Source organism: Protopterus annectens, chromosome 8.part0, assembly GCF_019279795.1.
Source record: "Protopterus annectens isolate FY-2018-M chromosome 8.part0, PAN1.0, whole genome shotgun sequence".
In the NCBI taxonomy this organism is placed as follows: Eukaryota; Metazoa; Chordata; order Ceratodontiformes; family Protopteridae; genus Protopterus; species Protopterus annectens.
In genome coordinates this window covers 458820351-458964529 of record NC_056741.1, presented here as the reverse complement: position 1 = coordinate 458964529, position 144179 = coordinate 458820351, and the positions used below count along the sequence as shown (strand labels likewise).

The 144179-nt window shown below is 39.7% G+C and overlaps 1 protein-coding gene across 2 annotated transcripts; it reads right to left on the bottom strand.

Annotated features, from left to right (window-relative positions):
- Positions 1-22986: 22986 nt before the first annotated feature.
- On the bottom strand, positions 22987-113324 carry LOC122808873 (toll-like receptor 2). 2 transcript variants are annotated; one of them, XM_044079976.1, is made up of 3 exons: positions 113217-113324; positions 72783-72884; positions 22987-27481 (listed from the first exon to the last, which is right to left on the bottom strand). In XM_044079976.1, the coding sequence occupies exon 3, from the start codon at positions 27454-27456 to the stop codon at positions 24901-24903; it is 2556 nt and encodes an 851-aa protein (XP_043935911.1). In that variant the 5' UTR covers positions 27457-27481; positions 72783-72884; positions 113217-113324; the 3' UTR covers positions 22987-24900. The 2 variants fall into 2 exon arrangements, with proteins under 2 accessions (XP_043935911.1, XP_043935912.1); XM_044079977.1 differs by lacking the exon at positions 72783-72884.
- Positions 113325-144179: the final 30855 nt, after the last annotated feature.

The window sequence follows — 144179 nt, the reverse complement described above, 5'->3', positions numbered from 1 at the left end:
GCTCTCTGATCATGTAGCCCAGGCTGGTATGACCCTGACCTTGAGCAGCATCTTACCCTCACCTAGAATGATGCCACAGTACAAAGACAAAATGATCGATTTTAACAATTGGCTAAAATTTTGGTGTCATTCAAAGGGGATCCAGTGTCTGTCAGCCTGAGATGACATGCTCGACAAGCCACGTTGCTTCGCTAGGGACAGCTTGCACCTGTCACCACTGGGCTTTCGGATATTGGCAAAGGCTCTTGCCACCCCCATAGTGCCTTTTTTAGGCAAGGCTCAAAAGTCAAACTCACCCCCATAGACAGCACAAGGAACAAGAAACTAAGGGTAATGCTGCTAAACGCCAGAAGTCTTAACCTCAAGATGCACGCACTCGAAGCTCTCCTCAGTGTGGAGAACATCGATATCTGTGCAGTGACAGAAACCTGGTTCAAGGCTCCAAAGAGCACCCTAGCACTACCAGGCTATACCTCGTATCATGCTTTTCGGCCCCAAAACTCAGACCGAACCACAAAAGGAGGGGGAGTTTCCATATTTATCAAGGATATCCACACCTCCAGGTTAGTGGCATTGCACGAAGTATCGGAGACCATCCATGTGCAACTAACAGTGGGCAAGACTGCTTTTCAGTTTATAGCATCCTACAGACCACCCTCTAAAAGTCAGGAATCCCATTCGGCATTCCTGAAAACCTTGGAGAACATGAAGATCTCTCCGAACATCATTATATTGGGCGACTTCAACTACCCAAACATTGACTGGGAGCACTACTCAAGCCCCAGCACCTTAGCCCAAAGATTCCTGGAAATTATAAACTCAAATGCTATGGAACAACTAGTCACCACTCCCACAAGAGGGGACAACATACTAGACCTGATCATTACCAACATGGGGACTCTATGCTCCACACCAGAAGTATATCCCTCATTGGTAAGATCAGACCATAAATTCATTTCACTGAATGTCCACATCCCGACCCCACCCCCAGCCCAGAAAACCACAGTGAAAAACTTCTCAAAAGTGAACTTCTCACTTCTCAAAACCAAAGTGGAATCCTTCAAGGCCCCAGGGCCAGTGGAAACTACAGCCCAAACTGCAGAATCCTATATAAATGCATTCTATGGACATCTCCAGGAATGCATGGATCATGCTCTCCCAAACAAAACCAAGACCCAATCATCCAAAGGCAGGTGTCCAGTCTGTTGGACCCCTGCCATAAATAAACTGTACAACAGAAGGAGGAAGCTACTACATGATAGAGCAAAATCCCTAATAGGGAAGGCATCTCTGATCAGTACTAGCAAAAAATTACGATCCCTCATAAAATCCTCCAAGGCCAGCTTCGAGAGAAAAATTGCACAGGACACCAAAGACAATCATAAGGCTTTTTTCAGTTATGTTAGAAACCTGGGATGCAACTCCCAGACTTGTTCTGAGTTGATTCTAAACGACAAAAAATACACTGAACCCACAGACATCACCAATATCCTGGCAGACAGGTTCAGTGCAAACTTCTCCACCCCTCCACCCCAAAAGAGCAAGTATCTATCCCGGCAGAGGGCTGCCTCCCAAACATCTCAGATGCTCAGGTGAAGGCTGCCCTCTCCAAAGCAAAAAACACTGCTTCCATGGGACCAGATGGCATCCCAGGTTGCGTCCTACATGAACTACAAGAGGAACTAATCCCTCAAATAAAACAGCTATACAATCTCAGCCTCACTACATGATATGTGCCCACAGAATGGCGTACAGCAACAGTGGTCCCGCTCCACAAAGGTGGAGCCTCTACGGACCCTGGAAACTATCACCCCATAAGCCTGACTAGCTTAGTCTGCAAGGCTATGGAGAGGATCATCATGGAGCTCATAAACAAAGACATTGGGGACCTACAGACACTAGATCCTACCCAGTTCGGCTTTTGTCAAGGGCAGATCCTGCCTTTTGAACCTGGTTGACTTCTTTGAAACAGTCACCAAAGCCATAGATGAAGGGAAGGTAGTCCACACAGCCTATCTGGACCTTGTAAAGGCATTTGACACAATACCCCACTCGGGCATCATAGATAAGCTATCCAGCTTAAATATAAACCCCTATGTCACAAGATGGGTCACAAACTGGCTCAAAGACAGAACCCACAGAGTGAGAGTTGCTGGAGCCATGTCAGACTCGAAACCGGTCACAAGTGGCACCCCACAGGGTTCTGTCCTGGGACCACTCTTGTTCGGTATATACTTTTCCGAGGTACAGGCAAACGTGGGAGGACTATGGCTCACCAAGTTCGCAGACGACTGCAAACTGGGCGCCATAATCAACTCTCCAGCTGACACAAACATCCTTCAAAAAGGTCTCACAGAGACAGATAACTGGTGCCAGCGCCATGGTTTAAAGCTAAATGCCAAAAATGTATAGTCATACCCTTTGGCAAAACAATGTGCCCACAAATTACCACATAGGCGGAAACCCATTAAGTACAGAGAAAGTTATTAGGGACCTGGGGACCCAAGTTGATAGAAATCTCTCCTTTGAAAACCACATTGCCAAAGTGGTTAGAAAGACCTTCTACATAGCCCACCTCATCACGAACGGTTTCACATCTAGATCAAGAGAGGTAATCGTGCCCCTTTATTCATCCCTCATCAGGCCCATCATAGAATACAATGCCCCTTTTGGGATGTACCTTACCTGACACCTGCAGCAATTAGAAAGACCCCAAAAGTTTCTCACCAAGAGGATCAAGGGTCTCAAACAGATGCCATATGCTGCTCGGTTAAAAAAGCTCCAGCTCTACTCAGTTGCATACCGCCTACTTCGAGACGATCTATGCCTGACCTACAAAGCTATGTCAAATCCAGAATTAATGGACATGCTCCACCTCAGTAAATCTAAATCCCTTAGAGCCACACGCTCGAGGGACTTGAACCTCAGCACAGAAACAAATAGAACTTGCTGGAGGGACAGGTTCATAACCCAGAGGCTCCCTTCGCTCTGGAATAGATTTCCAGTTCATGTGAGGCAGAGCACCTCACTGAATCTCTTCAAGAAGAATCTCGATAAGTGGATGGGGGATCGTAGGTTTGTCCCAGGGATTACTCCCGTGTCACTATTAGACAGAGGCACAGTAAACTAAACCTTAAAAAGGGCACAGTATACTCAAATCAAGGGGTGGCGTAAGCCATACAGAATCGGGCTAGGCTTATAATTGCCCCAGGGCAGAGAGCCTAGTATGAACCTATGAACCTATGAACCTATGAACAGCTTATTTAATGCTGCCCGCATTTCCTGGCACAATATTTGGTGCCCAAGATCATTATACATTCTTTAGGATGATGCCAAAGTTACTGAACTGCATGAGGGTTACAAGACTGACTTGTCTACTCTACATAACCTATGAGAAGAACTGCTAAGATGGTCAGTAAAGTATAACTTGGTAGCGGAGAACTGACTCCCTAGCACAATTATTGATACACTGCAGCACTTAAAAACCAGAGTTCTATCCAGAAAGCAACACTGTATTAAGCATTCCGGCAGCAATGCCAGTCAGTGTTGCATCTGCAGAAAGGACATTTAGTGCCTTGAAGAGGCTAAAGTCCTGGTTCTGAAACTGCACGAGTGAACACTGTTTAACAGGATTAGCACTCATGTACATACATGAAGATATAGACATTGACACTGAGCAAGTCCTGAAAGATTTCAATCCATGCAATGATCAGCACATAAACTTATTTCCAGCGTAATAGTGCAAGACACTAAGATGCGCATAAAGTTGTTCTTGCATGTGTGTGTGTGTCTAGTTGAAAGATTATTTTTGGACCTTGTGTTTCCTTGCTCAGATCGAGGTACATCGGTTGCATTGTGGATATCTGGAAACATTGCCCCTGCCATGGTAGATTTATCTTTCTGTATCACTTTGTGTGGTGTAAAAACTGGAAAGCAGCTGCTGCTTGCAAATGTTTTAGGTTTTTGACTATATTAGTTAACCAAAAGCAGAGCATCAATCAAGCAGCTTAAGCCAGTACTTGCATCCCAGGTTTATGAAACTTTTTTTCTGAGACTGATTTTCAACTGCATTTAGATACTTTCTTCAGTAATTATTTTCTGACTACTCTTTCTTTTAAATCAGTACTGCAGTCCATAGATTACTAAAAGCTTTGAAACCTGCTGTTCACCTATATAGATAAATGGTTGACTACTGTGTGTAGAGAAGTAGCTGTTTTTTTCCAGATGTGTTATGTTCTTAATAGTGTTCGTGAACAAAAGCAGAGCATCAGAGACTAAACTACTATCTGCATTCCTAGTTATAAAACTGTTTTAGAAGATTATGATAATTTGTCTCTTCTTGTTGCTATTTTCCTGTATGTTTTCTATCATAACAATGAGAGTAAAACAAAAGTGGAGCATGAAATAGCTTAAACCACGATATGTCTACTTTGTTTATTAAACTGTTTTTCTGAGATTGCCAACTGGATAATTTTTCCACTGTTTATCCACTTATTAGGTATGTAGCTGTTTTATTGAAAATGTTTTCATTTGCTAAACGTGTTGGTGTACCAAAAGCAGAGCACAAGACAGATTAAAACTCATAGTGCAGCCTTTAATTTACAAAACTGTCACAAATGGCAGCAGTTACGTTCATCTTTAAAAAACATTTTTTTTTTACTGGAAAGTAGCTGCTTATTGCACTAAGTCTATATTGACTGTAGCATATCACTTTCTTATGCTTTTCCTACACTAACTGTTAACAATTCAATTTGTCCAGCTATTTTGTTTGCTGCCATAGATAATCCAATTTGTCCACCAGTTAACACTTTTTCTTCTTCTGTTTGGTGAAGTGCATGCAGAGAATGTTTGTATGAGATGTCTCTAAGTTTAGATGTGTGACATTGCTGCATAAAGTTTAAGTTTAGAATTTGGGTGTTTACATATCTACATAATCTGTTCTGAAAGCCCAGTTTAGTATTGTCACTTGATGGGGAATGTAAGAGTAGTTTGCTGTTTGGTGCGAATGGTTTAGGTTATTAATATTGGTAGTGGGCCAAAACCAGAACAGCAGACAAGTCACCTGCAATTATGTATCTCTGTTACTGCTGAGAACACTGGGTTTAGTTTTTCCATTGGTAGTAATAATATTCTGACTGCCTGTATGTTTGCTGAAGAACTATTGTGAATATGATTACAACAAATGCAGTGAGTTCAAGTGTTTACAGAATGCATTTCAAAGTGTGACAAGGATTTGTATACACATGTGGTGCTCTGTGGTGTAGTGTGTGTGTGTGTGTGTGTGTGTGTGTGTGTGTGTGTGTGTGTGTGTGTGTGTGTGTGTGTGTGTGTGTGTGTGATTGTGGTAAAACTTCACTGGAATGAAGTATGCAAAAATTTAAATGGGAAGGTATTTTGTTTTTTGACCCACAAAGATCTGAAATGCTCAGGCTGCTTCATCATGCAAGTAATTACCATCCTGGCATATGTATGGCTGACAATAATCCACTCAGTAAGCAGCATTGTGAAAGGGGCATGGCCTGGTCAGCAGTTTAAGGAAGTGCTTGGACAGCAATGTGTCATGTGGGTGTGGCTTGCTGAGGGCAGCAGTCTGGGAGATATAAGTACAGATCTGAAACTCCTCCCTACACCCCTGGAACCAAACATATCTTTTTGACCTGTTTCATGAGCACTAGCTGCCATTGCAGTACTGGCATTATCTGTTTGGGTATGTTTATTTTGTCTATGCCTTGTTATAGTGTTTATTATATAGCACTTAGGATCATAGGCTCATAGGAAGTTACTAGGCGATTGGCCCTGAGGCCCTTATAAGCCTAGCCAAGACTTTAGCCCATGCATAGACAAATCTGCACCCGATGCCCCTGTCCAGCAGGGACATGGGTGGAATCCCAGGGATGTATTTTCTATTTACCATCCAGTTATCCAGATTGCACTTAAAAAGGGGTAATGAAGTACTCTGCTTGATGTGGAGAGGGAGTCTATTCCATAGATGGGGGAGTCTCTGGGACACAAATCTGTCCCACCAGCAAATCCTATTGATGTCACAGACCAGGTTGAGGCCGTGTGTGCGAGTTATTCGAGTGGAGCTTGACTTGCGGATATGCAACAGTCCCATCAAGGCGGGGTCCGAGATCACCTTGAATGCCAGACAGAGGTCATCTCTATGGAGTCTTGTATGAAACATAGTAGTGGGATAGGGCTTTTAGCCTATCTGCGTATGGTAGATTTGTGAGGCCCTGGATTCTCCTGGTGAAGAACCTCTGTAGTCTCTCCAGCTGCTGCATGTGCTTTGCGAGGTACATGCCGAATGGTGCATTGTACTCACTAATGGGCCTTATAAGGGAAGAATTCAAGGATGTTATGACCTCCTTGTCCCTGGATGAGATACCCTTACTTATGAGGTGAGCCATATAGAAAGCTTTCTATACAATGGAAGCAACATGGTGGTCAAAAGTCAGGCTGCTATCAATCTGGGTGCCCAAATCCCTCACGACTGACTGCGTGCTTAGAACGCTGTTATGAATGTGATAATTTGTGGGAACATTTCTCTCCCCAAAGGGGATGATGATGCACTTTTTGCATTCAGCTTGAGGCCATGTTTCTGGCACCAGTCATTCATTTGGGTGAGACCCTCTTGGAAGATGTCTACATTACTAGGTGAATTGATGGCAGCTCCCAACTTGCAGTCATCTGCAAACTTGGTCAGCCATAGCCCACTCCTAAATAACAAAGGCCCTAAGACTTAACCCTGGGGTACACCACTCAATATGGGTCTACTGCTTGAGGTGGCTTCCCCTATTTTGACTAGGTAGGTTCTATCAGTGATCCAGTTGGCTACCCATCTGGTATCATACGGATTGATGCCTAGTTGAGAGAGTTTATCTATTATGCCCGGGAATATGCTAGGGAATAATATTGAAGGCTTTGGCCAGGTCAAGGTAGGCAGTGTGCACTGTCTTCCCCTCATCCATGGCTTTGGTGACTGTCTCTAAGAAGTCAACTAAATTTAACAGACATGATCTCCCCTTGATGAAGCCAAACTTTGTGGGATAGAGTGTTTGGAGGTTGCCAATGTCTTTGTTAATGAGGTCCATGATAATCCGCTCCATGGCCTTGCAGATCAGGCTAGTTAGGCTGATTGGTCTATAATTTCCCAGATCAGTGGACGCTCCACCTTTGTGTAAAGGGATGACACTGGCTGTCCTCCACTCAGCTGGGACAAAACTGGTACTTAGGCTTTGGCTGAATAAGGTGCCTAATGGTGCTGCAAGTTCCTGCCTGAGTTCATGTAGGATACAGTCTGGGATGTTATCAGGTCCCATGGAGGCTGTATTTTTTGCCTTTGAGAGAACAGTGATGACCTGATCCCTAGATATAAGGGGGCAGCTACTGGGAATGTCCTGATTTACTGATGGGGGGACAAAGGGGTGACATTTTCACTGAATCTGTCAGCCAGCAAGTTTACTATATCTACAGCATTTGTATATGTGGTGTCCTTGACCATCAGTTCTGAACAGATCTGCATGCTAACTTTGAGATTATGGGCATAGGTGAAGAGGGCCTTATGATTGTCTCTAGTAGATGTAGCCAATTTGGACTTGAAGTTTGTTTTGGAGAATTTCACTAGTTCCCTTATTTGCTTGTTTGGGCTAAGGAGAGATCGCTTCCAATTTAGCACCTGCTCCTTCTTGGTCCTAGACAACAAGTTTTTCTTTTGTTATAGAGTTTATTTTTTGCAGATGTCCACCAGACAGGTTTACTCTTCCTTGCGGAGGATAATTTAGTCCTGTCAGGTATTCTTGATTCCATGCATCTGTATAAATGTTCATATAGTAATTTGGTACAGTTTTTGATACTGGTGCCAGGGAGGGGGCTGTGAAGCTGCTTATACCATCCCTCAGGAGGCTGTAATGAGCTTTGGAGAAGTTTTTTTTTATTGACCCTAGCTAGAGGGGGGTTGGGGGAGATGGTGACTGCGAATGTCATTGTTTTTATGGTCTGATCTTACAAGGGAGGATGATACTGCAGGGATGCCGCAGTGGTTACTTATGTTGACTAATACCAAGTCCTTGATATTTTCACCCCTTGTGGGGCTATCAACTAACTGTTCCAAAGCATTTGCATTGACAAAATCATCAGGCATCTCTGGGCATTTGTGTTCTGGTAAGAGTACTTCTTCCAGTCTATGTTTGGGTAGCTAAAGTCACCCAGGATCAGGGTAAAGGGCTGAATCTTGATAGATTTGAAGAGGTCTACATATGCAGTTTGGGCATCTTGGGTCAGATTTAGGGGTCGGTAACTAGCTATGATTTGTATAGGGGTCTTGTCAATAGTTAACAACACCTGAAGTGTCTCCTGTGCATCATACTTAAACAAATTTCATTTTGAATTTGCCTTGTTTATAAAAGTGCATACTAGAACTTTATTCACAACAAAAATTAAATATTATGCCAAACTACAGGAAATGGCACAGATATTATACATTGACTTCAAATACTTTTTTTTATAATAATACCTTTGGAAGACTTTTTGTCTGAATAAACTAATATAAGCTGATATCATACCAATTAAAAGTGTTTCTTTATTCTAAGGATAGTATTTAGGTATTCAGCCTTCGATATTTGAAAGGTCACCAAAGCAATGGATGAGGGCAAAATCATTCACACTGCCTACCTTGACCTGGCCAAGGCATTTGACACAATACCCCACTCAGGCATTGTTGACAAACTCAAGAGGTTAGGTACAAACCCATATGTCACCTGGTTGATAGCCAACTAGCTCACAGACAGGAATCAGGAAGTTAGAACTGGGGAGTCCACCTCTACACAAGTGGAGTCCCTCAGGGATCAGTCCTTGGACCTCTCCTTTTTGGTATTTACTTCTCAGAAGTCAAGATCAATGTCAGTGGTCTCTGGCTGGCTAAATTTGTAGATAATTGGAAATTAGGAGCTGTGATTCAATCTCACACTGACACAAATGTTCTCCAGGAGGGGTTGACACAGACAAACAACTGGTGTCAGAGCTATGGACTAAAACTAAATGCCAAGAAATGCATAATAGTATCCTTTGGGAAGTCATCTATCCCTTGTAACTATCATATTGACAACACACCCCTTAGAGTTGATCTAGTAGTCAGGGACTTAGGGACACATATAGATAGTAATCTAGCCTTTGACCATCATGTGTCTACAGTGGTGAGGAAGTCATTCTATGTTGAGCAACTTATAAACAAAGGTATGGCATCAACGTCCAAGGAAGTCATTGTTCCATTGTATTCAGCATTCATCAGACCTATCATTGTGTACAATGGCCCCTTTGGTATGCACCTAACCAGGCATATCCAACAATTGGAACATCCACAGAGGTTTTTCACTAAAATAATACAGGGCATAATTAAAATGTCCTATGCAGACCGCTTCAAGGCCCTATCCCTGTATTCTGTCTCCTACAGACTTTTGATGGGACCTCTATTCCTGACATACAGGGCATTGTCAGACCCCACTCTGATGGACCTCCTGCATATCCACAAAGCAAACAGCACCAGAATTACCTATTCTAAAGTCTTAAACCTTGCCTGTGATATAAATAGAACCGGTTGGGAGAGATATGTATATATTCCGGAGACTACCATGTCTATGGAATAGGCTTCCCATCCATGTGAAGCAGAGTTCCTCCCTAACCCAATTCAAGTGCAACTTGGACAACTGGATAGGAAACTAGAAATTCATCCCTGGTTTGGCACCTATGTCTCTAATGGACACAGGTAACCTGTAATTGGTTCATCTTCCAGGTCCATGCTTACACTTATCAAGGGTATCAGAACTTGTCAGAGATTTGGGATGCGTGGCTAGGGTTAAAAAGGCCCTTGTGGCATACCTCTCAACCTCTTACTGCAAGAAATCTGGAAAAAGCCTAACAAAATGTGGAGACAAAGGCTCAAAAATAGGGACACATTTTAAATATTACTCTTATAAACTTAGAAAGTTGCTAGAATAACAGGGATTGTTTTAACATACATTTTCTGAAGGATTTGAAGTCTGAAACTCAAATGTATGTCATTATTTAGTGACTTAAAACCTCAGATTATTCCAGTAATTTGCCATAAAACCACAAATTTTATGAGAAACAGGTCAAAAATATAAACCAAAAATCTGGACATTCTGCGAGAATCTGTACATTTGAGAGGTATGCCTTGTGGTTATTAGCCAGGTAAACACATATGATTCTATAAAATGTAGAAAGCATACCACATTCAAAAAATGAAACAAATGAATCAGAAACAGTCTGAAAAATGAAGGAGCGAACACAAATCCTTAGCACTTTCGTCCAAGTTTATTTCTCATGAACTTCTTCAGAAAATGTTTAACCTCTCGAAACACACCCCTTAAATATACATAAATCATCACATGACTTTAAATTTCACATCTTTGTTAAAGACATAAAAGCATACCATAAAAATATCACCATAAAAAAATAAATAAATAATAATAATAATAATGAATGCACACATACTATAAAACAGTGTGTATATATGTAGTACAATACAATTTTGTTAACACAAGAACATTTCCTGTCTAAATATTCTAATTAAAATTATTATTATTATTTTAAGTGCTAAAAAGCACTTAATGTTGATACATTCGTTTAAACTAGGAGCTCTGCCAGCTACCAAACTAATCTGCCACAGAGACTCCTTACATTCCAAAATCAGCTTTGTATTCCCTGTGAATTCCATCTGAAGGTACATTAGTAATACTTCTTATACAATTTTTAAACACTTAAATAGGACCATTTGGGTGAGTGAACACTTCAATTGTAAGAGTTCTAATATAATATATGTGGCCATTTGTAATTCTTGTTTTTGTTATTGGTTTGCATATAATTTTAATATTTACAAGAATATTATTCCTTTTTAACTAACTACCCTTAATATTACTAATGAGTAGTCTCATCCTCAAAAAAAAAAAAAAAAAAACATTATTATTATTCTTTTTCTTTTGTTTGATCAATTTATTTTTTTTCCCTCCATACTCTGATTTTCAATGTTTAAAATTGCTAATGTAATTCCAATATTAATCTTTATTTTGTATAATGTTTTGTCTGGAGCTTTTCTCCCCGGGCCTCTACTGAAAATGGACATGTATCCAGTTAGACTAGCCCGGTCAACAAATGTAAAATAAATAAATAAATAAATAAATAAATATTGGGAAAACTATAAGATGTTTAAAACAGAGGATATATGAACACACATTAGCCATTAGGAAGAAAGATTTCACTAATGCCCTAGCCAAGCATGCTAGTCAATGTACATACTTTAAAAAGTTTACTTTTTCAGTAATAGATTTTGTTCCTCAGATAGAATTCACAGGGAATACAAAGTTGAAGTTCATGAGGAATAAACTTGGACGAAAGCGCTAAGGATTTGTGTTCGCTCCTTCATTTTTCAGACTGCTTCTGGTTCATTTGTTTCATTTTTTGAGTTTGGTGTGCTTTCTACATTTTACGTCTTTGACCTTCGAACCACAGTGCGATGGCCTCAGAAGAGAGTACACAGGACACCTCACTTAACCTCTCAGTACATTCGGTGCCTGAACAGTTCACAGCATTCACTGAACAACTTGCTAAGGCTGTTACTGGAGCTATACAAGATGATGTTTCAAAACTATGTGGGTCTCAACAACAGTTTCCAGTCATGTTGGGTTCTTTTTCTCAGTTGCAATTGGCCTCTGTGAACAACCGTGCGCAACAACAGGATGGTAACTACATCATTATTCCAACCGAGAGCAACGGAAGCTGTCTGAGTGGGAACAGAATTTTTCACTTTGACGGTAGCGTTTTGGATTATGTGTTTAAGGAAGCAAATAATCCTTTCTTAGACATTACTTTTGAAGAAAACAGCAAAAATGTAAGTACTGTTTCAAATAATAAATTTTCAAACAACTACAATGATGTTGGTAGTTGTAGGAGGGGCATTTTTGAACTTGAAAAGCTCACGGTTTATTTTGTTTCATTGGAGGTTTTATACCTTAATGAATGTATTAAATGCACGTGTTCCACAGGGACTTAGACTATCAAAATTTCCCAACTGTGTGAATGTTGGTGACCCATTTTACACTGAGTTAGTCAACTTATTTAATGAGACGGGCATTAACATGATGCGGATGCTTGTTACACACTACGTGAAAGAGATTAACACAGTCAAAGGAAATATGGCAACTTTGGACAACAAAATCAAGGGACACTGTTGTTTTAATGTACTTTCCGATTTATACAGCAGTATAGGGGGAATCGCGGTGGTGGTGCTGCAGTAGTGTTGTCGCCTCACAGTAAGACGCTGTCCGGTTCGATTCTCAGCTAGAGCGTCTTCTGCGTGGAGACATGCGTGAATGGGCGTACCTTCGTTGAAGGTTGTGCATCAGGGCTGGTAACTTGGCACATAAAAATCAACTACCAATCATTAGCGGACCGGAGTTCCGCTGTTGCGACCCCTAACCGAGAAAAGCTGAAAGACACAAACAGCAGTATAGGGGGAAAAGCTGATTGACATAGAACATCTGTTGTGACAAGAAGGCAATCTAAATTGCGGAGAGACTTATTAGCATGTGCTAACAAAGAGGTTTACCCTTTGCAGCGTCGACAGGTTTTTCAGGAGAACAACACTACTATTGTTAATGACAACAATGTTACCCAGGTTAATAATAATAACCATGATAACAACGCAGTTGGGAATAACAATATTGCAATGAACAACAATGCCCGTATTAACACTGCTGTTCAGCAAGTTTCAATGGATTCGGACAACAACAATGCATCATATGCTAAAGTTGCCTCATCTTCGTGTAATTTTCGAAGGTCGGGTCCTTTTTTAATGGACCAGGGTGGCAACAAATGGACTCCCAAATGGTCAAATCAGGTTCAGAGCAAAACAAAAACAAGGGGAAGAAACAACAGGAAGAAGAACTAACTGTTTCTGACTTTGAAATTTGTATTTTGAATTTGTCTGATAGTGTTCTATCTAAAGATGTGATTTCAGTACTGAAAAAGGTTTTTCCTATATACCTAGTAGTTCTGTCAGTATTACTAGATTTGATTTTAAACTTTTTTTGAAAAAATTGAATCTTCGTTACATTCTGCATGATGTAAATGTCAATAGACATGATTTTTGTAATTAGTATAACAAATGTAAAAGGAATATGTTGTATATAATATTGTACATGCAATCCTCCATTATGTAACACCTTGAAAGTATTTGGTGACATGTGTGAACTAGATATGCGGCACATCACAAAAGACACTCACATGTATAATCTTACTGTGGAAAAATATCAGGCACTGTGTACTCGAAGTAAGAATAAAAACCTCAGAATAATGAGAGTTGATAAAGGTGGTATGGTAGTGATTATGTGTAATATGTTAAAAATATTGAAAACATGTTAGTAAATGACACAGCTTATATTGCTGTGGACAACAACATTTTTGAGAGTAAATACTAACCTTTTTGACATGTTTTGTCAGGGTAGCATAGATCATGACACCTATGAATTTTTGCTTGTTGAACATCCATGTATGGGACATTTCTTTGGTATACCCAAAGTACACAAATCACAAATAAATCCACCTTTTAGGCCAATTATTTCAACCAAGAAGTCTAAAACAGAGAATATTTCTCTGTGGTTGGATTATTTGCTTAATTTGATTGTGCAATGAGCGAAATCCTATTTAAGGGATTCTTGGCATCTTTTGGAAACCCTGAGAGATATTAATCTTACACATGGTGAATTTCATTTTGCGTCTTTGGACGTAGATTCACTATACACATGTATTAATCAGGATATAGGTATAGAATATTTGAGAGATTACCTCAGTGGGTTTTCTGATTTTACACCTGGTAAGGTTGAGATGATTTGTAAACTTATGGGTATAGTTTTGGACAATTATTATTTTTAATTTAACCAGGGATACTACAAACAGACATCAGGAGTGGCTATGGCAGCTAGGGTAGCTCCAGCCTTTGCCAACCTTGTTATGGCCATGTGGGAAGAGAAATATCTTTATTTACATCCACAGTGGTCTCATATCATTTTGTACCAGAGATATGTAGATTATTTGATTTTTTTATGGACTGGTGAAGAGGAAGAATTTGAGTCCTTTGTGAAAGATTTAAACCATACCAGTGAATTTTTAAAATTCACTGCAGGAAGTTATGGAAAGACCATTAACTTTCTAGACATACATTTGGCCTTTGATGTATCCACCAATACATTTGTAAGTAAACTCTTTAGGAAAGATGTATTTCTCAACCAATATTTACACAAAGATAGCTTACACCCAAGACACATGAAGAAAGGGGTAATTAAGGGTCAGTTTATTTGTCTTAGCACACGTGCATTAGATGATCAAGCTTTTTTCAGGAGATGACCACCCTGAAACAATTTTTTTGGTCAAGCTTGGCTTACAGGTATACAGAATGAAGTTAACATTCTGAGAAAGTCTGTTTCCAAACCCATTATTAGGGGGGTATTTGATGTAAGTAGTATGAGGAGAGAGAAAGACAACACCACTTTCACCATTTCATTCCCCATACCCATTGTGAATGAGATGGGTGTCATTAAACACATTATTGATGACAACTGGAAAGTGTTGATGGGCAATAGAGAGCTTATACAGATTATTGGAACACAACCTAAGTTAAGTATAAGAAAACTAAGAACGTCAAGACTATTTTGGAACATGGAGTAGCGAATAAGTTTGCATTGGTTAATGAAAACAGTGTCAAAAGGGCTTTCTCTTGTATGAAGTGTAAACAATGTAGGTACATTAGTAATACTTCTTGCACATTTTTTAAACACTTAAATAGGACCATTTGGGTGAGTGAACACTTAAATTGTGAGAGTTCTAATATAGTATATGTGCCATTTGTAATTCTTGTTTTTGTTATTATACTGGGAAAACTATTAGATGTTCAAAACGGAGGATATATGAACACACATTAGCCATTAGGAAGAAAGATTTCACTAATGCCCTAGCCAAGCATGCTAGTCAATGTACAACCTTTAAGCTTACTTTTTCATTAATAGATTTTGTTCCTCAGATGGAATTCACAGGGAATACAAAGTTGATTTTGGAATGTAAGGAGTGTCTGTGGCAGATTAATTTGGTAGCTGACAGAGCTCCTGGTTTAAATTAATGTATCAACATTAAGTGTTCTTTAGCACTTAAATAATAATAATAATAATTTTAATTAGAATAATATTTAGACATGACATGTTCTTGTCTTAACAAAATTGTATTGTACTACATATATACACATTGTTTTATAGTATGTGTGCATTCATTATTATTATTATTATTATTTATTTATTTTTTTATGGTGATATTTTTATGGTATGCTTTTATGCCTTTAACAAAGATGTGAAATTTAAAGTCATGTGATGATTTATGTATATTTAAGGGGTGTGTTTTGAGAGGTTAAACATTTTCTGAAGAAGTTCATGAAGAATAAACTTGGATGAAAGCACTAAGGATTTGTGTTCGCTCCTTCATTTTTCAGACTGCTTCTGGTTCGTTTGTTTCACCTACGAATCTATGATACATATGAGCACATCATAAAAAACTGAATAACTGTAACTGTAATAAAGATGGACTCGTTTAATCTTAACCTATGGCTGGCCTTACAAGTTGTTCTTTTCTAAAATTTTGGATACTTCTCTTAACAAAACCTGGATATGGTAGTATGAAAACTAGTTTTAGAAAAAGTAACAGAAATATTAATCTGTCTAGCTCTAGCTACCTCCATTGCCATACTTCTAAAAAGTCCTATTTTTTTTTTAATTTCTGAGTTTTGAATGATTAGAAAAATAAAAGATATAAATCAAATCAACAGTATTGGCTAATACACACCATGTTGCTCTGTCTATTCTAAACAGGCCATGTGGCCTAAATTAACTGCACCAACCATGCATATATAATTGAGACACTTATGAAACAGATGTAGTAACACAAGACAGATCTACTGTTAAATTGTTGGCTGTTCAGCTACTAATACAATATGATAATGTTAACATTAACATGGAGCAGCAAACTGTGTTTATTACTTGTCATGGAACTTCTTATCATAATTTTGTTATGTTCTGATTCAAAAATGTCAACTTCAAATGTACAATAAGACAGAAACGTATTCATAGGTAGAAAAGGGTGGAATTTGACTTTTTTCTTTTTTTGCCCCAGTCCCTGCCATGGGGAGAGGATTTTTCATTTTAATCCATGGGGGAGTGTCCTGGAAATGGTAAGAACCATTCCTAATTGGCAGTAAAGCATGCAGTAATGCTTTATGTGCATTATATACATTTTATGCAAATGTAAGACTTGTGTAATGGTTAAACTACTATGTAAAATATATTTGACATAAATATCAAATATGCCTTATGGTTTCAATAATTCTTAAAATGTATTTTCCTCACAGCTATTCAACTATGAAACAGATATCGTCATTAACAACAGTACAACAGTGGTTACCAGTACACCTTAAGGTAGTACTTCTAAGTGTAAAAAAGGCATCTCAGAAACATTGGTATTAATATCCAAATAATGACTAATTATCATATGATAATTATAAATATGTCAGTATAAATTTTAAAGTGCACACAAACTTTAATTCAGATTTGGGTGGATTATCTTAATTTAGAGCATCAGATCAAGGTGGATTTATAGGTAAAGCAGAAGGGTTTAATGACCTCTTGATTTACTATTTTAATTAGATTTTCATTTTAAAAGTACAAATAAATATATTATATACACTTTGAATAAGACGTATTGGGCTAAGCTATTTGAATAGTGTTAATGCATGTAATTAAAGTCTGCATATTATCTCATCTCTAATGTCCAGAACTAAATTGTTTACAATAGCTGCCAACACAGCGACATCTCCAAACTGAATCGAACTATGTCAACATCATCTGTCATTACAACCTTATTTGTTATTGTTTTCTTCAAACAGTGTTGTAAAAAACACACATGCATATTTAACATTAACATGGGCAGATAAAGCTCCTATGTAGGAGAAGGTACTTCCTGAACCTGCTAGACTATATATCACCATATCAATAGTGTTGCAGTTTGCATGAAAAAAGAGGACTCCAGCCTGCCTATCTTCCCTGCTTCCAGCTTCAAACAACATGATTTGCTATTGTGTTCTTGTTGACATCACACATTACACAAACTGAGCTGTCACTCTGCTTCTCCTATTGTTACCGTCAACTGGATGGGCATTGTACAATAGTTAGTCTTCCACAGTTATTAAAGTATGCAAAATCATTCATGCACTATGAACATTCTGTCTGGCTTTAGTCATTAGTCTATGGTCCTTCCTTAATTCTGTTGATTTAAACTTTGATGGTCTCTGGGGATGGAGTAGAGGTGGTGTATTTCTTAAAAACAAAGATCTGAATAAGAACAGCAGTTAAAGTTGTCCATGTTCTTAACAGTTTGAGTACTGGCAAACATTTCAGAGGCTTGACATTATCTTTTTGTTTGAGGTCATACATTTTCATTGTTTTATCATGTGTGCTACAGCTGGTGTATTCACTTTCTGTTGTCTTAAAAAAACTTAATTGCCAGGTGTGTGTTTGTGTGTGTGTGTGTGTGTGTGTGTGTGTGTGTGTGTGTGTGTGTGTGTGTGTGTGTGTGTGTGTGTGTGTGTGTGTGCGCGCAGCTGGTGCCAGGGCTGATAAAAGGCTAAGGAAAACTGATTTTAATCCTGGGATTCCAATAAAGCCTACACTAAGTGTACACTTAGTGTACAATATGTATTCAATAAATTCTTATCACATTTGTTGTGTTTTCTAGTCACTCAGAAGATTACGCTAAGTGTACATGTAGTCTACACTTTGGGGTAACCATTATGAATCCCTGTTGATATTTAAAGCAGCAAAAATATCAGTAGGAAAACTAAAATTAGGAGGACGAAGGTGTGTGCTATGTCTGTATTGTCTGTTCCTTAGAACAGTGTGCACTTAGTGTACACTTAGTGTAGGCTTTATTGAATCCATTTTTCTTCTGTTCTTATTTCACATTTGTTTATAAAATGTGTGCACCCTTGTGACTTTTTCTCTTGTCACTGTAAAAGGAGATGAAAAGAAGGGAAACAAATACATTTTCAATTTAAATGTAAAACATTACCTCTTGCATCTCCTGTCCTAGCAGGTCATAAAATGTAATTACAGTGTACTTCAAAATATATTTTACTGAAACAATGAAAAGAAAGCAAACATTAAAATGCTAACAGTTAAGAGATGTGTCCGTGTGCTTGTGCTTTCTGTTCTGTTGTTCATGGGCTGATGTAATTAAGTGCTTGTCCTTTACAGGTGGAAGAACTTCATAGGTTCATAGGTTGGTAGGTTGGTACTAGGCTATCAGCCCTAGGGCCTATACAAGCCTAGCCATAACAATTTTATTTATTTTATTTTATTTATTTCACATTTGTTGACCGGGAAAGTCCGACTGGATACATGTCCATTTTCAGCGGAGGCCCGGGGAGAAAAGCTCCACAGTGAATGAATATAATGCATTGAGATAATACCTAGGACTCAGTAACAAGGGGTTGGGAGGGCAGCCTAATGGTTAAGGTGTTTGCCTTACAAGCACAAGGTACAGGGTTTGAATCTCACAGGGGATAACTGGCTAGGCTTAAAAAAATGGCTCACAAGGGCAGTTAGCCTAGTACTAACCTATGAACCTTTCTTAGTCATACTGAGCAGTTTTTTAGGGGTTGGGAGGATGGCCTAATGGTTAAGGTGTTTGCCTTACAAACACAAGGTGCAGGGTTTAAGTCTCACAAGGGATAATTGGTTAGGCTTAAAATGGCTCAAAAGGGCAATTAGCTTAGTACTAACCTATGAACATATGAACCTATGAACAAAACAATACATAGAACTAAAGAACAAACAAAACAAATTAGTTTCCTATACTAGAAAATGGTACAAAGGAGATATAGTAAAAAAAAATAAGTTGATCATAAACAATATCAGGGATACAAACATATTAATACTGCTTCTAGCATGCTGATTCTCCATCTAGTCTAACCATTTCAGTTTAGAGGAGAGAGAAAGAAGTAAGAGCGAGGGGGATGCATCTAGGGAAGTATCTATACTTGTGAGAGAGAGGATTAGTCAGGACTTGAGCATTGACAGAGCCAATATAACTTTAGATGTTGATTTAACCTTTTTTTGAAAACGCATAGGGAGGAAGTGCAGGAAAGGCTGGGAGGAAGGGAGTTCCATATTTTGCCAATGGCATTGCTAAAAAGTGAGTCACCACCTACATTGTTTGCTTTGACTGTTTGAACTAGTAGCTTATTGGAGGAACGCAGACTACTGAGATTATTATAGGGCCTTATTAAGTTATTCAGCGCTGGAGTTTTGTCAGGTTGGTTCAGGATTTTAAATGCTTCCATAAGTTGGGTCTGCTGTAGCAGGTTAGTGAGTTCTAACCAATTCCCTGGCTATTTCTTCCCACATTATTTACTTTACTGATTTTGTTACTTCTGTTATGTCAAAGCAAACTACTAAACAAGCTGATCTAATGTTTTCCTGCAAAACAAAATTACGTAATTGTTTATGGGGGATTGAAATGCATAAATATCTGAGACTGGTCTGTGTTCTGTTATGTCTTTACTTGGGAGATATTGAAGTGATAACTTCCCAGTAAGTTTGCTGTCTCCATTTTCTGCCTGTTTTCTTCTAGAAACTTATAATGGTAAGGATTCAGTACTCTTTAAGCTAGATATAGTTAGATTTGTGTATCTAGCCTAGGTAGGGGGTTTTCTTTAAAAATAATAATCTACTGAAATAAAGAAGGTGAGGCTATTCTAGACTTCTGTCTAGCAAATAGCTTGATGGTGGCCAGCACATAGTTCACCAAGAGAAACAGTCACATGATCACACACAATACAAGGCCATGTCAAACCTAGAGCTGTTGGACATGCTACACTTAAAGAAATCCCAATCCCTCAGATCCACACGCTCCTGGGATCTAAACCTTGTCATCACAATAAACAAAACATGTTGGAGGGATAGGTTCCTGACCGAGAGACTCCCCAGACTCTGGAATAGACTGCCCATACATGTCAAGCAGAGCACCTCTTTGGCCCTCTTCAAAAAGAACCTTGACGATTGGATGGGAGAAAGGAAATTCACCCCGGAGGTCACGTCAGTCGCCCTACCTGACATGGGTCCAGGGAAGTAAATAGTGTGGGAAGAAATAGCCAGGGAATTGTTATGGCTATGCTTGTATAGGCCCTAGGGCCGATAGCCTAGTACCAACCTATGAACACACAAGAGTGGTTACCATGCAACTCATATTTCCTCCTAGTAAAGAAAGTGCAGTAGGGTAGAATTAAAGATTGCAAAGTAATCCAGTCAAACAGTCAATTCACCATATAAGTCACTTGTGGCCACAATCAACTGTTGGCAGTGGTTAGAAAAATATCTACAGTCAACAGTGGGTAGGCTGAAGACTTAGAAGCTGACTGGAAAAAAAAACACAAGTTTAAGGAAATGCTTAGAGCTCTAGGACCGCAAGAAGAAAAGGAAATAGATAAAGTTGAAGAAGAATGGCACCATCTCAAAACAGCATATGTGTAGATTATAGAACAGATTTGTGGCAAAAAACAGGTGTGAAAATGAGATAGATAATTAAAGCTTTTTGTGGAATGTAGAGGTCAAGGAAGTAATCAAAGGAAAGGAGTATAGAAAGAAGTGTGATACAAAAAATGGACCAGGCTAAGAAGGCATACTTGTTGGTTAACAAAGAGGCTAACTAAGCAATCAAAATGGCAAAGGACAATTCATGTGAGAACCTCTGCCAACATCTGGAAAATGACTGAGCAGAAGGTATAAATAATCTCTCTCGGGCTGCAAGTATAACAAGATAGCCATCAGACACCATCTGTAAGGGATACTAGTAGCAATCTGTTTACCAGTCCAGATGGCATCAAAGGCAGAGGGAAAGAGTACTTCTGGAGCTTCTGAATGAAGAAAACCCCACAGCCTATAATGAAAGAGAAAGAGAAGGAGGAAGAGGAACCCACATTAGAAGAAGTAAGAACATCAGTAAGGAAAATAAAGTCAGGGAAAGCAGAAGGCTCAGAAGAAATCACAGCAGGTATCATCAAGATGTTGAGCGAATTAGGAAAGAAATGGCTCCTGAAGGTACACAATCTGGTACAGAGAGAAAAGGGGATTCTAAATGCATAGAGAAGAAACATTCTAGTGCCAGTGTGTAAAAGCAAAGGAGGCATTCACAATGGTGGGCAGTACATATGTATCATACTCCTGTCACACTGCATGAACATGCTAGAGGGGTGACTGATAAACCTGATAAATGAATACGTAGAATAGTAGAAAGTAAAAGGGGAGATGAGGAGTTTAATTTCAGATTAGGATACAGCACAACTGACCCGATGTATGCAGTGAGACAGATAGTAGAAAAGTAGCTGTTTATGAGGAAAGAATCCAACTGGGCATTCCTAGACTTGGAGGAAGCACATGTTAGGGTACAAAGAAAGATGATTTTTGCAGTCCTGTGATGCTTCATAATCCAGGAAACAATGATAGAATTAGTGTAAATGATGTACAAGGACTAAATGACATAAGTGCAAACAGTGTTCGGATTCTCAGAGTGATTCCCATTGGGAGCTGGTTTGCATCAAGGTTCAGCTTCAAATCCACTACTGTTCATACTGGTTATAAACTACATTAGCAAACTGGTTGTAGGAGACAGATCAACAAAGCAGTTGTATGCAGACAATGTTACATGACAAGCAGACTCTGTATAGGAACTTAAGCAAATGACAAGAGACTGGGATTCAAAGCTGAAGGCACATGGGATGGAACTGAGTGTAGACAAGATAGCTGTCCTTGCAGCAAATGGGGAATTGAGAATAAGCTGAAAATTAAGATGGAATGGAAAGAGTGGAACAAGTTAAAAGTTTCAAGTATCTGGAATGTGTTGTTGAGGAGAATGGACAAATATGGAAAACGTGGACTGATGATGATGATGATGATGATGATGATGATGATACCAATTGCATAACTAACTGATTTGTTTTAATTTCTTGTGCACTTTCTTCTAGATATTTAATCTGGACCTGCACCATTTTCTTATCATTTCCATAAAGTTTATTTATTCACTTTGAAGTTCTTGTTGTTGGTCTCTTTTATTTTCTCTCTTTATATATATATATATATATATATATATATATATATATATATATATATATTTGTTTTCCTGCTCTTTATTATCTGAAAGGAAGGTTATTTTTTTACCAATGTAGGTTAAAAAGCTGTGGGTCGCATCTCCAATTATCTAATTGTTTGGGCCTACTACTAGTGAAAATATTAATGTATATGGTTTCATAAACACTTCAGTGCTTATAGTATAGTACAGTGATTAAAATTATGAGTCATACAGTGTAAATGGGAGCTTGACTCATGTTAGCCTTCAGCTGCATATTGTGGTAGGCTGTGTGAGTTTTTTATTTAAACATACTTCAAGTTACAGTTAGGAGAATAATTGAATCAAATTCTCTAACATATCTGAAAGTCTGTATTGCTGAACATGGGCTTCAGTGATTTGCTGGTTTTCCTTATCATGATAATCTCCATGTATATTTTATTTGTTCAGATTACATCAAAAATTCTACCCCGCAGGTGACATTTTGCTTATAATATAGTCAATATTCAATAAGGAATACTACTGCATTTAACACGGACTCCACTCTGACATGAACTTTTACAATGATTGTTTTTCTATGTGATACCACTTCCTCTTCACAAATGTAACATATGACATTCTAAAGCAGTGCAATAAAGCTAAGCAAAATGTATATTAAGAAAAAAGTGTAGTCATGTATCCCACAACAAATAACATTGTATGGATTCATATCACAGAACAGTGATTACATTAGAAATGAAACAACACTACTAAAAGTGTTTTACTCTATCGAGAAATGCAGATTTATTAAAAACCGTCCCCAAAACACACAGATGTTTTACAGGGGATAAGCCACCCTGCACTCCCCACCTCTTTTACTTAAATATATTGACTCCATGGACTCACAACCATAAAGAAAGGGGAAATAGCTACTTTCACTGTACCTCCACCCTTCTCTACTCTGAATAATACCAGTCCAAAAACACACCAGCAAAAGTGCTACCACAAACCTGAAAACAATATAAACATAAAAAAAAACAGTTAAACTGTACTTACATGAAATAACAGTATCCAAACACAGCATTTAAAAAACAGCTATTTTTTGTAACTGTAATTTGTTTAATCGGCAAACTGAAAAAAATAGTTTGTTGGAAGTGTCATCAAGCAAACAACATGCGCCCATATTGCAGACATTGTAAGGTAAGGTTATCCCTGAAGACTATACAAGTTACTTTTTTGTAGCATAGAGAATTTAGAGATGTATATTTGTCAGTTGTGCTAGCACCATTCTTAATCATAAATTAAACCAGACATTTGTGATGAAGACTGCACTGTTGCTTTAAAAAAGAGCTCCACTCTTGAAGAGAAGCTTACGTCAAATATTGTCTTTAGCTGGATAAAAATAGTAAGGCACTTTCAAAATAGCTCCTACATTATGTTTTCATAATTAGGGGAACTATGAGGCCAAATACAATGTGCGATAATAGTTTCTTATTCATTTAATTGAATAATCAGCCTGAATGTTTTGACTGCACCATGGAGAAAAGTATGAAGGAGATGTTAAAAAGTAGTTTTGTTATATGCACAATAGAGAATAGTATGACAGGTGTGTTAAAAAGTACTTTTGTTATTTTGGTACTGAAGAGATTAAGTCTGTTCCCAGCACCCCAGTCTGTGTTTATATGTGTTGTGTGAGGGAAAGGGGATGCTCACACAAGTATAGCAGTTTTAAGTGTGAGAAACATAACAATTATTAAACATTTCTTCTATCTCAGTGTCTCAGAATTCACTGTCTAATGGATAGCTAAGGTTGTGCATACATATTAAGAGGCAGATGAATCTGGGTGCTATCTCAGAAATGGATTAAAATGTACATTAGTGCATATATTTTTTAAGATTGTTGACTTTAGGCTTGGATACTAAATAAGGACTCTGGAAAAAGAAAGTTCTGAACTCAGTTAATAAAATTAATTTTGACTAATTTCAAATAGACTTTTGCAACTATTGTAAGCAGATGTGTAGGTAACCAGAATAGATAATACCAAAGACAGACGGTCCTGTTTGGATTATTCAACTTCTGTTCCATGAATAAAGGTGAGTATATAGAATACTGAACATATAATATATTATACATATATCACATTTAATATGAATGCATGAAGTAGTCTGAAAAATCACAACATTTATCTTGCTACAAAGGCCTGTATAATGCAAGGACCTGAAGCACAATATACAACAGGTAATGTTTCCATTTGCCCTCATGGTGCCAAAGCCTACATAACTTAAACATCTGCATCACAACATGTTAAAGAAAATCTTTCATTTCCCCACTGACATTCACATACTTCTGTTTCTTCTGTCTATCTACTGGCTTGTTAGCTTTTCAGTACAGTGCTTGAAGGTTATCTTAACTACTTCTGGTTGTTTTCAGTCTTTACCTTCCATGTGACCTCACATACAGTGTATTTGTGCACACAGCACTGACCTTTTCCTTTCTGTTACTTGTGACAGGAGCCAAAATACATGATAAAAACAAAAACTTGCAGGTTCATCTTACAGACATACTCTTCACATAATACAAGTGTTCTCAGAAAACATGCTGATCTGCAGATGTGGGAAATGTTCTGAAAGACCTGGCGAAAGTGCAGTACTGTATGACGGCAGCGCTACATCAATTAGCAAAGCCAAAGTTTAGTATTCAGGCATCTGCTCCATTGAGTGAGAGGTGCATAAGAAAGTAGAATCTGCCTCACTGATGGTGGTAGCAAGCTTTTCAGAATGTACAGACAACAGTTCAGTGGAATTATCCATTTTGTCTTCTATAGAATGCTGTTTCAGTCTTGGATTGCCTGTATCAGCTCTACCCAAAACACTTTTCAACTGAGCCCAGAAAAAAACTTGTCTGTTCACCTCTATGGGCCACTCAAGGAAAGTTTTAGTGTGAATCAATTTCCTTAATTTGCAAAACTTGTTGGGTAGAGATTCAAAATTTATGCTTTCCTTGACCACTAGAATGATATCTTCAAAAGCCTGCCCAATAGTCCGCTGATGAGCAAAGTATAATTCATAGTTGCACCACTCGCTATTGACAAAATTCTGAGAAAGAACAAAAATTATTTTACGACTGTTCTCAATGTTCTCTACAATGTTGTCTATGATCCATTTGCCTGGCATAAAATCCCTCTCATGAATGCAGATTTGGTAAGGTGGAGTTGCATTCTCCAGGCGAGGGAGCAGCTGGCCCCTTACCCATTCTGCATCAGAGCTGCTGTAGGAAATGAATGCATGGTAATTCCAATTACGAGATGGACCTGACTTATGTGATCGATATTTTGACTGAAGTAGTTGACATGTTGCTTTAATATACCAAGGCACATCAAATTTCCAACAAAGCAACATTATAAAGATGACAATAACAGCAGTCGAAGAGACTGAGACAGCTACCACTAAAGTGATGTCGCACTGTAAACGTCCTGGGTCAAAATCTTTGATGGCTGTACTGAGGAATTTTTCTGGATGATAACAGATATAAGCATCTGGCCAACCTGCCAGCTCCAGATTCCTTGTGTCATGGGTTTCTTCTATAAAAGCATGCAACTCACAAGTACAATGGTAAGGGTTATTGTCTGCCTTGAGCTGACTCAGGCTGGGCATCATACGAAAGGAACCTCTGCTGATGACACCAAAAGAATTCCCATCTACATATAGAGTTTGCAGGCCAGGGCTACTCCAGTCACTGGGAATAAACTTGATCTTGTTTCCACTTAGAAACAACGTCTGGAGATTTAAAGCCCTAAGGAAGTACTTTGTGTCCAGCTGATCAAGTCCACAGTTTGACATGTCAATGTACTGCAGTGTGGTGGGGAGACATGAAAAGATTTTCATACTGACAGTATTATAATTCATAATAAGTGTGGTTATGTTTGGCTTCCAGTTACATGCTCCAGTGCTGTCCTTAATTTGATTTTTGCTAACATCAATATACTGTAGATGTAACCAACTGCTACTAAGCAGGGACAAGACCTGAAGACTGGCAAGCTTATTGTCTCTTGCAATAAAGTATTGCAGCACAGGCATTGAACCTTCATAACTGCACCTTTGATTGTAAATAAAACCATCCCGAAGCCTGTTATAGGTAATGTTCAATTGCTTAACATTTTTCAGTTCAGTCCACACATCGCAGGGGACATAGTTAAAATTAACATTGATTATATGGAGATTAGTGACATTCTGAAACCATGTGAAGCTCCAGTCAAACCTCAGAATATCTGGGTTGCTGATGTCTTTTAATTCTAACTGATTCAAGACTAGATGAGTGATAGGAATCTTAGATTCTGTGGACTTCAATGACCGTGCAAAGTCAATGCTCTGAAATGACAGGTTTGCAATACTGGACTTTTGAATATTCCACAAAACAAGTCTCATTAAGTTCTCATTAAATTTGCCCCTATAGAAAATTAATTTCTTTGCATAGACATCTGCTAAACCAGTGAAAATATCACTTGTCTCCGTGTAATAGGTGAATTCAAACAAATTTCGAAAGCGAAGAAGCTGAAAGGATTTTCTACATAAATCTTTCAATATCAATGGTAGAGCATCAGCATGTTTATCTAATGCAATATCCAACCAAAGTTCTTGAGTATTAACCACAGATAAAGCTCCTGGTTCATAATGCAATAAGCTTGATGCAGTCTTTAAAGAAAATTTGTATAATGACAAGTTCTGTATAGGAACAAAATCATAATTCTTTAAAGATTTGATTAAAGGTCCACCAAGTGAAAAGTCACTCAGGTTATGAAATGAGCCAAAATCACCTACCAGTCTGGCACAGGTATAGAAATTGTTTGATATGTCCAGAGTCTGCAGTTTCTTTAAAGGTTGTAATGCTGATGAGGGAATTTCTGTCAAGGAATTGTTGAAGATTGTCAGGTATTCTAGCAAAGTATTTTTATCAAAGGAGCCTTTTTCAATTTGTGATATGTTGTTGTAATTGAGGTATAAAATGCGCAGCTGAGTCAGGCTAGCAAAATCTTGGTGCTGAACAATGGTCAGTTTGTTGTAGGACAAGTCTAGTACTTCAAGAGAAATGGGCAGGTTGTTGGGCACTGTCACCAGATTCCTACCCTTGCAATTTGCAGACTTTCCCATAATTATACAACTCTGTGCTTTGACAACCAATGGCATGGCATGAGTCCATAGTAAAATGAATAATAGATTCCCAGGCTTGTGTGTGAAAAGCCCAGCCATGGTCTGCACTGGTTAGCCTCATATCCTGAAAAAAACACATAAATAAATACATTAATTAATTGATTAATTAATTAACTTAAATTGTTACAATGCAATATGTGTTTCATACAGGACCTAAGTGTCCACATACCCATGCTGAAAGTAGTGTCTCATGCACACCACCCAAATGGATTCTAAACCTGAGGTTACTAAATATTAAAACGTTATAGACTACAAAACATACTCAGCATACCTTCAGGTAATATAATTGTACACTGTCCTGATTAAAAAAAAATCACTGATTTAATAATGAGTAATCTTGGTAAAAAGTTTTTGGGAGGACCTCTGCATTTTGCAGGCCTTGCAAACGACCAGATGACTCATTGCAGAAATGCCAGTGCAATATGAGTGAGGACACTATATTTCTGCTTTTCTAATAATGACTCAGTCTAAGCATGCTAATCCTAATGTATAGAAAAACAAATATCTTCTTACTTACTGGCGTTAACTGTCCCATTCCCAGCCTGCCACAGACATTATTGCCCTTTGGTAGGCAACATACAGAATAGGTACTGAATTAAAATTCTTGAAAAAATGTTGGCTGGCAGAGGCTGTGAACCCTGAGTGCTTCAGTCTCTAAATATACTACATCCAAGTGTACTCCAACATGGAGAAAAGAGAAAGGTATGTATTCTCTTTATACCAAATTGAAGTAGAAAGCAGTATATTTAAATCTCAGAAATGTGGGGGTGCAGCCTCCAAACTGTGTATGGGGGTGCAGTTCTCTGCAAAAATGTTTTAAGCTAAGCTCCATACAGTTTCTAACTGTGGTATTCAAGCAGGGCAGTGGGACTGTGTGGCCAGTAAAGGTATACCTAGGGAAGGGAGATTTGATAAGCTGAAGTAAATGTCATTGGACAAACCTTCACAAACTAAGAAAAGAAAGAGGTGAAAGCCTTGCAGAAGTTGAAAGTTTCAATTTCCTGGTTTGTGCATTGATCAACTATTCCTCTGCATTTTAGTTTGATAATCAGGTAAGTGGACTGGTAAACAAACCCTTTTCAGTTACAACCTAGACACCATAGAGCAAGACATAAACAGAAAATCATACACCATCTAAAGAATATACAGAATTAGTGAGACTTAACAAAGAGGTATAGCAGTATTATTCGTAGCTCAAGCATGATTCAGCCTTTCTCATAGATTTTAATATCTGCTATTCTGCAATAGTTGTAAATGCCTACATCAGGAATGCTGCAGGCATTTTTTGGAATGATTAACATATACATTTAATCAACGGCCCTTTGCTCCTTTAGTTACGGTCACTTGAAGAATGCAAAATCAAAGGGTCCAGTGGAGACAGACCTTTGGTACAGTAGTTTGACTTTGTGGAGCATCTTTCATACTGGTATTGAAATTTGCATTGACTGCACTGTGTTCAATGTGACATTAAAAGATCTTCTAAATCATGCCTGGACATGTTTTGCAAGTATTACACTGTTACACTGTCTTATAACCCTGACATTCTGCTCTAGCATCCTAATATGGCACGTCTGCTTTACACTTTTAACTACTTTCTCTTTATTTTCTCTCTTTCTTTCTCTTTCTCTCTCTCTCTCTCTCTCTATATATATATATATATGTGTGTGTGTGTGTGTGTGTGTGTGTGTGTGTGTGTGTGTGTGTGTGTGTGTGTGGTTGTCTCATGAAGTTATGAATACTCTAAAGAGACAACAAAAAAAGGGATAATGTTAGAGTGAATCTAAAATAATCAAAAACAAGACAAACTAAAGCTAATATTTTTGCAGGAGAAGCCAGCCCTCCTGCAAACCCCACACCCCTGATAATTATATATACCAAACTCTGAGATCACACAGCAGCAGGCTAAGGGTAAATTCCCCTGTCCATCTCCAAAAAAGCTACCTGCAAACAAACCACCAATAAAAAGAACATTCTCTCATATGAGCATTCACTTTTTTACATCACTAAAATACATTTGCTCATGAATTTTTGCTATTGTAGATTTCAACTATATATCTATATCTATCTCTATATATATTTTATATTTGTATTATATATACATATGCAAATACACACATAGTGAGATAGACAGATAGATAGATAGATAGATAGATAGATAGATAGATAGATAGATAGACAAATACATTAATGACACATCCTGATATCAGTGTGTGATAAATCAATGAATCTCATAGCAGCATGTAAAAGTGTTTATTTTCCTAAAAGCATTACTTGAAAAGTCTAAAAAGGATGTGATGAATAAATGTATCAGCTTCAGAATGTAGATATTTTTATCTACATCGTATGTGTGTCATCAGGCATTTACCACCAACGTATGCATATTATCAAAACTCATCTGACATAACGATTCATGCTAAATGAGCCCCATTCACATTAAAAGAAAAAAGCTTCACATGCAAACACATGCAAATATCTCTCTCTTTCTCACCATAGCAATGGCAAAATGAAAGAGCACCAAGTACAAGCTATTAGGGGAAGTGACTGACACTGTCAAAAAGTGACAATCAATCCCTGGAAGCAGTTTAAGCAGCCATAATTGATTGCTTAAATAAATGATAGAAAGTGTTTGGCTTGTGTATAGGGACATAAATGGCAGTTTATAAATGTTGCCAATCAGTTTTTGACTTGCAAGTCAAAAAACAATCCACAACTATTACGCAATGCTGCTTGCACCCTTGTCAGCTTGTAAAAGTGTGCTTTAGGAATTGTAATTCATTGTTAAAGCCTCAATTGTGGTGGACTTTTTGTCTTTTGGTTCTCAAGCAGTACCAGATGTTAGCCTTGCTCTGAGGTACTAATTCAGCTAGCTACAGCTCTGGGGTCTATCTATCTATCTGTCCCTCTGTCTGTATGTATCTACATCTATCGATCTATATCCATAATCTGGCTACATTTATAATCTATCTTTGTGTTTGTGTGTATGTATGTATGTATATGTGTATGTATATGTGTATGTATATATGCGTGTGTGTGTGTGTGTGTGTGTGTGTGTGTGTGTGTGTGTGTGTGTGTGTGTGTGTGTGTGTGTGTGTATCTATATATATGTATATATATATTATATATATATACATATATATATATATATATATATATATATTTATTTACATATATACAATATATATATATATATATATATATACAATATATATATATATATATATATAATATTATATGTACTATATATATAATATTATATATGATATATATTATATTTTTATTTATTATTATTTATTTTACATTTGTTAACTGGGATAGTCCAGCTGGATATATGTCCATTTTCAGTGGAGGCCCAGGGAGAAAAGCTCCAAAGAGGCAATTAAACATAACATACAGACAAACTTGGGTACATATTTCACCTAGATCCTTTAAGGTATCTAGTTAATGACACTTATAGGTATAAATTGCAGACACTTATAGATTTAAAGTTACAGACAGATACATATTTCAACTAGATACAGTAGGATATCTAGTTATTGACACATATAGGTATGGTACCAGATGTTAGCCTTGCTCTGAGGTGCTAATTCAGCTAGCTACAGCTCTGGGGTCTATCTATCTATCTGTCCCTCTGTCTGTATGTATCTACATCTATCGATCTATATCCGTAATCTGGCTACATTTATAATCTATCTTTGTGTTTGTGTGTATGTATGTATATGTGTATGTATATGTGTGTGTGTGTGTGTGTGTGTGTGTGTGTGTGTGTGTATCTATATATATGTATATATATATATAATATATATATATATATATATATATATATATATATATATATATTTATATATATCATATTATATATATATATATATATATATATATATATATATATATATATATATATATATATATATATATATATATATATATATATATATATATATATATATATATATATATATATATATATATATATATATATATATATATATATATATAATATTATATATAATATATACTATATTTTTATTTATTATTTATTTATTTTACATTTTTTAACCGGGATAGTCCAGCTGGATATATGTCCATTTTCAGTGGAGGCCTGGGGAGAAAAGCTCCAAAGAGACAATTAAACAGAACATACAGACAAACTTGGGTACATATTTCACCTAGATCCTTTAAGGTATCTAGTTAATGACACTTATAGGTATAAATTGCAGACACTTATAGATTTAAAGTTACAGACAGATGCATATTTCAACTAGATACAGTAGGGTGTCTAGTTATTGACACATATAGGTATGGGCTGCAGACACTAGACATTTGCAATAGTTGCAATAGTCATTAAACAGTATTACATTGTTAATAGTAACATTGTTATATGAATATTATCATAACTTTGATATGTTACATGTTTATATGCAAGTAACAGATAGGACTTTAGTTTAGGACAATAGTTACCATAGTACTGAAGTGGTGCAAGTATTAGTCTGGAGTAGAGCATAGACATAATCATTTGTTACTGAGGAAGTTGTGGATAGTTTTTTTAAATTTAGGCAGTGAGGTTATCAGGGATAAGGATGTGGGTAGGGAGTTCCAGATTTTGGCCACATAAGAGGAGTAAAGGGAATCTCCTGCATGGTTGTTGGATCTAGTAATAGCTAACTGTAGTTTATCAGTTGAGCGGAGTTGCCTGGAACATGAATATTGTTGGATAATGTTACCCAGTGAAGGAGATATATTTTGTTGATAGAGTATCTTGTGAGTAGTAACTAGCTGACTATAGATAAGTAAGTTAGGTAGTTCCATCCAACCCAATTGCTTTAGGTTTAGGCAGTGATGAGCTCTATATGAGCTGTTGTTGGCAAATTTGGCTATCTGATTGTAGCAGGTTGTCATTTTATTGATTTTTTTTTGGATAAGTTAATCAGGATGGGTGAGGCATACAGTAGTGTTGAGAGAAGGTGTGAACGTGCAATTGTAGTTCTAGCATTATGGGTCAGGATTGCTTTGTGCTTGTAGAGGCTGCCTAGCTTTTTGTTAGTATTTTTAATGGCCAGATTAATATGTACATCAAACTTGAGCTTATTATCAATAGTAATGCCAAGTAGTTTAGTCTGGGTATCAGTTGATATGGGGGTACCGTTATTAGAGTGGATAGTAAAGGTGCATGTGGGGGCAGTTGTAGTTGAGGGATAGAATAGCAGAAGTTTGTTTTTTTTAGGGTTGAGGATTAAGCCATTCTCAGTGAGCCATGTTTCCACTGAGTGAAAGTTATCCTGGATATTTTTGTGGAGGTCTAGTAAAGTAGGGGCATTAGATATTATAGTTGAATCGTCTGCATATTGTATAAGGGTTGAACTTTTTGGAGCTGAGTGGAGATTATTTGTAAAAATTGAGAATAGCAAAGGGCCTAGTATAGATCCCTGAGGAACTCCGAGTGTAACAGGTAAGAGTGGAGATAAGTTATTATTCCATAGTACTGCCTGTTGTCTATTGTTAAGGTAGCCTCTAAACCAGGAGACTGATAAGTTATCAAGGCCTAGGTTTACAAGATGGGAGATTAATTTCTCATGGTTAACCATATCAAATGCCTTTGATAGTTCAAGGAAGAGGGCTGAAGAAAGTTTACCATTATTCCTGTTGTGATTAATGGTATCTGTGAATGCTATCAGGGCAGTAGTGGTGCTATGTCCTGGCCAAAACCCATGTTGCGTATGAGATAGGAGCCCTTGATCCATGAGATGTGTCATTAATTGATGGTGGATACATTTTTCTAATATTTTAGCAAGTGGGGAAAGTATTGCTATTGGTCTGTAGTTAGATATGTCATAAGAATTTCCCCTTTTGTGTAGGGGTATAATATAGGCAGTTTTCCAGATCAACGGTACTGAACCTTCTGATATGGATCTGTTATTTAGGATTGAGACTGATTAGGCTATTTTGTTTGCTGCTAGTTTTAAGAATTCATTGGGGGAGGGAATCTGCTGCTATTGTTGTTGGTTTTAGTTGGGATAGTAGTTTTCTTATATAGGAGGTCGAGGTGGGTTGTAGCTTAAATGTGGGGCTGTTGTTTGGTTTGGGGGAGGTACTAGTAGTATTTGTATAGGTTTGATTTTGGGCAAGAGCAAGTACAGTTTCAGTAAAGAATGAGTTAAATGATTCAGCTATGTTTTCTTTTGTTAAACCTGTTGTTGGGGGTGGGGTAGTGGTTTTGCCAGGGTGTAGTAACCTGTTTAAGCCTGCCCAGAATTTTTTTGGATTGTTTGAGTATTGGGTTTGATGGGTTATAAAGTAATTTATTTTATCTTGTATTACTAGTTTCTTAGTAAGGTTTCTTAATTGCTGGTATGCTAGCTGTGTTCCTGGATTTTTGTTGGACCTCCAGGCTGTCCAGGCTGTATTCCTTTCTTTTATTTTTTGCCTTGTTTCCCTTGTTAACCATGGAACTGTTTTGGATTTAATTCTGGTAGTTCTTGGAGGGGCATGCCTATGTATCTCTAGGAAGGTAGAGCTGAAGTGTTTGATATCTTCATCAAGGGGTAAGTAATACAGTTGTGTCCAGTTGTAGAGCTGTAGGTCTTGTAAGAAGTTTGGTAAGTTGAAATGTTTTTTGTTTCTTATTGTTTGGAGTATAGGGGTTTGAGGGTGGTGGGTGTTATATTTGAGTAGGAAGGTAGTTTGATGGTCACTTAGTGAGTCAGGAAGGGTACCTGCTAAGTATGAGGGAGGTATTTTATTTAGTAGAATCCAATCTAAAAGTGATTCTCTTTGACTATTTTTGTCTACTAGGGTGGGTTCTTTGATTAGTTGAGAGAAGGTAAGTAGGTTGATATGATTAGTGGGAGCCTGGGGTGAGCAAGTAAGCCAGTCAATATTAAAGTCCCCTAATAAAATAGTTTCTTGTGGCAGGGTTTGTGATAGCCATTGTAGTAGATTTTCCATGATGGGGATATTATTGCCTGGGGGGATATAGCCTGTAACTATGTTAATAGTTTTGTTGTTACCTAATTTGAGCCTGGTTAAGAGTATTTCTGCCTTGTCCAGTCAACTCGGATTTAGCCATGGATAGTGTATTTTTATACAGTAGAGCAATGCCTCCACCTTTCTTCTTTGGTCTGTCTAGCCAAAGGATACTGTAGGATCTCTGTATCTTTGGTAATTGGCTTTAGCCATGTTTCTGTTAAACTGATTATATCTGGAGTATATTGTGAGATTAGAGTATGAAGCTCATGTATCTTTTTGTTGATGCTCCTGATATTTAGGTTTAGAATGAGTAGACTATTTGCTGGTCTAGTATTGATTTGAGTTAGTTTGGGTAGTTGCGTATTAGTAGGATGATATATATCATAGGGACCTGGGTTAGAGTGGATATCGCCATCATTTAATAGTTCACGTTGTAGTTTTTGCATTGTTTTCACTATCTTTTGCAGTATTATAATGTATGTTTGGGTCATAAAGGATTTGGGGTTGGCATTGATGGGTTTAAGAAGGATATAAGTAGTGACAGTGGTGTTGAATAGGGTGGGGATTATTGTTAGGGAGTATGAAGAAGGGGTGGTAGAGATAATGGCTGTAGATTTATGGATGAGGGAAGAGTTGTTTTGTAAGGAATGGTTGTAACAAGTGATGTGGTAGGTACATGTTAGGAGGAGTAGTAGGGTCATTTGCTGGAGGCAGATGTTCATTGTAATTGGCCTTAGTTGATTGATAGGAATGAATTGGTGGATGTAGTTAGATATATGATGGTAGTAAGAGTGTTATTGGTAGTTGGAAATGCGGAGAGCGGAGGGCGGGGAAGATGTTGAATGGATGTAATGTAATTCTGGGAGGGACCGGACAGGTTTGGTAACAGGAGAATGCAGGGGGCGGGAAGGTTGTAGATTGGATGTGAGTTAATTGTGGGAGGTGCTTCCCAGGTATAAGTGTAGTTGTAGTGGGGGGTGAGAATTGGGGGTAGGGTATGGGGAGCAGAGTGAGCCCACAGGGCGAACGGAGTGGGTAGAGCCAAGTAGTAAAGTAAGAAGGCAGGTAGTGAGGAAAACAATCAGAGATCTGGAAGGTAAGTTCAAAGTAAGGGATACGAGGAACTCAGGGCTAACCAGTGGGCAGAAGGGAGGAAAGAATCAGAATAAATTCACAGAAACAAGGGCTGAAGTAGGATATTACCAGAGGCAGGAATAAAACAGATTAGTTTGAGGACTGGTTTTATAGGAACAATGTAACTGATAAATTACAATGTTGTACTGCCCTCTAGTGGTTGTACCTTGCAATACCAAAAGAGATATCCCAGGGGGAGACTGAGAGCATTGTAGGGAGTGGAGAGGAATCTATAGAAAGCCAGGGGGATAGTTAGAGGTCAAATTAATGGATGGTATAGAGAATATTGAGTGGGAGACTATGGCTGCTGGTATTCCCGATAGGGACTGTTCTCTTAAATTAGTAATAAAAATAGGAATTAGTTGAATTGGTAATAGATAAGGAGCAGGTTACACATACTTTTAATCAACAGTTCCTGCTTCCAAAGCCAATAGAGTACAGAGACGACAGTGGTCTATTCTGCGCTGGGGTGAGGTGGCACAGTTTGAGGATGAAGTCAGTTAATTCTATAGGTCTTGACCAGCCCGAGGGGCACAGTATCTGGGAAGGTTTACTCTGGCAGGAGGATTACAAGCTTAAGAAGAAGTGGAGAAAGGGAACAAAGTGTTAAAATAGACACAATGCAAAGACATCCAACACTTCATTTGGTCTTACAAGAATCCACATACAATATTAAGTCAAGCAAGAACTTCCAACTGTTAAGCAATCACTGTTGGGCAGAATGTGGACAAACAGTCTGTGAGAGGTTGAGACAATCACAACAATAGCTAGCATAACATGTAATATCTAGCATTCAAAATTATCTGTTTATAAGAACCAGTTTGTGGACAAAGTATAGTCGCTATTCCTTACAGTAAAGTATCACTCTGTTTAATCAGTGTGTTGATAGTATAGTACCAAAAGCATTTCTGTGTGGTGCCTGCCGAGCCTTTGTTCAATTGAATTAACGGCACAAAGCAAACAAGTAAGCATTCAGTTGCTTAAAAGTAAGAACAAAAAACCTTTGCTTATACTAGCGTCTGTATTTTATATGCGTTCAGTTGTTTAAGATAAGACAAAAAACCTTTGCTTACACTAGCGTCTGTAATTTTATACAATTAAAAGTAGCACTCTGTTTAAACGGTTTGCTGCATATGTATATATATATATATATATATATATATATATATATATATATATATATATATATATGTATATGTATATAAAATATTTTATATATATATATATATATATATATATATATATATATATATATATATATATACAGTTACCCTTCAGAATGTTGAATGCTCAGAACATCATCTCCCGGAAAATGGAGACGACAACATTGCAACTTAGAACAGCAAAATCCTGGAACATTGAGTCCCACCTCTCAGAAAGTAACCACTTAGCCACCACTGCCAAAAACAACAACTTAAAAACATTAAACCCAACATAGGGGGGGTTTGCCCCCCCACTTAAATATTTCAGCTCCAAGATCGCTTAACAGTGGAGAAAAGGGCAAAGGTTGGCAGTAGTGGCTAAGCCTAAATGAAATTTCGTGCATCAGCTCAATGCTTGAGATTGCAAAGGAAAGTGAAACAACACATACAAGTAGAGGAATAAACATAACTATACAATACGACTCCCAATACATGCAAGAAAGAGCAGAGACATTTACCAACATGCATATATGAAACATATACCCTCCCCTGAGTTAAATTAGCTACACTATTTAAAGTAATACAAAACACACTACAGGTTGAAATGCCTAAGTTATTTGCCTAATATTGCACTTGAGTGAGTTAAATAATACTGACTATGGGTATAATAAATAAATATTGCACTTACTTGGAATATATGTAAGTATATATTGCACAAATAAATAAACAATTGACTTATTATGTGTTCAGACCCCTGGGACTAGTGCCTGAGTTCAGAAGTCTAATCACTGTAGGGTAGAAACTGTTATCAAATCTTGTACTCCTGGAGCGGATGCTACGATATTTCCTGCCTGATGCTAGATACTTAAACAGTCCATGCACAGGATGCGTGTTGTCCTGTATTATTTTGGTGGTCTTCCGGATGTTTCTTGCAGAATAAAGATGTCGTATCAAAGAAAGATTGGAACCTGTTACCTTATCTGCAACCCTCTCCACTCTTTGTAGCACCTTCCTTTCTGCAGCTGTGTAGCTTCCAAACCACACTGTGAAGATGCAGGTGAGGATGCTGTCTATTGCACCTCTATAGAAGGTGGAGAGAATATGGGGAGGAAGCCTAGCTTTTTTCAGCCTTCTTAAAAAGTGGAGGCATTGATGCACTTTCTTGACCAGTTGGCTGGCGTTTCTCGACCACGAGAGATCCTCTGATATGTGCACACCCAGGAATTTCGTACTCTTAACCCTCTCTACAGCCTCTCCTAATATATATATATATATATATATATATATATATATATATATATATATATATATATATATATATGTATATATATATATATATATATATATATATATATATATATATATATATATATATATATATATATATATATATATATATATGGTTTACTATCAAAATACCAAAGTTAAAAAAAAAATGTAGTTAACATCAAAAGGAAACTCTGAATGTCTGCATATTAAGTAGCCATAAATGTCAAATCTGTTGAAAGAATTCAGCAGATTCCTCATTTATGTAGAATCTTGAACGTGTTCTCAGTGTAGGTGCAAAGGTAACAAACTTCTACACTGGCATTCATGTTTTAGCAGGGTGGTAAGCCCTCCTGCACCCCCCTGCACCCCCCTGTGTGGGGCTGCCTCCCCTGTAACCTATATATTCCAACTCTGAGATCGAATTGCAATGAGGAAAGGGATACATTTTCCAATCTGCACTGTATTGTGATCTCTACACATAACATCAACTACATATCAGTTAATGCACAGTTGCATTCACTGATAATTACTCTTGCTCTCATAATGTTCACAACATGAAAATCGGCCAACTACCGTTTGTCATTTCCATGTTCACCGAACCTACCTTCAACATTTTGATAGTAAACCTCTATATTTTATATATATATATATATATATCTATATATATATATCTATACATATATATATATATATATATATATATATATATATATATATATATATATATATATATATATGTACACATACACACACACACACACACACACACACACACACACACACACACACACACACACACACACACACACACACACACACACACACACACACACACACACACACACACACACACACACAGACACACGTATATATGGTGGTGCTGCGGTAGCGTTGTCGCCTCACAGTAAGACGCACGTATATATGGTGGTGCTGTGGTAGCATTGTCGCCTCACAGTAAGATGCTGTCCGGTTCGATTCTCAGCTAGAGAGTCTTCTGCGTGGAGGCATGCATGAATGGGCATACCTTCATTGAAGGTTGTGCATCAGGGTTGGTACCTCGGCACGTAAAAATCAACTACCAATCATTAGTGGACCGGAGTTCCGCTGTGGCGACCCCTAACTGGGAAAAGCCGAAAGACACAACAATATATATATATATATATATATATATATATATATATATATATATATATATATACAGATATATATATATATATATATATATATATATATATATATGTGTGTGTGTATATATATAATCTCGAAATACTGAAATGTCGAATTTCAGTATGTTGAGACCATAAAGTGGAATCTGAAAAATATTGAAAGTGCATAATCGCTAATCCAGATATATCGAATTTGTGGTTATGGCTTTACACTACATGACGTTTAGTGTATTGTGTGGATGGAGTCCAGTGTAGTGTGTGGCTTTAGGTGGAATTTAAGGTAAGTGAGTGTTTTCTAAGGGTTTTTCGTAGGTGTTTGAATGTATGTGAGTGTGTTTGTAAGTTGTATGTGTGGGTTAGGGTAGGCAGGTAAAAGTGTGAGTGTTTAAGTGCTGGATGTGGTGGTGTTTGTATATGTGTGGTGTGTGTGTGTGTGTGTGTGTGTGTGTGTGTGTGTGTGTGTGTGTGTGTGTGTGTGTGTGTGTGTGTGTGTGTGTGTGTGTGTGTATGTGTGTGTGTGAGGGACTGTAGAATGTCTGGTTGTGAGTTTATTGTTTTTCTCTGTTCGTGCAATCTATAGGTGGGTATGTGTGGGTGGGTGCAGGGGGCTTATTTGTAGTGTAGGTTTGTAGATGTGTGGTGTTATGTTTGTGTGTTTTTTTTTTTTTAGTGTTAGTATTGCATTGTATGTGTGGTGTGGTGTATGGTGTGTGTTTGCGATTTGAAGTTTCGTGGTTTTGGGCTGTCCGTGTTTTATGGATTCGACTTTATGGTCTGGACGTACAGAAATTCAACATTTCAGTATTTCTAGATTATAAAGTAAATCTATATATATATATATATATATATATATATATATATATATATATATATATATATATACATTATAGGTTAGGGTGCCTAGAGTGAGTGAATCTTGTACCATTTGACTTGCAAATGTGCATAATTTCCATTAAGGCAGGATCAGAGTTTACTCTGTATGCAAGTCACAGGTCACCTCTGAGAAGTCTATATGATACAGAGTATAGTGACAGTGATTTCAGGCTGTCTGCACATGACATGTGCTGAAGGCGATGAATTTTCTTTGTGAGAAACCTTTGAGGTCTCTCCAGTTGCTGCAGGTGCCTGGTAAGGTACATACCAGAGGGAACATTGTACTCTGTTAATGGCCTGATGAAGAAAGCATACAGGGGGGTTATAACCTCTTTTGTTCTGGAGGCTCTGCCCTTGCTTATGAGTTGAGCAATGTCAAAGGTCTTCCTAACCCATGTGGATACATAGTGATCGAAGGTAAGTTTGCTGTCTACCTGTGTGCCCAAATCTCTCACCACTGATTTAGAGCTTTAGGTGCTATTATTAATATGGTAATCAGCAGGTACAGCACTCTTGTTGATGGGGATGATAATGTTTTTTTTTGCATTGAGTTTAAGCCGATGACTTCGGCACCAGTCATTGATTTGTGTAAAATTTTCTTGTAGAATGTTGACGTCATTTGTGGACTCAATGACTGCACCCAGTTTGCAGTCATCAGCAAACTTTGTCAGCCACAGACCTTTTGTTTTTACCTGTACATCCGAGAAGTTGATTCCAAACAATAGGGGCCCTAGCACCAATTCCTGTGTAACACTGCTGGTAACGGGTCTGCTGGTAGAGGTGGCATCCCCTGTTTTGACTCTATGTGTTATTTTGGTAAGACAGGTTTGCACTCCACCTGACAATATATGTGTTGATTCCCAGCTGGGTGAGTTTTTCGGGTTCGTATTAGAACGACGAAAATGCATTTTGTCGAATGCGTTTTCATCAACGCCTAAAGAGTGAACAGGCAAAACAGTGAAGTGGCCATTCAGTGAATTCTTTCCCTGGGAAAGAAGTCGCTTAACCGCTTCATTGCCCTGCTGTGTTCTGCACTGTAGTGTGGTCCCTTGTCTGGTATAGCTCCCGAGCGTAAATGTGCAACAGTTACTGACCTTATGGTTAGGGTGCGAATTAAGGTAAGTGCATATGTATGAAAGTGTTTACTGTTTTTTTTTTGCATTAGATGTACGGTTTAGTTTAGTGAATATGTGTTTTAAGCTGTTTACTTTTGTTTTGTGGAGGTAGAATTAGGGTTAAGGTAAGTGTGTATGTGTTTGGAACTGTTTATGTAAATGTGCAACAGTTACTGACCTTAGGGTTAGGGGTGGGTTAAGGTAAGTGCATATGTTTTAAATTGTTTACTTTTTTTTTTTGCGTTAGATGTATGATTGAGTTACGTGCATATGTGTTTTCAGCTGTTTACTTTTGTGGGGGTAGAATTAGGGTTAAGGTACGTGTGTATGTGTTTGGAAGTATTTACTATTTTTTATTTTTTTTTGGTTGGAACAGCGATTTATTTCCCTAGAAAAGAAATCACTGTTCTAAGGTGTCGACATTTTCAGCTTTCGCTGAAAAAGGGTCGATGAAACATCATTCGCTGTTTTAAGCGTTCCATGTTTTAATATAGACCCAAGTTTTTCAATGATGCTTGAGTCAGAGATTGTGCCAAAGGCTTTGTCTAAGTCTAGGTAGCTGTATGCACATATTTACCTTTATCCAGGACGCTGCTGATTTTCTCAAAGAAGTCCATCAGGTTCAGCAGGCATGATCTCCCTTTAACAAAAGCAGAGTGGGTAGGTTCATGTGTTTGAATGTCTCCTATATCTTTGTTGGTAAGGTCCATGATGATACTCTCCATGACCTTGCAGATAAGACTGGTTAGGCTTATGGGTCTATAGTTCTCAGGGTTGGCGGATGCACCCCTTTGTGCAAGGGGATGACACTAGCTGTTCTCCATTCAGCAGGGACAAAAACAGTGCTTAGGCTGTGGTTAAAAACAGTACTCAGTGGTGTTGCTAACTTATGTTTTAAACCATTTAGAATGCAGCCTGGTCCCACAGAGGCTGTATTTTCGGCCTTGGAGAGAATTGTTAAGAGTTGTTCTTTAGAGATACTAGATGGAGAATAGGTGGTAGGAGTGTTCAGGGGTATATGTGGCAGGGGAGGAGATGTTTTCACTGAACCTGTTTGCTAGCAGGTTGGCTATCTCTACAGGTCCAGTATATGTGATATCATTCACCCCAAGTTCAGCGCAAATATGGCCTTTTCCTTTATGATTTCACATGTAACTAAAGAATGCTTTATGGTTATCCTTAGTTAGGGATGCTAATTTAGATTCAACTAGCTTTGGATGACTTTACAAAATGCCTTATTAGCTTATTCAAGTTGAGAATGGTGTATTTCCATTTCTAAGACCATTTCTTCATGTTCTTAGATAGCAATTTCTTCTTATTATTGTATAACCTATTTATGGCAGATGTCCACAAGGCAGGCTTGTTCTTTCTAGGAGATCTTGCTTTGGTCCTATCAGGTATGACTGAGTCAATGCAGTTGTATAGATGCTTATACAGAGCAATGGTGTATGTCCCAGTATAGGTGTCCTTGCCAGCAGTGGGGACAGGAACTTTGAAGCTATTAATGCTATCCATTAAGAAGCTGTAGTTGGCTTTGGAGAAGTTCTTTAGTATAATTTCTCCTGAGGGGAGTCTGATGTAATCATTACTTCGAATGAGGCTGATTTATGATCAGACTTCACCAGGAAGGGTTGCAGACTTTTAATGGTATACCAATCTCCCATGTTGGTGAGCACCAGATCAAGAATGTTTGGGCTCCTTGTGGGGGTGCCAACTATCTGTTCCAAGGCATTGGAGTTAAAAAAGTCCAAGAACCTTTGGATGAGTGTGTTAGTACACATATAATTTACCCAGTCTATGGATGGGTAGTTAAAGTATTCCATAACCAGAGTGCTTGGTTGTATTGTTGTATTTTGAGCAACTCAAGTAGGTCCAAGTAGGGAGTGTGGATATCATTGTTTATGTTGGGGGATCTATAGCTCACAATAATTCAGTGAGGGTCTTTCCTACAGTTATTTGCACTTGGAGTAACTCTTGAGAATCATTCTGTTTAACCATTCTAGAGGTGTATTTATCTTTGATGACTATTGATACTCTTCCTTTTGTTCTCTTGCATTCATTTTTGTGGTCGGAACATGTGGAAGGCATTTTAATCTGGCACGGTTCCCCACAGCCTTGAACCAGGTCTCTGTGACTGCACAGACGTCTGCATCTTCCAAAGTGGGGAATGCTTCTAGTGATTGAAGTTTCAGATTTAAACTCCTAGCATTTAGCAGCATAACCTTGATTTTGTTTTTCAAGGATATTTTTACATCAGGAATTTTGTTCTTGTGACATTACCTAAAAAAGGCACAATTGGGGTTGCAAGTGCTTTAGCCAGTAGCCAAAAGCCAAGAGGTGACAGGTGAAGACCATCTCTGACAAAGCATCGTGGTCTATAACTATATATCATGCCAGGCTGACAGGTACTGGATCCCCTTGGAATGACACCAGTAATTAAGTCAATTGATGAAGTCCATCATTTTTTCCCTGTACTGTGGCATCATCCAACAATATGGACTATGACAGAGTTGTAACAGTACCTGTTGTTGAGATACTTGAGTGCATGTGTGCTGTAGCAGATTATGGCACCTGACAGACAGCTGACCATGAAGTTTTCCTTATCCTGGTGAGTGGGACATCTGTGTGTCTCACAATGGAGTCATCTATGATAAAAACATTAGGCTTAGTGTTTTGCCTTGGGGGCTTGTTTTGTGAGACACTGGTGTTTGTGTTTTATATGTACTGTGTTTAGCTGGTAATGCATTAAGTGAAGAGTGTTTATGTTTGGGAGGTCTCTGATCTTTAGGTAGGCTTCTGGTGAGTACCTCTGCATATGTGGGTTTAGGGGTTGTGTATGTGTTTTGTGCTAGGGGTGAAGTGTGTGAACTGACAACCTGATTTGTAAGTGAGAGACCACAGATTCTAGATTCTTAATACAGATGCATCTCTCACATACCTAATTTGTATGAAGTAGAAATAATGGGTCATCAGTGTACATAAGGCAATTCTGCATTGCCTCAGGATGCCCATGTTGATTAGGCTGACTGGAGAAATGGCTGGAAATTGTCCATCCATAATGGCAGGTATAGAGCTGTGATCAGTAGTGAGGAGAGGACTAGAAGGACCAGGTATGGCTGAGGGACTACTAAAAAGTTCTAAACTGCGAGAGTCTTAGTGAGTGAGACTTGTATTGGTGCCTCAGAGGCTCAGCTGAGTGACTGTCTGGGCAGTGAGGCTAACAGGGAGAACCCTCAGATGGAATACAAACAGTTGGCTAAGAGAAACTATATCTATCTGGGACTTTCCATCTATAACCGCCAATGGTAACCCCAACTGATCAGATAGTGCGCGATGGTGTGGGCAGCACAAACACTTGCAATAAATAGTAACAAAAGTAAACAGTTTTAAAACACTGTAGCCAATGATAGCATATGAGACTGGGTCCTGAGCCAGCAATCACCACTGAGGTGGGTCCTTAGTTACACTCTTCTCTCACAAGGGTGGAGAGAAAGCCCTCTTTTGCAGACAAAAGCTGGATTAGTGCTCAGTAACTGCAAAAAACAGACTGGGACCAGGGAAATCTGAAACAAGTCTCTGCTAGGGTGAAAAGTACAGCTAATAGTAAAATACTGCAAAAATCCAGTTAGTAAATAACAGCACATGGTAAAAATCATACAAGAAGTGCAGCTCAAGTGAAAATGATTCTTATTTCACAGCAAAACGCAGTGAATGCTTCGGATATCACAGCAGATCATTTGCTAGTTGCTAAGCCCTGGTGCACACACACACACACACACACACACACACACACACACACACACACACACATGTATATATATATATATATATATATATATATATATATATATATATATATATATATATATGTATGTATATACTTACACAGTGGATATAAAAAGTGTACACTCCCCTGTTACAATGCCAGGTTTTTGTGATATAAAAAAAAAAATGAGACCACAATAAATCATTTCAAAACTTTCCACCTTTCATGTGACCCATAACATGTACATTTCAATTGAAAAACAAACAAATCTGTTAGGGAAAAATATAAAAAATAAAAAACATACAATAAGCTGGTTGAATAAGTGTGCACACCCTTAAACTAATACTTTGTTGAAACACCTTTTGATTTAATAACAGCATTTAATCTTCTTGGTAGGAGTCTATCAGCATGGCACATCTTGACATGGCAGTATTTGCCCACTCTTCCTTGCAAAAGCACTTCAAATCTGTCAGATTACATGGGCATCTCTTGTGCACAGCCCTCTTCAGGTCACCCCAGATTTTCTATTGGATTTAGGTCTGGGGTCTGGCTGGGCCATTCCAAAACATTAATTTTCTTCTGATGAAGCCATTCTTTTGTTGATTTGGATGTATACTTGGGGTCATTGTCATGTTGAAAGGTGAAATTCCTCTTCATCTTCAGCTTTCTATCAGACGCCTGAAGGTTTGGGGATAAAAGTGACTGGTATTTGGAACCATTCATAATTCCTTCCACCTTGATTAAATCCACCAGTTTCAGCAGAAGAAAAGTAGCCCCAAAGCATGATACTGTCACCACCATGCTTCACCGTGGGGATGGTGTTCTTTTGGTGATGCGAAGTGTTGTTTTTGCGCCAAACGTACCTTTTGGAATTGTGGCCAAAAAGTTCAACCTTGGTCTCATCAGACCATAACACACTTTTCCACATGCTTTTGGGAGACTTAATGTATTGTTTTACAAATTTAGGCAGGCCTGGATATTTTTCTGTGTAAGAAAAGGCTTTTGTCTTGCAACCCTACCCCATAGTCCAGACATATGGAGAATACAGGGGATTGTTGTCACATGTAGTACACAACCAGTACTTGCCAGAAATTCCTGCAGCTCCTTCAGTGTTGCTGTAGGTCTCTTGGCAGCCTCCCTGACCAATTTTCATCTTGTCTTTTCATCAATTTTGGAGGGACGTCCATTTATTTGCAACATCACTGTTGTCTCATATTTTCTCCACTTTTTGATGACTGTCTTCACTGTGTTCCATGGTATATCCAATGCTGTGGAAAGTTTTTTGTACCCTTCTCCTGACTGATATCTTTCAACAATGAGATTCCTTTGATGCTTTGTAAGATCTCTGTGATATATGGCTTTTGCTATAGCAGGCAACTGAGTAAATATCAGGAAAATCCTACTAGGACAGCTGAACTTTATTTGGGGTTAATCAGAGTCTCTTTAACTGATGGCAGGTATGTACCCAAGAAGACTGAATGCTGTAATTAAATCAAAAGGTGCTTCAACAAAGTATTACTTTAAGGGTGCGTACACTTATGCAACCAGCTTATTGTACATTTTTTATTTTTTATATTTTTTTCCACTAACAGATTTGTTTGTTTTTCAATTGAATTATACACATTATATGTCATATTAAAGTTGGGAAAAGTTTTGAACTGATTTATTGAAGTCTCATTTTTTTTATTTCACAAAAACCTGGCATTTTAACAGGAGTGTGTACACTTTTTATATCCAATGTATATATAAATATATTATAGATGTAGGTATAGATATAAAAGACACACACACGCACACACACACACGCGCACACACACACACACACACACACACACACACACACACACACACACACACACACACACACACACACACACACACACACACAGACACACAGCCCATTCAGTTTCCACAATTATGGCTGCATGGATGATTACATACAAACATACAGAAATAATTTCCAATGCCCAAATCAAAACTTTACAAATGGAGTTATAGAACATTAGAAGAAATGCAATAAAAATGAAAAGAAAACCACAAAACATATAACCAGAAAAAATATCACCAGCATAATAGATCATTGTTTTCCCCTTATGTGTGATATACCACCCCTGTCTGCTGTCTTGTCTGTTTGCAAATGCAACCTCTCCTACCCAACCTACCTTTCTTCCCCATCATTCCACTCTCACAATAAAAAAAAATGGGCATCTTTCCCACAAAAAAAATATATTGCCCCATACATAGCTCTCCATTTTGTACACATCTACACTGCCCACAAGCAATAATTACAGAAATTAATCAAAAAAGTTATGTCACCCACACCCCTCTCTCTGGGATGTGAAACCCCAAATTCCAAATTCTCTACAACCTGCACAGCTATTGTTGTACAAGAAATAGAGAGCTGTGGCCCTTTCCTACACCTGTCCTGCACATCCCTATCTGCCTTTCACATTGTTTTCCCCTGCTTGCCCCATCTCATCACTTTCCTTGCACCTTTTTTTTCTTTTCATTTTTTGGAATTAGCACCAGTTTAAGTGGAGCTGTGTATTGTGCAGCACAAACCCCCTTAAACCTGCTTAAAACTACTTTAAGCACCTTTTTCCTTTCTGACATTGTTATGCGCATCAGCAAAATAATCACCCCCCAAGCCTTGAACCTGGGACCCTGTAAACTAGTGCATAATGCACTAGCCCACTCAGTTCTGAAGGATAGCAGATGTTTCCATAAACATATCCTGTTTGCCAGTCATACACATCAGCAAAAAATCAACCCTGTCAAGTTTTAAACCCAGCACCCTCTCAACTACAGTATAGTGCATTAGCCCACTAGGCCACTCAGCTCTAAAGTAGCACATGTGTTTCCATAAACATATCCTTATTGCCAGTGACACACTGCTTGTACATATAATGGGAAAAATTATAGCGTACTTGGGACTGTGATGCAGACACCAAATCAGTACACAGCCAAATAAATGTTGATGGATGTACGTGAGGCCTATGATATCAGGTAGAGCTGACAACTGCACAGACTGTTGCAGAATGTCCACAGTTGTGCCACCTACTTTTGGCACAGTTGTCACAAAACCTAGTCTGTGTGCTGAAGTGCTGACAAGTCAGTACAGATTGAGAGTAGAAAATCATGACAGACAGTTCAGTGTCACACGTCATACCCATCTGAACACACATGTTCATGCGAATCCTGTGTAACAGACTGTATGCATGCACATATGTCTTGCAAATACACCTGCTATAGTATTAACTCAGTAGCTCAATCTGTTACATTCCTAGCATGCTTTACATTTTGCCACCCACAGTCCTGCCTTCCATTCCAGTATGTTGCACGTCAAGTACATGCTTGTCAATACAGTAACTGACTGAGCCCTGCAAGCTTAAGCAGAACCGGTTGCTGCTACAGCAGTCACTACCACCCATATTAGCACATCAAAGGCCTGCAGGTTGGGACACACTTCTCAAATACGTATAGGCATCCTAAATGTCACCTACCACTCTCTGGATGCACTATTACATAACATATGTACCTGAGGCACATGCCTCACCTGAACTGTTATGGGTACCCTCACCCTGGCTATGCTGTGACAAGACAGCTCACACTGCTCCCTCACTGACATGTAGAGCTTGCTGTCCCCCAATGTGTTCACAATTCTCAGTATGTCTCCTGAGCAGAATGCAGTAGCTGCAGCCTGCAACATATGTGGCAGTATGTTCAGCTACCGGCTACAAACCTACAATACCTCCTAACCACCTAGAACAGGGGATCCACACAACACCTATACAGAAAGGGGAGGGGGTGAGGGGAATGGTCATCTGACAGGGACATGCGTCACACAGTCTTCCCCTATAAACATACACAGCTGATAGACCAGTAACTACTGAAGCAGCATGCATATTCTGACTGAAATGACATAGTACACACACATCTGTCTGTCCCTTTACTGACCTAAACCCATATTGTTAAACAGCAAATTGCCACATAATCAGAAAATCTGCTCACAATGGCCAAACATAGCATGTAAAACTGTGGACATACCACATAAATATGGACAGTGGACAATATTTTTACCCACCTTCTGTGATGCTGTAGTCCCCACACCTCAATAATGTCCATCTCACAGGCCAGGAAGAGGGCCAAGGCCTACATGAAGGCCTTAAGTATAACTCTATGGTTCTATGCCATTGGCTAATGAAAATGCAACCCAGCTGTTCTGGAAGCAATTAGCAAGTGTGAGTCGCAGATTGGTGCCCAGGCAATCACCTGTTCATAAGCATTACCTACAAAAGGCAAGCTGCTGCCTATGGTATACAGGTCTGTGACTTTCTTTACAAAGATAGACTGCAATGGCATAAGCATTATACTAAAGGATTTCTGCACATAAAGGAGTACGGCACTATACCAGGTATGTAATAGAACTACCCATGTAATGGGATGCAGATGGGAAGATGCAATTATGGGAAATAGGGATTTCAACAGTAGGTCTGTAGTGCATATCTTGGAATGACAAGCTGCTGTTAGTCAAGTGTCCAGCACCTACAGGCTTCCCTTTCAGCCCTGTATGCTGTGACATAGATCACAACTCTGGCCCTCTGAGTCCCTCCAACAATGATCAACTTATGTGCGAGTGCTAATGGATTGTGCTTTAGACAATAGTGACAGTAAGTAGTGATGGATTCAGCTGGCATATCACACGATGTACTGTCAGTCAGCTCCTCCCAGTCTGTGAATGTCACACAGGCATAGTTCAAACATTTTCCAGGTGTCACTGACTGTTCCTGATGTACTCTGACTAGGTCACTGAGTACTGCACACCCATATCTCATCACTTGAAAGCTATGGCTAGCATACCTGTTGACCCCTACAGCAGGACAGCAGATTATAGCCAGTAGTAGTGTGGGGTCACAGGCTTGGCCTTATCAGCAGACTTTACATATGGAGCATACAATGTAAGGGAACGAATACAGTACCGGATATTAATGTACCATAACTTTTTTTCTGAGGGATCTGCTGTGTGACAGCCAGATTCCCCACAGTCTGGGAGCAACCATTACGTACTGTCCAACTATTTGCCAGACATCCACATTTGTCTTGCAGAGGATCCACATATATCAGGCACATGTACACATTCTGCAAACATGTGTGCACTGTGGATGTAAGACACCTACAGAAGGGATACCCTACAGCACATCTGCAGTGCTGTCTGTCATTGGGTCACACAGCTTTTGCCAGACTGTTCCCATACACTGTTAGTACCACTCACCTATTTGTCGGATGGTGACTGTATGACATGGTACTGGGATGTCACCCATAGGGGACACACCACAGCAGATGGCAGTAATGGGTTTGGAACCATAACAAAATAGTCTGTCACACCACACAGGTCCATAACTGGTATCCCTAGGATCATAAGAGGTTACTATGCTATTGGGCCTGAGGCCCTCATAAGCCTAGCCCAAAGTTTAGCCCATGTTTATGCATGTCAGCACTTAATGCCCCAGTCCAACAGGGACACAGGTGGTATCCCAAGGGTGTATGTCCTATTTACCATCCAGTTATCCAGGTTTCACTTAAAAAGAAGTAAAGAGGTACTCTGCTGCCTGATGTGGACAGGGTGTCCATTCCACAGCTGGGTGAGTGTCTGGGACACAAAAGTGACCTTACAACAAGTCCTATTGATGTCACAGACCAGGTTGAGGGTAAGTGTGTGGGTTACTCAAGTGGTGCTTGACTTGCGGATATGCAGAAATCCCCATCAAGGTGGAGTTCATGATCACCTGGTATGCCTGACAAAGGTCAGCTTTGAGGATTCAGTATTAAACTGGGTAGAAGGATAGGGTTTGTAGCCTATCTGTGTATGGTAGATGTTTGAAGTCTTGTATTCCCTGGTGAGGACCTCTGTGGTCTCTACAGCTGCTGCATGTGCTTTGCATGGTACATGATGAAAGGAGCATTATACTCAATAATAGGCCTTATTAGGGAGGACTACAGGGATGTTATGACTCCCATGTCCCTAGATGAGATACCCTTATGTATGAGGTGGGCCATGTAGAATGCTTTCCTTACAAAAGAAGTAAAATGGTGGTCAAATGTCATGTTGCCATCAAACTGTGTGCCCAAATCCATCATGACTGATTCCCTGCTTAGGACATTGTTAGTAATGTGATAATTTGTGTGGATATCACTTTCCCCAAAGGGGATGACACTGCATCTTGTGGTATGCAGCCTGAGGTCATGTGTCTGGCACCAGTTGTGTGTTTACATGAGACCCTCTTGGCAGATGTCCACATCACTAGGGGATTTGGTGACAGCACCCAGCATGCAGTTTGCTGCAAATGTTTCTGCAAATGGTGCCCTGCACCTCAGAAGAGTAAATCATACATAACAGAGGACCCAGGTCAGAACACATGGTTACACCACTAGTTACGGGTGTATTGCTTGAGGTGGCTTTCCCCATATTGAGCAGGTGGGTTCTGTCAGTGCGCTAGTGTGCTACCCATCTTGTAACATATGGCTTGATGCCTAGTTGAGAGCATATATCTATTATGGCCAAGTGGGAAATACTGTCAAAGTATTTGGCCAGGTCAAGGTAGGCAGTGTGTACTGTCTCCTCCTCATCCATGTGTTTGGTGACTGTGTTGAAGATGTTAACCAAATGAAACAGACATGATTCCCCTCGACAAAGCCAAACTGTCTGTGAACGAGTGTATGGAGGTCGCCGATGTCCTTGTTAATGAGGCTCATGATAATCTGTTCTATGGCCTTGCAGATCAGGCTAGTTAGGGTGATGGGTCTATAATTTGCCAGATTGGTGGATGCTCCACCTTAGTGTAAAGGGATGACAGTGGGTGTCCTACACTTATCTGGGACAAAGGTGGTATTCAGGGTTTGGTTGAATATAATGCCTAATGGTGTTATAGGTTTGTGCTTGAGGTCATGTGTGATGCATCTTGCAATGTGATTGGGTCACATGGAGGCTGTATTCCATGACTTTGAGATGTCAGTGATGACCTGTGCCCTACATATAAGGGGAATGGGGTAGGTGCTGGGGATGTGTTGATGTACTGATGGGGAGGACAGGGGGTGAAGCTGTCACTGACTCAGTCAGGCAGCAAGTTTGCTATATCTACAGTACTTGTATATCTGTTGTCCTTGACCACCACTTCTGAGTAGATCTGAGTGCTTCCTTTGAGTTTGCAGACATATGTGAAGAAGGAGATATGATTGTCTGTAGTGGAGTTCACCAATGTGGGCTCGGGGTTTGATTTGTAGGAGTTCAGTACTGCTCTTATTTGCTTGTTCAGGCTAAGGAGACATTGCTTAAAATTGGGCACCTGGTCCTTCTTTGTCCTGGATAGCACTATTTCACTCCTGTTATAGTCTATTTATTGCAGATGTCCACCAGACAGGTTTACTTATCCTTGCAGTGGATGATGTCGTCCTGTTGGATATACCTGACCCCATGCATCTATACAAATGCATGTATAGTGCTTTGGTGTGTTTGTGGAAATTGGTGCCAGCTACTACAGAGGGGGAGCCAGCTGAGAAGCTGTGTATACCATCCCTCAGGAGGCTGTAATCAACTTTGGAGACGTTTGTATGTCTGACCCTACCTAGATGGGTATTGTGGGAGATGGTGACTGCAAACATGACTGCTTTATGGTTGGTTTTACCATAAAGGATAATACTGTAGGGATGCTGCAGTGGTAATCCATGTTGTTTAATATCAACTCTAAGAGATCATCACCTCATGTGTTGGTAGCAACTAGCTGTTTCAAGGTGTTTGCATTGACAAATTCGATGAAGTAGTTCTCCCAATCTATGTTTGGGTAGTTACAGTCACCCAGAATTAGAGTACAGAGTCAGATCCTGATAGAGTGGCACAGGTCCATATAGGCAGAATGGGCTTCTGGTCACATGTGGGGGCCAGTAGGTAGCTATGATTTGAATAGGGGTCTTGGCAATGGTTAACTGCACCTGGAGTGTCTCCTATGTGTTTTACTGTTGACCAGCCTGGAGGTGTGTACGTCTTTCATATATAGTGAAACTCCATGTCCAGTGGCTTTGCTGCCCACACCTTGGGGTCTGACTATATGATAGGATGTGTGACCATGTAAGGCTGGGGTGCTATCTGGAGCTTTGAGACATGTGTCTGAGACTGCACATATGTCAGAATTTTCCAGGATGAAGACTGCTTGCAATGAGTGCAGATTCATGTTTAGACTGCTAGCATTTAGCAGCATGGCCTCCAATTTGTGATTTGTTAACAGTTTTATGTTGGTAGTGTTAACGTCACCACTTTTCCTAATAAAGCCACTATGGGGGTGACAAGAACCATTGCCAGAAGCCTGAAGGCCAGATGAGACAGATGGAGGCCATCTCTGGCAAAGCATCATGGTCAGTTGATCGTATCATCTGAGGCTGTCAGGTACTGGATCCCCCTGGAATGGCAATGGAAACCAAGCCAATTGTTAAGGTCAATAATTTCCTGATGGCACTGCAGCATTGTTCTGGGTGATGGCAGAATGCTGCTTAAGGCTAGGGACATACCTACATGGGACACTTAATCAGTGGGCTCATTGATGTCTCACTTCATATAGTCTAGGGAGGTACGTCTCAAGTCAGGCATGCCAACATGGACCATGACAGACTCATAGTGTCTGTTGTTGAGAGACAGCAGTGAGTATGTGATATGGCAGATTCTGGCAACTGACAGACAGGTAACCGTGACTGTCCCCATATACAGTCTGGTGAGAATCACATCTGCATGTCTCACAATGGTGTCTCCTATGACTAATATGTTTGATTTATGCCTTAGTGATTGCAGGACACAAGTGTGTGACTATGTGTGTTATGTGGTGTGGAGGGATGTGGATTTTGCGTGTGTTTTTATCTCGGAGGTCTCCTTTATTTGGGGGATGTTTATGTTGAGGACCTCTGCATATGTGGGTGTGTGTGTTGTGTAGGTGTGGGTGGTGTGTACAGTGTACTGATTGTGTTGACAACCTTTTCAGTGCCAAATATGTGGGCTTGAGAGGGAGAGAGCATGGACTGTAAGTTCCTAATATCATTGCATCTCTCACACATTGTGTTCCTTGGTGGTGTTTGCAGATGGTTGTCCATGTACATGAGGCAGTTGCTACACTGTGTCAGGATGTCCATATCAACCAGACTGGCAGGGGAAACTGTAGGACATTGTCCAGCTGTATTTGTCAGAATCTGAGGGAGGAAGGCCATGAAGACCTAAGGGGTGGGCCTACAGCCCAGGTGCTTAAAACAAAAGTAGGAGGCTTGCACTACTGCATACAATGTAGACAGGCTATAAACAAGCAGTAATAGGTGCAACAGAAAAGATGTAGTTGAGCACCTTAGAGAACATGCAGCAAGTAGCAGGAAACAGCAGGATGAGGAGGGAAATGCATGATGTATTGCTACTATGTTGCAGATAGCCACATACATACTGTGGTGATAGATGGCGGGTATGATGTGGGAGTTAGCGGAGGATAGTGGTTACTAATGTGGATGTGCAGGGTGTGTACATAATGGAGAGCAATGTATGTGGTCCTGTGATGTATTCCCCTCTTCTTATCTTTCAGAAGTGATGTACAGATGGAGAAACCCACCTTTTTCTACAGCCAAGAATGACATTATAGTCAACGGCCACAGACTGCATCAGAAGATCCTACTGTCAAGGAGTCACCAGAATCAGGAACAACATGCTGCACTGTGGGGAAACCTCACTGCATCAGTAAATCACATTGGGCTACAGGAAAGTCGTTATAAGCAGGTCCAACACTGGGTCACAGACATGATAAATGCTGCACGGGAAAGTGTTGCAGCTGTGGTCAGGGACTGTGCAGGAACCAGTGGAGGACCTGCGACACAACAACCATTCTTAGCCACAGAGGGCTTCCTGGCAAACCTGTGTTCAGCCACCAGCTCACAAGCATCCATCACCCCCATACATCATGGAGGTGGGTGGCAAAGCTTCACAGCAGAGGAGCATCCAGGAAAGCCTCTTGTGGTCATCACTTTACTATATTAGCAGTCACAGTGGCAGTCTCTGCATACCTTTATACAGATGTCAGTCAGCATTTGGGGGGTGGGATTTGTAATGCACACATGTGTACACATACTCAGAATGTCAGCAATGTGGGCAGTATCACAGTCCGTACTGTACATGTTGCGATATCCACATATTATCCTGTAGCAATGCCACATTAGTTTTTGCTGATAATACCTCTCCCCCCACAATTGCATAGGTACAGCTGGTGTGGCCGGAGTCCAACATCCTGTAGTCGGTGACTGTGAAACTGTTTTTTTTATGGCTCATCTGTATCCTAGGAATGTTAAGGGCTGCTAATTTGCCATGGACACAACTGTTTAGCTTAGCCATAGTACAATACTTTTATGTTCAGTTGTGGAGGGGTTCACTGCAGTGCATTGAACTGGTAATCACACTAGCATATTTGCAAGAGCTGTAACATATATGCATGTATTTTGTGAAGGTGTATGCAGTCTGCTATACAGGGGACAATAGTATGGTGGAGACGGGTGCACTGTGTTTTAGGTGAAGGTCCATCACATACACTGACATGTCACTTATCTCACAGGTGTATAGTACTGGCAACATTAACTGGACGTAGCTGCACTGCATGTTGTTAAGGGCATGTCTTGCCTGTGTCTGTTGTGGTCTGCTTGTATGTTGTGCATGCGATCAGTAATAAGGTGTGGTAAGTATAATGCAGTTGTGGCACCTCACCTGTTTGTCTGTGTGTGTGTGTGGATCAGCAGACATAACAGTTGAGGGTTTAATGTAGTCATGCTGTCTTCCTCCTCACAGGTGACTGTGAGGTTTGGTATGTGTGTCCCTCACAATCTGATGTCAATGTCTCATCGGACTCTGATGATGATAATGGCCATAGTGAGCAAAGGTGGGGTTGTTGGGGACTGAATCTGTCTCACTGGCTGATATCCAACATCCTCCCCTAATGTCCCCTCATGCAGTCAGTATGCCCACACATAGCCAGTCCCCTGCAGCCACAGATATTGGACTGTCAGATGGTAGTGGCATTGAACAGGATAGTGTGGTGACTATGGCATCTGCGATTGTAAACACTAGCCATAGCCAGAGATCTGGTGAGGTCCCACACAGGCAGATTGACAGGGGTGCTCGATGAAGGACTGCTGCCCATCCACCACCTGTTACAGGTGTCACATTACGAGTCACTCACTGCATGTTTCGGTCCATCATGGAGGCACAGACATGTTCTGAACGCAACACCAGACAGATGCTCAGGATCATGGATGCATCACTGTCTGGCATCCTTGACTCCATCCACAACTTTGGTGATGCCATGCATCATTGCACTGATGTAGTGGGCAGATGGTGGGGTGAGACAATGTCACTCCTTGACCGTACATTGTCTATGCTGGAACATGTGGTGGGAGTAGGGCGTTGAACATGTTGACATAGGTCAGCACCACCATCAGCTGAGAGTCCATGTGGTGGTGCACAGTCACACTCCATAGTGGCAGTACCACCAGCACTATAGAAGGAAGGGTGCTGTCCACACCACAATGTGTCAGGCTATGGGTATGTGGTCCTGGGTGATCTGATGAGGGACACGGTCTCAGCAGACACCAGTCACCATCAACAAGTAGTATCACATCTGCTCTGGACATGGTTGTACCAGTTCCACTCCTGGCAGAGCCAGTTCCCATGTTTGTGGCCAGAGACGGTGAACTGTACATTCTGCCATTTATGGTCCACAACTGTCCAACATATCCTCATGTAGGGCTAGCACATGGCTTGACTGTGTACAGACACACACTCACACATCACTGTCACATGCTGGCCACCAACAGACACACACACACACACACACACACACACACACACACACACACACACACACACACACACACACACACAGCTCCTCTTCATGGCCCAGCTAACCAGCACCTCTCCAGACACACACACATGATGTCAACTATGTGGCAGAGCTAGACCTTTGGCAATCCCACACCACACCCTGTGCATGTGATGATACCTGTGCCACATCCCTGTTATCCATACCATCAATACAGGGACATGCAAATTTGCATCTCATGCACAGGGTGACTATACTAGTGCAGCAGTGTTATGCCCTATAAGGTGCTGTCTGCTGGCATGTGTCATGAGTACACATAAACATATATGCACCTTTGTTCCATGGTGCTGCATTGGTGGTATCATTGCTGACTGACTGCTGTGCCCCAGACTTTTTTCTGTTTCTGTTCCAGGGATATGTGTGTCTATGCCGTGGAGACCTGGTGCCAATGCAGCACCTCAGGATGGCATGGGGCAACACAGAAATGTGTCTTCACCAAAGTATGTCTATACATGTGCATGGTTACCTAGCTGCGTATGTGTAGAACAGTGTGACAGGGATAATCGAGGCAGACAGCATAATCTTGCATGCATACCTGTGACACAGCATGCTACTCTTGATACATGTCACCTGGGAGTTCAGTAGGATGATAGGTTCATAGGATCATAGGAGGTTACTACAGTAATGGCCCTGAGGTCCTTACAAGCCTAGTCATTAGTTTATCCTCAACAAGAAACATCAGTTAGCACCTGTTGCCCCTGTCACTGAGGGACACAGGTGGGATCCCTGGGACAGATTTGTGGTTTCCCATCCACTCATCATAGTTGTGCTTGAAGAGGGTCAGTATTGTGCTCTGTTTGATGTGTATGGGAGTGTATTCCTTAGACTGGGCAGCCTCTGGAGCCAAACCTGTTTCTCCAGTAGGTTGTGTTTATGTCGCATATCAGATTCAGGCCTGTCATGCAGGTAATGTGCGAGGTGTTACGGTTATGGCTATGGGGCAGCTGTAGTAGGGTATAAACCAACATTGCCTTGTAAGCGTAACACAGCCCATCTTTGAGCAACCTGTCTGAAAATGAGTGAAGCACTACTGATTTGAGCCTGTCAGCATGGGACAGGTGTTGGAGGCCATGGATTACTTTTGTGAGGTATTTCCATGACCTTTCCAGTTGGTACAGATGTCTGGATAGGTACATACCACACGGGGCATTGTACTAAAATATTGGTGTACTAAATGAGGACTATAGAGAGGTAATGACCACCTTTTTCTGGATACAATCCCTTTACCTATAAGATGAACCATGTACAAGGTTTTTCTGACTACTGTTGCTACATGATGGTTGAATGCAAAATTGTTATCAACCTGAGTATCCAGGTCTTTCAACACAGGTTGGGTGTTTTGAAGTTTGCCACCGATGTGGCAAACAGTGTGTTTGCCAAATGGTATGATGATACAGTTTTTTGCATTTACCTTGAGGCCAGGACCTTGGCACTACTCTGTTGTTAATGTAAGATCCTCTTGCAGTACGTTAACATAATTTGGGGAGTCAATGACAGACAGCACCCAACTTACAGTTGTCCACAAACTTGGTCAGTACCCACAAATGTAGGTGGTGGTGGGTAGCATTCATGCCTAGATACATGTGGTTTATTTAGGGGCAGCAGCTACTCACAGGTCCTCAAAATGTATACATATTGCACACACATAGGCAAGACAGACTAGGGTTGCCACCTTATCAAATGCCCAATGTGGGACAGTTTTTGTAGTAACAGAGTTGGCAGGGCAAACCCTACCGACAGTGAGTGCAAAGGACAGAACTTCACTGTTTTTGCCAATATAACAGCTTATTTATGCAGCATTTGCCTAGATTATGCTATTTTCATAACATTTAGGTGTTTGTGATGTAAAATGACTGTTTTATTCAACTATTAGAAAAATGAAGTAAATGTTTGTTGTCTTACATTCTCAGGACATTTGTATTGTCTTAGATGTTTTCACAGGACACACCTGGCCAAACATGGGCTGTAACATGCACAGTGGGACAGGTTGTAGCCCTAACACAGTCACACTGCTGCAAGGGGATATCTGTATACACACACACACACACACACACACACACACACACACACACACACACACACACACACACACACACACACACACACACACACACACACACACACACACACAAACTGCACTTGTTAAGAGTAGAACCCCTTCCTGTCTAGTTGTACATACTATAATGCTACATATGTTTCACATGTGCCATGGTGCTTATGTGGTTTTGGAGTGTCTGCCATTGTTGTTCAGGTGGATGACATCTGTAGGCACTGTTATAACCATTACACACACACACACACACACACACACACACACACACACACACACACACACACACACATACAGGCTAGACAGCCACACTGCTGCAAGGGGATATACTTACACAAACACAGAGTTGCCATTTTTGAGAGTTGAACCCCTACCTCTATAGTTATATACACTACAGCATTACATGCATACTGCATATGCCAAGGAGCTATTGCATTTGGAGAGTATCTAACTGTGCTTCTAAAGTGGATGACATCTGTAGGCTCTGAATAGGTTGCCAGTGGGGGGGGTTCACTGGGTGGGGCAGGTCCTCAAAATGGTATAGCCATCACACATGCACACACACAAGACAGCCACACTTCTGCAAGGGATATGTTTGCACACACATACACTCACAGAATTACCAGTTTTGAGATAAGAACCTCTACCCATTTAGTTATATACACTTCAGCACTACATACGTATTGCATGCGCCAAGGAGCTATTGTGCTTGGACACTGTCTAGCTGTACTTCTAAGGTGGATGGCATCTGTAGGCTCTGAAAAAGTTGCCAGTAGGGGGTTCACAGGGTGGGACAAGCCCTCAAAATGCATACGCACACACATACACACACACACACACACACACACACACACACACACACACACACACACACACACACACACACACACACACACACACACACGCTCTCTCTCTCTCACAGAATTGCCAGTTTTGAGATTAGAACCCACACTTATCTTGTGATATATACTATAGTGTGATGTTACAGACCTTATGTGTTTGGAGAGTGTCTAACTGTGCTTCTAAGGTGGGTGACATCAGCAGGCCCTATAAAGTAAGCCAATTGGGGGGTTAACAGCTAGGCAAGCGAGTTAAACTATATTGGCATTGCACACACATAGGCAAGACAGACATGCTTCTGCAAGGAGATATACTTACACACACACACACTCACATAGTTGCTGTTGCAGGGATTAGAACCCCTACCCTTCTAATTGTATATACTAGCGCATTTTATACTTATCACATGCACCAGGGAGCTTATGTGCTTGGAGAGTGTCTAACTGTGCTTCTAAGGTGGATGACATCAGCAGGCCCTGTAAAGTCAGCCAATGCGGGGGTTAACAGGTAGGCATGGGGCCTTAAAATGTACTGGCATTGCACAAATTTAGGCAAGACAGACACACTGCTGTAAGATGATATACTTACACACATACACACTCACAGAGTTGCCGTTGTTGGGATTATAACCCCTACCCACCTAGTTGTATAGAATATAGTGCTACATACATATTGCATGCAACACGGAGCTTATATGTTTGGAGAGTGTCTGCCACTGCTATTGGGATGGATGGCATCAGCAGCTGTTGACAGGAGCACCACTGTTGTGGAGGACACTAGTCACACGGCCATAAAATAATTGACCACTGCACAGACATAGGCCATTTGGGCATGTGTATACTGCTGTATGTAGAATATCTACACACACACAAGGTGGCTGCTGTGAGATTAAAACCTCTACCTACCATTACCCACTACAGCTCACCATACTAGTTACATGCACCACTGTTTACAATTAGCGTATAAGTGGCTGCAGCACTGCATCACTCTATACCTGTGTGTGTGTATGTGTGTGTGTGTGTGTGTGTGTGTGTGTGTGTGTGTGTGTCTCCGTCTCTCCCCCTATTTCTCTCTCTTTCTCTCTCTATTTATACTATACATATATATATCCTATATAAATGTATCTATATCAAATGCTACAGACACACACACACACACACACACACATATATATATATATATATATATATATATATATATATATATCTTATATGTGCCATATACTGATAGATAAGGATAATCATGTCTGATGGGGATAGGGAGAGACAGCTAGGTATACACAGCTGTCTGTATGCACAGAGATATATTGACATCTCAGTCATAGGCAGATTGTAGGAGCATGCCCAGCGTGACTGTCAGTACTTACAAAGAGACTCCAGGCCAGACCTATCTATACTCCAGTCTGGGATTTTGTGTGCTACAGCCAATTGGCTGCTGCACCTGCTTAAACAGTCCAGCACCTCCCTAATATAATGCTCATGGGATTCCCCAGCTGTGTGCTGGCCATAATATCTGACTCATAACTAGGGTGTGTACAGATTGTGTTAGACTGAACAGGGTTTTGCATCATATGTCTGGTATGTTGTAGATAGCAACATGATTTAATGTACCTCAGTGGCAGATCATTATAGAGTAACATGAGGAACTGCTGACAGACATTTGAGTCACTGATTCCATACACAGCAGGGAACCCATGCTACTGCATGACCTGTTCTACCCTGCACTTTCTACATTTATCTGGCCAGTAGTTCATCCTTCTCCTTATATGTGGGCCTTTGTCCCGCTCCATTTCCTGGCTTTGCCCACAGTTGCTGCTCTATGTAGTTGTAGGTATGCTGTGACTGGGTACAGTATATAACACCACATACAGGGTTATAGACTTCACACCTCTGACTGCACCTGTTTTGCAGGATGTCCAGCATTGCACCCAATATGTCTGCTCTTGTCCTCAGACAGTTTGTATTGTATTAGTATTAGACTGCAGCATGGTGCCCATGCCTGTCAACCTCTTAGAGCAAGAAATCTGGACAAAGCCATATACTGTATAAAAGTGGGACACAGGCCCAAACATAGGGACAATTTGTTAATATTGCTCTTACAAACCTAGCCAGTTGGTAGAATAACAGGCTTTGTATTAGCATGAATTTTCTGAAGGGTATGAATTCTGCATCTCAAATATCCGTCATTATTTTCTAATGTCAACGTTTATTGATTTGCCACTAGTTTGCTAGAAAACTGCAATGTTACAAACTACGGACCAGAAATAGGAGGCAAAAATGTGGACATTCTGTGAAACTCTGTACATTTGAGAGTTATGATGGTGCCTGCTGACTTGTTGCAAGTACTGACACAGTTACATGATGGTCTGTATATTCTGCTGCTACTCTCACTTGTTGCAATCCGCTGTTCTACTAGCCACCATCTAGGTTACTCAGAGCTGTATACTGTCCATATCTGTGGCCCCATGTTCCTCCATTGTCTCTGGTTTTGTCCAACTTTCTTGAAGTAACAAATAGTGACATATGGGCAATCTGTAGAACTTCTACCATAGATGTAGCTAACATGCAAAATAGTAGGTGCAGCCAATCTTGAACCATGAACACCATCAACCATGGTAATGCATTTAGCCCACTAAGCCATAACAGCCACCAGAGTTTAATCCTGACACTGTCAACCAAAGACATACACAGCCCATTGACCCCTGCATATTGTGGAAATGAAACATGTCACCAGGTTGATTGGGACAGCCCTGGGATTGTGTGGTCTGCTGCTATTATGTTGCAAACATAATCTGCAGTTGTATGAGAACACGGGTGTGCTGGGGGTGGGGACTCTAGCATTGACAGTCATGCATCTGTTCTATTACCCTGCTGTTCATTTTCCCTCACATAGTGTAGTGGGTTTTGCTGCCTTGGGGCCTACTGCATATTTATGGGGCAGCTAGTATTGGGAAGAGAGTTCCTGTTGTCCCACATAGCTGTCAGTTTTCTGCAGGTATCCCAGTAGCCCACTCTATTCCCTTGCACACATGTCAGGTCTATACATATGTTACCATAGTCTAGTACCCCATACATTTGTTGTAAAGAAGAGTGACTTACTTTGTGCCTGCAGCAGCTGAGATAACAGTACTTCAAGGCTAACTCTGTCAAATGCAGACAGTATACAGCCAATACATGGTAAAGTACAGGTTGCGTGGTGTGGCCGGCATCCTTTTTAGTATGCATGTGAGTTGGAGTGAGGTGTCAGTCCCTAGCTCCCTAAGATGTCAGTGCATGTGTTGTGTGTTGCTTCTTTGCCAAGGCCAGGGCATATTGGGCATGCCTATGTCTGCCTACAGGGACAGGCTCAGGGGGTTCCTCCTCCAAGTCCCCCTGTAGCTGTGGGGACCTTGGCACTGGTGGGGGGCTGTGTGTCCCTTCCCTGTGATATTCCTGCCACAGCTGTTTCCACAGGATCATATTGTGTAGCATGGCACATACTGTGAATATGTGTGCACATGTGACTGGAGACAACTGCAGGGCTCCGCCCGATATGTCGAGGCAGCAGAACCGTGACTTGGGAAGTCCAAACACATGCTCTGTGATCTTCCTAGTTTGTGCATGTGCCTCATTATGGCATTCTTCAGTCAGTGCGTGTGCATTTCTGATGGGTGTCATAATCCATGTTTCCAGTGCATAGCCAGCATCCCCCAGTAAATGGCCATATGGGATGTCCCCCTGGCAAATGTCTGGTACAGCTGTGATGCATGCCAGATGTGGAAGTCTTGCTAACTGCCAGGGCTGCCAGCACACACATTCATGATAATTCCCTGGGCATTGCACATGACCTGGCAGTTGATGGACTGATACCCCTTGCGGTTGATATAGACTCTACCCTCTTCACCGGGTGGTGCTGTGATGTGCACATGAGTGCAATCTATGGCACCCAGTACCTCAGAGTAGTGTGCTACATGGTGGAAGAGACACATATTGCTGTCCCCCTCTTCAGGGATGTGGGGTAAATAAATGTGCTCAATGGCATGTGCTTGCATGGCATCCAGGAAGTGGTGGTGTACCCTGGATGCAGATGCCTGTGAGACCTTCATTATGTCCCCAGTAAGTCTTTGAAAAGTACCTGTAGCTAATATTCTAAGGGCTACACATACCTTTGTTTCCACTAGGATGGTTTCCCCCTCTGTTGGATCTGGGTCCAAGTTGAGGGCATGCCCCTGTCCACCCTGTAGTGCTCTACAATCTCCAGCTCATGTAGCCCTGGAAGGTTACCCTGGGCCTGAACACTCTTCTCCTTCTCAGTCTGGGCCTATTGTAAGCATCAGCATCAGCACTGACCTCAGCCTCTAGCACATACAGATGTAGCAGAGCAGCGGCAGCCCCTATCATTTTGTCAGTTAAAATTCCCAAGTGTCTGCGTCAATAGTGCAGAGTATGTGGGAAAAATCAGATTGGAGGGTGTATGTATACTTTGTAGTGGTATGCTGCAGATACAGCCTGTGTGATTGGCTCACTATGATGCATTCCACCTGACAGGTATATCACTGGGGATTTGAATGGGCCAGTGTCTGTTGAACAGGCCTTATCAGTCATTTCTACATAATTGGCCTCTCCTGGCTATTTCCTTTATTATTTTTTTTTAATTCTTTCACTGGTAGGCACTGCATGGTGTGCAAACCTGCAGCACTAGTATAAACAGTGCTCAGCAGTCAAGACACACTCCCATGCACAGGCACACTCAGCATAGCTTAAACTAGCTAAAACATGCACCGCTGGGATAAACGCAGTTTAGCAGCACAGGACTCACACCCCTGCTTAGCTGTGCTTAGCTCTGCGCAAACAGGTGCCACTGAGCTCCAATCCACTTAAACATAGAGTGACACACCCCCTTTTGATGTCAGCTACTTCTACTAACACCAACACTGTTCTGGCCCTACACAGGTTTTATCTGCGGACATGGTGGCCCAGTTTTGCTATTCAGTAACCCCAGCTCATTTGCATACAGATCCTTGCATATACCCTGGGTACTTCACTATTCCAGGGACTGACTCCTTAGCAACCACTGACACCTGCCATTGTACACTCTGCATGCAGGGCATTATACTACATTATTTTTGCAAATGTCTTATTTTCCATTTTACAACATTTTAATATATATTTTTTTGCAAAACGGCATGTTTACACATTGCTGCGTGCAGTGCAAACATAATATGTGTATTAAAAATATATATTATTTTATAGTAATTTGCTTTGATTTTTGGACTCACAGGGCATAGGTTTAGGCATTTCCATGCCTGTGTTCCAATATGCAACCTTCCTTTTGGCCTTTTACAGCCCCTGTTTAATTTTTACATTTCTGTACACAATTATTTTCCGTGTACATTTCTGACACCTACACATGTACCTTTCTGTTTACTGGATCACAAATCACCCTCATTTGCATGAATTTCACCTGCTTGTGAGGGGATTTGCATTCCATAGACACTTCCATGTCCGCACGCTCGTGTACGCCCCTCTGCACTGTTTACTGGATTGCTTGGCTGCCATTTTCCGTGTTGGGGCCATGACACTATGCCTACACAGAAAAATCACTCTGTGTAGGCTTTATTGAATTCCCACCTATGACTTTACACTTTTTTATGCTAAAGGACAAACTAATGTCCCTAGCCCATAAAGTGACTAAACTTAGATATTCATTTAACCCATATATATCTAAATATTTTTGCAGTAAAAAAACAATCTTACAGTCATCAGCATATATTACTCTACAATAATTATTTTTCTTGGGAAAAGTAGATGGCACCAAATTGAATAAGGCTGGGTCCAACATAGATCCCTGAGGCACACCAGCCCTTAGATCTAAGCAGTTTGAATGGACACTGAACCTTAAAACACTGTTTTCTACCCATTTGACAGTTTCCAATCCACCTTGTGGTGTAACTGTTTATTTTATGATCATGTAAACACTATGATAGATGCATGTGATAAACAGTCAAAAGCCTTTGAAATGTCTAAGAAAATTGCACCTGGACAGAAACCCAAGTCCAAAGCTTCTGTTATATTGGTCTACAGTTCTGTAACTGGTTTCTATCTCCTTTCTTGTAAACAGGTGATACACATAAACATTTCCAGTATTCAGGAACTCTCCTATGTTCCAATAGTTTGTTAAATACCAAAGTTAGTCTGGGTAATATAGTACTCTGCATAGTAAATAATACGTCTGTAGGTATCAAATCCAGACCCGGAGATGGCATATCCTTTATCTTTAAAAAAACATCTGTTATTACAGGTTTTAGCTATATTCAGACAACAACCTGTCACTGAAGTATATTGCAGATCAGTCAGTATTATCTTTCCAATACTAGTATAGAAAGAATTGAACTCATTTGCTATCCTACATAGGTCTCTGACCATTTCATTATTCATTATTAGATATTACATTGTCTCTCCTACTGGAATTGTTTATTTATTTATAAAATTCCTTTTTTATTTTCACATTCACATTTATGTATTTATAAAATTCCTTTTTTATTTTCACATTCACAAACCACCAATTTTCATAATTGGCTTTTACATCTCTGATTTAATTTTTAAGACCCTCCTATTCTTGTTAAATGTTTTCTTATTAATATTAGTTGGATGTCTCTTAAATGTTTTGTAACTTTTCTTTTTTTTCTCCTGTATTGCTTAACCAAGGTCTTATTCCAACAATATTGAAGAGTTACCTTATCAGTCTTCCTTTTTATTGGCCAGTGAGTACATGCTTACAAATGTTGTTCAGTAATTTTGTATCCATAACAACTGTCAGCATTCTGAACATGAGTTGTCCAATCAGCATTCATTAACTGCAAAGGTACGTTATGAATAACATGATTGTTATATTCATATTTAAATGATAAAGAGGGAGAGTTAACAACTGAGCCAATCATAAACGATACAGAGCAGTGGTCTGAAGATCCCAACAGGGGAAGCGTTTTTAAGGAGACTACTATTTCTGGTATGTTAGTAGGAACAAGATCCAATAAACTATTTTCCCTAGTATTAAGCTTTACTAATTTGGCCTACCCATGAAATAGTAAAATATTAATAAATTCCCAGTCCAATTGTGCATTACTACTTAACATATTCCAGTTTTAATTCTATGATAGTCTAATTCCTCAGTAAGTATTATTTCCCCTTTCATGTCTAACCAAGTGTCCAAGTTCTTTAACTATCTCCAATAAAAACTACTATCCATGCTTGGAGGGCAATATGTGAGGACAAATACAAGATTTGCAGAATTCTCATGATAAATCTGAACAGTTAAATTTTCATACACCTGGTCGATCTTAATAAGACAATAAGTTATAGATTTATGGACCCAAAGTACAATGCCCCCTCTTCATATTTTCTCTTATACATTCATACTTAACAAAGCTGGTGGAATAAGACCTTGGTTAAAATAAAAGATCTTTCAGAGGTGGGAAAACCATCTGCTTGAGGCATCAGACCTCACAGCTCTCCTAGACAGTCTGTTATTCAAGAAATAATCCACAGTCGGGGAGTGGATTATAACAGGATTTACTCTGGACTGCCTAGGTTTACTACTGAGATCAAAGACCAAAAAAACAAAACATATATTCTAGCTAGGAGGAGTAAATCAAACCTTGACTCATGTCCTCATACTAAATATTATTATGATTATGATATGGTGTATATGTTGTGGTGACTTATGTTTTTGGAGACTATGTGTTACCAAAAATAGCCCAAAGTTTCACCTTATTAATAAAGTTTAGTTGACATATGACTGTGTTTCTACTATTATGTATAATGGAGTTACTCTCATTCTTAATCATGTTATAAAACAAAAGTATGCTGCCCATGAGCAAAATTAGTTCAAGTCATTAATATTACATGATGAACATAGGATCACAGAATCATAGGAAGTTACTAGACTATTGGCCCTGAGCCTTTATAAGCCTAGCCAAGAGTTTAACCCATGTTTAGACAAGTCAGCACTCAAACTCAATGTCCCTGTCCAGCAGGAACAAGGGTTGAATCTCAGTGTATTTCCTGTTTTCCATCCAGTTATCAGGTTGCTGTTAAAAAGGGGATAAAGAGGTATTCTGCTTGATGTGGAGAGGGAGTCTATTCCACAGATAAGGGAGGATCTGCGACACAAATCTGTCCTACCAACAAGTCCTATTGATGTCACAGACCAGGTTGAGGCCATGCGTGTGGGTTACTCGAGTGCAGCTTGACTTGAGGATATGCAGCAGTCCCTTCAAGGCAGGGTCCAAGATCACCTTGTATGCCAGACATAGGTCACCTCTGAGGAGTCTGTATGAAACTGAGTAGAGGGATAGGGCTTTTAGACTATCTGTGTATGATAGATGATTGACGCCCTGGATTCTGCTGGTGAGGAACCTCTGTGGTCTCTCCAGCTGCTGCATGTGCTTTTTGAGACACATGCAGAAAGGGACATTGTACTCAATAATGGGCCTTATAAGGGAAGAATACAGGGATGTTATAACCTCCTTGTCCCTGGATGAGATACCCTTACTTATGAGGTGGGCCATATAAAAAGCTTTCGGTACAACAGAAGCAACGTGGTAGTCAAAAGTCAGGTTGCTACCAACTTGGGTGCCCAAATCCCTCATGACTGATTGAGTGCTTAGGACATTGTTATTAATGTGATAATTTGTGGGGACATAACTCTCCCCAAAGGGGATGATGATGCAATTTTTGGTATTCAGCTTGAGGTCATGTTCCTGGCACCAGTCATTTGTTTGGGTGAGACCCTCTTGGAGGATGTCTACATCAATAGAGGACTTGATGACAGTGCCCAGCTTGCAGTCATCTGCAAACTTGGTCAGCCATAGTCCACTGTTTTTGGCCTGCACATCAGAAAAGTATATCCCAAATAAAAGAGGCCCCAAGACCAAACCCTGGGGTACGCAGTTTGCTACAGGTCTACTGCTAGAGGTGGCTTCCCTTATTTTGACTAGGTGGGATCTATCAGTGAGCCAGTTTGCTACCCATGTAGTAACATACAGATTAATGCCTAGTCGAGAGAGTTTATCTGTTATGCCCGAGTGGGGAATAGTGCCAAAGGCTTTGGTCAGGTCAATGTAGGTGGTGTGCACTGTCTTCTCCTCGTCCATGGCTGTGGTGACTGTCTCAAAAAAGTCGACCAAATTTAACAGACATGACCGCCCCTTGATGAAGCCAAACTGTGTGGGATTGAGTGTTTCGAGGTTGCCAATGTCCTTGTTAATGAGGTTAATGATAATCCATTCCATGGCCTTGCAGATCAAGCTAGTTAGGCTGATGGGTCTATAATTTCCTGGATTGGTGGACACTTCACCTTTATGCAAAGGGGTTACAGTGGCTGTCCTCCTCTTAGCTGGGTTGCAGCCAGTGCTCAGGTTTTGGTTGAATGGGCCACATAATGGTGCTGCAGGTTCCTGCTTGAGTTCACGCAGGATACAGCCTGGGGTGTTGTTGGGTCCCATGGAGGCTGTATTTTTGCCTTTGAGAGAGCAGTGAGGACCTGTTCCCTAGATATAAGGGGGAGGGGGCAAGCACTGGTGATGTCCTGATTTACTGATGAGGGTAACAGAGGGGTGAAGTTTTTGCCGAATCTGTCAGCCAGCAAGTTTGCTATATCTGCGGAATTTATATATGTAGTGTCCTTGACCACTAGTTCTGAACATATCTGGCTGCTTCATTTGAGGTTGCAGACATATGTGAAGAAGGCCTCATGATCGTCTCTAGTAGATGTGGCCAATTTGGACTCGAAGTTTGTTTTGGAGGATTTCACTAGTGCTCTCATTTGTTTGCTCAGGCTAAGGAGAGATTGCTTCCAATTGGGCACCTGCTCCATCTTGGTCCTGGACAACAATTTTTTTCCTTTTGTTATAGAGTTTATTTATTGCAGATGTCCACTTGACAGGTTTACTCTTCCTTGTGGATGACTTAGTCCTGACGGGTATTCCTGATTCCATGCATCTATATAAATGCTTGTATAGTGCTTTGATGTAGTTTTGGATATTGATGCCAGTTTCTACAGAGGGGGATAGATCTGTGAAGCTGTTTATACCATCCCTGAGGAGGCTGTAATCAGCTTTGGAGAAGTTTTTTTGTTTGACCCTAGCTAGAAGGGGGGTCGGGGAGATGGTGACTTTGAAAGTGATGCTTTATGGTCGGATCTTACCAGGGAGGATGATACTGTAGGGATGCTGCAGTGGCTACTCATGTTGGTTAATACTAAGTCCAAGATATTTTCACCTCTTGTGAAGGTATTGACTAGCTGTTCCAAGGCATTTGCATTGACAACATTGAGGAATCTCTGGGCATTTGTGTTCTGGCATGAGTAGTTCTTCCAATCTATGTTTCGCTAGTTAATTCACCCGGGATCAGGGTAAAGGGTTGAATCTTTATAAATTTAAAGAGGTCCAGATAGGTGGATTGGGGATCTTGAGTCAGGTTTGGGGGTTGGTAACTAGCTATGATTTGAATAAGGGGTCTTGTCAATGGTTAATTGCGCTTGGAGTATCTCCTGTACATCATACTGTTTGACCAGCCTGGAGGTGTGTATGTCTTTAATATATATTAAAACTCCACCTCCTTTGGCTTTACTGCCCATGGTTTGGGGTCTGAATGTATGATAGGATGAGTAACCAGGTAAGGCTGGGGTGCTCTCTCAGCTTTGGAACAGGTTTCTGTGACTGCGCAAATGTCAGCATTTTCTAGGGTTAAGAATGTTTGCAATGAGTGCAGTTTCATGCTTGGAGTCGTGTTTAGCAGTATGACCTTTAAATTGCTTTTTGTTGAAAATTTTATGTTGGTAGTTTTAACCTCATCACTTTTTCTAAAAAAGGTACTATGGGGAAGGCAAGATCCTTTGCCAGAAGCCTAAAGCTCAAGTAAGGCAGATGTAGGCCATCTCTGGCAAAGCATCTTGATCTGCCGATCATATCTTCCCAGGCTGTCAGGTACTGGGTCCCCGTGGAATGACACCAGAAACTAAGCCAATTGTTAAAGTCAATCTTTTTCTATTTGTATTGAGGCATCATTCTGGGTGATGGTAGAATGCTGTTTAAGGCTAGGGACATACCTGCCTGGGACACATATTCAGCAACCTCAATCATGTCTCTCTTCATATAGTCCAGGGACTTACATCTCAAGTCATTCACTCCAACATGGACTATGACAGAGTCATAACAGTACCTGTTGTTGAGAGACTTGAGTGCGTATGTAATATGGGGGATTCTGGCCCCTGACAAGCAACTAACTATGGCATCCTCCTTGTCCAGCCTGGTGAGAGGCACATCTGTGTGTCTCACAATGGAGTCTCCTATGACTAATATGTTGGGTTTATGGTTAAGCCTTAGTGGCTGTGAGACACAGGTGTATGGACTATGAGTGGTATATGGTGTGGAGGGCTGTAGAGATTGAGTGTGTTTTTGCCTTAGAGGTCTCCTTTGTTTGGGTATGTTTTTGTTGAGGACCTCTGTATATGTGGATGTGTGTTGTGTAGGTGTGGGTGGTGTTTCAGATGTAGTGATTGTGTTGACAATCTTCTCAGTGCCAGATATACTGGCTTGTAAGGGAGAAAGCACAGACTCTAGATTCCTAATGTAACTGCATTTCTCACAAATTGTGTTTCTAGGTGGTAGTAGTAGATGGTTGTCTGTGTACATGAAGCAGTTGCTACACTGTTTCAGGATGCCCATATCAACCAGATTGGCAGGAGAAACTGTAGGAAATTGTCCATCGATATTTGTCAGAATCTGAGGGAGAAAGGCCAGGGAGAGCTAAGGGGTAAGCCTAAAGCCCAAGTACTTAAACCAAAACTAAAAGACTTAGAATAACACAATTTAAACAGGCTATAAACAAGCAATAATAAATGCAACAGAAAAGATGCAATTGAACACTTTAGAGAAAAAGCAGCAAGTAGCAGAAAAAGCAAGATGAAGTAACAGAGTAGGAGATGGAAACACAAATACAGTTAAAGCAGCTGAAAAAAGTGTTTTTTTAAGTAAAGTGGAAATATCAATGATAGTTGGCAAAGAATATTAAATTAGTGAGTTGCTGCATCTGTGGTACAGGGTTTGATTCTATCAGCCCTCAACTGCTTTCTGTATGATCTTGAACAAGTCACTTTATTAGACATGGCTCCCAGGTCACCTCCAAAAAGGTATTGTGGGGCTACCTGTTTAACAAATGGGTACTATGATTATTGTTATGCTTATTAACGTGTAAGTACACAGGATCTCTGCAGGACCACAGCAGCAACTTTCCAATAATTTACAGCTTGATCTGTTTTCCACTTTTGAGGGATATATCTGCAACTAATAATAATAATTTTTATATATATATATATATATATATATATATATATATATATATATATATATATATATATATATATATATATTGTGGGGGCTAAAACTGTGTTGTGCATCTGAAAGCAGTTTCCTATTAGCTGTGTGACTGTTTTGTTTCTTGCATTACCAATGAGAAGAAGAAAAAATGGGAAGGGAAAGCATTTTAAAGAGAATTTGATATAAATATTACGCACAGTGAAAGCTGTCTTTTATTGCCTTTGTGCTATATAACTTAATGGCATTAAAGTTCCAGCAAGAGTTGTAACAGGATAATGTCCCCACCACAAAAATACATTTGCTTTATTAACTACTCTAAAATTTGTAATTGTGTGGACTATAAAAATCTGTGCCATGTTCTTAAAGAAATGGGTATACCAAGTCAGCTTGTTTGCTTTCATAGAAATCTGTATATAGAACAAGTAGCTACAATTAAAAACAGACATGGCAACAGTTAAAAACAGACATGGAAAAACTTATAGACTCAGACTGGAAAGGAGTGTAACAAGACTGTATATTGTCGCCCAACTTACTTAAGTTAAATGCTGAATACATTATGCAAAATGACTGGTTAAATAAATCAGATTCAGAATTGTCAGAAGAAATATTAATAACTTCTGATTTACAGATTATACAATTCTGATGGCTGAAAGTGATGAAGAGCTGAACAATCTGAAAATGAAGGTGAACACTGAAAGTACAAAATCTGGCTTGCTGGTTAACATGAGAAAGTCAAAATTACGTCACCTGTGTGTATCAGGCATTTGTAAATGGAAAGGGAAGAAGTAGACACAGTGGCAGTTTTTATTTTTCTGTGATCAAAGATCTCTGCAGATGATGACAGCAACCCTGAAATTAAAAGAAAATTCTTAGAAGAAAAATCTATCAAATCTGGATATGATTTTTCAGCAGCAAAGATGTCACACTGTTGATAAAGATCAACATAGTCAGAGCTGTAGATTTTACAGTATTATACCATGACCCCCCCCCAAAACGTGCACGCTGATTGGCCAGCGTGCACATTGTAAATCGAGTTAAACTAATGGAAAAAGGTCCGGTCGCCCGGACTTTTTTCCATTAGTATAACTCTACTTTAAACACTGTCTGCTATGTTAAATGGGTTTAACATAGCGAGACAGCTTTAAAATAAGCAACGGACATCTCCGTTGCTTATTGTAAAACTGTCTCACTATGTTAAACCCATTTAACATAGCGAAAACAGTAAAAGCAACGGAGATCTTGCTTTCTCCGTTGCTTTTGCCCAACTCTGATGTACTGCGAGGCGCAGTACATCAGAACTGCTGCGGATGCCAGACATCTGCGGAAGGGCAGTAAACAGGCATTATACTATGCCATTATTTAAGAAAAGTAATAGTTTCTTTTCTTAAATAATGTCATGGTATAATAGCAATAACCCACTTCTGGGTGTGGGTAATGCTGTATTTACCCACGGTTGGCTTTACAAACCACGCCAACCGTGGGTAAATCCAGCATTACCCACACCCAGGCGTGGGTTATTGCTATAATAACATACACCTGTATGAGCTGAACTATAGATATGGTATGCATCAGAAAATCAAAGTGTTTAAACTGTGGTGGTGGAGAAATCTTGAGAATTTTTAGGGATGCAAAAAGTTCAACTTAGACAATGCTTATGGAAATAAAACCCTGATTGCTCACTGGAGGGTATGATAATCAAACTAAAATTCAAATACTTTTGAACACATAATATGAAGACAGAATTCAACAGAGAAGCCACAGATGCTGGGAAAAATCAAAAGTAAAGAAGAAGGGAGAGACAGAGAGCTAAAGACAGGCAGTATTACTGAGGCAATTTATATAAATCTATAAGAGCTTAATTGTTGATAAGAGAGGTCTGGTATGCTGCAGACCTTCAGGTCATGAGGTGTCAGACTTAACTAAATAACTAAGCTACCACACCAACAACCTCCCACTGGAACTTTCATTGATCCAGAAGATTTCTTTAGTTTGTTCTTCACTCTTCAGTAATGTATCTCATGGAATACATGTGCTGAAAATGACTGTAAATGGGAGAACAAACCAGTGTTAATTCAATTATATTTTGCTAAGTCATATGCTTAGGCATTTTGCCAGTTCTTTCCATAAGCTCTGCTAGTGCAGGGCAATATAGGCAACTCTCCCAGGTGCAAAGTGTGGGGGGGGGGCATGATTACCCAATCTGGATCTTTCTTTAATGTAACATCATGGTAAATTCTGAGCACTGTAGCACTTTGTGTGTCTGTAGTAACTGCTAAATTTGTAGCAAGCAGTTTGTGACAGTTTAAAAAGGAAAAAAATGTTTTTTCTAAAGTAAAGCATGAGCACTATAGCACTCAGTGCAGGCAGTATATATTGAAGGAGGGACACAGAAAATGGACCTGAGTGCCCGAAGCAGGGGGGATTGTCATGCATTTGGCCAACTAGTTAGCGTGGCTGTAGAAGGAATGTCCATTTTTTTTTGTTTTGCTCTTTAATCGATTAATAGAAGAGCTGGGGAGGTATAATAAGCTGACTGCTTATCAATCGGCTTAGTACAGTGAATTAAGTGTTCTTTTTTTGCTCTTTAATAGAAGAGCTGGGGAGGTATAATAAGCTGACTGCTTATCAGTCGGCTTAGTAGAGTGAATTAAGTGGGGTTTTTTTGCTCTTTAATAGAAGAGCTGGGGAAGTATAATTAGCTGACTGCTTATCAATCGGTTTAGTACAGTGAATTAAGTGTTTTTTTTTTTTGCTCTTTAATAGAAGAGCTGGGTAGGTGTAATAAGCTGATTACTTATCAATTGGCTTAGTACAGTAAATTAAGTGTTTTTTTTTTGCTCTTCCCTTAAAGAGCTGAGAAGGTGGTGCATTGGTTGATAGTATCGTCCCAGGGTGCTGGTTAAAACAGCTATGTTTCTGTGCACCAATAATTATTTGCTGTAACTCTGAATTTTAATACTTCAATAGATTGTGGCAAGTCATAATCAATCACTTTTCAAAGAAAACCCTATAAATTTGAATCAAGAGTTGTCTTGGTCTGTAACTAAAAATATTCCAATCTCAAATATTTATGAATCATGCCTAGCTTTAACACATTTTGCTATATTGTGGAAAGACTGGATATGCAGCTTTTATACATGTCTGATGACTAAAGACTTAATTATCCATGGCAAGAATGTTTTAAATAGGAAAAAGGCTTTTGACTACAACGGGGTGGGGGATTTAATAAGGCCTACACCAAATGATTTTCCATGAAGGCATAGTGGCATGTCCCCAACATGGAAACCGGCAGCTGAGCGATCCAGTAAACAGAGCAGAGGGGCATGCACGAGTGTGCAGATACGGAAGGGTCTGTGGAATGCAAACCACCTCATGAGCAGGTGATTTGCAATCCAGTAAGCAGAAAGGGACCCATGTAGGAGCAGTTTGGTGTCAGAAATGTACACAGAAAATAACTGTGTACAGAAATGTAAAAATTAAACAAGGGCTATAAAAGCCCAAAAAGAAGGCTGGATATTGCAATATAGACATGGAAATGCCCAAAACTATGCCCAGTTACTCCAAAAAGCAATGCAAACCATTATAAGATATAATTTTTTTAAGACACATATTACATTTATGCAGCTTGCAGCAATGCACAAATATGTCATTATGCAAAAAAATATATATATATTAAAATGTTGAAAAAATGAAAATTAGAAATTTGCAAAAATAATGCATTATAGTGCCCTGCATGCCAATTGTACAATGGCAGGTTTCAGTGGTTGCTAAGGAGGCAGGCCCTGGAGTAGTGAAGTATCAGGGTATATTCAAGAATCTGTGTGCAAATTAGCTGGGGTCGCTGAATAGCAGATATGGGCCACTGTGTCCACAGATAAAATCCATGCAGGGCCAGAACCATGTTGGTGTTAGTAGAACAGATAGCTGACATCAAAAGGGTGTGTGTCAGTATATATTTAAGTGGATTGGAGCTCAGCAGCGCCAATTCGTGCTCAGCTAAGCACAGCTAAGCAGGGGGTGCCCAGTGCTGCTAAGCTGTGTTTAGCCATGTGTTTTAACTAGTTTAAGCTAAGCTGAGCATGCCCATGCATGGGGGTGTATCTAGACTGCTGAGCACTGGTTTGAGCGCTGTGCTGCAGGCTTAACAGGGAAAGGAATTTAAGAAAAGAAAGGGAAATAGCCTGGGAAAGCTAATCAAGTATAAATGACTGATAAGCCCTGTGTGATGACTGTGCACTGGCCCAGTTATCAAGAAGCCTCAATCCTCACCACTAGCACCAGTGAGGGGCGTCCACATTGGGAAGGATAACAAGGACACACACAGTAAAGTACAATTTCCCTTAAGAGCACACAGAGATCATAGTCAGTCTGGGGCTGATTTCTCCCTTTCTCTCCAGATGCTCAATAAGACTCCCCACTGGCACAGCTCTATGGTTCAGATATCAGTTGAGTAGTCAAGCCAAAACCTGCAGTATCCTCTCTATCCAACCAGTGCTTCATGTCCCTGCCCAAGTAGCTGACAAACACAAACTTTGAGATTTGGTTTATATAAAAACACAGATATTCCTGGGGAAGGCTGGCACAGGTTCTCCAGCTATGCCCTCTCCTGCTAGGCTATAAGGTAGTAAACACTGCCACCAACTTCTTTTATCAGCTACTAATAAGGCCCTTCCCAAAGGGTGACCAGCTTCATTTTGTAATATTACTGTTAACCAAATAGTAAGTGTAACCCAGCGCTGAGGCTATTGGAGTAGCTTGGACAGTATCACCAAATGCATGCAATGTACTCTAAGAGCTTAACTTATCTCTACACAAAACAACCACAGTTGAAAGGTTTAAAAATATTTAATAATAAATAATAAAAACACAAGACAATACTTATTACTTCAACAAAATGATATTACAGAGTTCAGAAATCACAGGAAAATGCTTTAAAATAATACTGTAGAATAAAATACCACCAAGACCACCGATCCAAGAAGTAAGCAAACTTAATGAAACACTTAGAGCCTCAGCTTGCACAGCCTTCCAAGAGTAAAACCACTACAAAAAAAATTTCAAGTTGGCATAGGTAAATTTGTGGCTAAAAAAAACTCTTAAAAAAAGAAACCCTGTTGATTTTAAAGTATGGTACTTTGGAGCCTCAGGGACTCAACAAAGAATGTAATTGGATGTATGTGATTTGAATTGTATGCTTAATTGATTAATTGTTTTGTGTAATATGCTGTATATAAGCAAACAGTATTTTGTAGTGTTTTTACTCTTGGAAGGCTGTGCAAGCTGAGGCGCTAAGTGTTTCATTAAATTCGCTTACTTCTTGGATCAGTGGTCTTGGTGGTATTTTATTATTTTATTTATTTATTTATTTTTTAAGTTGTATTTACTAATACTGTAGAATAGTCTGACATAAATATAGAAAACAGCTAGACTAATCTGGCTATTTTTATCTATCTCTAAGATAAATCACTGTTCTAAATAAATATCTTACTTTCAGAGCAAAGACAGAGTGCTGGTGAGTTGATGTGTTCAGGTTCAAACAAAATCCAAAATGCTTAAATCTTTCTCTCTGAGAAAGTCTTAAATTGATAAATAGTCAATACTGCTGAGTCATTTCATATTACATCATTTTTATCACTTCTTTAGTTCTCAGGCTAAGAGAAACTCATGTACATTTCTTAGTAAGCTGTACTTGGCTAGGAAGCCACAGCAATAAAAGACATTATACATGTAAAACCTTAGTAATTATTGCTTAAATCAAGACAATAGAGAGAATTTCCTGACCCTGACATCCCATCTCTGGGCTTGAGATCAAACAGTCATACAGTGCTTGACTTATCAGCTTTCTTCCATTTGTTGGTTACATATTAGAAGCTCAGTACAATATATAGTTTAATCATAACATATAGTTCTCTTTACATTTGTAAACCAAGTGTGTGGATTATATTAATATTTACAATTGACATAGAATTATCTACAAAATTCTGTATAGCTAGGCTGGCAACCTTCACATATCCACCCCCCCCCCCCCCGGAGAACTCATGCTAGTTTTCCAAGTGACCTTTGAGAAATGTTGCTTGTGAGGGTTAGGTCTATCTGAGTATACCTTACCCCATTCCTTGTCTTCAGAGTGCATTTGTGTTGGCATTGCTAACCCCACTGCAGTGCTGCACTGACATATCATATGCTTGCAACCCTAGGCTCCATTTTAGCAACTTGTCATTTTGCTGGCTGGCTCGTAACCATATTAAGGGATTGTGATCTGTAACTACAGTGAATTTTCTTCCATACAGATAAGGCTGAAGTTTTTGCAGTGCCAACACTATGGCTAGATTCCTTTTCTACAGCTGCATAGCATTCCTCCCTGGGTTGAAGCCTATGACTGAGATAAACCACTGGGTGCTCTTCTCCCTCTGAAGAAATCTGGCTAAGTACAGCCCCCACCCCATGGTTCAAAACATCCACCTGCACAACATTTTTTTTTCCTGTAATCTGGACTGGCTAACACAGGGGGTCCTCCCAAAGCTTCTTTAAGCTTCTGGAATGCTTGCTCACATGTTGGGGTCCACAATAACTTACCTGGTCTGTTTTTCCTTGTCAGGTCTGTGAGGGGAGTAGCTATGGTGCTATAACTGGCAACAAACTTTCTGTAGTACCCTGCTGTCCATAAGAATGCCCTCATCTGCTTTTTGGTAACATGTGCAGGCCATGCCTGAATGGCTTCTAATTTGGCAGGTTCTGGCCTGATCTTACTACTCCCCACTCAATGTCCCAAGTAGGAGACTTCTGCCATACCCACCTGACATTTGCTCAGCTTAATGGTCATCCCTACCCTCTGTAGTCTGCCTATCACCTCCCTGACATGCTGAAGGTGCTCTGGCCAGGAATGGCTGTAGATGGCAGTATCATCTAGGTAAGCAAGGGCAAACCCTCCCGCTCCTGGTAGGATATGGTCTACCAGTCTCTGGAAAGTTTCTGGGACATTTTTCATCCCAAAGGGCATCTTTGTGAACTCATACAAGCCAAAAGGAGCCACAAAGGCTGACCTCTCTCTAGCACTGGTAGTCAAAGGCACCTGCCAGTAACCCTTGGTGGTAACATACTTAGCCCCACCCAGCTGCCGTAGGGCCTCATCTGTCCTAGGCATGGGGTAAGCATTTGACTCTACGTGACCATTTAATTTCCTGTAGTCCAAACAGAAACTGGTGCTGCCATTCTTCTTTGACACCAGCACCACTGCTGAGGCCCAGGGACTGTTGGACTCTTGAATTACCCCTAGTTCCAACATTTCCTGTATCTCCTCCCCTAGAGTCTGTTTGACTTTCTCAGGCACCCTGTAAGGGGCCTGCCTAATAGGCCTTTGGGGTTCTGTATTCACCTGGTGCTGCACCAGGTGAGTGCACCCTGGTTTCTCATGGAACATGTCCCCAAACTCCTGTAAAACTGCTCGGATTTCTTGAACCTGGGCAGGAGATAGCTGCTGGGACATTACTACCCCTTCCGCTGAGGTGTCAGTCCGAGCCTCAATGAGGAAATCAGTCATCACATTTTTCTCAGACTCCTCCTGCAATCCACTGCAAATATCCCACGCAAGGGCCTCCCTATCATAGTAAGGCTTCATCATGTTAACATGGTACAATTTGTGCCTTTGCCTCCTGCCCAGTAGTTCTACCATGTAGTTAACATCACTTACCTTTCTTACCATGTTGTAGGGTCACTCCCAAACTGCTTGCAGCTTGTTGTGTCTGACAGGAATGTGAACCATTCGCCACTGCTCTATAGCAAACTCTCTAGCTCGCACATTCCTGTCATACCAGACCTTTTTCTGTTGTTGGGCTTCTGACAGGTTCTCCTGGGCAGCCCATGAGTTCCCCGAGCCTTTTTCTGAGGTTTAGGACATATGTCACAACAGACTCCTTGTGAGATCACACTCACCCTCCCACTCATCACAAATTAAGTCTAGAGGCCCTCTCACCCTATGCCCATACAACTCAAAGGGTGAAAAACCTGTGGATTTCCGGAGAACCTGTCTGTAAGCAAACAACAGATGGGGAAAATATTTGTCCCACTCCCTCTTAAACGTGTCTGCAAATGCCCATAGCATGGACTTGATAGTAGAGTTTAACCTCTCAACAAGACCATTAGTCTGAGGATAGTAGGGGGTGGTCTTCAGGTGCTTCACCCCACAGTACTTCCACAGACAAGCCAGCAGGTCTGACATGAAATTGGCACCTCTGTCATTCAGTATGCTTTTTGGAAACCTACCCTGCTGAAAATCTCTAAAAAATCAATTGCCACTTCTTCTGCCTCAATGGAGGACAAAGCCACTGCCTCAAAGTATTTTGTAGTGTAATCTACTACCACTCGGATATACTTTTCCCTGTGGAATTTGGGGTACTCAGAGGTCCCACAATATCCATAGCTACCCCATGAAAAGGCTCCTGTATCATAGGCAAAAACATCAAAGGAGCTCTTACCCTGTCTCCTGCCTTGCCTACCTTTTGGCATTGCTCACAGGTCCTGCAGTACCCTGTTACATCTCTGGAAATTCAGATCTATATCATGTTATTGTAAAATCAAAATGTCAAACGGCACAACAGCGAAAGTGCCGAAATGTCAAGGGTCTGTTTTTGAGATCGCAGTACAGTGAAGACTGGGATATTTGCCCTTTCCTTACTGTAGTGCAATCTCTGAGGTGGAATATATATTTAGTGGGGGATGTGGAGGGCACAGCCCCTCAGAATACCACATTCGAGTTTCGGCATTTTCACTCTTGTGAGCATTTGACAATTTGCATCTATGATGTTATGATATAGACGTGGAAATCCCAGGCCAATAAAAGTTTTGCATAATACGTCTCTATGTCGATTTTATGCCCATATGACCTACAAAGGGAATATCGTGGGCTATGGCTAGAAGCGCCAGACAGTAGGGTCTAGGCACTACCAACTGCTGTATACTCTCACCTTCTAGCCCTCCCTCAGGGGTCCACTCTTTATACAGTAACCCTTTGTCCCAGTATACAGATTCCTCCTTCCCTTGAAAATCAGGTCCTCACTAGCTATCTCTCTTGGGCCTTGTAATGTAGGGTCTGAGAGCTGAGCCTGTCTCAACTCTCTCTATGTAATCCTTTCCACCTCTTCTTCCACAGGAAGTCTCGCATCCTCTGACAGTGCTACCTCACTGTCAGCCTGGGTACTACTACTCACCTCTGCCCTTGCAGTTACTCTGTCCAACGGACCATCAGTACCCACAATCAGCTGTGGCTCAACTTCAGTCTCACTTCTACAAGGTAGCTCCCTTCCTGAAGTAACCACCACACCAGTCCTGGCTGCAAGTATGCAGTCTGTCTGGGTCTCCCCCAGGCTACCAGACCCATATGCTTGTCTCAAAGGCTGACTGCATGTAACTGCATTAATACATGGTACTGTATTATCAAAATCCTTCCCTATCAGGACATCTGCAGGATGGTAGTTTGGTACCCCTGTTGTCTCAAGACAACCTACTATTGGAATTTTGTCTTTCCCAGTTACTGGCTCTCCCACCTTTTGTTCCCCACCATGCCTCCATGGACATCTATATGCCACATGGTTCCACTGGTTGCATTCAAAACATTTAACCCTACGTCCTGTATGTGTACCTGGACTAGTGGCTTCCCCTGCTACTGGCAGATTCTATTGGGGCAGTCTGGGCTGCCCACCATGGGTTCCTTTAGACCCATGAGCAGCACTGCGGATCCATTTCCTGTGCAGGGATTCTCTGCTTGCTAGGTATAGGTCTCCCTTCTTCCCCAACTCAACTGAAGTAGCACACTGTCTATTAGCTAACCAGATCCTCATGTACTCAGGCAAAGTGCTAAAGGCTTGTTCCCTCACAGAAAGGTCTGGCAACCCTTCAAAAGTGGTGACCTGACACCCACTCACCCACCTATGGAAATAAGTGCTCAGTTCAGCAACATATTTACAATCACTTTCATCTGCCTTGCGTCTATGCTCATAAAAGTTTTTCCTATAGGTTTCAGGTGTTAGCTTAAAAAATTCTAACAAACAATTCTTTACAGCATTATAGTTAAAACAGTCAACATCAGATAATTTGGAAAGTACATTTACAGCTTTACCATAGAGTAAGGGGGTCAGGAACCATACCCAGAGCCTTTGGTCAACATCATACTGTTTACATACCCTCTCAAACATGTGAATGAAACTATCAAAATTATCCCCCTCTGTTAACTGTTGAAGAAATTTACTGACCTTTTGTGTTTCTGGGGTCCAGTTAGTCCCTTCCCCATTACCTCCATGACTCTGGCAAAAAGTCAGCATCTCCTTTACATGCTGCCTCTGCTTCTAGTTCTCCACAGCTTCCATTTCCAAATGCCTGACCTCCAACTCAAGTCTCTTTAGCTCCAGATGGATTTTTAAGTCCTCTACAGAAAGGTTGAGCTGCCCATTTTCTGATTGTTGGACATCTCCACGGTCAGACTGATCTTCCTCCTGATTGCTGTTTTCTGATGCAGCTGTTACCAAAGCTGCAATCATGTTTGTCTTAGTCAGGTTTCCATGCACCAGTCCCTTAGCCTGACACATCTCAGCCAACTGTCTCCTTGTCAGCTTGCCATACTCCTCTGTTGACATGCTTGCCTGCTTTCCCTGACTAACTAAGCTAACAAAATAAATAAAACAATAATAATCTGAACTCTGAATATTCACTGCATGGCTGATTTAGTGTACAAAAACACATTCAGTAATCACTGTCCACAAGTTACAGGAATTCAATGTCCACACCACTACAAGCCAATTAGTATGTGATGTGGATAACTCGCCACAATCAAACAATTAATATTTGATGTAGATATCCCACCACTGCCAAACAATTAATATGTGATGCCTGTGCACTGGCCCAGTAATCAAGGAGCCTCAATCCTCACCACTAGCACCAGTGAGGGACATGCAGATTGGGAAGGATAACAAGTACACACACAGTAAAGTACAATTTAGATTGCAGTCAATCTGGGGCTGGTTTCTCCCTTTCTCTGCAGATTCCCAATAAGACTCCTCACTGGCACAGCTATAGGGTTCAGATCTCAGCTGGGTAGTCAAGCCAAAACCTCCAGTACCCTCTCTGTCCAACCAGTGCTTTGTGTCCCTGTCCAAGTAGCTGACACACGCACACTTTAAGATTTGGTTTATATACAAACACACAGACACTCCTGGGGAAGGCTGGCACAGGTTCTCCAGCTATGCCCCCTTCTGCCAGGCTATAAGGTAGTAAACACTGCCACCAACTACTCTTATCAGCTTATAATAAGGCCCTTCCCAAAGGGTGACCAATTTCACTCTGTAATATTACTGTTATCCAAACAGTAAGCGTAACCCAGGGATAAGGCTATTGGAGTGGCTTGGACAGTATCACCAAATACATACAATGTACTCTAAGAGCTTAAATTATCTCTACACAAAACAGCCACAGTTGAAAGGTTTAAAATATATTTAATAATAAATAATAAAAACACAAGACAATACTTATTACTTCAACACAATGACATTACAGAGTTCAGACATCACAGTAAAATGCTTTAAAATAATACTGTAGAATAGTCTGACATAAATATAGAAACAGCTAGATTAATCTGGCTATTTATATCTATCTCAAAGAGAAATCACTGTTTTAAATAAATATCTTACTTACAGAGCAAAGGCAGAGTGCTGGTGAGTTGGTGTGTTCAGGTTCAGACAAAATCCAAAATGCTTAAATCTTTCTCTCTGAGAAAGTCTTAACTTGATAAACACCCAGTACTGAAGAGTCATTTCACATTACATCAGTTTATCACTTTAGTTCCCAGACTAACAGAAACTCGAAATTTACATATATTAGTAAGGTGCACCTGGCCAGGAAGCCACAGCAATCAAAGACATTATACATGTAAAACCTTAGTAATTATCTCTTAAATCAAGACAATAGAAAGAATTTTGTGTCCCAGACATCCTGTCTTCGAGATCAGTCATACAATGCTTAACTTATCAGCTTTCTTCCAGCAGAGTGCACTGTGGTTACATTTATGAAGCTCAGTAAAACATATAGTTTAATCATAACATATAGTTCTCTTTACATTTGTAAACCAAGCTTGTGGATTATATTAATATTTACAAATGAAATAGAATTATCTATAAAAGTCTTATCTAGCTAGGCTGGCAGCCTTCACACCCTGTTCCACTGACACTGGGCCATTCAAAACCTGCAATGATAAACCTGGCAGGTGGAATGCATCATAGTCAACCAATCACACAGGCTGCATCTGCAGCACACCACAATAAAGTATGCATACACCCTTCAATTTGATTTTTCACACATACCTGCACCATTGGAGTACACACTTTGGAATTGTAACTGACAAAATGATATGGGCTGCTGCTGCTCTGCTACATATGTATGTGCTAGAGGCTGAGGTCAGTGCTGATGTTGACAATAGGCCCAAATTGAGAAGGAGAAGAGTGTTCAGGCCCAGGGTAACCTACCATGAGCTACATGAGTTGGAGATAGTAGAGCGATACAGGGTGAACAAGAACATACTACAAGAACTCACAGAACTTTGCCACCCTCAACTCAGACCCAGAGCCAACAGAGGGGAACCCATCCAAGTGGAAACAAAGGTATGTGTAGATGTTAGAATACTAGCTACAGGTACTTTTCAAAAAACTACTGAGAACATGATGGGGGGGGGTCTCACAGGCATCTACATACAGGGTACTCCACCAGTTCCTGGCCGCCATGCAAACATATGCCAGTGAGGACATATATTGACCCCACACCCCTGAGGAGAGGGCCAGCAAGATGCATCTCTTCCACTGTGTAGCACACTACACTGAGGTACTGGGCGCCATAGATTGCACTTATGTGCACATCAAAGCACCACTTGGTGAGGAGAGTAGAGTCTATTTCAACCACAAGGGGTATAACTCCATCAATTTCCAGGTCATGTGCAATACCCAGGGCATTATCATGAATGTGTGTGGGCAGCCCTGGCAGTTATCATTGCTCCCACATCTGGCACACATCACTGCTGTATCAGATGTTTGCCAGGGGGGACATCCCCTACAGCCATCTACTGGGGGATGCTGGCTATGCACTGGAACTGTAGATGATGACACCCATCAGAAATTCACACACACCTACTGAAGAATGCCATAACGAGGCAAACACACAAACTAGATACATCATAAAGCATGTGTTTGGGCTGCTCAAGTCACAGTTCTGCTGCCTCGATATATCTGGTGGAGCCCTGCAGTACTCTCTAGCCACATGTGCACACGTGTTCACAGTATGTGCCATGCTATCCAATATGATCCTGTGGAAACAGCTGTGGCAGGAACATTACAGGGAAGGGGCACACAGCCCCCCACCAGTGGCAAGGTCCCCACAGCCATAGGGGGACTTGGAGGATAAACCCCCTGAGCATGTCCTTGTAGGCAGATGTAGGCATGTGCAGTATACCCTGGCCTTGGCAAAGAGGCAACACATAGTACATGCACTGACAATCTAGGGACCTAGGGATTGACACCTCACTCTGACTCACATACATAGTAAAAAGGATCCCAGCCACACCACACAACCCCTACCTTACCATGTATTGGCTGTGTATTGCATGCATCTGACAGAGTTAGGCCTGAAGCACTGTTATCTCAACTGCTGCAGGCACAAGATAAGTCACTCTTCTTTACAACAAATGTATGGGGTACTAGACTATAGTAGCATATGTATGGACCTGCTGCATGTATGCAATGGAATAGAGTGGACTACTGGGATACCTGCAGACAACTGACAGCTATGTGGGACAACAGGAACTGTCTGCCAAATATTGGTCACCCCATAATATGTAGTAGGCCCCAAGGTAGCAAAACCCACTGCACTATGTGAGGGAAATGACAAACAACTGGGTCACAGAACAGATGCATGACTGTAAATACTAGAGTTCCCTACCCCCAACACGCCCATGTTCCCATACAACTGCAGTAACATTATGTTTGCAAGTTAATAGCAGCAAACCACACAATCCCAGGGCTATTCCAATTAACCTGGTGACATATTCCATTCCCACAATATGCAGGGGGTCCATGTGCTATGTATGTCTGTGGTTAATAGTGTCAGGAATTAAACCTCACTGTCTAGTGGCTGTTGTGACTTACTGGGCTGAGTACATTACCATGGTTGACAGTGTTCATGGTTCGAGACTGGTTGCACCTATGATTTTGCATGTGAGCTACAGCTATGGTAGGAGTTCTACAGACTGTCCATATCTCACTATGTGTTACTGTAAGAAAGCTGGACAAAGCCAGAAGCAATGGAGGGACAGGGGACCACAAATATGGACAGTACACAGCTCTGAGTAACCTAGATGGTGGCTAGTAGAAAGCAGGTTGTAATAAGTCAATGTAGCAGCAGGATGTAAAACCATCACGTTACTCTGTCAGTACTTAACAAGTCAGTGGGCACCATCATACCTCTCAAATGTACAGAGTTTCACAGAATGTCCACATTTTTGCCTCATATTTCTGGTCTGTTTTTCATAACATTGCAGTTTACTGGCAAACTAGTGGAAAATCAATAAAGGCTGGCATTAGAAAATAATGACAGAGATTTGAGATGCAGATATCATGCCCTTCAGAAAATTCATGTTAACACAAAACCAGTTATTCTACCAACCGTCTAAGTTTGTAAGCGCAATATTAAAAAAAGTGTCCCTATTTTTGGGCCTGTGTCCCACTTTTATAAATGGCTTTGTCCACATTTCTTGCTCTAAGAGGTTGAGAGGTATGGGCACCATGTAGCATTATAATACCAACACAACACAAACTGTCTGAGGACCAGAGCAGATATATGGGGTGCAATGCTAGACATCCTGCAAAACAGGTACAGTCAGAGGTGTGAAGTCTGTAACCCTGTGTAATGTATTACATCTTTTACCCCAGTTACAGCATACCTACAACTACATAGAGCAGCAACTGTGGACAAAGCCAGGAACAGGAGCAAGACAAATGCCACATATAAGGAGAAGGATGAACTACTGGCCAGACAAATATAGAAAGTGCAGAGTAGAGCAGGTCATGCAGTAGCATGGGTTTCCTGCTGTATATGGAGTCAGTAACTCAAATCTCTGTCAGCAGTTCCTCACATCAATCTATAATGGTCTGCCACTGATGTACCAGGAAATCACATTGCTATGTAAAACATACCAGACATATGATGCAAAACCCTGTTCAGTCTAATACAATCTGTACACATCCTAGGCATGTGTCAGATATTTCAGCCAGCACACAACTGGGGAATCACTTGGACATTATATCAGGGATGTTCTGGACTGTTTAATATGGTGCAGCAGCCAATTGGCTGTAGCACACAAAATCCCAGACTGGAGTACAAGTAGGTCTAGCCTGGAGTCCCATTGTAAGTACTAATGGTCACACTGGGCATGCTTCTCCACTTAGCTAATTTCAGCCCATGTCTGAAGCCTCATCTGCCTCTAGAACTGAGATGTCAATATATCTCTGTGCATACAGACAGCTATGTATACTTAATTGTCTCTCCCTATCCCCGTCAGAAATGATTACCCTTATCTATCAGTATGTGGCACATATAAGATATATATGTATCTGTAGCATTTGATATAGATACATTTATACAGGTAATATATGTATATATAGGTAATATATGCATATTATATATAAAGAATCAGAGAAGGGGGAGTGAGAGACAGAGACACAGAAAGATACAGTATGATGTAATGCTGCAGCCACTTGTACACCAAATGTTACCAGTGGCATGCAACTAGTACAGTGAGCTGCAGTGTGTAATAGGTAGGTAAGGGTTCTAATCTCACACCAGCCACTGTGTGTGTGTGTGTGTGTGTGTGTGTGTGTGTGTGTGTGTGTGTGTGTGTGTGTGTGTGTGTGTGTGTGTGTGTGTGTGTGTGTCTGTAGATATTCCACATACAGCAGTATATACATGCCCAACAGCCTATGTTTGTGTAATGATCTGTGACTAGTGTCCTCCACAACAGTGGCCTCCCCGTCAATAGCTACTGATGTCATCCACCCCAACAGCAGTTGCAGACACTCTCCAAATACATAAACTCCATGATGCATGCAATATGTACGTAGCACTATACTCAATACAACTAGAAAGGTAGGTATTCTAATCCCAACAATGGCAATGCTGTGAGTATGTGTGTGCATATTGTACCCCCTTGCAGCAGTATGTCTGTCTTGCCTATGTGTGTGCAATGCTAACACATTTTAAGGCCTGTGCCTAACTGTTAACCCTCACATTGGCTTATTTAGAGGACTTGCTGATGCCATCCACCTTAGAAGCACAGTTAGACACTCTACAGATACATAAGCTCTGTGGCGCAAGGAATAAAGACATAGCACTATAGTGTATCTAGCTAAATAGGTAGGGGTTCTAATCTAAAAATTGACAACTCTGTGAGTGTGTGTCTGTGTGTATAAGCATATCCGCTCCGAGCAGTGTGGCTGTATTGCCTGTGTGTATGCAATGGTTATACAATTTTAAGGGCCTGTGCAAACCTGTTAACAATGAATAAATAAAAAAGATCCAACCACGAATGAAGGCAGAACGACCTTTATGGTAAAAAAGTACAAGCGCTTTCGTCTGGACAAGACTTCTTCAGATACAAACCTGTTAACAACCCCATTGGCAACTGTTACAGTGCCTGCAGATGTCATCCACATGAACAGTAGTGGCAGACACTCTAAAAACACATAAGCTCTATGGCATATGTGCTACACATGTAGCACTATAGTATGTACAACTAGACAGGTAGGGGTTCTACTCTCAACAAGAGAAGTTCAGTGTGTGTGTACAAAAGCACTTGACTATCTCAAAATACTGAAATCTCGAATTTCAGTATCTCAAGACAAAAATGCCAAAAGTGCTGAGAGAAACTGCACTTAAAAGTGTCAAATTCACAGTTGTGGTGGTATGGTATGTGGGATTTGCTGCATTTGTAAGTCGCAGTGTACTGTGGGATATGGTTTGCCTGCTGTTGTGTGGATATATGTAGAGATTCAGGTAAGTACTGTTTTTTAAGGGTTTTGAGTAGGAATTTGAGTGTATGTTAGTGTGTTGAGAAGTTTTAGGTGTAGGTTAAGGTTGGTAGGTAAGAGTGTGAATGTGTAAATGTTGAAAGTGGTGGTATTTGTATGTATGTGGTGTGTGTTTGTGCAAGGGGAATATAGAGTATGTAGTGGTGGGTTTAGTATCTTTGTCTTTTTAGTGTGACCTCGGAGTAGGTATATATAAGTAATGGGGGTGTGGGGGGGTGTAGCCCCCCCCTGCTTATATGTAGGGTAGGTATGTGAATTTGGGTTGTTGTGTTTGTGTGTGTTTTGTTGGTTTGTTGCAGTGTGAGGAGGACGGTGTATGTATGCTTGTTTGTGTGGTGGAAGGTGTATTTAAAAGTCACGATTTTGAATTTCGTACTTTTGAGATTTCGATATTGTGACTGTTCGGCTTTATAGTCCCAAGATACTGAAATTCTAGATTTCAGTATTTCGAGATTATAAGGTGAATCTGTGTGTACATGTATCCCCTTGCAGCAGTGTGACTATGTTAGGGTTATCATCTGTCCCACTGTGCAAATTGCAGTCCATGTTTGGTCAGGTGTATCCTGTGAAAACAACTAAAACAATACAAATGTCCAGAGAGTGTAGGACAACAAACATTCCCTAAAATTTTCTAATAGTTGCATAAAACAGTCATTTTACATCAGAAACACTTAAATGTTATTAGAAATAGCATAATCTAGGAAATGCTACAAAAGTAAGCTGTTATATTGGCAAAACAAGTGAAGTTCTGTCATTTGCAATTTGAATTGAATTGAAATTTATGATAAGATTGTATGTCTGTTTTTTTTAAATAATTATCTCTCTATGTATGTAAAAAATGTGATTTATTTAAATTTCTTTTGTATGTGGAGCTTTTCTCCCGGGCCTCCACTGAAAATGTGCACTTTTTGGCCCAGTTGACCATCCCAATAGACAAATGCATATAAATAAATAAATAAATAATATAATATAATATAATATAGTCCTCACTCAGTAGACCAATATTTTAGTACAATTCCCCATTTGGTATGTACCTATCAGGACATCCGCACCAACTGGAAAGGCCACAGAAGTACTTCACAAAGGTAATCCATGGCCTCCAACACCTGTCCCATGCAGACAAGTTCAAATCACTATTGCTTCACTCAGTATCAGCCAGGTTGCTCAGAGATGGGCTGTGTCATGCTTACAAGTCAATGTTGGACCCTGCCCTACTAGAGCTGCCTCATATCCGTAACTCTAACACCTCATGCATTATCTGCACTACAGGCCTAAGTCTGATACATGACATCAACACAACCTGCTGTAGTGACAGGTTTGTCTCCCAGATGCTGCCCTGTCTCAGGAACCACAAATCTGTCCCAGGAGTCCCACCCATGACCCTCATCAATAGGGGTGGGCAACAGGTGCTGACTGTTGTTTATATTTGGGGATAAACTAATGTCTAGGCTTGTAAGGGCCCCAGGGCCATTACTCTAGTATCCTCCTATGATCCTATGAACCTATGATCCTACTGAACTCCCAGGTGACATGTATCAAGAGTAGCATGCTGTGTCATTCGGTAAACTCCAACACATAGCAGAAAATAAACGCCATGTGTATTAAATTGTTTTGACTTTCCATCTCCGTGGTTGGCGTTTATTTTCTGCTACGTGTTGGAGTTTTTTGTGATACTTTTCTCTTTTTGGTGTTTCATTGGGTATGCATGCAAGATTATGCTGTCTGCCCACATTGTCAGTGACACACTGTTCTACACATACACACCTAGGTAACCATACACATGTACAGCCGTACCTTGGCAAAGTCACATTTCTGCATTGGCACCATACCATCCTGAGCCACTGTATTGGCACCAGGTCTCCACGGTGTAGACACACAGACCCTTGGAACAGAAAAAGAAAAAGGTCTGGGAGACAACTGTTAGTCAGCAATACTACCAACAATGCAGCATCATGGAACAAAGGTACATGTACTTTGATGTGTACTCATGACACATGTCAGCAGACAGCACCTTACAGGGCATAACACTACTGCACTGCAAACTTTTATTAAATGTGCTATAATCAGCCTGTGCATCAGACACATATTTTCATGTCCCTGGATTGATGGTATGGATGACAGGGATGTTGCACAGGTATCATCACATGCACAGGGTGTGGTGTGGGGTTGCCAAAGGCCTAGCCTGTGCCACACAGTTGACATTGTGTGTGTGTGTGTGTGTGTGTGTGTGTGTGTGTGTGTGTGTGTGTGTGTGTGTGTGTGTGTGTCTGGAGGGGTGCTGATAAACTGGGCCATGGAGGGGAGCTGTGTGTGTCTGTTGGTGACCTGCATTTGACAGTAATATGTGAGTGTGTGCACATACACAGTCAAGCCATGTGCTAGCCCTACATGAGGGTATGTTGACAACTGCGGACCGTACATGACAGAATGTACAGTTCACTGTCTCTGGCTACAAACATGGAAATTGGCTCTGCCAGGAGTGGCACTGGCACCACCATGCCCAGGGTCAGATGTGGTACTACGTGCTGATGGTGACTGGTGTCTGCTGGGTCTGTGTCCCTCACTGGACTGCCCAGGACCACTTGCACATGGCCTGCCATTTTGTGGTGTGCACAGCTCCCTCCCTTCTGTAGTGCTGGTGGTACTGCCACTATGAGGTCATGACTGTGCACGCCACGTGGACTCTCAGCTGATATTGGTGTTCACTATGTCCACATGTCCGACACCCTACTTCCACCACATGTTCCAGCACAGACAATGCACAGTCAAGGAGTGACAATGTCTGACCCAACCATCTGTCCACTCATCGGCATAATGATGCATGGCATCACCAATGTTGTGGATGGAGTCATGGATGCCAAACAGTGATACATCCATGATCCTGACCATCCATCTGGTGTTGCATTCAGAGCATGCCTGTGCCTCCATGATGGACTGAAACATGTGTCGAGTGACTAGTGATGTGACACCTGTGACAGGTGATGGGTGGGCAGCAGTCCTCCTTTGAGCACCCTTGTCAATCTGCCTGTGTGGGACCTCACCAGCTTTTTGTCTATGGCTAATGTCTGCAGTCTCAGATGCCATAGTTGCCACACTCTTCTGTTTGATGCCACCACCATCTGACTGTCCAATATCTGTGGCTGCAGAGGACTGGGTATGTGTGGGTATACTGACTGTGTGAGGGAACATTGGAGGAGGAAGTGGGATGTCAACCCATGGGACAGATTCAGCCCCCAACAACCCCACCTGTGCCTCACCATGGCCACCATCATCATTAGTGTCTGATGAGACACTGACATCAGGTTGTGAGTAGGGTACACTCCTAACCCCACTGTCACCTGTGAGGAGGAAAACAACATGACTAAATTAATACCTGCACTATTATGTCTGCTGATCCACACACACATACAGGTGGGTGCCACAACTGCATTACACATACCACACCTTATTACTGATCCTATGCACAAAACACAAGCAGACCAAAACAGACACAGACAAGACAGGCCCTTAACAACATGCAATGCAGCTACATCCAGTTAATGTTTTTAGTACTATGCACCTGTGAGATAAGCAACATGTCAGTGTATGTGATGGACCTTCACCTAAAACACAGTGCATCCATCTCCACCATACTATTGCTCCCTGTATAGCAGATTGCATACATCTTCACAAAAATGCGTGCAAATATGGTATATCTCCTGCAAATATGCTACTGTGATTACTAAGTCAATGCACTTCAGTGAACCCTTCCACAACTGAACATACAAGTATTGTACTATGGCTAAACTTAACAGATGTGGCCACAGCAAACTGACAGCCCTTAACATTCCTATGGTATAGATAAACCATAATAAAACAGTTTCACACTCACCGGCTACAGAATGTTGGACTCTGGCCACACCAGATGTATCAATGGAACTGTGGAAGAGAGGTATTTTCAGGAAGCACAAATGTGGCATTGGTACAGGATAATATGTGCATATATCAACATATACAGTGCGAACTGTGATACTGCCCACATTGCTGACATTCTGAGTATTTGCGCAAACATGTGCATTACAACCCCCCCAAATGCAGATTGAACTGACATCCATGTACAGGTATGCAGAGGCTGCCACTATGACTGCTACAGTAATAAAGTGATGACCACAGGAGGCTTACTTGGATGCTCCTCTGCAGTGGAGGCAGGGCCACCACCTCCATGATGTATGGGGTGATAGATGCTTGTGAGTTGATGGCAGAACCCAGGTTTGCCAGGAACTCCTCTGTGGCCAAGAGTAGTTGTTGTGTTGCAGGCCCTCCACTGGTGGCAGCACAGTCCCTGGCTACCATCACAGCCCTTCGCTGTGCAGCATTTATCATTTCTGTGGCTCAGTGTTGGACCTGCTCATAGCTTCTATCCTGTAGCCCTATGTGATTTACTGATGCAACAAGGTCTGCCCACAGTGCAGTGCATTGTTCCTGATTCTGGTGACTTCAACAGCAGGATGTCATGATCCAGTCTGAAGCTGTCAACTATAATTTCATTCTTGGTTGCAGGAAAAGGAGGGTTTCTCTACATCAGTCCTGTAAGACAATAAGAGGGGAACACATCACAGGACCACATACATTGCTCTCCATTATGTACAAACCCTGCACATCCACATTTGCCAACACTATCCTCCGCTAACTCCCATATCATACCCCGCCATCTAGCACCACAGTATGTATGTGGATATCAGCAACATAGTGGCAATACATCATGCATTTACCTCCTCATCCTGCTGTTTCTTGCTACTTGCTGCATGTTCTCTAAGGTGTTCAACTGCATCTTTTCTGTTGCACCTATTACTGCTTGTTTATAGATTGTCTACACTGTATGCGGTAGTGTAAGCCTCCTACTTTTATTTTAAGCACCTGGGCTGTATACCCACCCCTTAAGTCTCCCTGGCCTTCCTCCCTCAGATTCTGACAAATAGGGTTGGACAATGTCCTACAGTTTCCCCTGCCAGTCTGGTTGATATCGGCATTCAGGCACAGTGTAGCAACTGCCTTATGTACATGGACAAGCATGTATAAACACCACCAAGGAACAAAATTTGTGAGATGCAATGACATTAGAAACCTACAGTGCATGCTTTCTCCCTCTCAAGCCCACATGTCCAAAAAGGTAGTCAACACAATCAGTATACCTCACAAACCACCCTCACCTACACAATACATGCCCACATATGCAGTGGTCCTCAACATAAACATCCCCAAACAAAAGAGACCTCTGCCGCAAAAACACACACAAATGCCACAGTTCCTCACCATGCATAGCCACATACCTGTGTCCCACAGCCACTAAGGCATCACCATAAATCAAACATATTAGTCATAGGAGACTCCATTGTGAGACACATAGATGTGCCTCTCACCAGGCTGTATATGGGGAAGGTCACAGTTGTCTGTCAGGTGCCAGAATCTGCAATATCACATATGCTCTGCTGTCTCTCAACAACAGGTACTGTTATGAGTCTGTCATAGTCCAAGTTGGCATGCCTGACCTGAGATGTACCTCCCTGGACTATATGAAGTAAGACATGATTGAGTTGCTGATTATGTGCTCCATGCAGGTATGTCCCTAACCTTAAATAACAGTCTGCCGTCACCCAGAATGATGTCGCAATACAATCAGGAAATGATTGACATTTACAATTGGCTTGGTTTCTGGTGCCATTCTAGGGGGATCCAGTACCTGACAGCCTGGGATATGATCAACTTGACTGTGATGCTTTGTCAGAGATGGCCTCCATCTGTCTCACCTGGCCTTCAGGCTTCTGACAATGGTTCTTGCCACCCCCATAGTGCTTTTATTAGATAAAGTGGTGACGTTAACACTACCAACATAAAACTGTCAACAAATCGCAAATTAAAGGTCATGCTGCTAAACACTAGCAGTCTAAACAAGAATCTGCACTTATTGCAAGCAGTCTTAACCCAGGAAAATGCTGACATCTGTGCAGTCACAGACACATGGTTCAAAGCTGCAAAGAGAACCCCAGCCTTACATGGTCACCCATTCTATCATGCAGTCTGACCCCAAGGTGTAGGCAGTAAAGCCAAGGGACATGGGGTTTCACTATATATGAAAAACATACACACCTCCAGGCTGGTCATACAGTAAAACACCCAGGAGACACTCCAGGAACAGTTAATCATTGCCAAGACCCCTATTCAAATCATAGCTAGCTACTGGCCCCCACATGTGACCAGGAAGCCCATTCTGCCTATATGGACCTGTTCAACTCTATCAGGATTTGACTCTGTACTCTGATCCTGGATGACTTTAACTACCCAAACATAGATTGAAAGACCTACTCATGCCAGCACACAAATACCCAGAGATTCATCAAATTTGGCAATGCAAACACCTTGAAACAGCTAGTTGAGACCCCCCCACATGAGGTGATGCTCTCTTGGAGTTGCTATTAAACAATATGGGTAACCAGTGCAGCATCCCTACAGTATCATCCTCCATAGTAAAACCAGCCATACAACAATCATGTTTGCAGTCACCATCTCCCACAATACTCATCGAGCTAGGGTCAGACATACAAACATCTCCAAAGTTGATTACAGCCTCCTGAGGGATGGCATAAACAGCTTCACAGCCCCCACTCCCTCTGTAGGAACTGACAAAAATATCCACAGATACACCAAAGCATTATACATCATTTGTATAGATGCATGGAGTCAGGTATACCCAACAGGACTACATCATCCTCTGCAAGGATAAGTAAACCTGTGTGGTGGACATCTGCAATAAATAGACTATAACAGGAGTGAAATATTGCCGTCCAAAACCAGGAAGGAGCAGGTGTCCTATCTGAAGCAGTGTCTCCTTAGCTTGAACAAGGAAATAAGAGCACTACTGAAATCCTGCAAAGCAAACTCCAAGCCCACATTGGCAACATCCACTACAGACAATCATAACTCCTTCTTCACATATGTCTGCAACCTCAAAGGAAGTACCCAGATCTGCTCAGACGTGGTGGTTAAGGATACCAGATATACAAGTGCTGTAGATATAGCAAACTTGCTGCCTGTCAGAGTCAGTGAAAGCTTCATCCCCTGTTCCCCCCACCACTAGATAAGGACATCCCCAGTACCTGCCCCCTTTTCCTTGTATCTGGGGAACAGGTCATCACTGCCATCTGAAAGTCATGGAATACATCCTCCATGGGACCTGATCACATCACAGGATGCATCCTACATGACCTCAAGCATGAACCTGCATCATCATTATGCACTGTGTTCAACCAAAGCCTGAACACCACCTTTGTCCGAGCTGAGTGGAGGACACCCGCTGTCATCCCTTTACACTATGGTGGACCGTCCACCACTCCGGCACATTATAGACCCATCAGCCTAACTAGCCTGATCTGCAAGGCCATAAAACAGATTATCATTAGCCTCATTAACAAGGAGACTGATGACCTCCACGTACTCAATAACACACAGTTTGGCTTTTTCAAGGGGGGGATCATGTCTGTTACATTTGTCTGACTTATCTGACACAGTTTCAAAGCCATGGATGAGGTGGACACAGTGCATACTACCTACCTTGACCTGGCCAAAAACTTTGACAGTATTCCTCACTTCCTCACTTGGCCATAATATATATATGCTCTCAACTAGGCATCAATCCATATGTTACCAAAAGGGTGGCACATTGGCGCATTGACAAAACCCACCTAGTCAATATAGGTGAAGCCACCTCAAGTGGTAGACCTGTAACTAGTGGGGTAACCCTGTGTTCTGTTTTGGGGCCTGTATTATGCGTGATTTACTCTTCTGAGATGTAGGGCACAACCAGTAGGCTATGGGCAACCACATTTGAAGAAGACTGCATGCTAGGTGCTGTTACCAAATCCCCTAGTGATGTCAACATCCACCAAGAGGGTCTCACCCAGACACATAACTGGTGCCAGACACATGGCTTCAGGCTGCATACCACATAAATGCAGCATCATCCCCTTTGTGGAGAGTAACATCCCCACAAATTATCACGTTATTAGCAATGTCCTATGCACGCAATCAGTAGTGAGGGATTTGGGCACACAGGTTGATGGCACCATGACATTTCACCACCATGTTGCTTCCATTGTAAGGAAAGCCTTCCATATCACCCACCTCATACGTAAGGGTATCTCATCCAGGGACATCAGGGTTATTGAGTATAATGCCCCTTTCAACATGTACCTCGCAAAGCACATGCTTGGGAGACCAAAGAGGTTCCTCACCAGGGCCTCAAACATCTACCATACACAGACAGGCTAAAAGCCCTATCCCTCTACCCAGTTTCATACAGACTCTTCAGAGGTGACCTCTGTTTGGCATATAAGGTGATCAAGGACTCCACCTTGATGGGACTGTTGCACATCTGCAAGTCAAGCTCCACTTGATTAACCTGCACACATGCCCTCAACCTGGTCTGTCACATCAACAGGACTTGTTTGCAGGTCAAATGTGTGTCCCAGACACTCACCCAGCTGAGGAATGGGCACCCTGTCCACATCAGGCATCTATCATTGATATGGAGACTACTGCAAACCAGCAGACATTGAAAGGACTTCTTACAACAGAAGGTAATCCATTACTACAAATAGCAGCTACTACAGTAGAAACAATGGGAGTCACTCCCCAGCAGATGGAAGGTTTAACTGAGTGTATACTGACTTTGGAAAGGAAGGTTCAAACCTTCAAACGGCTCCAATGGCAGTGACTAAGCTTTAATGCTTATCTGGAGCTGGGAATAGCACCAAGAGGTTTCCGAATAAAACCTATGCCATCATATGCTAATACAAACCCTGAACTTTTAAAGAAATGGCAACAGCTAAATCTTAAATTGAGCAGTGAGTATATGCTATTGATGAATGACTTTTTTGCACCAATAGAGTCTGAAATGATAAATGAAATATTGAAATTGGAAAATGAACTGTGTGAAATTTTACATTATTCCGGTGTAGCACATCACTATCAATTGATGCTGAACAGGTTGCAGCAATTAGATGCTAAACTAGAATCTACAAAAAAACAAAAGTTGTTGTGAGACATTAATGATTATAAAATGGGGCACATCTTCTTTTGGCCAAAAACAATAAGAGTTAATGCAGCCACTAACAATCGGAAAGGGGAAATGTACTGCTTAGATCAAATAACACTAGATAACACTCTGGCAATGGATGTAGCTAGCAGAGACACTATGAATATTCATGAGGTGACAAGCTTGCGAATGATGCAAAATCAGGAAGGAGAGATCTTCAAGGAAACAATGCAAGAACGAGAAGGTGAAAGATCTGGCTCAGGAGAGCAGAGTCGAGAGTGTACAGTGAAAGATGGGGTAAAGGAGCATCAAAATGCTCCTACATCGCAGCATGTGATAGACAATTTACATACATCACCAAAAGAAATGGTGGATAAAACGGCAACTAAAAAGATGGATTTTTTAAAAACACCATTTCGGCTGGAAGTAGCTGAGAAAATAAGTTTAAATTTACAAAAACCTATCAGGGAATGTCCCATACAAGAGCAGCCGGGTAAACATATGAGCAACATGGTGAAATGAAAGAACAGCAGCCCGTTTGCTCAGAACAAAACAGCAAGACGCTGACTAGGGCGTCAACAGGTATTGTAAACCTTTCAAGTTTTGCTTTATCAACAGAACATGGGACACTGCTACAAAAGGGAATGAAGTTCATTCCTATCTACATGGACACTATCGTTGATGCTTTAACAGACTTAAAAATGTTTGCTAGAAGAATTAATTTTAAGTTAATATTTAAACAAAGTCAAAGTAATAGTCTAAATGATGTATGTAAAAGGAAAAGTGTGTTTATACCAACTAGTTATCATATAGTTACAGCATTTCATTATATCTGTGAAAATGAACTAAGGCAAGTGTATGCTAAAAAAGTGGAAAAAAATACTATAACTTGACAACCCAGGAGAGTAGAGGTTTACAGCAATTAATGATGAATGATGAAATAGTGATTAAGCAGGCTGATAAAGGGGGAGCAATAGTTCTAATGGATAAAGAAGATTATGTGAATGCTATGTATACATTCCTGCAAGATGAAAAAAAAAATAAAAATATTACTTTTCAAGAGATAAAGGTGTGTATTAGTGAGTATAATATGGCCATTTATGATATGCAATTTAATAATGGTCTATCAATAGAATTGTTTAATTTTTTTCACTCTATCATGTCCAAAAATACTGATTATATATGGTATACCAAAACTGCACAAATCATTAGCACACCCCCCCCCCCCAATGAGACCAATAGTATCAGGAAGGGGGTGGATTACAGAACCAATATCGCTATACCTTCAGGAAAATTTAAGTAAATATCTGCCTTTATGTGCTAGTTATTTGAAAGATACTATTGACTTTTTACAGAAATTAAAGAACTGGCATATATCTGAAAGTAATGTAAACTACATCTTTGCTACACTAGATGTAGATTCCCTCTTTACGGTTATACCCAATGAATATGGGATAGAGGCAATCCGTAGTTTCCTGATTGAGGAAACAGACATACAAGCGGGAGAGACAGAGAATATATGCCATCTATTAGATATAGTTTTGACAAAGAACATGTTTCTGTTTGATGAGGAACCATATTTACAGATAGCAGGTGTAGCCATGGGTACAGCAGTGGCTAACACCTATGCTAATTTAGTACTGCATCAATGGGAGAAGAATATGATGTTTGGCACAGGAAATGAGGGGAAAGAGAATATACTATATTATGGTAGATATGTAGATGATTGCTTTTTGGTGTGGAAAGGGACTGAAGATACTTTGAGAAGTTTTGTACACTATTTAGAGAGTACTACAACCTTTTTCCAGTTTAAAATAGTTTGCTCCCCAAAAAAGATAGCTTTCTTAGATGTGACTATAGAAAGGAAGGGTGAAAATATTGAGACCAGTGTACATAAAAAAGAAGTACAAGTTAGTAGATATGTACATAAGAACAGTATGCATCCACCACATATATTCAAAGGAATAGTAAAATCCCAAATGTTAAGGGTGAGTAGGCTGAATACTGATTATGGGGTATGTGAAGAACAATTAAATGATATGGCTATTGAATTTTTAGAAAGGGGTTACCCATATAGAATGGTCAACCAGTATGTAAAAGAAACTTTGGAAGCTAGAAAAGTTCATAATATGGTGGCATTTAATATTAGGGAACAAAGCGCAACAATGAATATACATAAAGCAGAAGTAGGAAGATACTTAACAACTTATAATTTAAGAACTGAGCAGGTGAAGAAGGTAATAGAAAATAATTGGGGCATTTTGATGGCTATGCCTGAAATATGCCAGATATTGGAAAATAGGCCTTTCTTTGGATATAAAAATGCTCAAAATCTGAAATTCAAACTATGCTATAAAGACTTTCCAAAACAGAACAATGGAAGGCAAAATAGTTTTAAAATGGGTACCTACCCCTGTATAAATTGCACTTGTTGTGATGATATTTTTAAAAATGACACTACTTCATTTATTCATCCAATAACTAAAGAAAAGTTTGTATTTAAATGTATAGCAACATGTAAAACAGAAAATATTGTTTATCTGGCAACCTGTACAGTGTGCTCATGTTTTTAAGTTGGTAAAAGCAGCAGGAAACTTAAAGATCGTATTATAGAGCATAAGTCAAATATACATAGGAAAATGGAAAATAATGCCTTAAGTAAGAATGTAATGGAAAATGGAAGTGCCCATAGCTTTAAATTTAGAGTAATAGACATAGTACATAAGCAGATTAGGGGTGGGGACCTAAACAATTTTCTAGAGAATAAAGAATATACCTGGATAATTAGATTGAGAGCTGATATGAAACCAGGACTAAATAATGCACTGACTATTAAACCAATATTAGTTAAAAAGCAGAAAGAAATAAGATAATGAATGGTTTTATGAATTTTATTATGTATATTTAATATATACTTGTTATACATAGAAACAATTTTAAAGTAATTAAATGATTATTGTATATTTTTGTGTTTATATGCTGGCTGTTATCATGCGACTGTTTAATTGACTATTTAAGGTTTTAGAATTCAGTATAGGTATTCTAACACTGAAGAAGGATTTGCAGTCTGAAAGCTTTGTTGTTTTATTACACATCAGGCAGAGTACCTATTTATCACTTTTTAAGCGAAACCTGTATAACTGGATGGTAAACAGGAAATACACCCTTGGGATATCAACTGTGTCCCTGTTGGACTGGGGTATCAGGTGTTGATGTGCATAAAATGGGCTAAACTCTGGGCTAGGCTTATGAGGACCTTAGGCCAAATAGCCTAGTAACCTCCTATGATCCTAGGTATACCGGTTATGGCCCTGTGTGCTGTGATGGACTGTGTTATTATGTCACCACACCCATCACCACCATCTACTGTGGTATGTCCCCTATGGTTGACATCCCAGTACCATGTCATACAGCCACCATACAACAAATAAGTGAGTGATACTACAAGTGTATGGGGACAGTTTAATAACATCTGTGTGACACAATGATAGACAGCACTGCATATATGCTCTAGGGTATCCTCCCTGTAGGTGTCCAACATCTGCAGTACACAGATGTTTGCAGAATGTGTACATGTGCCTGATATATGTGGAACCTCTGCCAGACAAACATGGATGTCTGGCAAACAGTTGGATAATGTGTAATGGTTGTTCCCAGACTGTGGGGAATCTGGCTGTCACACACCAGACCCCTCAGAAAACAGTTATGATGCATTAATATCTGGTACTGTATTGATTCCCTTACATTGTATATTTGATATGTACAATCTGTTGCTGAGGCCTGGCCTGTGCCCCCCCCCACTACTACTGGCTATAACCTGCTGTCCTGCTGTAGGGGGTCAACAGGTATGCTAGCCATAGCTCTTAAGTGATGAGATACAGGTGTGGAGTACACAGTGACCTAGCCAGAGTATATCAGAAACAGTCAGGGACACCTGGACAATATTTGAACTATGCCTGTGTGACATTCACAGACTGGGAGGAGCTGACTGACAGTACATCATGTGTCCAGTAGTACTTACTGTCACTATTGTCTAAAACACAATCCAGTAGCATTCGTACATGAGCTGACCATTGTTGGAGGGGCTCAGAGGACCAGAGCTGTGATCTATGTCACAGCAGATAGAGCCAAAAGGGAAGCCTGTAGGTGCTGGACAGCTGACTAACAGGAACAAGTCATTCCAAGATATGTGCTACATACCTACTGTTGTAATCCCTATTTCCCATAACTGCATCCTCCCATCAGTGTCCCATTACACGAGGAGTTCTATTACATACCTGGTATAGTCATGTACCCTTTATGTGCAGAAATCCTGTAGTACAATGCTTATGCTATCACGGTCTATCTTCGTAAAGAAAGTCACAGACCTGTTTACCATAGGTAGCAGCTTGTCTTTTGTAGGTAATGCTCATGAACAGGTGATTGCTTGTGCACCAATCTATGGCACACACTTGCTAATTGCATCCAGAACAGCTGGTTTGCATTTTCTTTAGCCAATGGCATGGCACCACAGTGCTTTATTTAAGGCCTTCATGTAGTCCTTGCCCCTTTTCCTGGCCTGTGAGATGGTTATTATCAAGGTGTGGAGACTACAGCATCACAGGGGTAGGTAAATATACTGTCCACTGTCCAGAGTTATGTGGTATGTCCACAGTTGTACATGCTATGTTTGGCCATTGTGAACAGACATTCTGATTATGTGGCAATTTACTGTTTAACAATGTGGGTTGAGGTCAGTAAGGGGACAGACAGATGTGAGTGTCATACATCATTTACATTAGAATATGCATGCTGCTGCAGTAGCTGCTGGTATATCAGCTGTGTATTTTTGTAGGGGTAGACTATGATGCATGTCTCTACCACTTGACCATTCCCCCACCCCTTTATGTATAGGTGTTGTGTGGATCCCCTGTTCTAGGTGGTTGTGAGGCATGGTAGGTCTGTACCAGGTAGCTGAACATACTGCCGTATATGTTGCAGGCTGCAGCTGCTGCATTCTGCCAAGGAGTCATACTGGGGATTGTGAATACATTGGGGACAGCAAGCTGTATATGTCAGTGAAGGAGCAGTGTGAGCTGTGTTGTCACAGCATAGCCAGGTGAGGGTACCATATACACACAATGTTTTTTATTTTTATTATCACTTATTATTATTATATACATTTCTTTTTATATTTTTTATTATTTTTTACTTACATACTTGCAACTTTCTAATATTTGTTGTTTAAACATTTAAGAGTATTTAGTATTTAGTTCATGTTAAACACTTAGGTACCAATTTTTTAAACAGTTTTTAATTTATATGAGTTTTACAGTGACTGACTTCCAGTCACTAAATACATTAAAAATATTATATATTTATTTATTTTGAAATGTTGAATAATTGATTGTTAACAAGGTGTTTAGCAACTATAAAAGTTTTGTGTTTGTGGTACCATGTTAAATAATGAAGAAGTCTTAAACACTTTAAATAAGAAAGTGCAATTAATAAATTTTAGTTTGTCCTGTGGCTAGTGGATTCTTTATTTATTCATCTCCTCACTGCAGTTGGATTCTTTCATTTTTTCATTTTTCAGGGTACCCATAACTGTCCAGGTGAGGCATGTGTCGCAGGTACATATGTTATTTAGGATGCCTATATATATTTGTAAAGTGTATCCCAACCTACAGTCCTTTGATGTGCTAATATGAGTGACAGTGACTGCAGTAGCAGCAACCAGGTCTGCTTAAAATCGCATGGCTCAGTCATTTGCCGTTTTGACAAGCATGTACTTGACATGCAACAGACTGGAATGGAAGGCAGGACTGTGGGTGGCAAAAGGTAAAGCATGCTAGGAATGTAACAGATTGAGCTACTGAGTCAATACTATAACAGGTGTATTTGCAAGACATATGTGCATGCATACAGTCTGTTACACAGGATTCATATGAACATGTGTATTTGGATGGGTATGACGTGTGACACTGAACTGTCTGTCATGATTTTCTAATCTCAAGCTGTACAGAATAGGTTTTGAGACAACCATGCCAAATGTAGGTGGCACAACTGTGGACATTCTGCAACAGTCTGTGCAGTTGTCATCTGTACCTGATATCCTAGGCCTCATGTACATCCATCAACATTTATTTAGCTGTGTACTGGTTTGGTGTCTGCATCCCAATCCCAAGTATGCTGTCATTTTTCCCATTATATGTACAAGCAGTGTGTCACTGGCAGTAATGATATGTTTATGGAAACGTCTGTTCTACTTCAGAACTGAGTGGCATAGTGGGCTAATGCACTCTGCCATAGATGACAGGGTTCTGGGCTTGAGACTTGGCAGGGGTGCTTATTTTGCTGATTTGTATAACAATGTCAGATAGACAGAAAGTGATTCAAGCAGTTTTAAGTGGGTTTCTGTGGCACAGCGTACTGCTCCACATCACTTAACTCTGCTTAAACTCACATTATTTCCAAAAAAAAGAAAAGAAAAAAGGGTGATAAGAAAGTGGCAAAATGGGGGCAAGCAGGGGGAAAACAATGTGAAAGGCAAGTAGGGATGTGCAGGATGGGTGTAGGAAAGGACCATAGCTCTCTATTTTTGTACAGGAACAGCTGTGCATGTTGTAGAGAATTTGGAATTTGGAGCCTCACATCCCAGAGAGAGGGTATGGGTAACATAGCTGTGTTGATTAATTGCTGTAATGATTGACTGTGGGCAGTGTACATGGGGGCAAAATGGAGAGCTATGTATGGAGAGGTATTTTTTTGTGGGACAGATGCCCATTTTAAGGTGAGAGTGGAATGTTGGGGAAGGGTTATAGGTACATGTGGGGTGGTAAGTTGAGTAGGAGAGGTTGCATTTGCAAACAGTCAAGACAGACAAGACAGCAGACAGGGGCAGTGTATGACACATGAAGGGGCAAACACCTTGGACAGGGAGGGTGTTGTGGAATTGGAGAGCCATGTGCCCCCAGATGGCAGCAGTGAGACTGAGCCCCTCGCCCATGGGCAGTCAACACCGCTTTGTCACTGCCCTGAAGGTGGCTGTGCTGGGGGCTGGGTGCTAGGGCCAACCTATCCCTCCATGTTGGCCTGTCTTCCCTCAATCTGGTGCAAGTGATTGTCAAACCCACAGTGCACGATCTTGCACACCATCCCTGGTAGCTGTCACTGGGTGAAAACTCCCTCTCCATGCCCACCGCTGGGAGGAATAGGCCCCGTCCCCTGAGGTGTTTTAACCCATAGTTGGTGCAGGACTGATAGAGGGGGCAGTGCCAGGTTTGGTCCAGACATGCTGGGACCTGGTGCCATGGCTGGTTGAGGTAGGGTAGGTGGATCTGCAGGAACCAGCCTACCCAGTTGAACTATGGTGTTAAGGTTTTTTGAAGTGTATATGTTAGTAATGAACAGAACATTTAAAAGTTAGTTATAACAGCATGCAAGGTTGTTACAAATAACCCAGTAAGATAACATTGCATAGTATCTGGAACACAACAATAAATGGGATAGCAGTCAGTATTGTAACAGCATGACAGTAACAGTTACAGCAAAAGGCCAACAACATAGGCAATTCAACAAGGTATGTTTGTATGCAACCATTGTAATATATAACAATAATAAAACACAAGGCCCAACATAACATTTTGAGAACAACATATATTAAACATAAACCATAACCGATGTAGAACAATAATACATTGTGATGCAGATAAGGGGTGGGGGGGGGAGAGAAAGACATTACATTACTACAAGTATAGGCTATATTGTTTGCAACAGTACTCTTCTATACTCTACAGGTCTACCATTATTTTATGTATACAAGTGCCCTATAACTTCTGTAGCACCTACATACTTCTCAGGCTATCCACATGAGACAGTATGGGCCAGGCTGTAACACTTACAGCTACCCAACTACAGGGGACTATTACATGTCAGGGGAACATATATGACTACCAAGGAGTACTGTGGACTGATGTTGTGTGAGTGTGCTATTGACATAAATCAACTGGATGTTAAATCTGTGTCCAATGGATTTGGCAACAGTAATCACAGTCCATGAGAGTGTGACACTTGAGAGACATGTATTGTGCACAGTACAGAGAGTTTACGCTTATCATGTCATCCTTGGAAGGCATGGGATTAGACTATCCACAGAAATTCACAAACACACCACACATACAGCCGTACCAAGGTTAAACAGTCTTATTTGTTTTATTAACTTGTATTAGTAGTGTACTTGTTGACAATTTATTTACTGAAGTCTTATCACCTTGCTGAACAATACTGTTTACTCTCTGGTATATCTGGACACACACATTAGTAACCTATTCAAACAGCTACTACAGCCATTTATTTACCTGTAATTCCTGTGGGGATAACATCTGTTAACAATACATAACTGTTTCTATAAATATTTAGTAATACATGTCCCTGGATTTGAACCTTGGTCTGTGTGTGACAAAATGTACAACACACCTAGTGTTTATCAAACTGAGCTACTGAGCAATGGCTGAGTATTGACTGACTGATATGTGCCTAGAGCTCACCTAGTAACAAACTATGACCTGGTAATAGAGGTAGAGTGCAGTGACACTTGAACACAAATGCATGTGATTTGTGCATGACAGAGATAGTAGCTGAACTGTACATTAATACATGGAATGCAGGTGTAGACAATAAACCCCTAGTGGGTGTAAATATGTGTGAAGTGTACAGACCATATCAGAGTGTTGGGTTGGCTACCTGACCCATATACAGTTGCAGATGGTATATTTGCAGTCTACAGCTATTACAGTTTCACACTTGCCTGCAGCAGCATAATTAAGATCAGGAATGCATATAACTGAAATGCAATGGTTAGCACAAGACAATCCTGAGATACACACTATTATACCTTGGCCATTCCTATTATAGGTTCAGATCTTAGTGCAGAACAAACATCATATTGCATTATAACTTGTAGTACAGCTCCACCTCTACAGTTTAGCAAAACACTCTTTATTAGATAACCTTCAGTCACTTACTGGTATTATTCCCATTTTTACTTCACAGCACTTGTAATACTCAAGTTCATGATCAACAGCCCAAATGCACAGATATTGAAGAACACAGATTTATTAGGGATGACATCATGCAGTGATTGGTATACATCTAACAGTCTTTATTGATGGACAGTTCATATAATTCAGGTATTGCAAGAAAGCTGTAATTCCACAATTAATGCAGTTGAACTTTATTTCCTTAACATTACTAATGCAGTAGAAACTTAATTTCCTTGACCTTATCAGGTTTCATGTTTTCATCTGTATTGAACTGTACCTGGAATTACACTCAAAACAGAATATACCTACTGGCAGTTGCTACTGTACTGTTTTTTATTTATATGATTACAGATTGCAAGATACATCTGTACTCTCCACACTCATGGTGCAACCTGGCCAGGAGCCCTGAATGTGCCTCTACATTGCGAGCTCTCTCCTCTGCAGCTGCATGGAGAAAAACACATTATGTGTACCTGTCTATCACATATTCATACTAGAATTTGGTAAAACAATGCTTACAATACTTATAGACTTGTGGGGCATTGTCATCCCGAGAATCTTGGATCCATGTGGCCAAGAGATCACCCTTCCTATGCTTCAGGTCATCATAATGGTGACACACCTGCTCACTTGTGCGAGGGATACCAGCAGTATTGGTCAGATCACATGCCAGCTGGTGCCAGGCCTCTAATTTGTACTCTGACCTCTGGTAGTGGCCCTGCAGCAGCCAGATGCCATGGTCTTTTACAAGGAGTCCAACCATGACCCTGGACTACAGTGTGCCCCACCAGAAGTGAGCACCCTCACCAACTCCTGCAATAGTTCCTGCATGGGTCAAACTCCAGCAGGTCTGGCTGTATTCCCACCTGTTCAGCTTAAATAAGGCTGTTTTTTCTGCCCTTTGCTGCCATTGGACCATTTTTAATAATGCAGCACTTCGCTTAGCACCACACAAACCCGCTAATCTTAGCTGAGCAATACTTAAACTAGCAATGCTTAGCAATGTTTAGCAGTGTGCAAACCAGCTTAGCTAAGCTGAGTACTGCTTAAACGGGCATTGCTTAGCAGTGCTTCACACCACTTAGCATTGTGCAAACCAGCTAAGCACTGCTAAAATGTTCCCAGTTTAAGCAGTGCTTGGCTAGGCTTAGCTGTGCTTAGTGGAGCTTAGCTGGGTGCAGCAATACAGGATTTCATATTACATTTTTTAATTGTGTAATTGCAAAATATATGCTTAATAAAATGTCTGTGCATACATACAATATTATATCAGGGGTTTAAAATACATCTTTTACATGTATTTGCTACATACAGGCTTAATAATCTGTATGTATTCATACAATATCCAATCATGGCTTAATAGTAAATCTCATAAATGTGTATTTGCAAATTAATATTAATAACCTGTCTGTGTAATCACGCAATTATTTAATTGGGATTTAAAATAACTCTCAAAATGTGTATTTACAAAATAACTGGTCTGTGTATTTGAACCCTGCACCTAAGTCTGTCACTCTAACCATGCTGCTGCATAGTCGTGTAAATTACTGTTGTACATTTTATATATATATATATATATATATATATATATATATATATATATATATATATATTTATATCTCCACTACTTTTAAGCACCACCAAGTATCACTTTGTGCCACACAAACCTGCTCAGCTATGCTTAAACTTGACCTTTCTATTTATAATTGATTCCATCTGATTTCTACATTTAGATGTCTGGCATGTGTCCATTGCTAAGTGCCGTGCCCAACAAAGACACACAAAAAAAAAATTAAACTATTTAAATTTTAGATTTCAGTACCATACACCGAATATCTGGCACTTTAACAGTGCAGAGGGTGTGTTACTCATTTCTGGGCACTGTAACACACCCCTACACTGATTACACTGATTCTGTAACCATGATACATGGCTCTCCCTCAGTAGCATGCCTTCATTAATATGCAAGGTGCATTGCCGCAGGCACGCCCACAGTACCTTCCTTGTAGGCCTCCCACTATTCCTACGTGGATTTTATTAAATCACCAGGCATGTATGTACATTAAGCAATAAGCTGGAGAACATTTCCTGGAGTAAATTGTTCCACAGTTATTTTAGCAGTAAAAAGTTTAGCAGTAAAAACTGTTTTTTTTTTCTCTCACAGAAACTATTATGAATGAGTATAACCTGTTTTTTGTAAAACTCTTTTTTTAACTGGCAGTGCTTGTCTCATTTTTTCTGATACCTAAGCTACTGTGCATTTTCACAAGTACAATTCCAGTCTTTTGAATAAGCTCAAAGTATAGAAAATGGGACTATGTTTGCATTTTTGGGAGTACCCCTCCTCTGTCCTTTCCTTCAATGCGCCCAAAGTTACCCTACAAGCACACATTTGTTATAATGAGAAAATGGATTTGTTTATATGTTCATTTTTAATATTTCACCAGAACCTTTGTGATATTTGAACTTCAAATTATATATTATCAGGGCTAATGCTGGAAGGAAAGCAACAATAGTTTGAGTTTTGTACATACTTTTTTTCATAAAACAACCATAAACATAGGCTGGCACAGTGATACAAGAGTTAGTGCTGCTTGCCTCAAAGCATCAGGTTTTCCTGTCTGGTTCCCAGGTGGGATTCCTTCTCCGTGGAGTCTACATATTTTCCATACCAACAGGTGAAATTAGTGATTTTCCAAGTTCCTGTAGGTGCATGTGCATTGTGCGTGTAGTTTATATATGCATGCATGTGCATGTGTGTGTTTGTCTTGCAGTATACTAGTATCAGAGTATGTTCTTATGTGTAGGACTGTGTGTGTTAGTTTTTCCTGCAGTAGAGTGGCATGCTGTCCTTTACTGCTTTTTATGCAAAGGCTCCTGAGCCCAGATGAGTTGAGTCTAGAAGGATAAATCTGGCATCAGAAAATTGTACTATTGTATCATAGATTAACTGCAGCAAAATACATATTTATATTCTATTGTTGTAGCTTGAATTTTCTTGTCTTAGTGTTGCAGTGTGCTCAGCCCTGTCTTAAAGTGTCTATGTTGAATAAGCACACTTAACCCATTAACAAATAAACACACAGAGAAGTGAATTAAAGCTTGTTACATTCTCTCTGAACTTCAGTGGTTTAAAGTACTGTGTACTATATAAAGGCAAAGAAAAGTTGAATTTAGTAAATGTCAGATTTATACTGTACGCTAATTGGCTTATGTGGAACTTACACTTAGAGAGATTTGTTGAGTATGTAGAGACCTTATTTTAGTGAGATCGTTTATAACAGGGTGTGCCCTTCTTCTTCCCTTTCCCCACCCTGAAGGCACCATGTTGTATTGTCATTGTTGTTAAACTACCTGTTTTCTAATCCATTTTGATACAAGAGTCTAAATGATCTCAAAGAAATTAATAATTTCTATGTCACCTATTATTTACATATTGCAAAATATTTTTCTGTTCTTAAAAGTATGTGGTAAAACTCTTCTTTCATTCTGCTTTTCTTTATCCTTCCTCCCTTTGCATTCCCTTTGTGTATTTTATAAACTGAAAGGATGGTTCTCAATGGTTCACATAATGTCTACAGTTAACCGGTTACCCTACAAGGACACAATCAGCTCTGCATAGACACCTCAAATGTCCCAATTTTGGATGAAAATCCTACTTACAAGCCTGATTTACCCTTGCACATGCTCTACCTATTTTTGTATGTATGTCCCTACTTATTTAACTCCTCTTATTTTTCTGAATCCCCTTCATCACACATGATTTCTGAAGGTGTCTTGTACACAGAAAACCACACTACATGACCAATATACTAGCAGCACCAGTAATTTAAGGAAAGAGGACACACATCTTTCATCGCCCTTTTTCAGAAGCAAAAATACTGTGTTAGAATTTTGCAATACAGCTCATTAAAGTCTACAGATTTTTACACTGTCTCTGATAATGTGCTTATATTTTTCCATCATTTTTGTCATTCATTGTTTTTAACATGTTTCTCAGTAGGATCCCGCATTCCTAGAGGAAACAGGAAGAGTTATGTGCTATTTGGCATTGAAATGGTGTGCTAATTTAATGTAGAAATACTGTCTGGATTTATCTACTTTTCAAGGGCTTTTGTGCCTATTTGCAATGTCTGCAGGTTGATAGATTTGGATATGACCTACAGTAAGCCTTACTTGTACACTCTGTCACTGTAAACCAAGATTATTTTTATTCACAAAGCAGTTATGTCTTACATACACTCCCTTGAAGTGCCATTTTTTCTAAAGCTTCACCAGATTGCTTATAGTTTATACAGACCTATGCCTGGGAAGTTAACCAGTCATGCTAATAGTTACTTTATCATTTTACAAGGTTGCAGGGGCACTGGAGTCTATCTTATCAGCTAGTTCACACAAGGCAATGAAACCCGTAGTGGGCAGAGTGCCAGTCTGTCATAGAATGCACACTCACACCCATTGAGTCAGACACTACATGAAAACTTATGAGTAATTTGAAGAATGCCAATTCACCTACTGTGGAGGATTCAGAAAAAAAAATACCTGGATGCATCTAAGTCATGCGGACTTCACATGAAATTAACCACAAATGTTTTTGTTGTAAGATGCAACTACCCCTACCTCCAGGTGCAGTGGGGGATATGCCTCAAGTGAATTAATAAAAATAGGATACATTTTTTTTTTTTTTATGGATATGCATTTAGTAAAGAGTCTTGAGTCCAGTTTCTATCTTTGGCACTGTAGAGATTGATAGACTGTACACATATACATATATATATATATATATATATATATATTTATATATATATATAAATATATATATATATATATATATATATATATATATATATACACACACACACACACACACACACACACACACACACACACACACACACACACACACACACACGTGTGTGCGTGTGTGTGTGTGTGTGTGTGTGTGTGTGTGTGTGTGTGTGTGTATATATATATATATATATATATATATATATATATATATATATATATATATATATATATATATATATATATATATATACTTCTGCGGTGGTGCAGTGGTAGCGTTGTTGCCTCACAGCAAGAGGTTCTCCTGTTCGATTCTTGGCTGGAGTGTAGGGAGTGCCTTCTGTGTGGAGTCTGCATGTCCTCCCCGTGGTTGGGTGGGTGTTTGAAAGACATGTGTAAATGGGCGTGCCTTTGTTGAAGGTTGAATGTCCAGCTGGCACCTTGGCATTTGTGAAAATCTACTGCCAATCATTAGTGGACTGGAGTTCTGCTGTGGCAACCCCTAACCAGGAACAGCTGAAAGACAACAACAACAACATATATATATATATATATATATATATATATATATATATATACACACACACACATATCGTTGGCACTATAGAGATGTATTTATATATGTCAGCAAGTACATATATGCATATTAGCCCTTTCTGTCAGTGATGCAATGACGTTCACTGGTTTGGCACCCATGGACAAATCAAACTAGTACTGAAGGATTGTTAGTGTTAGTATTAGTATTAGTATAGAAGTATCAACTCTTCAGGTAAAATGTCTCCCCTTATAAGCCTTACAAAGTTACACATTTAATAATGCCTGTAACCAAAAAAAAAAAAAAGCATAAAAGAGAGCACCACATACTCTCAGAGTATATCTGACATAGTTAAAGCATGCATTTATTACACTCCTAATTATCAGATTCCAACACATCCCTAATATTTTCATAAGCATATTTAAGCAGTACAATAAAATGATTATGCTCCTAACTTCAAAAGATGGGAATTTGTCCTAAAGCTTTTCTTCCTGAATCTCTTCTCTAGCATGAATTCTGAGTCAGACCACAGAAAAATATCATTAACTGCTCTGTATTTTGCATATTGATTACTCCTTTGGGTAGCACAAAAAGCAACTTCCAAAGGTGATATTTGCAAGTATTATCCCAAGAAGCAAATGTAGAACCTACCTGTCTTTGTTCTTCAGCTTGACATTGAAGCTGTCTTAGGAGGATGAATGCATTGACCATCTGTGGTGCTGAACCAAGGCTTAAATCGAAGTGATGAGGGGAGCTGTCATTTCCTATCTACATATATAATTAAAAGAAACACATGGTGAGTTTGCATTATACAGGATACAGAAGACAGTATTGCTGGAAAATGTTTTTGAGCAATAAAATCACAGGAAGCTTGCATTATTTAGCTTGTATGATTCAAAGTGAAACTAGGAACAGTTATGAAACACATTGCATAACTGAGCACTTGCTCTTTTTAAAAGTAACCACATAATGAAGCTCTAAATGAACATGGGTCTAGGCATAAGAAATAGCAAACATGGTGAACCACTGATATTTTTTATTACATTTTTGTACATTAATAGGCAAACTATCAAATCTCACACCACTTCACAATTAATTTATTTATTTATTATATTTGTTAACCAGCTTAGTTACCACTAGAGAGAAACTGTGTGCACAGAGAGGGTTAAGGCTGTGAGCCGAACATATTCATACATGGATAACTGGTGCAGTAGTCTAAGCTTTTTGCATATTACCCCTGACATTGGACAGCTTCCCAAAGCTGTAGGTGCTTTCCATGCACTCCAACTGCCAGGAGCACTTGAAGCACTCCCTATAAAAGGCAATTGTAATGTTATTTTTTACTGTTAAAAAGTGCGTCATTGGCAAGTCCCATGATTCTGTCAGTTGGCTAGTGATCCTTCGACAGCTATGTACATAAGTCCCAATTAGGGAAAATCTTCCTATTTTATTACTTTCTGACTTAAAATATTGTACTTTTCTTGACAATTTTATTACTATTACTAAGAAACAAAGTAACTGATTAACTGATATCTGACTAAAATATTGTACTTTTCTTGACAGTTTTATTACTATTACCAAGAAACAAAGTAACTTGAGCTGTTAGGGTACTGAGGCAATGGACTTATCATGTTGGTGACTGGGTAAACTTCTTGTAAAAAACATTTACTTTTTGATTAAAACCTTTTATTTTTGTTGAGGTTTTGTGTGTTAGGGCAGGATAATTTGTGTTTGAGGAACTTTCAGTGGTTTACTTATCTCAGAACCACTTGTTTTATGCTGTTTAATATACTAAATCATCTTGCACAGGGAATCAAATTTCTCTTTTTCCTCCCATTCTGCACAACATGCTGTCTCAGGGAGTCATTGAACCAGTGACTTCATTACCCACAATCCTGGCTTATTTTCCAGCTTACTGATGGAGCAGCAGTTGATCTCTGTTGCTCTTCCACCCCAGGGCACAAAAAGAAAAAAATATTTAAGGTATCTCCAAGGGTTTGCCTGGCTCCTAGTTTGCATCAGCCATTGGTGGGTGAGGCTACTGTTTCCAATAGTTGTTCCTCAGACCACGCATCTTGTTCCCAATGTCTCCTTGGTGTAACCTTCCAAGCCATCAAAGACTGTGGGTCAGCAACATCTCTGAAGCTGTAGTGATGCACTTAGTGGGCGAGAGAGAGACTGGGAAAGCAGCAGGTGCAGGGCCTACACTTGACAGCAAATATGGATGCTGGGTTCAGGGTGACTAAGAGCCAGACATTGTTAAGAGAAAGTATGTTTAGTGAGAAAGACTTTCAGTCACCTGTTTCTGTTTCCATGGTCAGGGTAGATTTACTGGGATTTGCCAAGGAACTGGTTACTAACGTTTCCTCATCTTCTCAACCTGTTGGGAGAAAAAAGGAAAAGAGTTACTTTTCACTCTGACAGGATTTTCCATTCAGAAGGACAGTCAGTGCTGAGAAAGGGGCGTTACCTCAGGATTTCATCTCAGTCTAAGCATTCTGATTCTGAGGATACTGCTGCTTCAGAATTCCCCATTAAAGTAATTTCTTTAACGAATATTTTGTCTAATATGAAAGAGGTGTTTTAGTGGGATCAGAATGAAATCCCTATCGCATAGGACATTTATTATGTTTTGTTACAGATACAGATGCATAAAGCTACAACCATCCATCCTATATTGCCTGCTTTAGATAATGTTTCTTTACTGCAACATGCCTCCTTGATGGGTCACCTTCAGATCCTAAGAGGTATGACAGGTTATATAAGGTGCCTCAGATCCATAAGTACCTGTTTTCTAATCCTAAAGCAGATCGATCAGTCATTACTTTAACCAAATCCGCTGCTGCTAAATAGCCTACGGCTACTAATCCCATTCCTATGGATAAAGATGGAAAAGCTAAATATTTGGGAAAATATTATATTCTTCTAATACTTAAACTTTCAGACTTTTAAAATGACAAGCTGATATATTAAAGTTTTTGTTTTTGTATTTTGAGGACATGTAGAAGTTTATGGTAACTTTCCTTCTTCTGAGGTAAAGAATTTATTAAATGCTTCTTCTGAGGTAACAAATTCATTAAATTTTTTGATACAACTGTTTCTCAGGTGACAAAGCATTTCCTAAAATGTGCTTATGAAGCTGCTGACTCCTTCCCTAGGGATTCTGCATCTCAATCAGTTTTGAGAAGACTTGTCTGGCTTCATAATCAAAGCCTTCCTCAAAATGTTAAACCTGAAATTTTAATCTCCCCATTGGATAAGAACATTCTGTTTGGCCCTTCTGCAGCTGAGTTTCTGAAGAAATATGATGAAAGGGGAAACTGATACAAGAAGTGACTCAGATTTTCCAGTCATCCTTTTTTAAACCAAATAATAATAGTTTCCCCCACTCTTTTTCCAATAAACAATTTAAGCAGCAAGGAGACAACTATCAAAGCATTGAAAAACAATGGAAATAAGGCTCATAAAGGAAAGGAAATGAAATGAAAATCCACCAAATTTCAAGGACAGCCCTCACAGTCAACATTACTGTCTGTCTGTTCAGCCATCACCCCACCCTGGCAATCTTTCTATGTCCCTGGGACTTCATCTTCCCTAATGGCATCAAATAGTTTCTGACAGCTGGTTTCTAAATATGATCTAACAGGGATATTCATGACAATTTGAATACCTTCATCCTTTTCAGGAAATTCCACTTTGCCCAAGAAATCAAATTTCCCTTTTTCTTCCCATTCTGCACAACATGCTGTCTCAGTGAGTCATCGAACCAGTGCCTTTCAATATCCTAGGCAAAGGTTCTTATTCTATAAATATTTCTAGTTTCCCAACCAGAAGTACATTGGAGGCTGGTACTGGATCTTTCTACTCTAAACCTTTTTGTCAACATCCAGAAGTTCAAGATGCTATCACTTAAAAATCTTGTACCTTTGATTCCTCACCTAGCTTCAATGGTAATGCTGGACCTATAGGATGCCTATCATCACATGTCTATTGCCAAGCATTTCAAGTATTTCTTAAGATTTGCTGTGTCTGCCTCACATTATCAGTTCTCTGTTTTACCCTTTGGACTCTCCACTGCACCAATGGTATTCACAAAATGCCTAGCTCCAATCATTCTTTATTGCAGGCTCCAGGCATTCGTATATTTCCAAATGTGGAGGTTTGTCTTATGTATGCAGACTCAGGAATCACTATTCATTCAGGGGTTTCAAATCAATCTGCAATTCAAGGCAACAGTCGTTCTTCTCTGTTTACAATCTGGTCAAGGGCAAATACCACAAGCTTCCCCAAAGACCAGATTTACTCACATAAGATGGGGGAGGGGGGAGTCATACATCATAATCTAGAAACTCTTCTGGGATGGATTTTGAAACATTTTAGGCACATTTTTTCTGAGAACATGCAGCAGGTAAAAGCCTGGTACTGGAAAATACTATATATGTAAGTGGAAAAGATTTTCCAGTTAGTGACAAGGAAAGATCTATGATCCTTTTCAGGCCTGGTTGCCTCTGGTTCTTGATTATTTATGTAAATTACTGCCTAGCAGTTTGTTGTCCTCTTCTATCAAGGTACAACTGTCAATTTCTTCTGTTTGCCTGTAGATCCTCCCCTTTCAAACAGCTTTTGAAAGGGGCTCTACACACTTGCCTACCTAGGATACAGATGGCTGTTCCTTGGGATATCAAATTTGTGCTTGAAATGCTTACTTTGTCTCCATTTGAACCAGCTCACAAGGCTAATATAGGTTTCTTAACATGAAAGACTATTTTACGTATTGCTCTGACATCTGCTAGACAAGTGTCTAAGTTAAAAGCACTTACCATGAGTCAATCCTACTTAATTTTTCAAAAGGACAGAGTTTCTTTGAGAACAATTCAATATCTTTATGCCTAAAGTCATCTCAGAGGTTATTTCAAGCCTAGACATTAATCTCCCAGTCTTTGATCTTAACACAAAGAGCAAGGGAGAAAGAATTCCTCACTCTCTGGATGTACACAGGCAGCTCAGATACAACTAGGCAAAAAATCATCTGTTTGTCTCCTATAAAGGTAAGAGGAAAGAACAACTTGTGACTAAACAGACTCTTTCTTGATCATTGTCACGTGCTATTACTTTTTGTTATAATCATCACAATAAGTCACTTCCAGTCAAAAATACAGCTCATTCAGCAAGGGAATTGGCTTCTTTGATGGATTTCTGGAAAGCGAAGGACTCTAGAAGTATTTTACAGGCAGCAACTTAACCCTCTGTATGCAATTTTACAAAGCTCTACAAACTAGATTCCTTTTACAGGTCCAGAGCAGGCATTGCCAAGATCATTCTACAGGGGCTGCTAGAGTCTTAGTTATAGGCATTCACTCTTTTTGGTTACTCCTGACTAAGTTATGGGAATATAGTAAAGTAGTTAAGGCTACTGTAGAGATGATCCTTGTATGAACACAGTACAGTTGTGTAAGTAAACATACCATAACAGTAGATGTTCTAATGGATCACTGTTGCAGTAGCTACCCCTCCCTTCAGTCGCCTTTTTTTTATTACTGTTCTTGCAGTTGTCAGGGTGGGTTTGTTTGCACCTTTTTATATATTGTCATGTTTAACTTTGTTTCCTAGGATAAGCACACAGGACTTTTGCCTTCTTCCTGTGCAAAAAATGATCTGAAATACTTTGGCACTCCAGCTGCCTTCTATAGGGAGTGCTGCAAGTGCTAGTGACAGTTGGAGTGCATAGAAGGCTAACAAAGCTTTGGGAAGCTGGCTGGTACAGGGGGTAATACCCATATAGCTTAGGCTACTGCATCTGTAATCCATTAAAACATCTGCTGTTATGGTAAGTTTACTTAAAGAACTGTACCTTCATATTCATAGATTAGTACTAAGCTAACTGCCCTTGCGAGCCATTTTAAGCCTAGCCAATTATCCCTTGTGAGATTCAAACCCTGTATCTTGTGTTTGTAAGGCAAACACCTTAACCATTAGGCCACCCTCCCAACCCCAATATAGTACAGACTTGATTCCCTCAGCCTTCATTTGCCTACCATCTGACCTCGCGCAAGTCAGTTAAGCTAAGATAGTGCTTGGGGGCAACTTGATATTTGTTCTAGGCTTCTAAATAGTCTCCCAGACTTCAAGCCTAATAACAACCACCTATGAATCTATGAACCTACTTAGAAAGAAATGCTCCAGTAAAATCTAAAAGCATTCTCATAAGTAAAACTGATATAACAATAAAGTTAAAGGAAAAGTATGGACTGGCTACAATTACATATTGCAAACAATAGACTAACAAAGATATAGCTCAATAAATGTATGCTCAATATTCACATTGACGTAATATTAGAATAAAAAAAAAGACAGAAACAAGCAAAAATCACGATAAATAAAAGTTGTATTGGGTGTAATTCAAGTTGAAAGGGTTGTAAAAAAAGTTAGATAAAATTGAACCTCTTGTGTGGACCAAGGTTTCTATTTCTCATATATTCATTTTGTTGTTAATAACGAGATGCAGTACACAGTGCAAGAAGGTGACACTGAAAACAATAAAAAATAAACTAGTTAAGACACATTATGATGAAGCTACAATTGTTGGATTAAAACCTCACTTGTGAAAAAATATAGTAAAGGCTGAGTAATAGTGGTACGAGACAATAGATGAACTGTGGATGAAAAGAAAGTAGAAAAAGGGAGAAGTAAGTATTAAGATGAAAGTGAAAGAGCCTTGTATGAGGACAGCAGGTGAAACACAATACAGGTGAGTGTCTGTTTAAAGATGTGAGGGATGGAAAAGATAAGTTACAGCTACATGTAAGAAGAGTATAAATGAAAACTGTAATATCCATAAGAAGAAACATGCAAGAGTTTATTCAGTGAAATGAAGCCCTAGTTAGAAGAATGGATCAGTAATCAAACAAATCTTTTTTGTGCCTAGGTAATATCATAAGATGTGCAAGTGTTGCTATGAAAGCAGTAGTTTTGGAGATTTCATCTGAAAACAGGAAAGACATGGATATACCAGACTTCCTCATCTGTTCCATTTAGTCAGAAAGTAGTGACCTAATGCTATGATACCTATTTTGCTATAGGCTTTTGTTATATCATGTTGTTATGCAGTGGATGACCTTAGAATTCTGGCAAGTTGATGTCACACAGGTAAGGATGAAAGGCTCAGTATGGATATTTTATGGATTACACTGATGGGAAAGGCAACTAAATGCAAAATAATCCAAGAGGAAAGAAGCTTTTGAGGAGCTGTAAACCAATCTGGATCAGAGCTACCCTTCTTTCTTGTAGTATCCTGTGTGAAACCTCATGTTTTTGAACAAATAGAAGTTGTCTGCAATGAGACTAACTGGCAAATTTGAAACAGATGTGCCTCTACCTTGAGAGGAGACTGATAATTCACAAGATAAACCCGATATTTAGTTATGCACTGTTTGTGTGTTTGGTATCCGCCAGGTGTTATCCTGAAAGTTGATAATCAGTGCAGGCTATCATACTAATGCAAGAAGTATGATTCTAACATAACAAATTAATACAGCATTCCAGAAGTTTTCCATTTCGCAGCATTGACTCACTCCACTACTACAAAAAAAGTCAATAATAAAATATCCCTCAGGACTTCCCAAAGGACTCAAGACTCAAGCATAGTTGTTATCAGAAGATAAGTCCATGCAGAATTTGAAGTCACATTGCTGGCTCTGCAGCAGTAATTACCTGCAACATTTATGAATATTTGGGTATCCTGGACCCTTTATAGTAACAGGTCCATATAGCTAAACGCATATTTGATAGCAGATGCTCATTCTGACCCTAAATGTTTTCAAATTTTGTGCAACTCTACAAATTGTTATTTATCTTATTTAGCCTTTGTTGACTTGGTTAATTCCACTAGGTTAGTAGCCTTTTTTCATTTGACACCTGATGTGGTATTTATTCTACTAGGGAAAACTTGGCCAGGGCATCAAGAAACTTTCCCGGCTTTTTTTCATAGGTGCCATGGGATCTTTTTCATCCACCTGAGCTACTACTAACTCAAGCAAAGGGAAACTTGGTTTAATGTCTCACCTAAAGGACATAAAACTTAGGACAGCAGCACCCCCATTATGCTTCACTGAGCTGTCAGCAGTCCATCTACTCGGTAGGGAAATAGATCATACAGTCTTCTGCACAAAATGCAAGTGTGCTACCTGTTGCACCACTGACACCATCACTAACAGTTGTTAGGTTTAGAATGAATTCATATGCACAAAACACATTTTTTCTTCCCTAATTTTAATTAAAAAAACTAACTCAGAATATAAATGCATTATTTCCCCAAATCCATTCTTCAGGTTACTGAATCCAAGACAAATGCTTTTTCGGCATGTGTCTCTAACTGAATACTGATTTTTGTTGTAATAGAATATGGGGGCTGCAACATGAGGCTCTAAATCCATATGTGCCTCTTTGGCTTCCCCTTGGGACTATGTTGCATGTTAAAAATACAGCTTTTCTTGACAGTGCAATATTTCAAAAATATTTAAACATTCTAGTCCATTGGAACATGCAGATTATGCTCCCAAATTATCAGAAAGATACATAACAAACTTAGTTAAGCAATTTTACCAGTGTTTATGATCAAGTCTCATGCTATGGCACAGATGGCAGCCACCTCAAAATAGTGTCAGAAGTGTTTAACAGTTTTAAAAGCTATGTCACTGTGAACTGTCTAACAGTTTTTAAAGCAGTTAAATGATCTGAGGTACCCTTCTTCCTGCTGTGTGGCAGCACTATGTTTCAGCCTTCTATGCTGTAAAATACTTCCCAATTCTATAAATTTCTTTTTTCTCTGTAGGTTTTACACCATGGGAGCCACTAAAACTCCATGTGCTATACACCTGGTTGCACCTATTTTTTAAAGTGTTCAAGAAGTGGATGTAAGAAATTCATTTTTTGAGCTTTGCTCACATGGTGAATTTGTTGAAAACATTTCTGGGACATATTTACAGGTTGGTTATGATCAACAGTCCAGTCCTATTCCATTGGTTATGATCAATGGCCCAGTGATAAACCTTTGTGCTAACATTTTCATATGTCCACTGTTGACATCAGTATGCATTTATCAGTAAAACTACCATGTATTCCTGCTGTTTTACCGCATTCCTTAACCAGGTAGGGTTATCACCTAATAAAATCCTGATTTGGGCACTTATGTCCCTCCCCAAAAATGAAAAAATATATAATGTCTTGATATTTTAGGAGAAAAATACTTTCCTAACTTTTGTCTACATACTGCAGAGCTCTATCATACTCCATGTGCACCACCATAAAATGATGCAATGCAAACAAGTAAACTTCTACAGCAGTGAACAGTTTTTTTGAGAATAAAGTAAAAACATTTTTTGCATTGACTGAGGATAAATTTTGACCTGCAGAATTTTATGTCTTAGTAAGAGTATCTAAAGAGGTTGAACTTTGAGTATCTGAAGAGGTTGCAACCCTAAAACCCGAAAGATACACAACTGCAGCTCTTGAAATATTTGATTATTGAAGGCATTTAAAACAAAATATCAGTTCTTATCTTTTTTATTGCAACTTCTATCTATAATAACACCTAAACGCTGCTTGTTGTAATTAATACATTAGAAGCCAATGTGAGGCAGAATCTCTAGCATTGTGGATTTTCTAAGAACCAAACAGGAAAACTAATCCATATGAAGTAGCAATGCCAACTGGTGCACCACTGTACCACCCACAGTGCAATGATATTTTACTTAATTAGGATACCATTTCATGAATTTCACTGCCTCAAATCATTTCAGTTCAACAAACACCAGCGACATCCTTATTACTCTGGTCTTTCTTCTCACAAGTAATATTGTCACTAGCTCAAGTTCTCTGCAATCAACATTCTAAAACATTAAAGGATGTGCAATAATATCTTTTAATGCAGATTGCACTCATAAATTCCCCTGGATGTCTGCATGAATTTGAATCAATGCATCATTTTAGCTATAACAGAATTCTGGAAGAAACTGGCTGATAGCTTCCTGCAGCCCTTACACCTGAATTGCAATTGGAGCAAAAGTATGTGGCCAGACAATAGTGGACACTGAGGTGAAATGCCATTTAATAAATCCCTTATCTCTATCATGAAATCCATCTTAGACCAAGAACCATACTGGGTCATAAGTATCTCGTTAACTGGAAACCACCTACAATTGATGCAAGACTCACAGGAAATACCCCCCAAGTTACCTTCACAACAATTTCCCTTTATTTTGTCTTACTAGATGATTTCAATATTCACTTGAATAATTCCCTAACAGTGCATTTGCCTCCATAGTAAAACAAAATCTAATCTAACTCACAGTATTTATGAAGAGAAATCCCCATTTAGAGGTAAACATGCAATCCTTTCTTTTAAACAACACACCAAAATCATTAATTACACTTCTTAACCCCAAGTTTAATTAATTGAGCACAGTTTCTTAACAACATATTTCATAAACTGTATACCAGAATAACCTGGAAGACTTGATAGCTTTATCTTCATGTAAATGTAGTCTGCCCACTGCAAATCCCATTACATTCTAGCACAACCTGGATGTCTAATAGAAACAGATTGTACCACTGCATTTGACATGTTTGAAAATGTTTACACATACTTCTCCCCCTACAGAGCAAATATTTACCTTTATAATCCAAAATAATTGCATCCAATTCATTAATTGGTTAACATCTAAACTTGCTAGGAAAGCAACTAATTGTGCTATGGCATGACAAGAATAGATAAAAATAATTAAAAAAAAAAAAAAAAAAACCTCCTTGTAGAATGAATGGTGTTATGGAAACAATTATGCAATTCACTAGTAAGAAGGAAAACAACATATGTTAAGCATTCAAAAATTACAAACAAAAGAAGCTGCAGAAACCAAAGTTTTACAGTGTAGAGAATACAGTTATCAGCTATACAATAATTCACAGTTCCCAGATAATACAGTCCAGTGTCAGACATTCAATTTTATTTTTTCTTCTATCACTTTGCCTAAGTTAATTCTTAGAAAAAACATGTCCGCTGTAAGGACTGACCAGGATCCATGGACTCTATTCAAAATTCTTTATTTCCCTTGATTGATTAATTTATTACAATTCCAGTCAAACAGATAATAAACTTACCCCTCCCAAGAGGTGCCATTCCAAACCTATGGAAATCAATCAATCAATCAATCCACCTACTGCATGTCTTTGGTATATGGGAGGAAACTGGAGCACCTGGAGGAAACTCACGTGACCACAGGGAGGACATCCAGACTCTGCACAGAAGGCACCCCAGCAGAGAATCTAACTGGAGAACCTCTTGCTGTGAGATGGCAACACTACCTGCTGCACCACTGTGGCCGCCCAGCACTCTGAAGTAATCTAAGAAAGGTAAACAACAGATTTATAAAAATGAACATTATGGTTGGGATATAGAGCACTCCAGGGCAAAGGGTTAATAATATTATTGAATATATCGATTACAAATACAGATATGTGTTTGTGAACTAACAAATTGACATACAGGATAGAGAAAATGTAACATAATGAGAATAACAACATTTTACATGCAGTCTAGTGTTAAATCATGGAATAAATTACTGTTGTCAGTTAGGAGCAGCACAGATTTTAGAATCTTTTAAGACAGAATGCTAGGTTGGTCACTGAACCTTTTCATGTACTCCAGAGTCTGTATTTTGTTATGACATTTGGGTCTAAACATAGGAAACAAAACCCTTGAAATGATAAAAGTGGTACCTGAGTAACTATGGTATTTCTCTCAAAAAACTTCCTTTGTGAAAATTAAAATGGATAATGCAAACAACCTGTAGATCAGAGTGCAAATGATGTGCATGCTATATCTTTAAGAAGCACATCAGGGCTACACATACATGTATAAATCACAGACACATGCATCCCTAGTGCCATTTTGAAAGAGCAGCCATGGAGTAGGCATGCATGACCGCAGTTGTTAGTTTGTATATAAGTTACTTAAGTTACAGTCAGTAAACCTCTATAGTGATGTGTTTGTATAAAATAAAGCTGCTTGAATAGACCCTCTGAGACTTTTCTATTATGTCCTCCTGAATAGGAGAGTGACATGGTGTCAGAAGTGGGAACGCACTGAATAATATTTAGAGCCATGAGGTACAGAGATGACAGTGAAGGTAAAACTGATAGAAATGAGCACAAAAAGAGTCAGAAAGGAAGCAAAGGTAATGAGCAATAGCATAAACTGTTTATTTGATAGAAAAGATAAAAACGATAAAAAAAGAGCATTGCAAGGGCACAGACTGCATTATTAAGCAAGTGGAAGGCACGGAAAGTTTGTTAAATAAATAAATGTTTGAGATAGAGGTATCTGATGAAATGATTAACAGTAAAGCAAAACGAGTCTGTTTAGAGCAAAAACGAGTATGTTTAAAGCAAGACGAGTGTGCCTAACACAAAACTGGGCATGTTTAGAGTAAAACAAACACAAGAAAAGTACATTAAGAATGAAAAGGGCTTAAACAAGCAAAACAAATATAATAAGGGCAAAAAGGGCACATTAAGCAAAAATAAAGCAAGGCAACTGCATATGTTTTGGCAAAGTGCTGTGTTTTGGCATAACTACAACTTTGTATTGTATCAAGGGTATAACTAAAGTTATTTGAAGTATCTCAGTGTGTAAAAGTGCTTACAGAGTGTGCTTATTACTGTGCATGTATTTCAAAGAGTTTATTCTGTGGAGAGTGCAACTATTTAGTGAAATACAGTCAAAGTATAGCCATTTCAAAGTTTCTTGTGCTGGGTGTATCTATTCACAAAGTGCCGCCATTACTGAGTGTTTCCCATCTTGTAAAGAGCTGCCTAGCAAGTTACCACCATTTGGGAGACATTTCAGTGTGCTGTATGCAGTTATTCGCAAAGTGCAATTACTTCAAAGTGTTACTGAGTTTTGGGCAAGAGGTGTCCAATTTATTTGCAATGTACAATTTTTTGATATGTTTCTTACACTGAGAAGTGATTTCTTGCAAAAGACGATATTACAAGAGTATTACAGTGCCCGAGAATTATTCAGTCGCATCGTAAAGTTGTTGAAATGTTTCCTAAAATTATGATAAATGACTTTAGCAAAGTGATGATAAATGACTTTAGCATTTAGCCTTTCAAACGATATTACAAAAGTCTAAAGTGCCCGAGAAGTTTATTTCTCAAAGTCCTGTTTTTCAAAGGTACTACAAGTTTGTCCATTGGCATAATTTCGAAGAGCCCAAAAGGTATAAATTCAGAAGCACAAAGGCATTGGACAAAGTTGCAAATACTGGCATAGGTTCTGGCATATGTGCATGTGTGTATGTTTGTGCTTATTTGCAAGATCCTTTACTGGTATGTGTTAATATGGAAGATGAATTTCGAAAGCCTGTACCACTTGTATTTGATCAGAATATTGCAGAGAATTGGAGAATATTTGAGCAAGAGTACGATGTTTTTATACAAGCAGCTTATGCAGATAGAGATGCACACACCAGGACATTCATTTTGCTAAACCTAGCTGGGTCAGAGGCCATAGAAAGACAGCGTTCATTTGTGTATGCACCAGCAGTATATGAAGGAGAAGGTGAAAAATGTCATATTGCTGTACCGGCTGAATGAAGGGAAGACCCCAAGTGTTTGAAGTACAAGTTCAGAGAAATGTATAACCCCCAGCTAGACAAATATTACATTAGAGAGGCAGTTGATTTACAAAAGAGATAAGAAACCAGGGGGAACATTTGCAGCTTATATAACTGACTTGAGAAACAGAGCTAAAATGTGTCAGTTTGGTGACTTAAAAGATGAGCTAATAAAGCACAGGCTTATTTGTGGTATTAATAATGCTGCTGTGAGAAGGATTTTACTTCATGACAGTGATTTAACATTAAGGCCATAGAGATTCATCAAATCCATGAGGTGACAGAAAAACACACAAGTATGCCTGCGAATGACAAGAGCAATGTTTCAGTTGGCTCCAGAGTACATGTAGATAGTATGCAACACATGGCAAGAAAAGCAAGCCCAAGCATGTGGCAGCTACAGGGTTTCCAAGGAAGGCACATAGCTTTCCAGAAAATTCTAAAAAAGGGAGCATACTCCAGCTCAAGCTTAGTGCAGTACAAGCATGAATCAGCAAAACCCAAATCTAGCTTTATTGTTAACTGTTGGAATTGTGGTGCAAGTCATGAGTCTAAAAGAGAGAACTGCTTAGCATTTGATCAGCAATGTCACCATTGTTAAAAATTTAATCATTTCCAAAAGTTTTGCAAACCAAGTAAGGCTCACACAATTGCAAAGAAAGGCTGCACAAAAGGCAAGTTGATCAAGTAGAGCTGAAGCAGTCAGCTTTCTATGTAGATGGTGTAGCAGTGCTTGGTGAAAGAGTTGATGTAGTGAATTTATTGGCAAGGAGTGCAGTGTTTTGTACTGTCCAGATTAATGGAAAATCCACAGAGCTCAAAGTAGACACTGATTCAAAGTGTAATGTTATATCAGCAGACACATTTGCTAAAGTGAGAACTAATGAATAACTCAATGTGGCCAGTAGTGCGAGACTTGTTGCTTATGGAGGTGAAGAAATTCAAACCGAAGGCTTAGTGATGCGTTCATATTATTTGGCAGAGAGCTGTTACAACTTATTATTCTATGTAGTCCGAAGACCAGTGCAATCTTTATTGGGTCGCAGAAATAGTTTAAGAATGAATCTGCTTTCTTTTGCTAAAGAAGTCCATTGCATAAGTGCATTTCCGAGTTCTAATTTTTCTGAAGCCATTTTTTCAGAGTATGCTGATATTTTCGATGAGAAGTTAAGCAAACTTCCATTTGTGTAATCCATGAAGTTAGACCCAGAGGTCACTTTAGTAGTCAGACCAGCAAGAAAAGTTCTGATAGCTATGCAGGATAAAGTTAAAGCTCAGTTGGATAAAATGGTGCAGCAAGGTGTGATTTGTCCAGTTACAGAACCAACTGAATGGGTGTCGTCCATGGTAGCCACTGACAAAAAAGGCTCAGATGAAATCAGAATATGTATTAACCCAAGAGATCTAAACAAAGCATTGAAGAGACCATATCATCCAATGTGCACAGTAGAAGAAGTTGCAGCTCTAATCCCAAATGCTACTGTATTTTCTGTCTTGGATGCAAAGAGTACATTTTGGCAAGTGATACTTGATCACAAATCCTCATTTCTAACTACTTTTGGTACTCTTTTTGGCAAATACAAATTCCTAAAGATGCCATTTGGAATAAATTCTGCAAGTGAAGTCTTTCAGCATGCAATGGAGCAATTTTATTCAGGTTATCCTTGTGCCATAATAGTAGATGATCTATTGGTTGGAGGCAATGGTAAAGCAGAGCATGGCAGAAACCTCAAGAAAGTTCTAAACAGAGCACATGAAGTAAACTCGAAGCTCAATCCTCTGAAATGCAAATTCAGACTTCCAGAAGTTACATACGTAGGACATTTGCTTATGAATACAGGCTTGAGACCAAACCCGACCAAGCAAACAGCTGTTCTTGAGATGTCATCACCAGATAATGTTCAAGCTCTACAGCATTTCCTAGGCATGGTCAACTATTTAGGCAAGTTTATACCAGACTTCAGTGAGTTGACAGCACCTTTAATAGAGCTAACAAGCAAAAACGTTGCATGATCATGGTTGGAACAGCACAAGAAGGCATTTGAAGACCTCAAGCAGAAAATTGCCTCCCCACCTACATTAAGATATTATGATGTGAACAAACCAGTTACCCTTTCCTGTGATGCTTCAAAATTTGGTCTTGATGCAGTTATACTTCAAGAAGGCAAACTGGTAACCTCTGCATCTAGACCACTTACCCAAACTGAGATGCACTGATGCAGTATGCTCAAATTGAGAAGGAGCTTTTGGCAATAGTATTTGCATGGTCCAAGTTTCATGATTATATTTATGGTCAAGCTATTCAGACTGAAACTGACCATCAACCTCTAGTTTCTATTCTAAAAAAGCCTATGCATTCTGCTCCAGTGAGATTACAAAGAATGATGCTCAAATTGCAAAAGTACAATTTCAAAATGGTCTACATGAAAGGCAAATTGCTCTATCTGGCTGATACCTTATCCAGATTGCCCAGAAATATGGCACAACAGCTTGACGCAGGGAATTTTGACTTTGATGTGATGTCAGTGCGTAATTTTTCCACCACTAAATTTGATGAGTTAAGAGATTGCACTCAGACTGATCCAGTTTTGCAAAAGCTCAATCACTACATTAATGTTGGATGGCCGTCAAAGCAGTCTAGTGTACCACCTGAAGTGCAAACCTATTTTCCTTACAGGCATGAATTGTTGATGGAAGATGGAATTATTTTGAAAGGTCCTAAAATTGTTGTTCCTGCTTCCTTACAACAAGAATATATCCAGATTCTGCATCGTGGTCACCCAGGATCCGCATCCCCTAAGAGAAGAGCTAGAGAATTAGCATTTTGGCCTTCATTACCAAAAGACATTGATAGAGTACTTTCTTCTTGTTCAGTATGCAATAGTACTAGACCACATTTGCAAAGAGAACTGCTTCAGCTAAGTCCAGTTCCTGAACTACCTTGGTCTATAGTCGCAAATGATACCTTTGAGTGAAACAAACAACACTACTTAGTTTTGGTAAACTCTTATTGAATTTGAGATCAATCTACTACCTAACCTAACAAACACTGCTGTTATTACTAAGTTGAAACATCATTTCTTAGTTCACGGTAGTCCACACAAAGTTCTTTCTGACAATGGTACTCAATTTACTAGCTAGTTGTTTCAGAAATTTGCAAAAGAATGGGGCATTGTACATGTCACTAGTAGTCCTGAATATCCTCAGTCCAATGGTCTAACTGAACGTGCAGTACAGAGTGCAAAGCGATTACTTGAAAGGTCAAAGCATGACAATACCGATGTGTTCTTGAATTTGCTTAATTTCAGAAACATACCCCGTGATGATATTCTTGGCTCACCTGCTAAAAGACTACTTTCCAGGCAAACTAGAACTACACTATGCATTACTTCCAGTTTATTAAGGCCTAAAACTAAGAACAATAAAATCATCAAGGCTCAATTGTTTAAGAAGCGTAATATTCAGACATCTAGTTATGACAGATCAAGCAGATTACTTCATCTGTTGAGGAAAGGAGAGACCTTATGAATCCAGACAACAAAAGATTTTGATCGAATTTGACAGATTAGAGGCATCTGTGCTGAGCTAAGATCTTACCTGGTAGACTCCAAGTGTGTGGAGTATAGGAGGAATCATAGACATCTTCTTCTGTAACAGAATCATCATCACCATCAGAACATTGTTTCTGTGATGCAGACTCCAAATCTAAGAGTGAATCAGACACTGTTTCCATACCAGAATGTGTTCAAAATTCTGATTCCATTACAGAAAATGCTCTGAATATTCCACAGGTCAAACATTTTACAGAGACAGTGCCAGTTGCTAAATCTAATTCTTAATTTTATGTCACATGATATGGAAAAGTATCTAAGCCTAGTGTGAAATACGCAGCAACGTGGACTTGATTGTGTGTGTGTGTGTGTGTGTGTGTGTGTGTGTGTGTGTGTGTGTGTGTGTGTGTGTGTGTGTATTTAGTATTGTATAATGCATGACATAGAATTACTTGTGATTTCTGCATGCCAAATAGCCTCATAACGTTATACAATCTATTTCTCAAAGAGGTAGGATGTAGATCAGAGTGCAAGTGATGTGTGTGTGCTATATCTTTAAGAAGCATGTCAAGGCTGCACATGCACGTATAAATCCCAGACACGTGCATTTCCTAGTGCCATTTTGAAAGAACACCCAGGGAGAAGGCATGTGTGATCACAGTTGTTAGTTTGTATACAAGTTACTTAAGTTAAAGTCAGCAAACTTCTGTAGTGATGTGTTTGTATAAAATAAAGCTGCTACAAAGACTCTTCTATTGCTTCCTAGATAGGAGAGTGACACAACCAAGGACTCTTACTGCTCTACAGTACCCCATGGACAGTCTCTTTATTCATATAGATCAAGTTAATTTTACAAAACATCCTCTTTAGTGACATTTTAAAATATTGTGATGCTGTTTCCCACAATAAACTGCTAGAATGATTTCTACTCAGTGAATTAAGCAATCTCACACTTCACTTATTTAGCATCATATCCCATCAGTGTAATCGCAGACGATTTTGAGACAGCTTCATAACATTCTCCATTGATATTTCAGGGTTTAGAGCCAGGATCATTACTCTTTTTAATTTTTATAAATTATATCATGTTCATGCACCCTAACAACAACTTTCTTCATAATGTATGCAGTTTTGGTATTTGATCATGAAATCAGTTACACAACAGAATACCAAAACACTCATGATCTAGAAACACTAACATGATGGCTAATGACAGTAGGCTTAAGTAATCACTTAAAAACATATATTAATAGGCATCCATAAATTTGTCCTGCTTTGCCATCTCTAGCAGGTGGAGAAGATGGCAACATTACACAAGTCTCACAGTTTAAATAAAGTGTATGGCTAGATCCAGTTGTACCTTTAACAGAGACTCACAAAAGACAGCTTCAAAATTCGTTAGAATAAATAAAACCTGCTACAATGCATACCATCAAGGAACATATGAATGTTGATAATGACCAACAAACTGTATCTCATTCCTTGCCTACAGTGCATATTACCGTTATTAGAAACACCCTGCCTGGAGTTCGCCATTTGCATATTATTATCCGCTCAGTAACATTAGCTGCATATTGCACTGCCTGTGTCACTGAATTGTCCACATCCTGAATGCTGCCATTATGCACGCTAGTTTACACTGTACAAGGTGCTACACTTATGTGAATCCCAGCTGAGGATAATGTTTGCATTTTACTAGATGGTTTCATTGAAAAGCCAGCACACATGGTGTTTGCTGTAAATGCACAACAGACTGAACATGCTCAATAAGTTACCCGATGATGGATTTTTGTTGACAACTATTGTTAGATTATTCCTGTATTTTACATGTTCATAAAATAGCAAACATGAATGCTTACACAATGTGTAAGTGTAGGTTCTAGCCAGTACTACCTGAAATCCAAATTCAAAAGGAACAACAAAGAGAAAAAGAAAGAAAGAAAGAAAGAAAAAAAAGAAAGAAAGAAAGAAAGAAAGAAAGAAAGAAAGAAAAAGAAAGACAGGTTGTTGAAGCAGATAACTATCTAATAATCAAAACATCTGTTAGACTGTGAAAATATAATAAATATACTGCTGAAAGACACATCACTATACCCATGTATTTAATGCTGTGAAACTTCCCTCATCTGTACAGAAGTTAATTAGCATTAATAAGTCTAATGTCAGAACAGTCTATACTATGGCATGTTAAAATTACTGTTACCCACAGTTGTCACTGCTAGCTCCACTCCATATTTGCCGGATAAGATAATTTTCCACTTTTCCAGAATAGGTGATACTCAGATTTGTCATTATCCTCATATAGTTCTTCTAAACATTTGTATAGAATGAGTAGGTCTCTAATTACTTAAAGTATAGGCAACAAGGAAATTCAATAAAACCAGATACTGCAGGTGCTGAGAACAGTACTCTTGGCTGACATCAAAGACTGAAACAATACTAGTTTCATGAGCTCTAACTATACCCTGACTTAAGAATGGGGCCCTGTCATGGTATTGGAACCCCAAAAGACTCAGAAAAAAAATTAAACTAATATTGTGTGTGCAAATGGCATTCTATCCAAGATTTCTGCCATGTCTTATACAAGATGTTTGTCAGGGGGTACTCTCCCTCCTCTCCAACCCAATATAGGATAAGATGGGCACTGGAAAAAGGATGAATATTTTCTGGGTTGTCAGAAACTATTTATTCTACATTTATTTCAGACAAGTACAGATATTGCCTGATAGAGTTGTAGCTCATTTTTTCTGTGCTCATTTTACTTGACTCCCACATTATAGAAAAAAATTAGTTACTCATTTTCATCAACCAAAACACAGTTAGGAATATATGGTGCATAAAGTTCCAGGTGATTACCTCCCAAAAAGGAGATGTAATTCCTGACTGTATATTTATCATTGCAGCTGCTTTGTCATTTATGTTGGGAATATTCAAGTGAGAAATAGATTCCAATACTTTTAAGACATATCAGAGATGTGAGAAAGCCAGTTATTTTCCTTAGCAGAATGAGTACCGCTAAGTCTATTAATCCAGTAGATATACGGCTAATGGCATTAACTTCCCTTTTGGGTAACTAACAGTCTGACAGAATAGTTAGTTAGTTAGTTAGTTAGTTAGTTAGTTAGTTAGTTAGTTAGTTAGTTAGTTAGTTAGTTAGTTAGTTAGTTAGTTAGTTAGTTAGTTAGTTAGTTAGTTGGAGTAGAGCACTAATCAATTCTGACAAATTTCAGTTTCAGCCCAGGGTACAAACTGACCACACAGATAAAATGGGCAAAGAGTACAGTAACACATAAGTGATGGTAAAACAGTACAATTATATAGCAGTGCTTTGGATATATAGATAATGCAGTATATTAATTTACAATACATAGAAAAGTTTCAAAACATTTGATAAATTAGAATAAAATAAATTAGAGATGTGAAAAGAGCAAAGGCTCTTAGTGGTTGACTTAGATTGGAGAAGAGTTAAAGTAGACTTAGTGATGTGACCCGAGAGGCAACATGTACACTCTGATTGTTTAACTAAATGTGATTTAGTAGAGAACAGAACTTGGAATAAGATGATGGCTCCTTTCTTTCAGGTGGGAGGGACCCCCACAGCTTGGGCCTGAGAATTGAGAAGGCATGGTCAGAGATATGTAGGTTAGAGTGCAGAATTTATGTTTTAATGCCTGAATAGTTCAGGTTTATTAGGTTGTATGTGGGTGCATCTTATTATTTTGAGGTTAAATGAGGGAGAGTATGTTCATGTAAGAGTTTGAACATAATTGTGATTCAAGGAGCAAGATGCTATTTGGTTAATTAGGAGCTGGTTTGCCTTTTTTAGTGTTATACAGGGGTTTTCATTTCTTAAGGAATGTGTAATAAATCTACATATTTTGTTTTCTACGATCTGAATAGTACTGTAGGTTTTAGTCAAGGCTGATGATACAAAAGGGAGGCTGCATTCAAGTCAATGAAGTAGAATTCCTTTCCCTATTGTAGGTCTGGTGGAGGATGAGTGAAAATGTTATACTTTTTGTGTCCAAAAAAGTACGGGATTCATTTTTTACATGCATTATCAAGATGCAGGTTGAAGTTAATTGAGGGGTCAAAGCAAAGAATAAGACACTTCAAAGGGGAAATTTGCTTGGGGTAGTTGTTGTGATCATAGATTATTAAAGTTTACTTGGATCTGGTGAATTTTTGTTTGGTACAATAAAGCATAGATTTAGTTCTGTATGCATTTAGTATGAGGCTTTTATTATTAATCTACTCACTGAAGTGATTGGAGTCAAATTAATATACCTTACAGGGTAAAATTTGAATTTAACAATCATAGTTAAAGCATCTATTGATTGCCATTAACTGGTCTCAGTAAATTATACCTTTTTCTGTCTTTCCACCACCCTTCCTGTGAACATTAGCTCTCCTTGTGTTCATCCAAGTGACTTATTCTTTCTCTTCCCAGGGAAAAAGGTTGTGCCAACTCTGGGAAGCTGTCATCCTGCAGACTGATGCATTAAGCCCTACTCTCATGCCAGTTTCTGACTTACTTGAGCTTCTGACACGCATAGCAAACATTCCCAACTGCATGGTGATGTGCCTATCTTGGGATAACCCTCTCTAGGAGTGTATAGTGGGACACAAAGAAGCCATGATCCACCCCCCACATTAGCATGTTATACTGTGGTTATGCTTCATCTGACCAGATGTGCACTCTGCCTCACTGTCTGGTAAACACCTGCAACACAATAAGTATACTCCTCCCAGACATACAACCTTCATCATTCCCCCTGAGGGAGGTGAGCAGGCAGAACCCCTTCATTCCCCTTTCTCCCCACCTCGATGTATCAGCCAGTGCTGGGTCCTCTAATTTTACCCCAGTCACCTGAGTCACATTAAAGGTTCCTTCCCTCTGTGCATGGAGTTAACTCGGATTACAGATTCAGCACCTCGTGTAAGGCTCAGTGCTTTTGATGTAAAGTTTCACATAGCTCTGACAAGTCGTCAGGGTATTTCTCTTTTATGTACTTCTCAGTGTTTGTTCTGCTCTGATACTGCTTCCACTGAAGGTAGATGATATTTATAATGGTTGATAAATTAAGGGATGTGTAAATGACCTGAATCCCTCACACTATTAGTGATTCAGAGGTAACCAAGAATGACATACATTGTAACCTACAAACAAATTGAAGAGCCAAGTGAGAAATGAAAAAGTGTTGCCTTTCATCTCACCTTTTACTGGAAATGGTCTGACTATAAATACTTGAATGAGAAAAGCACAGTAAGAAAATTGTAAAAGTAAGAGAGAATGAATGAATGTTAGCAAGTCAAACCAAATTAGATCAAAAGTGAAGTAAACATTGCATGCTTATAAATGAAACAGCAAGGGAAAGATTGATTATTCTTGCAAGAGGAAAGTCTTGCTGTGGCCCACAGGTTTGAGGGGGTTGTGTCATCTACAGCTTATTTGTTAATAATTTCAGAACTCAAGTAATGCCGCACAGGAAATCTGAGTGTAAGTCAAATTTATATGTCTGTTCCGGTGTTATAAAAAATACTTTGTGTGTGTGTGTGTGTGTGTGTGTGTGTGTGTGTGTGTGTGTGTGTGTGTGTGTGTGTGTGTGTGTGCCTGTGTGTGTGCGTTTATTGTACCATGCTGACATAATGCATTTGCTTTGTTTTTCCTAACCTGTGTCGCATATTGCTCTAGCTTTCTACTGAAAGTGTACCATTGCTCAGTTAGACAATACAGTTAAGAACATGTGTACATAACTACATATATAACTACATACATAAATAAATAAAGAAAAAACACACAAACCATTTCCACAACAGTCACAGCATGCTGTGAAACAAGTGATATTGCCTGGATTTAGTCCAAAACCACAGTGAAGTACAAACTGTCAAATAATCACTCAGGGTATCATGAAATGTATATTGCTAGTGTAAATGAAAATACATCAGTTAAGAGACAAGGGTATATTTTTGTGCTTAAAAGCATTTTTGGTGCATGGAAATCATTCATTGTGTTAATGGTAAGTGGTGGTCCCTTTAACATCAGGTGTTGTGCTTCTAAATGAGGCTTACAGAATAAGAAAGACACTAAGTTAGGGCAGTAGCCTTGCTTTTGCCTTATGTATGCCATTTTCCGCAGGACACCAGTCAAAAAACAACTGCACATTTCAAGGATGTCAAGCAATGGAGAGAAAAATGAAAGAGAAATTACATATCTAGTAGACAGATCAGCTTTTAATACCTCTGTTAAATTAATACTGCAGTCCTAGCTATTAGTAAATATAAACTAGATGCTGTGATACTATACGTTTAATCACTTATTTTCTCTGGGTGTTTTAAAGTTGTATCTGCTTTAAGGAAAACTTTTATGACAGCACCTTCTTTGAGGTAGATATTGTATCTTCTTTCAGCAGTATATTTCTGCTGTGATCATTGATGGTGCTGTTTTGGCAGACAATGCTTGTAGAAAAACCAAACTCTATTTGTTTGTCTAGCAGCTTTAATTACTGATAGCTAAGAATGGCAGCTGGTTATAGATTCTTGCATGTATTTGATTAAAAACAAACCCTATGAAAGGTAGAAAAATGACAATATAGGTTACAGAGATGAGAAAATGAAAGCATTGCCTCGTTGTTGTGCTGCACTTACCAGGAGAATGAAACACATGACAATATGGATTTCACAAGCAGATATGAAGATGAACAAAGGTATGTCCAATAATATAACCTTGACAGTATATTATTGAAACAGAAAACACATAAGCAGCATGTGAATCATGGTCAAATGGGGTCTTATGCAGGGTAATGGACCAGACCCCCCCCCCCCCGCCAATCCAGTGTCCTATTATTTGGCTGTCTGTCCCCAATCACCATAAACACTGTTCATACATGTCTGTATGCAAATTAGTTTCTTCTTTACTTTTACAATTATCATAGAGATTTGGATTAAATTTAAAACTTGTATTACAGGTTTTATAGCACAAACACTTATGGTCATTTGCTAAATAAAAGTCTAGCATTGTAAACAGACTTAACATGAGAAATAGTAAACTTCTTAACCCTTGAAACTCACCTTCATTGAAAATGTATCAAAACATACCTTTGTTGAAAATGCATCTGGCCAGTGGTGAATTAACTGTACCTTGAGTCCCAGGCTGTTTTCAAACCATGGGCTCCCTGCACACATTTTTAGGATTATGCATAAATGCCTTTGTTCTTAATTCACCTTCTTGACTGTATTAAATTATATTCCTTGTTTAATAGAACATTTGTTGAGTGTATTAAATTTGTAGTTTTGAACATTTCATCAGTAAACAATGAAACAACATGTATAAACCACTAATGACAAAACTATCTATTTCAGAAGATTTTAACAATAAAATGTCACTCAAACTGCTGTCATTATAATCCACCAATATCAGTCAATATGTACAATCTCTTCTTCTTTCAGCTTTTCCCAGTTAGGGGTCGCCACAGCGGATCACCTGTCCGCTCATGATTGGCAGTGGAGTTTTCTAGTGTCGAGTTGCCAGCCCGGTGCCCAACCTTTCACAGAAGGCACACACATGCACGCACGCATTCACACCTAGGGCCAATTTAGAGTATCCAATCCACCTACAGCATGTCTTTGGGATATGGGAGGAAACTGGAGCACCCGGAGGAAACCCACGCGACCACAGGGAGGACATGCAGACTCCATACAGAAGGCACCCCAGCCAAGGATCGAACCAGAGAACCTCTTGCTGTGAGGTGACAACACTAACTGCTGCCCACCATGGCTACCACACAATCTCTGCAATAGTAAAAGTCATCACAATAATTCTAAATTAAAGATGACTATTACTAATGCAAAGGTTGCTGCTGGCAAACAACTTCACATTTCAGTGATTCATCTACAAGAGAAGGGGCCACTGCCCTTGAAGAATAGATTGACTTTATATTTAAAAAATGGTGGTTTAATGGTATTGCCATAATATTTCTTGAATGAGATCAGCTATGCAATAGGGAATAGCTGACAAACAATGATAATAGGTTCATACATACTAGGTATGCAGTCCTGGAGATAATTAAGGAGCATAGCCCAAATATTCAGATAGTGCTTTGGAGTTTGAAAGTTAAGTGACTTGCTCAATGTTACACAGTAGGTAAATAAAAGCAGAAAGATTCAAACCTTGCACCCTTGGCACAGGAAGCAGCTCGTTAACAATTCAGAGTTTTAGTTCTCTGCACTCACTGCCAGAATAACAGTTTTTAACTAAATGCTGAAATCCTTTACATTCTGATCTTGTAGAGAAGACTATCACAGTACTATGCAAGCATGACTACCTAATGGAGGTTTAAGATAAGATGGTCATGATCATCACTCCAAATATTGGTGACTATATGACTTGACAAATGTCAACACCCTTACAGTTGAAGTAGGCTATAAAGAAGGTATTGCAAAAATATATTACTAAAATGTAACATGTTTAGATTACTAAAATGCAATATGTTTAGACTATATTACACAGTTCAGGCCTATTAATGAATTAATTCACACTTTAGTCAATGAATAAAGCAAAACAATTAAAGACAATATGAATGCTGCAGCAGCTTTGTTTTACAACCCACAAGTCAGACAAAAATTAGAAATATTACTGCATAGACCATACTATTTTTTGGGGGGGGTTGCGAGTTTGCAACCTGCACCTCATTTTTGACCTCCCTATATCCTCTCTGTCATCAAGAATAGTTATCTCATCTGATAGCTGTCAATACAGGTCTGACCTGCTTGAATGGCTAATAGTGCTGTATTGTTGCAGCATTCACCTCCAGAGTCAACATAGCTGGACAATCGACAAATGGAGCCCTATGCATGGTAATAAATCAGGTCTCTGCCAAACATACCAGTATCCTACTGCTTGGCTGTCTCTCCCCAGTTACCATAAATACAGTTCAAACCTGTACATGTACATATTATTTTGTTTGTTACTTTTACAGTTATCACAGAGATTTGGATTTCATTTAAAACATTTACTTCAAACTTTATAGAAAAACACAAGGCTATTTTCTAATCAAAACAAAATTCTCTCACACTGAAAACAGCATGAGAAACAGTGAACTTATTTTCCCTTGAAACCCACACTTAGTGAAAATGCATCTGGCAACCCATCAAACTATAAGAGATTTGATGAGATCCATAATCAAGTAGAATATAATGAAGTACTAATTAACAGCTATATGAAATATGCAGGAATTCAAAACACAAATTTACAACACATTTACTATCAGCCTAGTATAACCAATTGAATACATGTGTCCTCTTTTCAGGAACAGCCGAGGAGTACTGTCCAATGAAGTAAATTGTTCAGAGTCACACAAAAGGCAAATGGAGGCTGAAGGACTCAAATCCTGTACTACAAGAAGCAGCCCTGTAACAGTTCATAGCGTTACTTATCTGCACTAAGTCCTAGGCAAACTGCTGTAGCCCAAACATAGTGCATTTCTCACCTGTGTGTCTTCAAAATACAAGCTAAATTAAAAATGCATTCATAGTTAAAATATTAACTTTAAACTTATAGACTTTGTGCTGTCCAGTTTCTTCACAGTCAATTAATCCACATGCTGTAAACAAAACAAGGAAAACTAAGATCATGGTTCATATGATGATGCTCCTATTTATTACAATCAATTTCCTTTCTTTACACCATAGATTATCTTGTTCATAGGTAGTTACTAGGCTTGAAGTCCAGGGCACCACTAAGGAGACTAGCCCACATTTCCAGTTGCCCCAAAGGGGTTCCTATGAGTACAACGAAAATGCATTATGTCGAATGCGTTTCCGTCGACATATGTAGAGTGAACAGGCAAAACAGCGAAGCGACTGTTCAGCAAATTCTTTCCCTGGGAAAGAAGTCACTTGACCACTTCATTGTTTTGCCATTTTCTGAAGTGTAGTGTGGTCCCTTGTCCGATATAGCTCCCGAGCGTGATTGTGCAACAGTTACTGACCTTAGGGTTAGGGTGTGGGTTAAGGTAAGTGCATATGTATGAAAGTGTTTACTGTTTTATATTTTGTGTTAGATGTATGGTTGAGTTACGTGTGTATGTGTTTTCAGTTGTTTACTTTTGTTTTGGGGGGGTAGAATTAGGGTTAAGGTAAGTGTGTATGTGTTTGGAGCTGTTTATGTAAATGTGCGAGTTACTGACTTTAGGGTTAGGGTGTGGGTTAAGGTAAGTGGTTTAAAATGTTTACTTTTTTTTTGCGTTAAATGTATGGTTGGGTTATGTGCATATGTGTATTTAGTTGTTTGCTGGTTTTTGGTGGGTATAATTAGGATTGGGTATGTGTGTATGTGTTTGGAAGTGTGTAATGTTTTTTATTTTGTGGGGGTTGGAACAGCGATTTCTTTCCCTAGGAAAGAAATCGCTGTTCTGTGGATTTGATATTTTCGGCTTTCACTGAAAATGTGTCGATGTAACATCGTTCGCTGTTTTTTAGCATTTGATGTTGCAATATAGACCCGCCCCAAAGTACTTTCAAGTTAAATGAATGTCTCAAGGACAGAGCATAAATATGAGGCAAAATCAGAGATGTTCTGCAAAATTAGGCACAGAAGAGCAAACTAGTCTAAATCACTTTAAAAAGTTAACAGAGTAACAGGTTTTGCATTAACACATATTATATTTATTTTATTGTTTTATTTATCCTTTGTTAACCAGGTTAGTTTTAGGATATTGGCCTCTTTTCAGTGGATACTCAGGGTGGTATTTACTTCTAAGAGGAAATTTGGCCAGGTCATCAGGAAACTTCCCCTACTCTTGGTAGTAAGGGGAAGAGTTTCACTTTCTGTTTGCGGTCCAGGCGTGAAGGTGGCCTGGAGAAACAGGGAGAAAACATGGAGGCTGTAAGCCAGAGTGAGATGGCAGTGAAAAGTACGGAAAATGAAGAATAAATGGTAGAATCACTATCAGAGATGTTCACAAATAATTTGGGAGCAGAAAAAACATTGTTTTTGAATGGAGAGGAGGTCGAGAAGGAAATGAAGATGAATGGAGATCTGGAAATGGATTCGGAGCAACATTTCCAGAAAGATCTGTGTGAGTCAACAGAAACAGTGGGGCATGTATTATTTCAACTCTCCAGTTGGGAGGGTTGCAGGATGTTTATCTGGAGGAGATGATAAACCAGAGTGAGCCAGAGAGTTCAACAGCAGTATCCTGGAGTGAAATTATGGAAAAAACAGAAGAAGAAAATGTGCCAGAGAAGGTTCCAGAGAAAATATCTTATGCTGAAACAGTGGGAAAAGCAGCCAAGGAGGAGATGGGAATAAAGGAAACAAAAAAGAAATTTGTTGTTCGAATGAGCAATAAAAAGGAAGAAGGTTTGGATAGATATGAGGTATGGGACAATGTTATAGTACCATTGGGAGTTAAGCTGGAATAGTTAAGAGCTTTCTTTTTCATTAACAAAGAAACATTTTGTGACGTGATATTTTAAACTGGTCAAGCCATGGAAAATTTTGGGGGGGGTTTACAAAAAAAAAAAAAAAGAAAAAGAAAACAGACTTTCCATGGTCAGAATGTGTTGTACAACCCTTTTTTAGACAAACAAAAAAGGTGTTTTGTCCAGTTTAGAACAGAAGTGGAAGCAAAAGAATTGAAAAAACATTTACTGACAATATGTAAAGAGATGATGAACACTACTATAATACATGGTAAAAGTGGACTATGAACTGTGGGATGGGAATGTGGAGTAAGTGTAAAAATGGAAAATTACAATATGATACATATACCTAGTATTATTAACTCAGTACATCTGAGTGACACCTCCAGGTGCATCTGCAGTTAACTCCTACTAATGCCTCTAGGCATCAAATATTGCTTGTTCATATTTCCATCAATAATTCCAAAACCATGCTATGTACAAGGTTTTAAAAAGATTTAAGTGGGGATTTAATAAACTCCATGTAGGAATACTGGGAAGCCTACACAGAGTGTACTGTGGCCATGTCTGTGGCTCCCTCTCGGCAGCACACCTTACATATTAATGAAGGCACGCTACTGAGAGAGAGCCATGTAACACAGTTACAGAATCAGTGTAGAGGGTGCATTACAGTGTCTGAGATGAGTAATACACCCCCTGCACAGTTAATGTGCCTAATGGCACTGAAATATAAATGTAAAATGTTATTTCTCTTTTTTTGCATGTGTTTGTTTGCATGGCACTTATCTATGTACATGTGCCAGACATCTAAAAATATAAACCGGATACTTTTAATTTTCAAACAAAGGTCAAGTTTAAGCATAGCTAAGTGGGTATGCATGGCATTGTGTGGTGCTTAGCAGTGCTTAAACATAGTGGAGAGATACTGTATATAGAAATGTATAGCAGTTTTCAACATATCCTCATAGCTGAATGGTTAGAGTCACAACCCAGTGTGCAGTAGGTGCATGGTTCAAATACACAGACAGACCATTCAGCTTTTTACATTTGATAACCATATATCATATATTTTTATTTTATTAATTATCTATGTATTAACTGTAGTTAAGTGGGTTAGTCCAGATGGGCCAAAAGTATATTTTCAGTGGAGACCTGAGGAGAAAAGATCCAGTTACACACAGGTCCACAATACCTAAAATACACACTCCAATATAAAAAATTAAAATACAGAAGGTCAGGAAATATAGAAGTGCAATACACTCACAGAATAATAAAATAGTAGTAATGAATAAATCATTTAATTTTAGTCTTGTTTTTTTTTTTTTTTTTTTTTTTTGAAATGTGGTTTGCCCTTAGCTAAGCCAAGATAAGCAGTGCTTAGCAGGACCTGCTTTAGTAGTGCTTAGCAATACGCAGCTCTGCTTAGAATTTGGACACTGCTAAGGAATCCCAGTTTAAGCAGTCCTCAGCTCAGCTAAGCTGGTTTGCACACTACTAAGCATTGCTAAGCATTGGTAGTTTAAGCAATGCTCAGCTGAACTCAGCAGGTTTGTGTGGTACTAAGTGGAGAGCCATATTTTTAAAAAATAGCCCAGTGGTGGCAAGGGGCAGGAAAACAGCCTTTTTTAAGCTGAATGGTAGGAACACAGCTAGAACCTGTTGGAGTTTGACCTGTGCAGGAACTATGTCAGGAGTTGGAGAGGGTGCATGCTTCCAGGTACAGCAGTGGGGCATTTTGGAGTCCAGGGTCATGGTTGGACTCCTTGTTAAAAACCATGACATCCAGCTGCTGCAGGGTCAGTTCCAGGGACTAGAGTACAAGGCAGAGGCCTGGGACTGGCTGGCATGCAACCTCACCAATGCAACTGGCATCCCCCACACAGGTGAGCAGGTGTGTCACCACTATGATGACCTGAAGTGTAGGAAGGGGGGGTCTTTTGGCCACTTGGATCCAAGATGCTCAGGTGGACAAAGCCCCACACGTTTGTAAGTATTGTAAGAATGTTTTGCAAAATGTTATTATGAATATGTGATAGACAGGTACGCATAATGGTGTTATTCTCTCCCCAAAGCTGCAGAGGAGAGAGCTCACAACCTGGAAGCCCACGCATGGTGCCTGGCCTGGTTGCACCGAGAGTGTGGTGAGTACAGATATATATCAAGGTATAGTAATATAAATAAGAAAGAGTACAGTAGTAACTGCCAGTAGGTATATTCTGTTTTGAGTGTACTGAAATGAATGTGGTCATAGAACTGGACTGATATAAGTGAGTAATGCCAGGTACAGTTCAATAGAGATGAAAGCACGAAACCTGCTAATGTTAATGAAAGAAATTCACAACTGCATTAATAATGATAAGGGAGTAAAAGGTTATACTGTATTAATAATAATTTTATGGTAAGAAAATACAACTGCATTCAAAGATTTAAGGGAATAAATCAACTGCATTCATACTTTTAAGGAAATAAAGTACAATTGCATTCAGAATGATTAAGGAAATAAAGTTAGCACTACATACATTGTGGAATAACAGCTGTCTTTCAATGCCTGCATTATTTAAAGTGTTCATCAATAAAGACTGTTAAATGTATACCAATCACTGTTTCATGTTATCCCAATAAAGCTGTGCTTTTTCAACTGCTGTGTGTATTTTGGGCTGTTGGTCAAGAAATTGAGTATTACAAATGCTGTGAAGTTAAACAAGTGAATAATACCATGAAGTGACTGAAGGATAGCCGATAAAGACTATCTTGCTAAAGTGTAGATGAGGAGCTGTACTACAAAATAATAATGCATTATATTTGTTCTGCACTAAGATCCAAGCCTAGAATCATAATGGCTAAGGTATTATAGTGTGTTTCTCACAGGATTGTTGTGTGTTAACCATTGCATTTTAGTTATATGCATTCCTGAACTTAGTTATTCTGCTGCAGGCAAGTATGAAACTGTAATAGGTGTTGATTGG

Excerpts from the sequence above, each read along its gene's own strand:
- LOC122808873 (XM_044079976.1), bottom strand. The coding sequence starts at position 27,456 with ATGGCTGGGCTTTTCACACACAAGCCTGGGAATCTATTATTCATTTTA.